General features: G+C 39.0%; 2 protein-coding genes and 1 pseudogene across 7 annotated transcripts; 1 reads left to right on the top strand and 2 right to left on the bottom strand.

Moving 5' to 3' along the window:
* Positions 1-3,099: 3,099 nt before the first annotated feature.
* Positions 3,100-83,802, bottom strand: RALA (RAS like proto-oncogene A). 5 transcript variants are annotated; one of them, XM_012473588.3, is made up of 6 exons: positions 43,470-43,507; positions 38,661-38,705; positions 23,834-23,985; positions 20,341-20,549; positions 14,739-14,913; positions 3,100-5,092 (listed from the first exon to the last, which is right to left on the bottom strand). In XM_012473588.3, exons 3-6 carry the CDS (start codon positions 23,945-23,947, stop codon positions 4,970-4,972), a joined length of 621 nt encoding a protein of 206 aa, XP_012329011.1. In that variant the 5' UTR covers positions 23,948-23,985; positions 38,661-38,705; positions 43,470-43,507; the 3' UTR covers positions 3,100-4,969. The 5 variants fall into 5 exon arrangements, with proteins under 5 accessions (XP_012329011.1, XP_012329006.1, XP_012329001.1 ...); XM_012473583.3 differs by lacking the exon at positions 43,470-43,507 and adding an exon at positions 41,247-41,989; XM_012473578.3 differs by lacking the exons at positions 38,661-38,705; positions 43,470-43,507 and adding an exon at positions 83,563-83,802.
* A 53,546-nt stretch (positions 83,803-137,348) lies between these two features.
* On the bottom strand, positions 137,349-143,760 carry YAE1 (YAE1 maturation factor of ABCE1). Of its 2 annotated transcripts, none has more exons than XM_012473624.2 (3): positions 143,597-143,760; positions 139,766-139,887; positions 137,349-137,966 (listed from the first exon to the last, which is right to left on the bottom strand). In XM_012473624.2, the coding sequence occupies exons 1-3, from the start codon at positions 143,723-143,725 to the stop codon at positions 137,537-137,539; spliced, it is 681 nt and encodes a 226-aa protein (XP_012329047.1). In that variant the 5' UTR covers positions 143,726-143,760; the 3' UTR covers positions 137,349-137,536. The 2 variants fall into 2 exon arrangements, with proteins under 2 accessions (XP_012329047.1, XP_012329041.1); XM_012473618.2 differs by having other exon boundaries at positions 143,591-143,760.
* LOC135270741 (thioredoxin-related transmembrane protein 1-like) lies at positions 140,031-141,037 on the top strand (annotated as a pseudogene).
* Positions 143,761-144,179: the final 419 nt, after the last annotated feature.

Genomic DNA, 144,179 nt, shown 5'->3' on the forward strand with positions numbered 1-144,179 from the left:
CTCACAACCACCCCGGAAATTAGGCACTGACTAGGAGTTTTACAGTGAAGAACCTGGGGTTCAAGGAAGTTCCTCAAGACAAATGAGAAGGGATGGAAGCCAAATTTGAATTTCAGTTCGTCATGCTCTGGGAACCCTCAGACTATTGTGCTGTCTCCATTTAAAGTACCCTCCGCCCTAACCAGAACTTGGAAGGGTAAGTGGGAAGAGCTTGGAATTAGAAGACCGACGACTCAGCTGGATGTGGTGGCTCATGCCGCTAATCTCAGCTACTCAGGAGGCTGAAGTAGGAGGATCACTAGAGTCCAGGAGGTTGAGGCTGCAGTGAACTGTGATCACGCCATTGCACTCCAGCCTGGGCAACAGAGTGAGACTCTGTCTCTAAAAAAAAAAAAAAAAGAAAAGAAGACAGATGCATCTTTTTTTTTTTTTTTTTTTTTGAGACGGAGTTTCGCTCTTGATACCCAGGCTGGAGTGCAATGGCACGATCTCGGCTCACCGCAACCTCCGCCTCCTGGGTTCAGGCAATTCTCCTGCCTCAGCCTCCTGAGTAGCTGGGATTACAGGCACGCGCCACCATGCCCAGCTAATTTTTTGTATTTTTTTTTTTTTTTAGTAGAGACGGGGTTTCACCATGTTGACCAGGATGGTCTCGATCTCTTGACCTCGTGATCCACCCGCCTCGGCCTCCCAAAGTGCTGGGATTACAGGCTTGAGCCACCGCGCCCGGCCTCTTTTTTTTTTTTTTTTTTTTTTTGGCAATGAGTTTTCACTTTGTTGCCCAGGGTTCAGGCGATCTTCCCACCTCACCCTCCATAGGCATGTGCCACCATGCCTTTCTTTTTCTTTTTCCTTTTTTAATTGAAGCTCTGCATTCTAATTTTGGTTCTTACATTACTCCTGTGATCCTGTGCAAACTGTCTTTCTTCTGATCTGTAAACTGAGGAAATGGCTTCTAAGGTGTCTTTTAGGCCAACTTCCAGGATTCTAGAAAAAAACATCTAAATATATACCCATTGAATCTGGCATTCTTTTTTTATTTTCTTTTTTCTTTTGAGGAAGAAAAAAAGCTCTGTCACCCAGGCTGGAGTGCAGTGGCACAATCTCAGCTCACAGCAACCTCTGTCTCCTGGCTTCAAGCAATTTTTCTTGCCTCAGCCTCCCAAGTAGCTGTATTTACAGGTGTGCGCCACTGCGCCCGGCTAATTTTTGTAATTTTAGTAGAGACAGGGTTTCACCATGTTGGCTAGGCTGGTCTCAAATTCTTGACTTTCGGTGATCCACCCGCTTTGGACTCCCAAAGTACTGGGATTACGGGTGGGAGCCACCGTGCCCAGCCAAATATGGCATTCTTTACAAAGATCAGTCCATAAACAAATAAAAGACCTGGCATGTGATGATGTAACTCTCAGGGCTACAACCTGAAATCCACTTCCTTTATAGACTATTTTGCTTGTCAGCAGAGGCTTGGAAGTTAGCTCTCATACTTGCTTCCAATTCAACAAACCCAAATACTGTCGTTAGGAGTATTTTCTAAGTGCTATATGCTTGCAAGCACCTAAATGCTTTTCTGTTTATTTTCCTTGGGACTTCTGATAAAAGTAATCTTTTATCACAGATCTGACAGTTCTTCTATCATATTTGTCTTAGAAGTTTTCATGTGTCTCATAGCCTCTCTTTAACAGATGTTAACTGTTCCTCCACCCTCTCCCCATCCCCATCAATGGTGTCTGGGTCCTGTTGAGAATAGATGACCAAACTTCACTTCTTGCCCATTTGTCATGCATCTACAGGCATTGTCTACAGTAGCTGCATGCAGAACTGAATACTAAAGGCACAAAGACCTTTACTGACCTGCCATTCTCGACTTCAAAAGTAATTCACCAAAGGAGGCTTTTTTTTTTTTTTTTTTTTTTTTTACAGATGGGGTCTCACTTTGCCCTCCACGGCTGGATTGAAGTGGCTTGATCATAGCTCACTGCTGCCTCAAAATCCTGGGCTCAACAGACCCTCCCACCTCAGACTCCCCAGTAGCTGGGATTACAGGTACATGTCACTGTGCCTAGCTAATATTTTGATTTTTTGTAGAGATGAGGTCTCACCATGTTGCCCAGGGTAGTCTTCAACTCCTGGGCTCAAGTAATCTGCCCACCACAGCCTCCCAAAGTGTTGGATTACAGACTTAGCCTAAAGGAGACTTCTAACACTGGATCACTCTGAAATCTCTACTGGAATTTTAGTAAATGCTTTGATAGCTTAAGGTAGTAATATAATGTTGCCAAATTTTATATTCTTCTCACAAAATTTTGAGACATGACTTTCTAACTCATTCAGGTGAGCAAGACCATGCTTGGCTAATTTTTTTACTTTTTGTAAACGGTGTCTCATTGTTGTCCAGGCTAGTCTTGAACTCCTGGGCTCAAGCTATCCTCCTCCTATGGCCTCTCAAAGTGCTGGGATTACAGGTGTGAGCCACAGTGCCCACCCGGGGCATAGTATTTAACATCATATTCCATATTGGTATTAAGAATGTGTGCACACAGTGAGATTTAAAATTATGCCAATTATAACTTAAATGTGCTCATTCTAGCACTGCTTATGAGTTACTTAATTAAAATGAACTGGATTTTGAAAAGTTGTTCTCCATATTGGACCAGATTGTTTCTAACTCACAGGCTGTTCAATAGTTAATAGGCCACACTTTCCCTCCAGACATCAAATGCTGGCCTGAAGCTTGGTGAAATGGTAATAGGTTGTCATGCCTCCCACAATTTGGAAATTCTCTGGGGGTCATTCTGATTAGAAAATGAATATAAAGCTGTCACTTATTCATTCTAGAGTTTAGCAGCATTCTAAAAGTAATGTACACATCTGTCATTTCATGACCACACAGAGTATCTTTGTACCTGTACACGAGTCCTTCCATTTCTGAGCCTTGATTAAATCTGAGCAATGCTGATACTGTTTTTAGGAAATCTGGCATTACACAAAAGTAGTCTCCAAACTGAGAGCTCAAAAGATGTAGTTGTTTGGTAAAGACACCCCAGTTGGTACATTTGAATGTTACACATTATATTGTAATCATCAAGTAACACCACAAACATTTTAAAAAAGGAAGTTTATTGGTCTTTAAATGGCTCAAATTGCAAATAAACAAATTGGGTAGTGGCATCAGCCTAAGACACGTGATGCATCTTTGTTAGTTGGCTTCATAGCACCTCAGTACCCAGGAGAGGAAAGGTCTCAAAGCAAAGTCACAATGTTAGTGGTTAGGACCCCTGGTTAAATAAGACTGTAATGAGTACACATGGAGATTGCTGGGCCCGCTGGCCAGTGTTACACTGGTAACTTGAATTCTGCACATGGCATAGCCTATGAGAAATACAAAATGGAAGATGTACATCTCAAACCTTTTAAGGACAAATATTTAACATGAGAAGCTTGATGTAATATCTAAAGAGTGAGTTCCTAAAAAGTCTATTTTTAACTTTACGTACACACCTGTTACCTGGAATGCCTGAACACATCTTTGACCTGTTGAAATTAGGACTGAGCAAAAAGAAAAAAATACTGGTTAAATCAATTGTCCTAGCCCCACTGCAAAAAGGAAAAAAAAATCTGAAAGTGGCATATTTCCCACTGAAGTTATGTTCCCAAATAGCGTGCTAGAATTCTTTCAGCAGGACCACACAATGGTGACACAGCCTAATGTTTGGTCAGTGTGTGCCACACATGTGTTCTGCACTGCACCCAGGTTTGACTGCTTGATGTTAACTTCTAAAAATGTAGCTACAGTGTTCTTTATTATGAACATAAGCAGACAAGAATTACTCCTAATAATTCCTGTACCAAACTGTAACTTCATGAGTACAAATTTAGAAATGAACAGATGGCAAGCATGAATATTTTCCCCGAAGTGTTCTAGTGCAAAATGCATTAGCACTACTGACATTTTCTTCCTGTGCCCTGCTCCCAGGAGATTAAAAACTTAACACTTACATGCTCACCACTGGCAGAAAGTAATCTCCAGGGACCAGCATCTTAGAGAAAAGGAGGGTTCATTCAAAAGTAACTGGTGCTGAATCCTTGCAGTTGAAAATGATCTTATAAGTATATGCTGGCCCTTCATTTAAAATGACCTTGCAGTTTATTAAAAGCGATCAAAGAGCTCTGGAATCTTATTTTCAAGAACCAGAGTATGGCACACATTTTAAATTTGGACAGTTACTTCTCAAGAATCTTCTATACAAAAGCTGTACTCCATGCTGGGCATATATTTTCTCACCAGGACACATGGGGCAGTGGACCCCTGGTGTCAGTAAGAACACACCCAGAATGATATAACCGGGTATTTTTCAGTTTCTAAATTAAGGCATATTCAAAAAATTCCATGTACAAGTTTACACCACTTTTCTAAGTTAATCACCAGGTAATTAAAGCAGATTCACAGATGAATTACTCTCAGTTTAACTATATGCAACAACCATGCCAATAACTTTTCTTCTAAAGTTTGCATAATAATGGTTAAAAAAAGTGGTACAGTTTAACTATCATGTCACAATTGTCATTTTTCAAGGCGGTAGAAGACCAACACATTTTAAAATGATATAAAATTTAAGCTTTATAATAAGAGGAAGTCACCTTTCCTCCTGCTCCCCACCCCCATCTCACTTCTTTATTTAATATTTCAAGAAAGACTGCCCGAGAAACACAAGCTCACACGCTACATTCAGGACCATGATAAATGTAGGCAATTATGAAATAAGTTGAACTCTGCTTCTTGGTGAAGCCACATTAATTTCTTTTTAAAGTAAATTTGACTTTCATTGCAGTTCCAATTCATGCTTTTAGTGATATACAACAATTTTCAAAATGTTAAAGTAATTTCAGTCAATTAAGCCTTCAATGGCAATGCTTATAAATTATATTTATTAGTATGGTCAAGGTAAGAAAGGAGTTTGGGCTTTGATTATAAAATGCAGCATCTTTCTCTGATTCTCTTGGCTAAACTTTTCCTCTTCTTTTTTCCATTCTTTTCTTTGCTGTCTTCCATCTTTCTTGCTCGAATTTCTCTCATTAAATCAAAAAATACCTACAAAAAAAACAGAATAAAGCAAATAGACATGAACTTAGTACTTCTCCAAATCATAGCAGTAAACTTTGGAGATAATAGAATAAATATTTAAGAGCTTTTGTTTGGGAGTAGAGAGTGTAAAACATAAAATTAAAGCCTGATTTTCCTAGTATCTTGAAAAAAGAAGAAACCTAGGAAATTTTCTGAATTACACCTTATGGTAAAAATGTTCATATTTAATAAAACCTGATCTTTCTGTTCCAGTTTTCAAGACAAAAATTTAAAAAGTGCTATAAGGTGATGATAGCCCCAAAGACAAAACTCAATGAATTATATCTAAGTACTTTATAATCAATAAATGTATTTTATTAATTTGTATTTAATAATATACACTTAAGGGCCGGGTGCGGTGGCTCAAGCCTGTAATCCCAGCACTTTGGGAGGCCGAGGCGGGTGGATCACGAGGTCAAGAGATCGAGACCATCCTGGTCAACATGGTGAAACCCCGTCTCTACTAATACAAAAAATTAGCTGGGCACGGTGGTGCGTGCCTGTAATCCCAGCTACTCAGGAGGCTGAGGCAGGAGAATTGCCTGAACCCAGGAGGCGGAGGTTGCGGTGAGCCGAGATCGCGCCATTGCACTCCAGCCTGGGTAACAAGAGCGAAACTCCATCTAAAAAAAAAAGAATAATAATAATATACACTTAATTGCTGGGCGTGGTGGCTTATGCCTACTTTGGGAGGCTGAGGTGGGCGGATCATGAGGTTCAGGAGATTGAGACCATCATGGCCAACATGGTGAAACTTCATTTCTACTAAAGATACAAAAAATTAGCTGGCCGTGGTGGCATGTGCCTGTAGTCCCAGCTACTTGGAAGGCTGAAGCAGGAGAATTGCTTGAGCCCAGGAGGCGGAGGTTGCAGTGTGCCAAGATCATGCCACTGCATTCCAGCCTGGTGACAGAGTGAGACTGTGTCTCAAAAAAAAAAAAAAAAAAAATATATATATATATATATATGTATGTATACACACACACATACGCTTTTAAATTTATATTTAGTAATTTGATTATATTTCATAACTTAGTTTCTTGAGCTCCATTTTTAGAAACGAAGCTGACTTTTCCTTTATCATCTTGATACCAGACACTACCAAACAACCTTGTTACTCTATATTTGAGAATTTATCAGTTTTTGTTTGATGTCTAGGAACTGGTAAATAATGAGATAGTAACATAGTAACTAAAAAAATTATGAGTGTAACAATTCAAAGTTAAATTTCAATAACAAATTCCTCTGTTCTCTAACATAGAAGGGTCTGGAAGGCTACACACTCACCCTCCACATAAACACCTGAGAGTGTATGATAAAAGGAGGAATAACTTCATGATCACTTTTGAATTCTGGATTTTAAAAAACAAGTTTTTACTTATAGAATTAAAAAACTCATTAAGACTAAAGATAAGCAAGAAATATTAAAGTGATAATGAGTGCTGTGAGTAAAGAAGTGTGTGTATATCATGACCGATGTGGCCTTTCCTAACGTGCCTCTAGTTTTCTAGTGAAAACTAACTGAAAAAAGCAAGGTGCAGAATAGCAGATAGAGTGCTACCTGTGCGTGTGTGTGTAGGGCAGGAGTACATATGTATTTGTTTGCCCTTGCACAAAGAACAATGAAATAATAAACCAAACCCTAATAATCAAATTCATTTTCAAGAAGGAGAGAGGAGAGTACAAGGAAGAGTGAGGCATCTCTGAATATATCTTGTTATAGAATTTCTACTTTAGAGACACTGGTGTTTTACATATTCAAAAATAAAATTAGGCCAGGCACGGTGACTCACGCCTGTAATCACAGCACTCTGGGAGCCTGAGGTGAGCAGATCACCTGAAATCAGGAGTTCTAGACTTCTTTGGCCAACATGGCGAAACCCTGTCTCTACTAAAAATACAAAAATTACCTGGGTGTGGTGGTGTGTGCCCGTAATCCCAGCTACATGGAAGGCTGAGGCACAAGAATCGCTTGAACCCAGGAGGCAGAGGTTGCAGTGAGCCAAGATTATGCCACTGCACTCCAGCCTGGGCAACAGAGTGAGACTCAGTCTCAAGAAAAAAAAATAAATAAGTAAAAATAAAATACAAGCCCTAAAAATTGAAAATCAAATTAAAACAAGTAAGACTGGCCAGGCATTCTGGCTCATGCCTATAATCCCAGCACTATGGGAGGCCGAGGAAGGGGCTCCCTGAGGTCAGGAGTTCGAGACCAGCCTAGCCAACATGTTAAAACCCTCTCTCTACTAAAAATACAAAAATTAGCCAGGTGTGGTGGTGTATGCCTATAATCCCAGCTACTCAGGAGGCTGAGGCAGGAGAATCACTTGAACTCAGGAGGCGGAGGTTGTGGTGAGCAGAGATACTGCCACTGATCTCTCCAGCCTGGGCAACAAAGTGAGATTCCATCTCAAAAAAAACCCCAAAACCCCAGAAACCCAAAACCCAAAGCCAAAAAAAAAAAAAAAACACCAGAAAAAAAACAAGACTGACTATATTCCAAGTCGGTGACAACAGTCATACAGAGGAATTATTTCAAAGGTCTATAAAACATAGCATATAAAGCATTTATTTTAGAATAGATGCTGAAGATAAAAGTAGAAACAAAATTCCAATTAAAAAAAACCAACAACAACAAAGACAAATCTTAAACTTTTATTTTTCTTTTGGTTAAGACAGAGTCTCTGTTGCCCAGGCTGGAGTGTGATGGTGCAATCTTAGCTCACTGTAACCTCTGCCTCTCGGGTTCAAGAGATTCTCCTGCTTCAGTCTCCCAAGTAGCTAGGATTACAGACATGAGCCACCACACTCAGCTAATTTTTGTATTTTTAGTAGAGATGCAGTTTTGCAGTGTTGGCCAAGCTAGTCTCAAACTCCTGACCTCAGATGATCCACACGCCTCAGATTCCCAATGTGCTGGGAGGTGTGAGCCACCATACCCAGCCAAACTTCATTTTGTAGTTTGTTCGTGACAGCAATGTTGCTTTTGGAAATATTTTACATACACTGAAGACTAATGCAAAGGAATTGTGTTTGTGTAATTTAGGAACCAAGATTTTCAGTATAAGAGAAAAGACATAAGTACAAAATCAAAGAGGTAAACATTTGTAATGTTAAATTTGAATTGGAAATAACATGATCACATATTTCTTTTCTTTTAATAATACCTATTTCCTAGCACTATTCACTGAAAAATTACAACCCAACAGCAACAAGCAAATTAAGTACCTATGCTGTGTCTGCTAAATACCATTCTTCTTAAACAGAACCTGTGTTCCTTAGATCAATGGCTGATTCCTGATCTGAAGAAGTATAAATTTTAAATCAGAAAGCAAGGTAGCCATCAAAAATGAATGGGCTGAGTCAAACAGAAATAGGACCAACATGAAGAAGCATAAATGGTTAAAGGGAAAAATTGAGCATATCACACACACACACACACACACACAGAGTATGCAACAGAATGAAACAGAATGATGACATAAAGCACATGAGTTCTTGCCCCCACTGGTTGTGATTCTACTTCCCGAGAGAGTAGGAATTTCAGAAGACCTCTGGTTTCAAGTCTCTGGCTAACTAGCTAGGGCAGGAAGTCTTGATTCTAACTAAATGTAATTATTAGAGTATTCCCAGTACTGCTTTCTAATGCAGATAAATCACTAAGAAAAGGATACTATATGAAGGTTTAATTTCAAATTTTATTTTTGAATGAATTTTATCTTTTTAATTGACACATATCCACAGAGCACACAGTGATGTTTTAATACATAATGTACAGTGATCAGATCAGGGTAATAAGCATATCCATCATCTCAATCATTTATTATTTGTGTTGGGAATATTCAATATCCTCCTTTCAGGTATTTGAAACGATATATTATCAAGTATAGTCATCTGAGTAGTATAGTACACTAGAGCTCATTCCTATCTAGCTGTAATTCCGTATAATTTAATAAATCTCTCCCTATCCTTCCCATTCCAGCCTCTAGTATCCTCTGTTCTTTTTTTTACTTCTATGAGGTCAATTTTTTCTAAACTTTTACATATGAGTGAGAATATGCAGTGTTTAACTGCCTGTTCCTGGCTTATTTTACTTAATTTTCTCTAGTTCTATCCATATTGCCGTGAATGACAGAATTTTATCCTTTTCAATGACTGAATAGTATTGCATAGTATGTATATATATCACATTTTCTTTCTTCATTCATCTGTTGTTGGCATTTGTCTTGGTTCTGTATCTTGGCTATTGTGAACAGTGCTCTAACAAACAAATGTCATTAATAGGAAAACGGCTAAATTATGAGAAAGCCTAACCATGGAATACTTTGTGGTTTTAAAAAGAATGTGGATACATCTGTATGCAGTGACATGGAAGAGCTACGAGATTTGTCATAAAATTTAAAAAGCAAACCACAGAAATGTGCACTGTACATACAGATATAAATATAGTGTGTGTGTATATACACATAAATCCTATTAATATTAGGGGGAAAAACAAGCAAACACAAACTTCCCCTTAGATATATGTATGCCTGCTTTTAACATCTGGAAAGACACACCCGTGTTAGCACTGGTTACTAGAAGGGAGGGGAGGGGAGTGAAATATGGGAGAAAAGTGACTCACTTTTCCTTTTTAAGTTTCTGTATTATGAATTTTTCTTTACATAGTATGTATCCATGTACTACTTGTATAGTGAAAAAACCCAAATATGATATTTTCCAAAAGATACAGTATATTTCTACCAAAATTCTCTCAACATAAAACTGATTCTCTTGACATAATAAATCACACTGCCCCTTTAGACATCTGTTAATACTAGCTCAACTTCTCTCTGTTCTGCCAAGATATTTTTAAAAATCAAGAGAAGGGTACTAACAAGGTCATTGAATGAATCCAATAAGTACCCAAGTAGGTTTGCCCAGATCCTCGAGCCTTATGATCCCTCTGTGACAACCATGGCCTCCTGAGACATGCCGTGCCCCAGCTCTGGTGGCTATGACACTTTTTCATGAAGAGGTTTAAAATCTGCATCTTTGAAACTTTTACCCAATGGTCTAAGTGGAATCCAGATGAGGAAAAGGCATGAGCCAATGATCTTATGGAGAGCTAGCATTTGTTCTGTGACAAAGCATGACATTTTGCAATTTAATAGAAGGAAATAACACTTGCTATTCCTGAAAATTTGTGATCAGGCTTCTAGTAGTGGATGACATAAGAAATGGGAAATACACTGGCTATTCCAACCATTGTTTTGTTTTGTTTTTGAGATGGGGTCTTGCTCTATAACCTAGGCTGGAGGGTAGTGGTATTATCTGGGCCCACTGCAGCCTCCGGCTCCTGGGCTCAAGCAATCCTCCTGTCTCAGCCTCCCGAGTAATTGGGACTACAGACATTCACCACCACACCTGGCTAATTTTTGTACTTTTTGTAGAGATGGGGTTTTGCCATGTTGCCCAGGCTGGTCTCGAACTCCTGGGCTCAAGTAATCTGCCTGCCTTGGCCCCCCAGAGTCAAGGGATTATAGGCGTGAGCCACCGTGGCTGGCTCCAACCATCGTTTTGAGTAAAATAGTTAAGAAAGAATGTAAGCATCAGAGTTGGCCAGACCCAGAAGCAGCAGATGCCACCACGAATCCTGTGACCTTGAGCCAGTTATGTAATCTCCCCACACCTCTCATCTTCCTCATCTAAAAAATGAGCATCAGAAGAGTATCTATGCTTCACACAATTAAGGATTAAATAGTTGGTACTTACCATAGTGCCTGGCTCTTATAAGCACAAATAAATATTAGCTCTTCTGACTATTAGATTATTTCCTCAGGAAAACAACCACAAAGACAAGTATAACCTAATTCTGGAAATGGTAGAGTTACTGCAAATGACTTCTACATAGCCACTGAGATACTTTATCTGGTAGCCACTCTGCAGGATGTAGCAGTACACAAAATTATAGTCTTCAGTATGGATTTGCACCTCATTTTACAAGCAGCCTTATTTAATGTAATTCTGTTTTGGAGAGGTGACCACGGAGTTCAGACTGTATTATCTGAAACTGGTTACAGCAATGTTTCCTATGTGCTTTTCCAGAATCCTGCCACTTACCCTCAAGAGGTGAAGTTGATTCCCCTTCCTTCTCAACCTAGGTGAGACTTTGTGACTACCTCCAACCTGTAGCAAGAGGCTGAAATAACGCTGCATAACTTCCGAGACTAAGTTATAAAAGGCTGTATGGTTTCTGCTTGGTTCTTATTCTCTTCTAACACTTGCCCTTGGAGGCTCCGCCCACTATGCTGTGAGGACGCCTAAACTAACACACAGGGAAAAGGCCACACGGAGGAGCCCACCTGGAGAGGAACTGAGGTATCCTTGGATAACAGCCAGCATCAACTGGCTGAGCCAGACATGTGCGAACAAGCCTTCAGAACCTAAGGTTAGGTATTTCCAGTGTCCAGACTTGAAGCTTTTCAGCTGAGGCATCAGACACTGCAGAGCAGAGCCAAGCCGCTTCCACTGTGCCCTGTTCAAATTCTTAGCCACAGAATGTATCAGCAGAATAAACAATTGTTTTACCCAGAAAGGTTTTGGGGTGTACTTTGTTACACAGCCATAGTAACTAAAACGACCCTATACCTTTTTCTTTCTTGAAAAAGTAATACAGTTGTACCTCAGTATCTGTGGAGGATTGGTTCCAGGATATGCCTGTGGATACCAAAATCTGTATCTACTCAAGTCCCACAGCTGACCCTGTGGAACCCATGGATACAAAAAGCCAGCCCTCTGCATACCCAGTTTTCACATCCTGCTGTATTCTCCATCTGCATTTGGTTGTGGATGCACAGCCCAGTGACATGGAGGGCAGACTGCATCTATGAAAAAAATCTGCACAGCTCAAACCTGTGTTGTTTGAGGGCCAAGTGTCCATGAATATTGCAAAAAGTTCACAAGGTTATTTACAGTGAAAAGAGCATAAACTCTGGAGGCAACCACAGGTACCAGAGTCTTACATATCCTTATGATATGTACATAGATAATGTGTTGTATGTCTGTTCAAAACACATGGCAATGGCAGCAAACTACAGACACCACTCTGCACTTTGTTTCACTTACTTTGTAACTGAAGATCATTTGATATCAGCATATTTAGTTCTATCCTCATTTCTTTTTAATGGTTGGGTAATACTCCATTATTTAAACCAGTCCATTATTGAACACGTGGATATTTCCAGTCTTTTGCTTCTAAAAATAATGCTTCAGATGTTTCCACGTAGTTAACATTCCACTGACTACCAGTGAACATACATTTATACGTGAGTGCATGATTTGCCTGTATCATACATTTTTAAGACTTAAATTGTTGAGTCATAATTCTGATAGGTATCACAAAACTGCCCTTCCACCAACATGAGAGGTTCCTGTTTTTCTATACTCTCACCAACAGTATATTCTATTCTCAACCTCTTTGCCTTTTTCTCCCAAAGTGACAGGTAAAAAAAGGACATCCCACTATATTTTTAAGTTGTACTTTCCTTTTTATAAGTGAGACTGAGCATCTTTTCCAGTTTAAAGGCCATTTGTGTTTCCTTTCTAAGACATGCCTGTTGCTGTTTTTGGACCATTTTTCCTGAGTTTTCGGTCATTTTCTCACTGTCCTGTAAGAGCTGTGATAATGCATACACCATACTTCCCAGGGTCTCTGATGCCAACAGATGACCACCACAAGCACTGTTACAACACAGTCCTTGTGTTGTAACAACACTGCCAGTGTCTGCATCTCTTCCACACTCCCCTCAGGTTCAAATAGTTTTTATAGTGTGTTCTACAACCTGCTCAAGACATCAAGTAGGAGAAAATAAAGTATATATATGCTATGGGAATGTTCAATGCTGCCCTTCAAAATCTCAAACACCCTCAATCTTAAAATATATTTTAATTAGTACTTGAAAAAATTTGCCCTACAAATTGTCTCTTTAAATCTGCAATTTTCTAATGACTTACTATAGGTCAGGCATAGGCTGCGGCATTTTACATATGTGATTTCATTTAATCTTTATAATATTCCTATGAAGGCAGGTATTCTTGTTCCCATTTCCAAATGGAAGCTAACTGAACTATCGAAGCCCTACTTACTTTGTTCAGAAACCATGGTTCCCAGGAAAATATGACAGGGCATGCTATGGACTGAATGCTTGTGCCACCCTAAAATTCATATACTGAAATCCTAATCCCCTATGCAATGGCAATAAAAGATGGGGCCTTTGGGTGGTAATTATGTCACTAGGGTAGGGCTCTTGTGATGGGATCAGTATCCTAGTAAGAAGAATGAGGAAAGCTATCTCTCTCTCTGTGTCATGTGAAGATAAAGCAGGAAGGTGTAAGATATTTCCTGCAAATCAGGAAGAAAGCCCTCTCCAGAATCATATTGTCTAGGACCTTGATCTGGGACTTGCTGGCCCCTAGAACTGTGAGAAATAACTGTTATTTAAGAAAACACACACACACACACACACACACACACACACACACACACTCTTGCCCTAGCCTTAACCTAAGAAAAAACTAGTATCCTAAATAGAAATCTGTAGTACTCATTTTGTATAGCTATCCTGGACCTAAAGGAATCGGACAGTGTCCTAAAAAGTTAATAAGCTTAAGACAGCAATGACACTGTTTTAAGACCTACAGCAAAATAACAGAACAAATCTCCAACTTTTCTTTAACCTAGTACTTTCTGGATCAAGGTTATAGATCTATAAGCACATGTAGCACTTACTAGAAGTGCAAATTCTCAGCCCCATTCCAGATCAAATGAATCCGAATCTCTGGGGTTAAGACCCAACAATGTGTGTTTATCAAAATTTACAGACAATTCTCAAGTAGAGTTTGAGAGGCACTACTGTAGAGCCTAGATATTTGCAGGCTGAAGAAAGGCCCCACTTAGAGGCCTTTAAGATCCTGTGTTACCTCAGCCTACTGGGCAGTCTTTCTAGATTCTGGAGCTGGTCTAGGGCAGCGGGATGAAATGTACTTGGGGGCGTTCCACATCTGGTTTTCAGGAAGGGCCACTCTGAACAAACAGAGAAGACAAGAAAGGAGGGCAGAGGATTTCCTTTCCTTTCTTTCTCTTTCAGAAGAAAACAAAGGTTGAGGGTGGGGAGTGTATAGTGGCAGGAGAGATTTTAAAATGCTCTTATCTGGGGGCTTCTTCATCTTGGGAGGTACCCTTATTTTTAAGAACTTAAGTGGGTTTGGGCAGGCATCAGGTCAGAGATAAGAATGTTTGGTGGTGCTGGAATCTTGGGACTCACACAATTCCTTCTATATTATCCAAAGCCCCAGTAGGATAAAGGGGAAAAAAAAAAGGTCAGGAATGCCATCAGTATTTAAAAAAAAAAAAAGTACATTTAGCTGCAGTGTCTCATGTTTTAATGTCTGTTGGGAAGCTAAGGTGAAGTAAAATTCCTAACATGTATCTGAACATTCAGGGATGATAAAAAGCAACATATATTAAATCTCTATTTGAAAGTTTCATAGACTCTCTAGACAAAATGGAGTCACGTTAAAGCAAACCAACGTATTTTAGCATGACACAGTAGTAAAGAGAGTCACATGTTACCTTGTCAACATTAGCTCGTGTTTTAGCAGATGTTTCCACGTAGTTAACATTCCACTGGTCAGCTCTGTTTTTTGCCTCTTCTACAGAAACCTGCCTTTTATCTTCTAAATCTGATTTGTTACCAACCAGTAGAAATGGAACATTCTCATCTTCTTTTACTCTTAAAATCTGCTCCCTGGGTAAGAGAAAATGAAAAAGAAATGTTAACATTATAAGGATAGTACAGAAAGTTCCTGTCTGCCCCACACCTTGTTTCCCCTATTGTTAAGATCTTCTCCTACTGTGCTACATGTATCACAATTAATGAACCAATATTGATACAGTATTAGCAACTAAGGTCCAAACTTTATTCAAATGTGCTTGCTTTTTGCCTGACATCCTTTTTCTGTTCCAGGATCTCATCCGGGTCACCACATGACATTTAGTTTTGTCATGTCTCTCTAGCCCCAAGCTGGCCATGGTAGTTCTCAGACTCTTCTTGTTTTTGATGGCCTTGATAGTTCTGAGGACTGTAGGCAGGCAGTCTGTAGAATGTCTCTCAATTGGGATTTGTTGGATGTTTTTCTCATGATTAAATTACACTTACAGGTTCTTGGGAGATTTAGAGTGCTATTCTTATTGCATCATATCAAGGGTCCCACCAATTGTTTTTAAAACCCAAATGTGCCAGAAATTACTGCAAGTCAGATCTTGAGCATAGATTTTGCATTTAGAGGTAAGTTATCCACTGCGAAAGTGTCATCAGTTTTAAAGTACCATGGTTCTGCTCTTCCCAGTCATGTGACTCTGAGCAAAGTACTTCTTATCTCAGTTTCCTCATCTATAAAATGGAGCTAACAATGATACCCTCCTTATAAAGTTGCTATGAGGGCTTAATGTGAAGTGCTTATAACTGCATGGCACAGAGTAAATATTTAAAAAAATGTTAGCTCATTATTAATCCATTGGAAGAAATGTGTTCTTGTAAAGTCAACAAAGAAAAAGAAATCTCTAAGACTCAGGTTCACTAATTTGCAACCTTAAAAATGCTTCTCCTCTGAAATTATTAAGAACTGTTGAAGCTATAAGAACATTAGTATAGTCAGCCCTCTGTATTCAGACTCAACTAACTGCAAATAAAAAATACTGAAAAAAATTCCCAAACCGCCAGGTGCAGTGGCATACCTGTAAACCCAGCACTTTGGGATGCTGAGGCAGGAGGATTGCTTGAGGCTAGGAGTTCAATACCAGCCCAGGCAACATAGTGAGACCCTGTCTCTATAAAAAATAGAAAAAAAAAAATTGGCCAAATGTGGTAGTATGCACCTGTAGCCTTGGCTACTTAGGAAGATCATTTGAGCCAAGAAGTTCATGGCTGCAGTAAGCCATGGTTACATCATTGTACTCTGGTCTGAGACCTTGAGACCAAGAGTAAGACCTTGTCTCAAAAAAAAAAAAAAAAAAAAAAAAAAATCAAAAACCAAAAAAATGCCACAATCAAGAGTAAAACAAAATTTAAAATGCAGCATAGCAACTATTTACATAGCAATTACACTGTATTAGATATTAAAAGTAATCTAGAGATGACTTCAAGTACATGGGAGGATGTGCATAGGCTATAAGCAAATACCACACCATTTATAGAAGAGACTTGAATATTGAAGAAACTTGGATGTTGGTATCTACAATGGGTCCTAACTGCCCCCAGATAGAGGGGCGACTATATTTTAGAATAAGAGAAAATGAGAAAATTAAAGGGATGTCAGAAAGGCAAATCAGCGAAGTACACTTGGTTTCACAGGCTTTTTTTTTTTTTGAGACAGGGTCTCACTCTGTCACCCAGGCTGGAGTGGAGTAGCGTGATCATGGCTCACTTGCAGCCTCTACCTCCTGGGCTCAAGCAATTCTCTTATCTCAACTTCCCGAGTAGCAAACCTATACTAAAGTAGCACACCTATACCACACCCAGCTAATTTTTTTTCCTCTTTTTGTAGAGAGAGGGTTTCACCATGTTGTCCAGGCTGGTCTCGAACTCCTGAGTTCAAGTGATTTACCCGTCTCAGCCTCCCAAAGTGCTGGGATTACAGGTATAAGCCACTGTGCCTGGCTGCAGGCATTTTATAGTGATGCTTAAGAAACTGGGAAAAATATTCTTCTTGACTTATTTTCAAATTATTCTATTCTGTGCTTCTTAGACAATGTTTCCTAAATACCACCACCATACTACTACCACTAACATTTTACTCAGTGCTCTCAATGTGCCAAACACTGTTTTCAGTACTTTATATACATTTTCTCATTTAATCCTTACCTAAACCCATGAAGTTAGTATCGCTATTATTCTTATGTTACAGATAAGGAAACTGAGGCACAGAGAAATTATGTTAACTTGCTCAGAGTCACACTTCAGTAGAACCAGGGCTGAAAAATCCAACTCTAGAGCACACAATGAACTTGTACAACAGATACCATGAGAATATGAAGGCGGACCTCCTGGATTTTAACTCAATGCTATTCCTGACTGCACGACCTGGGGCCAAGCCACTAAACCTCCCTGCATTTCAGTTTCTTCATTTATAAATTTAGATGTCACTTTTTAAAAAAAAATCAAATTTAAGACATCACTAGTTCTCAATCTTATTTTATGGACTACCAAGAAAAGCTGCTGGCAATTATAACTATATGGACCCATATCATAAGACACAGCCCTGAGAGATGTTAAAATATAAAAAATGCACATCTTAGAATCTATGAAATCCAGTAGTATCTACCTCACAGTGTTGTTTGAGAAACTAGTTTATATATGTAAATACTTAGGATGGAGTCTGGCTCCTGGTAAGTGTTGCGTGAGTATGAGGTAGTGTTACTATTGCTATTACTTCATTCACTTGATTAATCATGATGTAGGAAACATTCTAACACATTCAACACTCAGAGGAAGTTCTTTGGACCAGAACTCTCAGTTTTAATGTGAATAGACTAGAAGCCACACAGACTATGGGCCACAGAGAAAGTCAACTCCATTCTTCACTGATTAACTTATCTTACACATCCTTTTAGAAAATAAAAATGTCAAGCACGGTATCTGGGTGATGTACACTAAGATGTATAGCACTACACGGTGCTATGATGCTTCCTACCACTCACATGATTTCTTGCAAAAACCATGTCAACTCTTACCATGATTACTATTAAATATATGCTGTACTTGTGAAGAGGATTTTGGCCAATCACAATCTTTTTCTAGGGCTTGCTATGACTTTCTTAACCAGTTTCCTAAGCTGTTAACAACAACTGACTTGCCACCCAATCTCATCACTTGGAAGGTGAGACTGACTGAGGTGTTTGTAACTCTAGCACCTCTGGGTCATATGTGTGTATATATAGTCACTCATTTATTTCTTAATAAATACCTACTAAGCTACTCTGAGTCAGGCACTGCAGGGAAACCAATACTGAAAAACTATAGTGTGATTGATGCTAGCAGAAACATGGCCACAGAAAACCTGGATTTATTGGGTTCCAAGGTGAGAAGACAATATTTTTTAGAGTTAATTGGTTGGTTTTACTAACAACTTTTCTGGATGTCAGAGAAAGGTAATCCTATGTGTATAAACCTCGTACACATTTTGCTTAATGTAATACTCCCTTTAAACAACAGCTTTAGAGGCTATTATAGAATTTCAGACTAGGAAAGTACAATCTGGTCCAACTTCTTCATTTTTGACATAGGAAAGTAAGAACTAAAAGGTAAGTGTTTTTGAATTAAAACAAATGTTTACTAAACATGTACTTAGTGTAGATTAATGCTAGCAACTATGTCATAGATAGGTATTGGGGATACTGAGACAAGCAAGGAATGGGTCCTGCTCTCAAGAGTTTTGACCTTATTGGGAAAAACACAGATAAATCTAGCTCAGTATAAGAGTGTATTAAGCATGATATGGGAGCTGTAGCAAGGACATCACATATATAGACGAGGAATAAATGGATTTTGTGGATCATAGAGATGACCAGGAAGGCTAAGGAGAGGAGCTGATATTTATGCTACCCTTGCCATTTAGACCACATGGAGTGCCTACTACAACCATTCAGATCTTCACGGAAGAGCCTTTCCTATTGTTGGTGAGTCACTAGAGTCATTTTTATTTATGGCAGGGGCAACATATTAGAGGTACACAATAGAGCAATGAATTGTCCTTATTTTCTGTAACAGTAACAGCCCAAGATTCTTGGCATAAAAATACCTTATTCTCTTGAGATATCACTTTGGCTTTGGTGACTATGGTGATAACATTTATTCCATTACTTAGAACAGGACTTGCTACATTATAAGCACTCAAATATACACTGAATGTATAAGCATTGGCATTTCTATGACTTTCAACATATCTCCCACAATTACAAGTTACCAGGGTCTGCCATCCTTTGCATGTCATCATATATGAAATTCCTTCCTCATAGAAACCAACAAACCTTATTTTATGATACATTTATACTTCAAAGTTTCTCAAGTACATGCTTTTTGCAAAGAATGCTCTCTTAGAATAAGTTCTTGAGATTTTCAAGTGCACATAAAAAGGAATGCTCTGTATAAGCCTTGGTTTAGTTTTTTGCTTTACAACTTGAAATGCCCTCTTTCCTTATCTGTGAAAATCCCTCTTTTCTTCAAGCTCATCTATTTCATGAAGGTTTCCCAGCTTCCTTCCCCTCCCGGATCCTCTATACTAACCACTGCACATGTTTTCTACTTTGTCACTAAATTGCTTTTGTTTACATGCCTTATATATTCATCTAGGCTGTGTGAATCTTGAAAATAGAGGATATATTACATGCTTCTTTTCTGTCCTCCATAATCAAGCATATACTTAACAGAGAAATAAAAATATGCATCATTTAATTAAAGAACACTTTGGATTTATGCATGTTAGTATTTGCAAGACCACTCAAGAACTCTATGCCAAATTTCTCTTAAAGAGGAGAACCTCTTTCCCCTTCACCAAAACCAACTCCTCTAAAACCAAATGGGTGCCAGATTTGGATTAAACAATAAATATTAAAAATAATATATAACAACCTAATGTGCCCATCTATAGTGATATTATTTCTATTCAAAAATTCATTCATTCTGAAGGTTTCCATGCAATAAAAAGAAACAAAAAATTCAGTCTGCATTATCAGGGCATTTGTATTTTGAGGAGGATGGCAATGTGCCTGCTGAGCATTACATAGGTGCTGAGAAACCAGAACTAACAGAGAAAGATGTAAAACCTGGGTAAGCTCCATTATGTGCTCTAAGTATGAACTGTTATGGGAGTAGTAGTTTACACTAAAGACAAATACTTCAGTAACTCATAGACTCTGGGTAACTGAAGCTGTCACAAAATCAAGCTCTAACACAGCTGACACTGGGGATAGCCGTAAGATTATGTAAAGTATCCTAAATATCTGTGTGTACGTTAACATAGTAGAAAGAGTCATATACTGATATCAAAAAGGGAATACACACAATTAGAGATAGAGTAAAAGACTAACAAGTGAGAACCTCTGGTTGTCTACTTGCTTCTGGGGAAGAAATTGTTATACGGTATGTCACAAGCAACAACATTACTCTAGGACATACCTGAAGTCAGCTGTAGCTGCAAAAGATTCCATTTCTGTAATAGAGAAGACACAGAGGAACCCTTCCCCGCTTCGGAAGTAGTTGTCTCTAATTGCAGCGTAGTCCTCCTGCCCAGCTGTATCTAAGATATCGATCTGTACTTCCTCCCCATCCAGCACTACCTTCTTCCGATAGCTGTCTGCTTTGGTAGGCTCATAGTCCTCCACAAACTAGAAAAGATAAAAACACACCAATTTGTAAATTATTATTTTTACTTTTTAAAACTTATTTTGAAATAATCATAAATTCATGTGAAGCTGCCAAAGTAGTACAAAGAGTTCTGTATATCTTTTACCCAGTTTCCAAAACTATATTAATTTCAATTTTAATTTTAGACAATCTGTTGGTTTTCTCATTTCCAAAAAGAGAGGGCTGAATTATTACCTCTAGGTTGTTTACAACTTGAAACAGCTTTTCTTCCTTACAACACAAAACCTGCAAAAACTATTACACATATATTTTACCAAATTTATAAGAACCTTTTTTTCTATGTGACTCTAAATATAAATTTTCATGCTAGAATTGTGAAAATAACTTAAAAGTCAATATTTTGGTAAGCACTGGAAGTATCATTAAATCTTCTCTTTTTCTAAAATGAACGAAGTCAATAAAGTGATTTATACTACTCTATAGAAAGTAAAATCTTAAACTTTATGAGACTTCTTCCCAAACTTTTAAATGGTACAATTAAACAACTTTACATTCTCACTCCCGTCGTCGGCCCCATAAATTTCACTTTAATATACCTTGATAAACCAGTAGGTAGGCAGGTAGGCAGGTAGATGATAAGTATATGTATATGTATGTAGACAAGGCCTTACCATATTGCCCAGGCTAGTCTTGAATTCCTGGGCTCAAACAATCCTACTGCCTCAGCCTCCCAAAGTGTTGGGATCACAGGTGTGAACCACCATGCCTGGCCTATCTTTTGATATTGATGTTAACATGTATTCACATATACAGAGACATTTGTGGGCTTTTTATTAGCTCTTATTAATATTTTCATTATCTGATATGTTCTTATTTATCTGCTACGACTGTATCCTGTCATTAGAATTTAACCCCTCAGAGCAGGGACCTTGCATATGCATCATTGTATCTCTAAAGCCTACAACAGTGTCTGGTGCATGGTAGACACTCAATAATTATTTTAAAAATGGACACAGTGTATTTGTAACTGTAAAAGTTAAATAACATTCCACCACATTTACATGCTAATGTGCTTAGTCATTCATTAAAAGTTAGGCATGTGGGCTGGTTGTGGTGGCTCATGTAATGCCAACAGTTAGGGAGGCTGAGGTGAGTGGATCACATGAGCCCAGGAGTTCAAGACCAGATTGGGCAACATGGCAAAACCCCATGATATGGTTTGGCTCTGTGCCCTCACCCAAATCTCATGTTGAACTGTAATTCCCAACGTTGGGGGAGGGACTGGGTGGGAGGTGATTGGATCATGGGGGTGGATTACCCTCATGCTGTTCTCATGATAGTGAGTTCTCATGAGATCTGATGGTTTTTAAAGTCTGTGGCACCTCTCCCCTCACTCTCGCACTCTCTCCTGCTCCAACATGTGAGGATGTGCTTGCTTTCCCTTCACCCTCTGCCACGATTGTAAGTTTCCTGAGGTCTCCTAGTCATGCTTCCTGTTAAGCCTGCAGAACTCTTTTCAATTAAACCTCTTTTCTTTATAAACTACCCAGTCTCAGGTAGTTCTTTATAGCAGTGTTAGAACAGATGGATACATCCTGTCTCTACAAAAATATACAACAATTAGCTGGGGATAGTGGCACGTGCGTATAGTCTCAGCTACTTGGAAGGCTTGAAATGCCTCCCCTGGGAGGCAGGGGTTGCAGTGAGCTGAGACTGCACCATTGCAAGGGTGACAGAGCGAGACGTTATCTTAAAAAGAAGATTAGCCATGTGAATATTTTTACTTTTGGCTTCCTTATGGTCAAGGAGGAGACTGATTTAAGGATCAGTTTGAGAGAAGATTAGCTCTTAAATAGTACAAAAACAGAATTGAACAAATAAATCAGTAATTTCATTTAAAGTAACATTTCAATCCTCTCTCCATAAACTTTTTTTTTTTTTAAAGAGACAGGGGTCTTGATCTGTTGTCTAGGCTGCAGTGCAGTGGCACAGTCATTGCTCACTGTAACCTCCAATGCAAATGATCCTCCTGCCTCATCCTCCTAAGTAGCTAGGAAAACAGGCATGTAGCACCATGCCCAGCTAATTTTAAAAATTTTTCACAGACATAGGGTCTTACTTTATTGCCCAGCTGGTTTAAACTCCTAGCCTCAAGTGATTCTCCCACTTACGCCTTCCCTAAACTTTTTAATTTGGTCACTAACAAGCATGGCAACTGATAGATTTAAGGGTTTTATGTATGTGTGTAAAAAGAATGGTGAGACACAGGCAGTAGAAAAAGACATGGGGGGGGGGGGGGTTAGGTGCACTGGCTCACACCTGTAATTCCAGCTTTAGGAAGCCAAGGTGGGAGGACTGCTTTAGCCCAGGAGTTCAAGAACAGCCTGGGCAACAGAGCGAGACCCTGGTCTCTATTTAAAAAAATAAAAGGTGAAAAAAAAAAAAAAAAAAAGATAAAAGGACAGGGGGTGGGAAAAATCTGTAGGGATTTTTTTGTCAAAAGAGTAGGTTTAACACTTTGTTGCTCATCACAGATCACTTTTCTTGGGAAAGTTCGGTAACTTTCTGAGGTTGTTTTCACATCTGTAAAATGGGGATACCATCATCTCTCCCACATAAGATTGTCATGAGGACTAAGTTTTCTGCAGCCATAAAACCTGGTTTTTATTGGGAGGAAACAGAAGTGAGGATAAATGTTTACACTGGATTACCAACTCTTAAATCATTAAGAATTGGTAACAGTCCTCTAGGGAAAGACTATATTGCTGTATACAGGCTACACCTTAACTCAGGGATATTAAGGTCTGATATAAATTACATGAATATGAATCTATAACCTGTGTAATAACACAAATTTTCGTGACATGATCTTTACCTGTTTAATGATGAGTGTAATGCCATGCCAAACACACAATAAATAACTGATTTTTTTATCAAGGTTATTAAAAGATATTTTATATATGTTAACCTCCAGTCTCTATTAAGTTTATACCCACCACTTCTATTAATTAAAGGTAGGAATCTCTAATAAAACCTAAAAACAAATAAAGTTAGATTACTCAAAAATGGGTACTGTTTTTAGTTTAGTTTAGTTTTTAAAGCATGAGGTTTTTAAGGACCTTAAGTTTACAACTTGTTAAATCAAGTTATACACAGATGTTGGCTCTAAACACAAAAATGAAAAAAAAAAAATTATTAGTAGCTTCAAAGATTCAAAGAATCCATAAAAAATGGCACCAAAACTAAGCTAGGGAAATACTCTCTGAAAGTCTAAACTTTGATCCATTATAAAATTAGCACTTACCTCATCGTACATGAACTGTAGAGTCAGAGCTGACTTGCCCACACCACCACTGCCCACCATGATGACTTTGTGTAAGGCCAAAGAATTCTGACCCTTGGGCTTATTTGCAGCCATCTCGTGTCACAGTTTTCCCCCAAAGGATTAGGAAGAATCTAAGAAGAATGAAAGAATAAGTAATGCTCAGTACATTCTTCTTCAGAATTCCATTGTAGGAAAGAGATATGTCCTTAGAGTTCAATATACTAGTTTTCAATCTGTAGTGATTTTAAACAGAATGGCAAATGAAGTATGCTCACTGAGGGGAAGAACTATGAACCACTTATCAGAGACCATGGCAACAAAACAAGCCTATGACTCAAGGGCATTTCTCTTAAAATAGTTGGGTTTTAGTAATGAGCTATAATCAAAAGTGAAAATTTCCCAGTACAACCGCATGCTGACAATAATGGGGTATCAACTGCAATATATCCACACAGGTATGAAAGCAGGCTAAAGGATCTCTTTGTTTTCACATTAATCTATATCGGCAATAATTAAAGAGATGTTTCTTCCCTTTTTTTGAGATGGAGTCTTGCTCTGTCACCCAGGCTGGAGTGCAGTGGCAAGATCTCAGCTCACGGCAGCCTCCACCTCCCAGGTTCAAACAATTCTTGTGCCTCAGCCTCCCGAATAGTTGGGACTACAAGTGTGAACCACCATGCTTGTTTAGTTTTTGCATTTTTAGCAGAGACAGGGTTTTGCCACGTTGGTCAGGATGGTCTTGAACTCCTGGCCTCAAATGATCCGCATGCCTTGGCCTCCCAAAGTGCTGGGATTATAGGTTGAGCCACTCTGGCCAAGATGTTTCTCTTGAGTAAGAAACAAGTGATCAAAAAAAGACTGCTAATGCGTTTACTACATCATGCCTCACATTAAGGACCTCATTGAAAGGCTTACTTACTACTATTTTATAGAAGAAGACATCCCATCCCAACAACTTGGTAGTAGAATTATCAACAGAATCCAACATTGTATACCCCAACTAACAGATTACTGGAACATCTGTTTCTTGGTATGGATGGCCAATCTATCTTAAATACTTGCATCTGGCATGCCTTCACTTTTCTCAGAGCATGCATTATTTAATACATTTTTACACTCAGTGTGAAGAAGCCAGGTTCTTACAGAAGTTATAGTGGTGATGAGCACTAATGGCATTCAGTTACCTTTGGCCATGCTTACTTGGCCTTAGAAAAGATCCTCTGAGGCCACAACTAACACTCTGAATGTGTGTGGAGATCCAAGCAAGGAGACTTTTTGTTATTAGGGGGTTGAGGGGGTTGCACTCCTTGTCCTCAGCAACTCTTTGACTTGTTTCAGACACAAACAACTTTCCTAAGTTGCAGTTCCCAGAACCGTGTCCCTCCTGTTTCCCTCCCTATCTTGGGCCAATCTTTCCTAGCTCAGCTGTATCAGACCCATACTGGTCTCCTTCTGCTCTTCATTCTTCTATGCTTCTTGGCCTCTGCCATGAAGCTTCCTCTGTTTGGCATATTCTTATTCTATCTGGCTAACTCCTCTTGGTTTTTGGGTTTTAGTCTTACCTGAAACTCTCAACCTAAATTAGGTTTTACTCTGCTCTGAGCTCTCAGCCATCTGATAACTTTTCTTTCATAACCCTTATCACAAGTTGAAATTGCCTGCATATGTATTAGGTCGGTGCAAAAGTAACTGTGGTTTTGGCCATTACTTTCAATGGCAAAACCGCAATTACTTTTTGTACCAACTTAATAGTTGTTTAATATGAGTCTTCTTCTCTAGCATACCAAGAGCAGTGAGTTCAGGGCATGTCCATTTGCGTTAATAGTCTGCTTAATGTAAATAACATGACTGGCAAATCAGCCTTTTAGTACAAAAGTGTTAAATGAATGAATACACAAATGTTTGCAGTCTGACTTAACCTTGAGGAATGTGTTAGGCCAAGCTTGTCCAACCTGTGGCCCGTGGGGCACATGCTGCCCTCTGAATGCCCAACACAAATCCGTAAACTTTCTTAAAACATTATGCGATTTTTTTTTTTTTTTTAGCTCATCAGCTATCGTTAGTGTATTTAATGTGTGGCCCAAGACAATTCTTCTTCTTCCAATGTAAACAGGAAAGCCAAAAGATTGGACACCCCTGGTTTTGGGCTGTACTGGTATAAAGTAGCTCTTGCTACTAGAGGTTCAATCATAAGCAAGGGCCAGGACAATCTGCCATGGGTCTGTGCCTCACATACTGGCTGTAAAGGGCACCCAAGAGCTGGGCATGGCTTCAGGCCCCACTCAGAAATCATTCCCATATGCTTGTTTGCCCAATACAGAAAAATATTAAGAAAAACCCCCATAATCCTGCCGTCCACTTAATAACATGAACAGGCTAACATACCTCCTTGGAGACTGCTTTCAATCTACATTTAGCATAACTAAGATTATGTATACATAAATGTGATTTTTCATCCTGTTCTTACTGTATCATAAGCATTTTAGCATAAGCAGTTTGAACTGTTAAGTGTATGGCAAAAAAGTTACACTTATGGGCTAAGAGTTCAATTTAAATCAACGAACACAAATTCAGCCCTTCTTTTACCTGGGTATGAAGAACATGACTATTAGATTGTGAGTGCTTATCACTGCTCAAAAACAATGAAAATTACAGTACACTGCAGGTGACTAACTAGAAGACTGAAAGATACCAAGTCTAAGCCAGTTTATGAAGCATGCTGTTGCTGGTGTTCCTAAATAAATCAGGAAGTGACCTCTTTTTTATGATCTTTCCTTGCTGGCAGTTATAATCATGTCACAGCTAATCTATCTGTCTTATTTTTGAAACAGTACATATTACATGAACTCGGGACATTATCATATCAATTAATACTCTAAGAGTTTTGTGTATATGTGTGTGTGTGTTTGCATGTATGTGTTCAAAAGAAAACACCTAGCAGTCACTACAGCTGGGTTAAAACACTTTTCCTTCTAGAACAATTTAAAATACAATCCGTGAATCAGAAACAGAAAAGGAAGAAATTTCCAAGGACATTTTTCTAAAGTGCAAACATTTCCTAATAACTATGAGCTGCACATTCCAGACTGTTAAGAGGCTATCTAGGAAAAGAAGCTCCCGCCAAGGAAACACTACTTGACCCCCATTTTAAAAGACTTGGCACTCCACCACCTAACTCCTAAGCTCTGGTCTAGATGCTGCTTTGAATGATAAACAAGCAAAAGCCCCTGCCTATGTGGAACTTAAGACAAACACACACACAAATAAGCAAATCCCATTATTTGCTAAGTGCAATGAAAAAAATAAGGTGGTAATGGGGGAAGAGCTACTTTAACCAGATGTCTGGGATGACTCCTCTGAAGAGGTGGCATCTGAGATGAGACCTGAACGTTTTGAAGAAACCAGTCAGCTCCAAAGGGAGAGCATTCCAGACACAGGGAATAACAAGTACAAAGACCTTGGAAGTGGGTGGGAGTGGGGAGCATGGCAGGAGAATTGCTAGGGACAAGAAGAAGGCCAGAGTGGATAAAGCCTAGGGTCAGTCTGTTTCCTGTTGCTGTAACAGAATATCTGGGTAATTTATTTTTTAAAAAGAAATTTATTTCTTACAGTTCTGAAGGCTGGGAAGCCCAAGAGCATGGTAGCAGCATCTACATGGCTTCTGGTGGAACGCATCACATTGCAAGTGGGCAAGAGTTTGTTTGCCACTGGTCCCATCATGGGGGCCCTATCCTGATGACTTTATCTGATCCTAATTACCTCCCAAAGCCACACCGTCAATCAACATATGAATTTGGGGATTCATTTCCAACACATGGCCAGGTGCAGTGGCTCATGCCTGTAATCCCAGCACGTTGTAGGGCTGAGGTGGGCGGATCACTTGAGGTCAGGAGACCAGCCTGGTCAACACGGTGAAACCCCGTATCTACTAAAAACACAGAAAAATTAGCTGGGCATGGTAGCAGGCGCCTGTAGTCCCAGCTACACGGGAGGCTGAGGCAGGAGAATCGCTTGAACCCAGGAGGTGGAGGTTGCAGTGAGCCAAGATCGTGCCACTACACTCCAGCCTGGGCAACAGAGTGAGACTCTGTCTTAAAAAGAAAAAAAAATTCCAACACATGAAATCTGCAGGACACATTTAAATCACAGCACCTAGTGAATGACTGGAGAGTAACAGGAGGTAAAATTGGCAGGCAGGCAGAGGCCAAATCACAAAAGGCCTTGAAGGTCACGTAAGTGTTTGGATTTTACTAGAACTGCAATGGGAAGCCTCTGGAGTTTTTAAGCAGGCAAGATCTGTATTTTTAAAAAGATTATCCTGGTTGGTATGTAGAGAATGGACAGTAGAAGTGCCAAGAGTTGAAAGTACAAGAGGCTATCTCAGTAGTCCATGCAAGGGAGGACAGAGGCTTGGGCTACAGGAGCAGTAGCAGTAATGGTATTACTAGTTCCAGTATAACTACTAATACCATCTATACTAGGGACAACGAACATTTACTGACCACTCATTAAATGCGAGGCACTGTTCTGAGCACTTTGCACATACTAATTCAGCTGAGTACTACATTTCAGATATTTACAATTCTAGGAGGTATATACTATTTTAACTTCATGTAACAGATGAGGAATCTGGGTCACAGATGTCGACTTGCTCAAGACTGAGCCAGAATTTAAACGGAGTCAGCCTGGCTCTCCTAACCACTATGTTATTTGGGATACATTTTGGAGAAACACTTGATAGGGCTTCCTCATTGACTGGATGGGAGAAAATAAAACTAACCTTTAAGTCTTTGTCCCAAATATCTGAATGTTAGGCACCACTACCTAAGATGGAGAAGGACTAAGAAGGAATGGGTCTGGGAAAGAAATCCCAAGCTCTGCTTGCAAATTGTCTAGACATTTTCAACTAGAGTTGAAAGGAAAAACTCAATGTTCTAGTCTGGAGTTCAGGTATGAGGGTAGAGATGGAAAAAAAAATTGAATGGCAGTTCACAGATGATATTTAAAGTCACAAAACTGAATGAGCTTCCTTAGGGATAAGATGAAGACGGATATGAGAAAGCAGCAGAGGAAAGAGTCCTGAAACAACTCAACAGGCTAGTTCAGCAGGAGGAAATCTGGTGATCATAGTCACCGAAGCTGGCTGGCTTAAATCCTGCTGACACTGAGATGAGATATAATAAGAGACAAAAAGAGAACTAATTCTGTACAAGATGGAGGTTGTTGGTAACCTTGGGAAGAGTCATTTCACCAACTGAGATAAGAACGGGGTGGGTGGTGCATGCCTGTAAACCCTGCCACTTGGGAGGCTAAGGCATGAGAATCGCTTGAACCTGGGAGGTAGAGGTTGCAGTGAGCCAAGATACAAGATTGCACCACTGCACTTCAGCCTGAGCAACAGAGCATTACTTCGTCTCAAAAATAAAAATAAAAAGGAATAGGGTGGGTTTGGGTTGAGGAAAACAGAAGGTACAGAAATGGATTTTTACTCTTAACATGAGTGGAGAAATGTAATCATAATGGGAAGGTGTTGTCAGGAAAAGCGTCTTTTGTTTGGTTGCTTTTTAAATATTATTAAGGGATGTTTGCAAGACAATCATCCAAGAGAGGCAGGAATTAATGATCTGGAAGACAGGGTGAACTCTAGGAGCAAAGTTCTGGAGTGGACCAGAAGAACTGGGACCAGGAACAAAACAGGAGCAGGGACAGAAGCAGGGACATCTCTTCCTTTGTAATGGAAGGTGAGGCAAGCAAAGAATAGGGGTATAGGTGCCAGCTACAGATAGATTTATTTCTTTGACTATATCTATATTTCTTCAATGAAATATGACCACAGATAATTTTGTGAGGGAGTCGGGAATTCAAAAGCAAGCCTGTCGAGATAGATCAATAGAACAGAATATACAAAACTAGATTCAAATACATACCGTAGTGTAGTGTGCAATAAAAGGTGGCACTTCAAATAGGGGGTAGGGGGAGATGGAGAATAGTTCAACAGATTGTTTGGACAACAGAGTGTTTGGACAATTGTTGAGCCAACTGGAAAAAAATAAAAGTTGGTTCTATTCTCCTCATACCAATATAAAGCCTAAATGGATCAAAGATTTAAGTGACAAAATGAAATCACAAAGACACAAGGAAAAAAATATGAAAGAATTGTTTGATAATCTTTTTTTTTTTTTTTTTTTTGTGACAGTCTTGCTCTGTCACCCAGGCTGGAGTGCAGTGGCATGATCTCGGCTCACTGCAAACTCTGCTTCCCGGGTTCAAGCGATTCTCCTGCCTTAGCCTCCTGAGTAGCTAGGATTACAAGGCACCTGCCATGATGCCCAGCTAATAATTTTTATATTTTTAGTAGAGATGGGGTTTCACTATGTTGACCAGGCTGATCTCAAACTCCTGACCTCAAGTGTGCTGCCTGCCTCAGCCTCCTTTAAATGTTGGAATTATAGGTGTGAGCCACAGCACTTAGCCTGTTTCATAATCTTACAGTGGGGAAGGTCTAAAGTATTACATAAAACCCAAGTCATAAGTTTGACAAATTTGACTACTCAAAAGGGCCGGGCGTGGTAGGCGAGGTTGGTGGATCACGAGGTCAGGAGTTCAAGACCAGCCTGTCCAACAGAGTGAAACACCATCTCTACTAAAAATATAAAAATTAGCTGGGCATGGTGGCATGTGTCTGTAGTACCAGCTAAACAGGCGGCTGAGGCAGGAGAATCATATGAAACCGGGAGATGGAGGTTGTAGTGAGCCGAGATCATGCCACTGCACTCCAGCCTGGGCAAAAGAGCGAGACTCCATCTCAAAAGAAAAAAAAATTCTGCATGGCAAAGTCTTCTAGAAGCAAAGTAAAAAGATAAAACTGTGGAAAACATTTGCAATTCATTTTACAGATAAGAGATGATTTCCCTATACAAAAAGTGACAACCCACTTCTCACTACTGCACTTGACTAGTCTTCTAAAAAGTTACTATAAATTAAAAACTGTAGGGAAAAAAAAATTAAAAACTGTAGGAAATTGGGCAAAAAAAATGAATAGTCACAGAAAAGGATATACAAATGACTCTTAAATATACTGACCTCACTGATGAGATAAATACAAATAAAACTATATTGGGATCACAATGTTTTATCCATCAAATTGATAACTGTATGTTTGCAAGGGCTAGCAAACCAGAGTCCCCTTGACTTGTTTTTGTATGGCCTGTAAGTTAAGAATGGTTTTTATGTTTTTGAAGGGTTGTAAATAAAATTAAACCAAACAAACAAACAAAAAAAATGCAGCAGAGAATGTGGCTTGCAAGCCTAAAATATTTACTGTGGGCCCTTTACAAAAAATTTTTGTCTATCCCTGATGTAGAGAAATAGACATATTCAATGATTGCTGGTGGAACTGAAAATCTGATACATGGAATAACATGTAACCACAAAAAATGGGGAAGGGCTTTACGAATTGAAATAGAAGGAACTCTAACACAGCGTTAAAGTAGAAAAGAAAAGAAAAAGGTGTAGAACAACATATCCCATAAACATGAAAACAAAAAAAGGAATATTCAGGATTTGCCTGCTTATATATTTGGAAGAATATTTTTAAAAAATGGTAACACAAGGTTGTCTGTGAAAATGAAAACTAAGTCACTATAGAGGTGACAGAGTATACCATTTTGTATATTTGATTTTTGTATCATATAAATGCATAACTTATTTAAAAAATATAATTAAAACTAGTCATAAAATAAACCAATAAAGCCCTTTTATTTACTGTACTCAGCAAAACTGCAATTAACTATGTTCTCAGTACCTTATATAAACTAGAAATTGGAGGTCTGAGCTTGAATTTTAATTAAAATATGACTTATCCACATGTACACACTTTTGTGTTTTTCCCCTTCAAATGAACAGGGATACTTGAATTTCAAACTGTGTAATTTATCTGGCTCCTCAATCATTTTCTGTCTCTTACTGTTCAACTTTATAAAGTGATGTCCGAGAATAATACCATAGAATCTATTTGGGGTGATGGGTAGGCTTCAAGTTTTCAAGCTCACTGTTTTTCTCTGCTTCATCCAGAAACTAGACACCTACACCATGCTCATATGAGCTACTTGAGTTATTTCCTTTCTTCTTTATTTCATTTTTCCTTCTCTCCAAAAATACACCGAGTGCCTATCTTATTACGTAAGGCACTGTGCTAGGTGCTGGGCTATGGAATGGAACTCCACAGGCCTACGTTCCTGCCCTTGTATGTTCAGTTAACAGGTCCCACACTGCATTAGTTTCTTGTTGCTGCTGCAGAAAATTACCACAAAATTAGTAGCTTAAAGCAACATATATTTATTCTCTTACAGTACTGGATCCCAGAAGTCCAAAATGAATCTTAAAGGGCTAAAATGAAGATGTCAACAGGGCTGGTTCCTTGAGGGGGCTACAGGAAAGAATATGTTCCTTGCTTCTTTTGCTTCTAGAGCCTGGGGCATTCCTTGGCCCCTGGTCGCATGACAGAAGCATCACTCTGCTTCTGTGGCAATACTGCCTTCTCTACCGTAGTCAAACTGAAACCTCCTTCTACTTCCCTTTTATAGGACACTTGTGATATGTTTAGGGCCCACCCAGATGATCCAGAATAATTTCCTCACCTCAAAATCCTTAATTATGCTGGCAAAATTCCTTTTTGCCCACATAGGGCAACATTCACAGGTTCTAGGAGTTAAGACATGGATATTTCGTGGGGCCATTACTCAGTCTAGTGCTTATCACCCACAGGAAAGTGGGTCAAAAAGCTTCGGACCACACATCTCCAATCCAGACTCTAAGCTCTCTATTTTAAACTTTAAAAATTTTTCTAAAAAACAATCAATCCAGTTTTTTCAATACTTACTAAGGAATACTCTACCAAGTAAGGTGTCAAATACCCCATGCCCATCAAAACAAAAACCCCAATAATCTATGTATTTCCAGAGTTCATTATCTTCTTTAGATTTTCAATAGAGAAGCTCATTATAGGATAAGCATAGCTAATCCAAAAATCCAAAGTGTGAAATGCTCCCAAATCCAACACTTTTTGAGTGATGGCATGACTCTCAAAGGAAATGCTCATACGAACAATTGGGATTTTTGGATTAGGGACGCTGAACAGGTAAGTATAAGAAAAACCAAAATCTCAAACACTTCTGATCCCAAGCATTTCAGATAAAGAGTATACAACCTCTTTTAGGCTTCAGTCTAATAAAAATATTTCCTGGTAAGAGCTGTGAGAGAATGCTTTTTAGTAAAGAGATTCAGTGAAGCATTTCCCTTGCCTCCAATTTGAATGGTGCACTACAGGCTTATGATCACTAAAGTTCTGTTCCTACCAAATCATTACAAATCACAAGTACGTAAAGGCCTATCAGTGAATGGAAAGTATTTCATATAAACAACTCACACATGATACTCCCTATCTGCATTAAGAATATTTGCTCAATTAAAAAAACATAGGTAGTATAAAATTAACAATTTGAGAAGAGGTAGAATATACATGCCCAAGAAAAGAAGATACACAGTTTTTGTTATTTTTATTTCCCAGACATAGTCTCACTCTTTTGCCCAGGCTAGAGTGCAATGGTACCATCACAGCTCACTGCAGCCTTGACCTGCTGGGCTTAAGCGATCCTCCCACCTCAGCCACTTGAGTAACTAGGACTACAGGTATGTGCCACCACTCTCAGCTAAGTTTTAAAATTTTTTGTAGAGACAGGGTCTGTGTTGCCCAGGCTGGTCTTGAACATCTGGGTTCAAGCGATCCTCCCACCTAGGCCTCCGTGTTAGGAAAGGCTGAGCCACTGCACCAGGCCCACAAGTGTATTTTCCTAACTGACTGAAGAACAAGTATCATCAATACAGGTTGAGCACCTCTAACCTGAAAGTCTGAAATGCTCCAAAATCTGAAACTTTTTGAGCACTGATATGATATTACAAGTAGAAAATTCCACACCTGACCTCATGTGATCTCATGTGGGTTGTAGTCAAAACACAAGTGCACGATACAGTTTATTCAGCATCCCCAAGACCTTCCTAATCCTCTTCGGCTAAAATGTATCTTTTCTGCACATGCCCAGATTCTCCCATGCAAGCATTCCCACAAAGGGTAGTAAAATGGTTCCATGTATACAAACTTTGTTTCACACACATAATTATTAAAAATTGGCTCACGCCTGTAATCCCAGCACTTTGGGAGACCGAGGTAGACAGATCACCTGAGGTCAGGAGTTCAGCCTGGTCAAAATGGCGAAACCCCATCTCTTCTGAAAATACAAAAAAACTAGTGGAGTGTGTTAGTGTGCACCTGTAATCCCAGCTATGCAGGAGGCTGAGGCAGGAGAATTGCTTGAACCCAGGAGGCGGAGGTTGCAGTGAGCTGAGATCACACCACCGTACTCCAGCCTGGGCAACAAGAGAGGGAGACTTTGTCTAAAAAAAAAAAAAAAAAAAAAAAGGATAAAATTACCTTCAGGCTATGTATATAAAGTGTGTATGAAACATAAATGAATTTCGGGTTTAGACTTGGGTCCTATCCCCAAGATCTCTCAATACGCATTTGCAAATATTCCAAAATCCAAAAAAATCCTGAAACATTTCTGGTCCCAAGCATTTAGGATAAAGGATACTCAATCTGTACTGTTTAATGTTTCAGAGGACAGAGAAAGCTTCCAAATTCTTTTTAGCAAGCTAGCCTAACAGTGATGCAAAGTACTGACAAAAATAGAATAAAGACAAAATAGAATGATTGGACTATCACATGAATATGGGGTAAAAATTCTAAGTAAAACATGGTAACAGACAGAATCTAGCACATTAAAAGAATAAACCAAAGCGACCAGGTGTGATTCAAACCAGGTACAAGAATGGCTTAGAATTTTAGTAAGTCATAATTTCTGATATTAATAGGTTAAAAAAATCATATGAGTATTTCTATAAGTTCTAAAATAATATTTGATAAAATTGCTCACAAAAAAGTAGAAACAGATTAGTGTTTACTTAATTACACAGAAACTGGCTGTCTTAAAACCCAAACTAGGCCCAGTGCAGCAGCTCTAACCTGTAATCCCAGTGCTTTAGGAGGCTGAAGTGAGAGAGAGGATGGCTTGAGCTCAAGAGTTCAAGGTTACAGTGAGATATGATTTTACCACTGCATTTCAGCCTGGGCAACAGAGAGGTACCGTCTTTTTTTTTTTTTAACAATGCATGCCTGTAGCCCCAGGTAATTAGTTCCAAGCTAATTTTCTCTGCTGTTGAATTTTTAGTAGAGACAAGGTCTCACTATGCTGCCTTGGATGGTCTTGAACTGCTGGGCTCAAGCAATCGCCTAGCTTGACCGCTCAAAGTGCTGGGTTTACAGGTGTGAGCCACTGAGCCTGGCTGATCCTCTTTTTTAGGAGACCCTGTCTCTTAAAAAAAAACAACAACATAAAAAATCATTTTTAATGACAAAATAAAAGCAATTCCATTAATATCAGGAGTAAGATAAGGGTGGCCACTAGCATCACTCTTACTTAGCACTGTTCTGGAAGTAGTACCACATTAGAAAAAAAAAATAAAGAGGCAAATGATCATTATTAACTGATAATGTCATTTCATACCTAGAAAGACCAAAGGAATCAACTGATAAATTACTACAAATAATAGATTTCAAAGGGTGAATGGTTATATAATCAATATAACATATACATTTACAAACTCACTCACAGAGAGTATATAACTAAGAATAAAATTAGCACTAACTGTGTAAGATATACATGAAGACATTTTAATAATAATAAGTAACATAAAGGATAACTTGAATAAATAAAGACATCCTGTTTTTGGAACATAAAGAGTGTATTCTGGTAAAGATACAAAGCTCTGCCAGTAAAAAAAGACTATTAATCATGAAAATTAAAAATATCTTCATGATTAAAAAAAAATCTAGTAAGTCAAAATACAAAGGACCTGACTCAGAAGTCATCTGACCTGTCTCCTAAAGTTTTCTTTATCATAAAATTTGTGAAGATAATTTCTTTTTTTTTTTTTTTGAGACGGATTCTCACTCTGTAGCCCAGAATGGAGTGTAAAGACGTGATCTCGGCTCACTGCAACCTCCTTCTCTCAGGCTCAAGCATCCTCAGCCTCCTGAGTAGCTGGGATTACAGGCGTGTGCCAGCTAATTTTTGTTTTGTATTTTTAGTAGAGACAGGGTTTTGCCATATGTTGAAAACGACTTGAACTTTTTCTTTAAGAGAAGGTTGATTGACATACAGTAAAATTTACCCTTTTAAATGTATAGTTTAATGAGTTTTGATAAAAGTATACAGTCATGTAATTACCATCACAATCAAGATACAGAACACTTCCATTACCCCAAAAAGTTTCCTCCTGCCCTTTGCAGACAATCTTCTCCGTCACACTGGCAGTCACTGATGGGATTTCAGGCCTTACTCTTCTGTCTTTTGGATCATAATATATGTAGCTTTTTATGCCTGGCTTCTTTCCGTTAGGCAAGGCTTTTGAGACACACGAATATTGTTGCATGTGTGCATGCATGTTTTTTTAAATTACTGAATAGTATTCCATTGTCTGGATATATCATGATTTATTTATGTTGTTTCCATTTTAAAAAAATTTTATGTATAAAGCAGCCATAAATCTTTGTGTACAGGTCTATGTATACACACGTTTTCATTTTTCTTGGGTAAACAACAGGAGCAGAACTGGTAGGTTGTATTGTGTGTGTTGGTTTTCCAAAGAGGCTGTACTTTTTTGCATTTCCACTAACAACGTACAAGATTTCCAGTTGCTTTCATATCCTGGTACTGTCCTAGGCTTTTAATTTTAGGCAGTCTAGTGAATGTGTAGTGACATTTCATTATAGTTTTAATTTACATTTTCCTAATAACTAATCATGTTGAGCTCTTTTCATGTAGTTAATTGCCATCCATATGACTCTGGTGTTGAAATCTTTTGTCCATTAAAAAATGTTTGTTTTGTCTTTTTAGTGAGTTTTAAGAGTTCTTTATATATTCTGAATCAAATCCTTTCCAGAGATGTATATTGATAATCTTTTCTTCCATTTTGTAGCTTATATTTTCTTGACATGTTTTTTGATGAGTATTTTTTTTTATGCTTTTGGTGTCCCAAAAATCTCTGACAAATTTCAAGTGGCAAAGTAACCACTATGTTTTGAATATTTATAAATAAAGACATTATTTAGTTAATAATTTATTATAAAGAGATGGAAGGAAGTCCAGTCAAAAAAATGATATTACTTATAACTGATACTCTAAACAGTTAAGACCTCCATTTTAAATATGCAATCAAACTCCATACGAACAACATTCAAAGTAAGAAAATCCCTGAGGCAGTTTTCTACTTTTGAAACATAACAACTTAGTATTTTCAAATTACTCCATACTGAGTAAGGAGAACACAAAATAATAGCAAAGACTGAACTAAGAACTCTTAAAACTCACTAAAAAGACAAAACAAACTTTTTTTTTTCCCATTTACGTTTTTTACTAAAGCACCCACGCAAGTTTCTGTGCAATGTACAAACACGAGCCAGCCCTGGGGCTCTTGCCTCCTCTCAGAGACGGGGAGGTGGGAACCAGACTTACTGATCCAAGCCCCACCTGCCTCCCATGCAAAGACCAAACCCAAGATCCCAGGTAGCAACATTTTTTAATGGACAAAAGATTTCAACACCAGAGTCATATGGATGGCAATGGCTTAAAGATGGCTTAACATTTTGCCTTGTCTGCAAAATAAAATTTATTTATAAGACTTGCCAGACATGTTGTCAGACATCAAAGCACAGAATCTTAACATCATGAAGGCTCAAATTACTTTATCTCCCTGGGTTTCAGCTTATTTGTAACATTAAGGTTAATATTAACAAAACAGCATATGTAAGATATCTAATACACATAATTAAGTATTCAATAAAGGGTAACAAATATTCAGGCATCTTTTTAGAAGACTCTAACTTTATATGCCACATATATTCAGTCCCCAGTCAGTGCAAAATCATTACCAGCAGCACAAAGGTAAAGCCCTCATCACAGTTAAAATTTATAAAAAAATTTCTAAAACACATCAGAAAGTGATGGCTGAGACTTCAAAGACAAAACATTAGCAAATCAAGTGAACCTTGAGGTGACAGTAAGAAAGGAAGCTACAAGGCCAGGCACAGTGGCTCATGCCTGTAATCCCAGCACTTTGGGACGCCGAGGCGGGCAGATCAGCTGAGGTCAGGAGTTCAAGACCTGCCTGCCTAACATGGTGAAACCCCATCTCTACTAAAAATACAAAAATTAGCCAGGTGTTCTGGTGGGTGCCTGTAATCACAGCTATGCAATGGAGAACCGCCAGAAGTTTTAAAGAGAGGAGACACTGGGACTCAGAAGGCAGGAAGAACAGGTGGAAGGCTACAGGTCAATGATGACTTGAGTTAGGACTAGGGAGGAGGAATGGATGGCTCTAAAAGATATTAAGAAAAAAAGAGTCAAATGAACTAGATTAGATGTGAGGGGCAAAGGAAAGTGAGAATTTAAGCCAAAATAACCAACCTCCTAGCTGGAGTGAATATAGGTAAGGAAAAGAAGGAGAACAAGCAGCTTCTGTGGGACCAGGTAGGACTGGGAGGGGAGAGAAGAATTAGTGCAAGGAAATGCTGGAAATCAATATTGATCTTTTAAAAGATCAAAATATTTAAAAAGAAAAATATGAGAGTAGCTTACGAATAAGCAGTTTTCGTACCCTAACCACAGTAGTTTTGCTACCAAATAATTACCTGAATGTTTTCAGCAATATTGAGAAATAAGTAACAGGGTAGAACCTGAAAGGTGAAAAAGGAAAAAAAGACTCATAAACTGCTATTTGTATTTTAATATTTGTTTTTAAACCCATGTGATTTCAAAATAAGATTATGTAGTTTAGAAAAGCATTAATAATTAATTGTAAAAATATATGTGTGCTTCCATATTCCTATGCTAATTCTGGAAGGATACATAACCTTTTGATTTTGATCCATGTGAATGTATTACTTATTTGGAAATTAAATACATGTTTTTATTTACTGAATTTAACAGCTACAAAATTGAATAAAGAAATAATGTTCAGCTGGGCATGGTGGCTCACAACTGTAATCCCAGCATTTTGGGAGGCTGAGATGGGAGGATCACTTGAAACCAGGAGTTTGAGACCAGCCTGGGCAACATAGTGAAACTCTTAACTCTACTAAAAAAAAAAAAAAAAAAAAAAAATTAGCCAGATGTGGTGGCACACGTCTGTAGTCCTAGCTACTCCGGAGGCTGAGGCGGGAGGATCATTAAGCTCAGGAATTCGAGCTAAGATTGAACAACTGTACTTTGGCCTGGGCAAGAGAGTGAGACCCTGTCTCTACAAAAATAATAATAATGCAGGCTTAGATGCTTAATAGATCTAATTTTTAAAAGTATAATTTATGTAATTTATACCTGCTTTAGATTCCATGTATGAGCTACAAATTAAGTATATAGCCTGGTAGTTTGAGTTTCTCTTATTGATATATTTATGAACTTCATATTGTTTATGAAAACTTTGTTAATTTAAAAAAATGCACCCAAAAAAATAACTGAATTAACCATGCCTGAATGATCCAGTTTAAAAATAAGTAGGGCAATTGCTTAATTGATTAAGTCTTACACCATGTATTAGAATAGTGACAGAAAGTTTACTAGTAGTTTTTTTTTTTTTTAAAGAGATAAGTCTCGCTCTGTCACCCAGGCTGGGGTGCAGTGGTGCTATTACACCTCACTATAGCCCTGAACTCCTGGGCTCAAGCAATCTTCCTGCCTCAGCGTCCTGAGCAGTTGGGACTACAGGCACGCCTGATTAACTTTTTCTATTTTTTTGTACAGACAGGGTCTCATTATGTTGCCCAGGCTGGTCTTGAACTCCTGGCCTCAAGTGAACTTCTCACCTTGGCTTCCCAAAGTGCTGATATTACAGGCATAAGACACTGTGCCTGCCTCACAAACGAAGTATTTTCAAAGAAAAATCTGAGCACAGCCTCTGGTTTACATGAAGACATCTGTTAAATCCCACTCTTTAATACACGTTTCATCAGTAAGTTGGCTCTCTCTTTGTATAGCTGCTTCTCTGATCTTTTGGTGTGCTTCTGGATTTCCTTTTTCTTTTTCCTATGCCTATATTGTGCACCAACATGTATTTATTGAGTCAGGTACTATGCTCAGCATTGGGAAAGGGTTGAGGGTAGGTTCATAGATGAGCAAGTCAGGATTCTTGACTTCAAAGATCTTAGAATCAAGTAGAGATGGAGCAAGAGGAGGAGGGGAGAGAATGTATTAAATTCTAATACATCATTTTGCCTTTTGCATTCCTTCTCACTTATGTCACACTTGCCTTTTTATGTTGTTTTATTGACTTCATAGCTATAATTTTTAATGGCTATGTAATATATCATCCTGCAGACACAAAGCAATTTACTTACCATATACCATAATGTAAGACATTAGAGCTGTTTTGAATTCTTCAAAATTATAACAGATGATCATCTATTTATTTCTACATTTAAAGTACTCTCCATGAGACAGAATCTAAGAAATGGAAAATTAACAAACTGACTGTTGAAGGTTTATCATGCACATTGTCCAACTGCTTTTTTTTTTTTTTTTCAACTGCTTTTTTAAAGTGCTGTACTCCGGCACATGTAACTATGCTAGTATTGCTAGTATCCCTACTGGCAATGAGTGCTCTTTTTAAAAACTTGCTACTTACATACTGTGGAAAAGATCTCATTGTTATTTCTAATTACATCTTTCATTTCTTAAAGAGAGTGAACATTTTTTCTATGTAGTATTTACTTTGTGAATTGCTAGTTCTCATCCTTTACTCATCAGGCAATAAATATTTTGTATCACATTTTGTGTAATTTCATGTCACCATTGGCTAGGCTTTCTTTTATCTTGCTCTCCCATTTCACTATAGTAAGTTTCCTCTGTCATGTGGCATTTCAAAGTTTCACTTTACGGTTCATGGACAAGAAACAGGTTGACAGGTTGGCTCCTTCTCCAAATATCACAACAAATAAGAGTTTATCCTGGGTTGCTAACATGTTCATTAGAACTCCTAGTTCTCCCAAGCTGTGAGTTCAAAAAGAAATGTTTTTTGAAGTAGATTTCCAAAATTAGCATGGGAACCGATGTTGCTGCAATCTTTGTATGGGCTGGGTGTGTGGGTAGGATATTGAGCTAGCTTTTCATGTATACTCCTTTAATTAATAGCATATCCTATCATCCCTTCTGCTCTCTGTTCCTACTGATTCATTGCTTAAAGTCTCTTCAAGACTCAGTAAGGAAGAATAGATTCCACTTACAGGCCTCCCTCCTGGGAATGCTGGGTTGGGGCTTCCTTTGCCCTGCTTCATCCATCAGCACCATCTGTTTTCTGTCTTCTACAACCTAGAAAGTCTCTGCTTTGCTGATGGTCACTCCATCTGTTCCCATTCTCACTGCTATTACAGAATTACACATTTCTGTCTGTAAATTCTTTTTCCTGTCTTTTCACGGGGAGTTGGGGATAAGAGGAGGTAGACACATATATTTAGTCTACTGGCTTTCACTATGAACTCGAGTTAAAATCCTGAGTTGACTTGATTTGGAACCCCAAAATAGTTCAAGTTTAGAAACTATAAAAAAATTCCAAGATATTCAATTAAAATTAGCCTGAGTTTTAAAGAATACTATTTTTTCAGTACCAACTTCAAGGGTAAATCAATTTCCTGATACGGATGACCAAAGAATCATAAAAAAACACAAAAGTTTAAGATGGGGATAATACCTGGCATCAAAAAGAGTGGGAATGAGGCGCAAATGGGAAAGAAGAGAAAAGAAAGTTAATGGTCTGAACTGCTACAGAGAAGGGTTGAAGTGATTTTTTTCCCCCCCAAAATTTTTTTCTTCACAGCATTGGGTCAAGTTGATAAGAAGACATACTGATCAGTCAAAGCCTTGAAAATTAAGTATTGACATTATTTTTACAAATCAGGAAGATAAAGCTAAAGACTGACTCTACAGCAACAAAGATTCTCTTTGTGCCAATTAACCTTTACTACAGCTCTTTTACAGACCACTTGCTGAATTCTTACTTCGTGGAACTGTGGGTGAAGAGCCAATTCTTTTTATGGAGTAACAGGGAGCAGTTTAAAAAGAAAGAAAATATAAACTAGTAATCTTTTAAATTCTGACTTGCTATATGTGGGACCCCACATCCATCCAGTCAGGTTAACCTCTTGGTATATATTATAAAATCCTTTCCATATAAGTAAGGGTCACTTTTTAAATTTAAAGGATCCCTCTGGCACTGAACATAAAAATATATTACCTGAAATTATGTTTAATGACAACTGAGTATTATCAATTACATATTCCACTACAAATCTGTTTAGCATGGGCTCAATTCCAAGGGCGATCTTGAATGCTGTTGAGTACGCCTAATCCTACCATTCGTGTTCATCACCTCCCAACACACACAGGCACAGGTGGGACTTGAGGTTCTCTTACCCTTAGTGTTTTTTCATGACTATAAAAGTAACATATGCTCATTATATACAACTTAGAGAGTAAAGAGAAGTGAGAAAATGTCACCTTTGTGGTCCTGTCACCCAGTATAAATTTTTTGGAATTTTTACTATCTTCTAGAACTACGTTATACAAAGTAGTCAGCCAATCACACACAGGAAGCTAAGAGGAAAATTCCAAGGAAAACAGGAAAAAGAAAGGGAAAAAAGGGAGATTAAAAATCCAATTACCTGGATAGGACAAAAACTTTGGGGAAAAAAATAAATCATCTTCCCATTTATTGAATGCTTATTGTGTGTCAGACACTTTTTTCAACTACGGAATTAATTATCTCATGAAACCCTCAAGACAACTTTAGACCTATTATTCATGTTTTATAGGTGAGAAAAATGAGCTGTATCAAGCTTTGAAAATGTGCCCTAGGTCACACTATTGATGTGAAGCCAGGATTAAAAATTAAAAAAAAAAATCCACATCCTAAGTGTTTGCCATCTAAACTTTATCACCACTATGGAATAAACTGGTAAGAATGACCTTACACAAAGGTTAGAGGTAATTTCTTTTAAACATAAAAAGATAATTCTCATGGGTGGCACAGAAAAGCTACCCAAATCATTTTATAAGATCAGTGGTACCAAAATAGCAATAATCACACCAAAAAACTACATTGCCATCTCATTTATGAACAGAGAAATTTCATAAAATGCCAACACCTGAAATTTACCTCTCAGTACACAAATAATCCATTACAGTTTAGTGTGTTATACAGTGGACCCTTGAATAACACAGGGATCGGGGCACTGAACCAACTCCCCCACCCCCACTGTGTGCAGCTGAAAATCCAACTTCCGACTCCCACAAACTTAACTACAAATAGCCTACTTGACTGGAAGCCTTACCAATAACAAAATAGTCAATTAACATATATGTTATAAGTAATATATACTGTATTCTTACGATAAAGTAAGCTAGAGAAAAGAAAATGTTAAGAAAATTGTAAGGAAGGAAAATGCACTTACTAGTCATTAAGTGGAAGTGGATCATCATAAGATCTTCATTCTCATCATTTTCATGTTGAGTAGGCTGAAGAGGAGGAGGAAGAAGGAGGATTGGTCCTGCTGTCTCAGGGGTAGCAGAGGAAAAAAGAGGTGGAGGAGGTGGAAGGGAGGCAGGAAAAGCAGGCACACTCAATGTAGCTACAGAAATGCACCGTAATTAGACTTTTTTGCTTTTTCATTTTTCTAAAAATGTTTTTATATGGTACCAATCCTTCTTCCACTGTTTGCTTTAGTTTTAGTGCTCATATCATAGGAGAGTTTATGTTGTAAACGAAGTCAAAAACAGTCTTGAGGAATAAGAACAGTTCTGCTAGATTATCTAACATCACTTTGTTTTATGGCTCTGCTTCTTCTAGGTCTCCTTTCTCATCCCCCTGCATCAGTTCAGACGCACTGATCTCTATCAAGCAGACTTTTGTTCCCCCTCCCACTTTTTAAAATTTTTTTGCCACATCCACAACCTCTTTCAAGATTTCCTTGATTGGCTATGTCGTAAATTTTGTGACACAGTCATGACATAACATTTGGACACAGTTTTCTCCAGCAGGAGTTTATTGTTTGGGGCACAATCGCTTTCACAGATTTTTCTATAACAATGATGGTATCTTCAATGATGTAAGCCTTTAAAGTTTTCATGATGCTCCTTCTATTGGGATCCTCCACAGCACTGACATCCTTTCCACAGAGTGCTGTATGTAATGAGCCTTCCAGGTCCTTATGGCCCCCAATCAGGAAGCTGAATTAGAGACATTGTGTTTGGTGGTAAGTAGACCACTTCAGTGCCTTCGGTTTTGACCTCATGGCGTTCGGGGTGGTCAGAGGCATTATCCAATATCAAAAGAACTTTAAAAACCAATCCTTTACTAGAAAGGTACTTTCTGACTTCAGGGACAAAGCACTGATGAAAGCAATCCAGAAAAAGGGTTCTTGTTGTCCAGACCTTCTTCTTGTACAATAACCTAAAGACTGGCAGCTGGTGTTTATCTTTTCCCTTCAAGACTTGGGGATTAGCAGCTTTATACATAAGGGCAGCCCTGATCATAAACCCAACTGCACTTGCATAAAATAGTTGAGTTAGCCTATTCCTTTCCAGCCTTAAATCCTGGTGCTTGCTTTTCTTCCTTACCAACAAAAGTCCCTTGTGACTTTTTTAATTTTTCCAGAATAGGAAAATTTTGTCTGGATTAAAAACCTGTTCAAGCAGATATTGTTTCTCCTCAATGATTCTCTTAATGGCTTTTGGGAATTTACCTGCTGCCTCTTGGTTGGCAGAAGCTGCTTCTCATGTTATCTTGACATTTAAAAAGCCAAACCTCTTTCTAAAATTATCAAACCATCCTTTGCTGGCATTAAATTCTCCAGCTTTAGATCCTTCACCTTCCTTTTAGCTTTAAGTTGCCATATAATGACTTTGCTTTTTCTGGAATCACATTAGAGTCTATAGGTATGGCTTTTTTACCTTAGACCCAGAGACAGATTGGAAAGGTATGCCTTTCTTATAGCAACCCGGCACTCTCATAAAAGCTGCATTTTCAATATGATAAAAAGGTATTTTGCAACAAGTACAAGGTTTTTGTGCCTGCTGCTGTCGCTGCAGTGAAAGCTTCACATATTTTCTTTCCGTTTTTTTTTTTTCACAATGGTCCTTATGCTGGATTCATTTATCTTGAAACGGTAGGCAATCATAGCTGCAGACCTCAATCTATGGTGCATATCAGGCAATTTAACTTTTTTCTTGTAATGTTGACTTTTCTCTGCTTCTTGGGAGCACTTTCAGAATCACCAGTAACATTTCCTATGGGCCTCATGGTGTTATTCAAAGTTTACAATATTGTACAAACACTACATTTACTGGAGAGATGAACTGCTCACACAGAGATAATTAGTGTCACATGGCATTTGAAGCAGATATTTACAATACTTGAGCTCACCAATAGCAACAGGAGGTAGTTATAAAATTATTATAGTATCATACACACTACAGTTAATTTTTTGCAGTTATAATTTAATACTGAATCATTACATTGGTTTACATTTCTCTTGATTGTGAATGATGCCACATATAGTTGTGTTTGTATGTGATATGATTTGGTTATATCTCCACCCAGGTCTCATCTTGAATTGTAGCTCCCATGACTCCTACATGTTACGGGAAGGACCCAGTGGGAGACAACTGAATCATGGGGGTGGTTTCCCCCATACTATTATCACTGTAGTGAATAAGTCTCACTAGATCCGATTGTTTCCTAAGGGGTTCCCCTTTTAGCTTAGCTCTCTCATTCTCTCTCGTCTGCTGCCATGTAAGATATACTTTTCACCTTCTGCCATGATTGTGAGGCCTTCCCAGCCACAGAAAACTGTGAGTCCGTTAAACCTCTTTTTCTTTACAAATTACCCAGTCTTGGGTATGTCTTTATCAGCAGCATGAAAACAGACTAATACAGAAAACTAGTACTGGTAGAATGGGGTGTTGCTGTAAAGATAACCAAAAATGTGGAAGTGACTTTGGAACTGGGTAACAGGTAGAGATTGGAACAGTCTGGAGGACTCCAAAGAAAACAGGAAAATGTGGGAAAGTCTGGAACTTTCTAGAGACTTGTTGAATGGCTTTGACCAAAATGCTGATAATGATATGGACAATGAAATCCAGGCTGAGGTGGTCTCAGATGGAGATGAGGAACTTGTTGTTGGGAACTGGAGTAAAGGTGATTCTTGCTATGTTTTAACAAAGAGATTGACAGAATTTTGCCCCGGAACTAGAGATCTGTGGAACTCTGAACTTGAGGGAGATGATTTAGAGCATTTGGTGGAAGAAATTTCTAATCAGCAAAGCACTGAAGAGGTGATTTGGTTGCTGTTAAAAGCATTCAGTTTAAAAGGGAAACAGGGCATAGAAGTTTGAAAAATTTGCAGCCTGACAATGTGATAGGGAAAAAAGCACCATTTTCCAAGGAGAAATTCAAGCCAGCTGCAGAAATTTGCATAAGTAACCATGAGCCAAACGTTAATAACCAAGAGAATGGGGAAAACATCTCCAGGGAATATGTTAGAGACCTTTGCGGCAGCCCCTCCCATCACAGGCCCCGAGGTCTAGAAGAAAAAATGCTTTCATGAGCTGGGCCCAGGGGCCCCCTGCTGTGTACAGCCTAGGGACTTGATGCCCTACCATCCAGCCACTCCAGCTAAGGCTAAAAGGGGCCAAGGTACAGCTCGGGTTGTGGTTTCAGAGGGTGCAAGCCCCAAGCCTTGGCAGCTTTCACGTAGTGTTGAGCCTGAGGGTGTACAGAAGTCAATAATTGAAGTTTGGGAATCTCCACCTACATTTCAAAGGATGTATGGAAATGCCTGGATGTACAGGCAGAAATTTGCTGCAGGGCAGGGCCCTCATGGAGAACTTCTGCTAGGACAGTGCAGAAGGGAAATGTGGGGTTGAAGCCTCCACACAGAGTCCCCACTGGGGCACTGCCTAGGGGAGCTGTGAGAAGAGGAGCACTGTTCTCCAGACCCCAGAATGGTAGATGATCCATTGACATCTTGCACCATTCACCTGGAAAAGCCACAGAGACACTAGACATCAGTCCATGAAAGCAGCCAGGAGGGAAGCTATACCTGGCAAAGCCGCAGGGACAGAGCTGCCCAAGACCATGGAAACTCACCTCTTGCATCAGTGACCTGGATGTGAGACATGGAGTCAAAGAAGATCATTTTGGAGCTTGGATTTGAATGCCCTGCTGGATCTGGGACTTGCATGGGGCCTTTGGCCCCTTTGTTTTGGTCAATTTCTCCCATTGGGAATGGGTACATTTATCCAATGCCTGCGCCCCCACTGTATCTAGGAAGAAACTAACTTGCTTTTGATTTTACAGATTCATAGGCAGAAGGGACTTGCCTTATCTAGATGAGACTTTGAACTGTGGACTTTTGAGTTAATGCTAAAATGAGTTAAGACTCTGGGAGACTGTTGGGAAGGCATGATTGGTTTTGAAATGTGAGGACATGAGATCTGGGCGGGGCCAGGGGCAGAATGATATCATTTGGTTGTGTCCCCACCCAAATCTCAACTATAATTGTAGCTCCCATGATGCCCACCTGTTGCGGTAGAGACCTGTTGTGAGAAAAGGGAATCATGGGGGCAGTGTCTCCCATGCTATCCTTTTGATAGTGATTAAGTCTCATGAAATCTGACTGTTTTATAAGGAGTTTCCCTTTTAGCTTGGCTCTCTCAGTCTCTCGTCTGTCACCATGTAAGACATGCCTTTCACCTTCCACCACGATTGTGAGGTCTCTACAGCCACAGGAAAGTGAGAGTCCATTAAACCTCTTTTTCTTCATAAATTACCTAGTCTTAGGTATGTGTTTCATGTCAGCAGCATGAAAACAGACTAATACAGTATGATAAATTTTAACTTTTTATAAGATTTGTGTACATTTTATAATTAATAAACTAGTATCTGCATATATTTAATGCATTCATGTATACCTATCTTATTTTTGATATTTCTAGGTTATATGGCTCATCTGCAAGTTTTTTCAAATTGTTGTTAAATCTCTAAAAGAATTTCCAATATATTTATTGAAAAAAATCTGCATAAGTAAACCATTGCAATTCAAACCTGTGTTGTTCAAGGGTCAACTGTATTCCAAAAGTGCAATACTAGATTAATAGTAAGCATAAAAATACAATCACATAAATAGGCCCAATGAGAAAATTGATATAATCAATGGTAGTGAAAAGAAAAAGTTATGCAGAGAAGGCAAATCCATTAAAAAAAAGAGAGAAGAAATAAGCATTGGATAAAATTCAATATTCCTTTCTGATAAACATTCTGAGTTAAGAACTAGAGACTGCCTCTTATAAGTGTTATATATTTCTAAAGAAATGCATCACAAGTGAGAGTCATTTTTAAAATTTTTTTTCAGATGGAATCTCACTCAGTCACCCAGGCTGGAGTGCAGTGGCATGATCTTGGCACTGCAGCCTCCACCTCCCAGGTTCAAGCGATTCTTCTGCCTCAGCCTCCCAAGTAGCTGAGACTACAGCCATGTAACACCATGCCTGGCTAATTTTTGTACTTTTTTAGTAGAGATGGGATTTCACCATATTGGCCTGGCTGGTCTCAAACTCCTGACCTTGTGATCCGCTTGCCTCGGCCTCCCAAAGTGTTGGGATTACAGGCATGAGCCACCATGCCCAGGCTTAAATTGTTTTTAATTTAAAAAATAATTTTTTTTAAGAGGGGGCCATGGGCAGCCCAGGGTCAGACTCTCAGCCACAGGCATCCAAGGGCTGAGAGCTGTGCACAGTCCCCTTGGAGAGTGTATTCCTTTTATTATTATTTTTTGAGAGTCATTTTTATACAGGAGCCACACTAAACTTATCTGTATTTTTAAAAAATATACACGCCATTAAAGCAAGCACAACTAATTTTTAAAGAATGCAAATTAGAGAGAGCATACTAGTGAGAGGTAGAAGGATGCTAAGAACTCTTTTCTGGGTTTTAGTACTCCTTTCTGCGGTAGCCAGTGAATTAAGAGACAACTTTTGCTCATAATTTTGGGCTTATTTAGAGCCTACTTACCCAGAGATTCCAAACCAGTGATTAATAGTAACAGCATAACACACAAATTACCATCAATGAAGGGAGATAGATGCTGTTCAAAGAAACTCCATTTTCTCTTGGCTACAATAAAATTATGAATCATGTAGATAAGCTGCACTGTGAGTCATAATTAAGTTAATGACCAACTATAGCCTGCTCACTACTGTTAACTCCCTTTTTCATGAAAGACAAAAGTGTATTTGAAAAGTACAAAATCTTAAGTTGAAGTTATACAAAAGATAATGTGAAGTTACATACTAGGGGAAAAAAGAGACTGGAATATTCCCTGAAAATCATAAAACACCTTGTGGCACTTATATTTTTCTTCCTAAGATTGAGTACTGGTAAGTCTAAATTTAAGACTTGATCATATTTTTATTTATTTATTTAGAGACAGAGACTCTCTCCCTTGCATATATATTTTGTAAAAAGCTGTCTAGATAACGGTAGTGAAACAATACAAAACTGCAAACACATACAAAAATACAAAAACAGCAGTTTCATACGGTTTAATAGAAAGTGGCTGGGGAATAGAAATAGCCAACAGACTGAATATGCTACTTTGTACCAGGCACACTTTACTAAGTTCTTTATACTAGTTGTTAAAGGTACTGATAACACTAGGCAAGAAATGGGTAAAAATACACCCAGATCTTGTATAGGGAGGTGAGAGGGTTGGAGAGGTGGCTGAAGGAGAAGAGGAACAGTCATGGATGCCACAGTGCAAACCACTGTTATGTCTGTGATGAAGACTACCAGGTTAATGATGGTAACAGAAGACACCAGAGAACACTAATTTAAGACAAGCCCTGCATTTAGCAACTGTCTGTGTGCTCAAGAAAGGGACAATGCTCCTCAGTCATTTCCAACATGTCTAACATCAAGAATATGGACTAGAATGCATGTGCTGTTAATACTCTAACTCACAGAAAGAGAAGTAGGAGGAAGAGTACCCTTCTTTAGGGGGCTTATTGGGTACCGTCATGGCTCATCAGGAATGAACTAGTATCACACAGGCTGGGCATCAGGCTCATGCACAAGTAAACCTCCAGTCTTTAAAAACTATTATTAAAAGACAATCACATTTAAAATTGAAATATTAAACACATGCATCTATATTCAAACTAATGATTGGAAGCAGAATTGCAGCATTTCATTATCAACATTTTTTTTTATGGGGACAGGGTCTTGGTATGTTGCCCAGGCTGATCTTTAACTCCTGAGCTAAAGCAATCCTCCTGCCCCAGTCTTCCAAAGTGCTGGGATTACAGGTGTCAGCCACCACGTCTGGCTGCATTTCATTATCATTTAAGGCTTACAGGCCTCAACTAATATAGAGGAGAGGTTAATAACCAAAAAAATAATGTTTGGAAGGTCCGGGCCTCACAGAAAGTAGAGCTTTCCTGGGACCATCTCCAATACAACATCCTTCAGTATACTAGTGTATTTCTTTCCATTTTACAATTTGATGATTTTTAAAAAATTGCTTTTATGTTTACCTAGAAGTTTCACTGAGCAATTTTTAAAAGTCAAGTAAATATAATGAAATTGAAGAATCACAGAAGGAAGCCTTAAAATAATCCAAACCCTTCATTTTTTATATGAGGAAATAAGAGTTCGATAAGAGTTACATCACTGGCATGAAGTTCCAAAGAGCTGTGGTGGAATTAAAACTGGAACTGGGCCAGGCATGGTGGTTCATGCCTGTAATCCCAGAACTTTGGGAGGCCAAGGTGGGCAGATCACCTGAGGTCAGGAATTCAAGACCAGCCTGGCCAACGTGGTGAAACCCTGTCTCTATAAAAATTAGCCAGGCATGATGACGGGTGCCTGTAATCCCAACTACTTGGAAGGCTGAGGTTGGAGAATTGTTTGAACTCAGGAGGTTGAGGTTGTAGTGAGCCAAGATTGCGCCACTGCACTCAAGCCTGGGCAACAGAGCAAAACTCTGTCTCAAGAACAACAACAACATAAACCGGAACTGACCCAGTATGGTATGATCCAATAGATTCTATATATCGATGCCGATGTAGTCAGATGTGACATGCACTAGAAACTCCCAAATGACTTTTGAAGCAAACATCCCTTACCCTCATCCCTTCACTCTATCCCAAAATCCGGGGTCCAGCTCAACAGATGAGCTGAGTATGTTTGCTTTACCTAATAACTGGTATACCCACTTCATATACAGGCTTCCACATTCACCAATCTGTCATACTGGAGGACTGAGTTTAAATAAATGAACCAGAGTTAGCTAACTTCCTGAACGATTAGCCACAATATAACCTAACAGTTTCATGTTATGACAGGAATTCAAAAACATGGTCTTGGTTGCACAGTAACAGGTGTTGTATGAAGACAAAGAGACTTGTTACAGGGCCGGGCGCGGTGGCTCAAGCCTGTAATCCCAGCACTTTGGGAGGCCGAGGTGGGTGGATCACGAGGTCAAGAGATAGCGCTCGAGACCATCCTGGTCAACATGGTGAAACCCCGTCTCTACTAAAAATACAAAAAATTAGTTGGGCATGATGGCGCGTGCCTGTAATCCCAGGTACTCAGGAGGCTGAGGCAGGAGAATTGCCTGAACCCAGGAGGTGGAGGTTGTGGTGAGCCGAGATCGCGCCATTGCACTCCAGCCTGGGTAACAAGAGCGAAACTCCGTCTCAAAAAAAAAAAGAGACTTGTTACAATAGACTCTTAACAACAAAGCATTCTGATTGCCAGATAATTGGCTGCAGCTCATAAATTACCGTTTTTTCTTGTTCCTGTCACAAATCAGTAGTAGCCTCATAGAGAGTCATAACTAATCCCAAATTAGTTGAGTCTTAACTCTAAAGGTTTGAAAGGAAGACAAATAAAATACTAAAGCTCTTACATGCTATAAGATTTTAAACTGAGAAATAGCAAACACGAATAGATTAGACCTGTATTTGCTTAATTCCAGTAGACTAAATACTTTGGCCTAAATAGAGGTATCAATTTCATAAACCCAAAAAATATTCAGAAACAAGAAAATTCAGTAACTCTGAATTTTGAATTGCCAGTTATAGTTCAGTTGACAAGATGCAACTATAATGTACAAAGCATGGGAATAAATTCAAGATATCAGAATAGGGGTTTGACTCTGCCACTACAAAAAACTATACATTAACTAAAACACCAAAGGGACTGATGCAAAGCCCCCTTATATTAATACTGCCTGCCTTTTTACGTAAGTTCAGCTGATCACAATAAAAAGTGAAATAGTTTGACACAGTTTACTTAAAATTCATCAGACTCCATATTGCTCACAGGTGAAAATCTAAATTCCTTAATTCTGCCCCTGCTCATTTCCTTTTTTACTCCTCTCCCCTTAATCCTTATATGCCTTGATCCTGATGTATTCTGTAATTTCTATTAATAATATAATTGTGGAAAACTGGGGGAAGTTTGGGTTAAACTATAATAAACAAAATAAAACAATGGTACCAAGTAAGGTTAACAGACTCTGTAGGGACTGGCATGACATAACCCAAAGAAAAGAAGATATACTTGAAGTGAGTTTACAACAATCACAATTATTTTCCAAGTGCTGTATTCAGATCTACATACCTTTTTAAGAGAAACAATAAACTGGAGTTACAGTACAAAGAAAAAATTAGGAAATAGGAAAAGAAAAGCCTTGGTTATCAAAAGTTTATCTAACCACTATGTTATTCTATATACATTGTAGAATTTTATTTGGAACAGTTTTATTGAGGTACAACATACGATAAACTGCACAAATTTAAGTCTGCCTAACTATAATCCTTCCCTTTCCTCTCCCTCCATCTCCCCTCCGCACACTGATCTGCTTTCTGTAATATAGATTAGTTAGTACTTTCTTCAGTTTCGCATAAAAGGAATTACGTAAATATGTACTCTGTTTTATTGGTTTCTTTCACTAAGCTTAATTTTGACATTTATCCCTGTTGCTTGTATGTATAGCTCATTTCCTTTTATTGCTGAGTAGTATTCCATGGTATGGATATACTACAATTTGTTTATTCATTCACCTACTGATGGACATTTGAGTGGTTTGCAGTTTTCAGCATCTGCTGACAAAGGTGCAAAAGGCAATTCAGTAAAGAAAGAATAGCTTTTTTTTTTTTAAACAATGACGCTGGAACAATTAGATACCTATATGCAAAAAAAGAATTTAGAGGCTGGGCATGGTGGCTCATGCCTATAATCCCAGGACTTTGGGAGGTCAAAGCAGGAGGATTACTTGAGCTCAGGAGTTCGAGATCAGCTTGGGCAACATAGTGAGATCCAGTCTCTATAAAAAACAAAAAAAAAAAATTAGCTGGATATAACGGCACACGCCTGTAGCTCCAGCTGCTTGGGAGACTGAGGTGGGAGGACTGCTTGAGCCCGAGAAAGCGAGGCTGCAGTGAGCCATGATCATATCACTGCACTCCAGCCTGGGTTACAGAATGAGATCTTGTCTCAAAAAAAGAAAAAAAATTAGATTTATATCTTACACCATATACAAAAAAATTAACTCAAAATGGATTGTTTCTAAATGTAAAACCTAAAGCCACAAAACTTCTAGAAGAAAGCATACAGCTAGGCATGTGATCATGGGTTAGGCAATCAATGATTTCTTAGATACAGTGTCAAAAGCAAAATCTGTAGAAGATTAAATTGATAAATTGGACTACGTCAAAATAAAAAGCTTACGTTCTTTAAAAGTTAAGAAAATGAAAGGATAAGTCACAGACTAGGAGACAATTTTTAGAATTTAAAACTAAAATTACTGAGGAGAAGACAAGAAGAGGCAGATCTGGCTCACTAGCAAGATCTTTCCAATTTATAAAAATTGGAACAAACTGTAAGCCCCTTCAAAGAATTCAAACAGATAGAGGAAGAGGAGGCTGAGCTGATTAAATTCAAATTCCCTATTCTATCAATATATATTTTAGCTATTTCTAAAATGACCAATTTAATGAATATTTGATATATTATTCAATGGTGAAAGAAGCAATTATGGTTTTGGTTCATATAATTCAATAAAAATATTTTCAATTAAAACATTTTTATCTGATAGGGTGATGTGACTGTGTACATAAAGGTAAAGAAAATTGTTCAAATAGAACCCCCTGTGCAGTGTCCCCTGCCTTCCAATTGCTCTTCAGCCTTCAATGGGCTAATTATTTCATTGTTCCATAGTATTCTGAATATAACTTCTATTGGTGCTTCTCACAAAATTAATTATTGGAAAATGAGAGCTGTCTTTTTCAGTTCTGTAATCTCAGGATCTAGCACAGTATATGAAAGTAACTAGTACATACTCAGTTGGAAAAAAATTCCTAAACTCTAGAAAATGATTTTGGAAAACAGTTAATCAGTATTGGCAAAGTTCTAGGACATCCACCCAGGAGGAATAGAAACTCTACTTAATGCTGTTTTACCACCTGGAAGTATAATGTTCTACAAATTAAATGCTGGTCTCGAATGCTGTAAGCTATTACAAGACTAATGTTCAAATGGGTCCTAAAAAATAAAATGGAATTGTGAGAGAATTCTGCTGAGCTGAGACTTCATATAATTATTCTAAATAAATAAATTCTACATAAATTATTACAACCAGATGGGAGGATTGTTGAAGCTCAGGAGTTCAAGACCAGCCTGGGCAACGTAGCAAGATCTCATCTCTATTTAAAATGGTTTTTTTTTTTTAATTTTTTTATTTAATAGAGACCAGTTTCACCTTGTTGGTCAGTGTGGTTTCGAACTCCTGACCTTGGGTAATGAAAATGTTTTAAAAATTAGTCAAGCATGGTGGCACTTATCTGTGGCCTCAGATACTCAGAAGGCAGAGGTGGGCAGATTACTTAAGCCAGGTAGTCAAGGCTATAGTGAGCCATGTCTGTGCCACTGCACTTCAGCCTGGGTCATAGATCAAGATCCTACCTCAATCAATCAATCAATCAATCAATCAAGTTCCAGACCAGCCTGGCTAACATGGCAAAACCCCGTCTCTGCTCATAACACAAAAATCAGCTGGGTATGGTGGTGCACACCTGCAATCCCAGCTACTTGAGAAGCTGAGGTGGGAGAACTGCTTGAACCTGGGAGGTAGAGGTGGCACTGAGTCAAGACCACACCACTACACTCCAGCCTGGGCAACAGAGCAAGACTCGATCTCAACTAATAATAGTACAATTAATTAATCCAACTACACCAATAAGATTCAACTACAAAGAAATCAGTCCTCTGATAGGATAGCCATTTACTAAAATCACTCTAGAAAGCAGGAAACCTCTGTAATACTTTTCTTGCTTCTTACCTTACATAGGTATTATGAGGTTTAGGAGTTGAGGAATATTAAAATTGCTATATTCTTATATCTACTCCAATAGGTTTATATAACATATCTTTATAGCAACTGAACAATTTTTGCAAATTAACTGAAGATTTGAATATCCCAGTCATCCTTAAGAACCCAATAAAACCAATGGACTTTCATCCAGAAGTCCTACTATGGTCCTGTTTAAAAACTAATACAAATATTATAAAGCTTATACCCACAATCATTGCTTCTGCTGAATTTGTATGTGAATTATTAGTAAGAACTGATATTGAGGGGGGAAATGGCTGCTACGGTTTGAATGTTTCTCCCAATTCATGTTGAAATTTGATTGCCATTGTAACAGTATTAAGAGGTGTGACTGTAAAGAGGTGAGTAGGCCATAATGGAACCACCCTCAATGGTGGGATTGGTGCCCTTATAAATGGACAGGTTCATCACCCTTCACCTTGTTCTTTTACTCTCTTGCTCTACTGCCATAGGAGGACACAACATTCCTCCTCCTTGGAAGATACAGTAATAAGGCATCATCTTGGAACCAGAGACTGAATCTGCTCGTACTTTGATCTTAAACCTCCCAGTTTCCAGAACATGAGAAGGAAATTTCTATTCTTTACAAATTACCCGGTCTGGTATTTTGCTCTAGTAGCAGGAAATGGACTGAGACAATGGCTATCAGGGTCATGACTATGCACAGAAAATTAGTGATAAAAATATTTATTGTAACATTATTCATAATAAAAAAGAATTATGCATAGCCACGAACCATAAAACAGTCATTTAAAAATGACACTGAGTACTACATGACACTGAAAAACAGTCAGAAAATATGTAAAAGCTGCTTATAAACAGTATTTATATATTAATTTTATTTTGAACAGATACATATTAGTACAAATATGAAAAAATTAGATAGCAAAATAAAATTTCACTAAGAGTAAACTGAACAAGGGAACATAAAAAATGTTTAACTTCAGGGCTTTTTGCTTAATTGTTTTCCAGTTTTCTGCCACAAATGCTACTTTTGTAATCAGAAAAAAAAAAGCTTAGTGAAAAAGGAAACATATTTGAAAATATTTGTGGTTGAGTTCCAATATAATCAAACTGTCACAAATAGTTGCTTTGGCAATTGTGGAAACACTGTTCACATGACACAGAGTTTTGTAGACACTCAAGTAGGTCAGTGTGGTGAGGAGCCTCCAAGATGGCTTCCAACAATCCCCATACCTCCTAGTATTCACGCCCTTACGTAGGTTTCAATGTTGCACCAGGGTTGGTCTGTGTAACAAATATACAGCTGTTCCTTGACCTACAATAGAGTTACATCCCAATAAAATCACTGTTAAGTTGAAAACATCTTAAGTCAAAAATATATTTAATATACCTAGACTACCTTGAACATGCTCGGAAGACTTATAGTTGGGCAAAATCATCCACCACAAAGCCTATTTTATAATAAAGTGTTGACTATTTCATGTAATTTATTGAATAATGGGTTGAAAGTGAAAAACATAATGATGGTATACCATTGTAAAGCTGAAAAATCCTAAGTTGGGGACTGTCTATAATACAAAAATAAAGGCATGTCACTTCTAGGATTAAGACAAAAGGCTAAGCCTTCCGTCCTGGGCACTCTCTCTCATTACTTTCTACGGGGGAAACCATGTTCTGACTAGTCCAAAGGAGAGGCTGATGTAGCAAGGAACTGAAGCCTCCTGCCAATAGCTATGAATGAGCTATGAAGCAGACTCTCTAGACCTAGCCAAGTCTCAGACGTCTACAGCCCTGGCTGACACTTTGATTGCAGCCTCATGGGAGATTCTGAGTCAGAATCATACAGCTAAGCTGCTTCCATGTTCCTGACCCACAGAAGCTGTGATAATAAACATTTGTTGTGTTAAGCAGCTAAGATATTGGTAATTTATAACACAGCCCCAAAAGATAACTATATAGTTAGATTACAGTTTGAGACTAGGGCCCTTTCTAAGAAACTGCCTTAGGAAGAAGCACGTAGGCTGCAAGTCATTTTGCTCTAAATTCAAAGTTCTGATTTTCTATGTGATTTGACCAAAACCAGAAAAGGTATGTTAATACCTTCTTCAAAATGTTCAATTCCCTAGATTTGTCTTCTACTTCCTCCCCTCTCCCACTCATATTTCATCCTATCTTTTCTTCAGTTACTGTAAATCTAAGGGTTGGCAAACTCTTTCTAGTAAATATTTTCAGCTTTTCTGTACCACTACTCAACTTTGCTGCCATAGTTTGAAAGCCACCACAGACAATACTTAAATAAATGCACAAGATTATGTTCCAATAAAACTTTATTTAAAAACAGGCAGTAGGCTTAATCTGGCTCCAGAGCTGGGGTCTGCCAATCCCTGCTATAAATGAAACTGATCAAGTTCATAGTAAGCCCCATGCTTCCGCTCATGCAGATTTCAGTCCCTCTAGCCAACTCAACAGACACTGCTCCAGAAATTCTCCCCCTTTTATCCATGAATTTGTTCCTCTCTCCTGGGTTCAAATATATTTTTTTCTATCTTAAAAACAAAACAAAAACTCTCAACCCTACCTTATTTCTCAAACTCACTGTCTCCAATTTTGTTCATTCTATCCTCTCCCAAACCTACTCATATCAAGCTTTTGTTAAGGTTACCTCCACACTGCTAAATTCAAGGGTCGATTTTCAATCTTCATTATACCTCACTTATTAGTACCAGCTGACCCAGATCATCACTCCCTCTTTCTTGAAACATTTTCTTTGTTTGGTTTCCAGGATATCACAATCACCTGGTTTTCCAGAGTCTCTATGGCTTGTTTTCCCATCCATTTCTTTTTGGGCCTCTTTGTTCTATCTACACACATTCCTTTCATGAGTTCACTTAAGCTGTTTGAGTGGCTATAACAAAACATGTAAGACTAGGCAATTTATAAAGAACAGAAATTTATTTCTCATAGTTCTAGGGCCTAGAAGTCCAAACTGAAGCACCAGAAGGTTTGGTGTCTGGTGAGGACCATCATCTACTCCAAGATGGCACCCTGTTGCTGCATCCTCCAGAGGGGACAAATGCTGTGTCCTCACAGGGAAAAGGAGAAGAGCAAAAAAGGGCCTAGCTAGTTCCTTTAGCCTTTTTATAAAGTTGCTAATCCCATTCACGAAGACTCCGTCCTCGTGGACTAATCACCTCCTATCGGCAACATCTCTTACTATTGTTGTATTAGGGATTAAGTTTCAACATGAATTTTGGAGGCAACACAAACATTCAAACTACAGCATTCAGTATAGCATCTATATGGAGATGACATCCAAATTTATATCTCCAGATGTCATCTCTCCCCTGAACACTAGACTCACATGTAAATGCCTACTTAACACATAAAACTAGTTGTCTAATAGGCAACTTAACTGTCCAAATTCCAAACTGTCCAAAACTCCACTCTTGGTTTAACATACCCAAACCTGCCTCTCTATTGGCTTTCCCTCCATCAGTAAATGACAACCCCATTCTACAGGTTGCTCACGCCAAAACCCCTGGAATCATGCCATTACACTCCGGCTCTGTCGCACAGGCTGGAGTGCGATGGCATGATCATGGCTCAGTACAGACTTGATCTCCTGGGCTCAAGAGATCCCCCCACCTCAAGCTTCCAGAGTAGCTCAGACCACAGGGGCATGCCACCACGCCCAGCTGTTTTGTATTTTTTTGTAAAGACTAGGTTGTGACATACTGCCTAGTCCCTCAAACTCTTGAACTCAAGCAATCCACCTGCCTCGACCTCCCAAAGTGCTACGATTACAGGTGTGAACCATTGCACCTGGCCCCTTGGAGTTATTCTTAATTCCTCTTTCATAGCCCACATCTAATCTGCTGGCAAATCTGTCTGCTCTACTCTCAAAATATAGCCACTCCTAAGAATACTTTTCATATCACTGGGAATAAAAGCCTTATAAGGTCTAAGAGGTTCTAAATTACTTGGCCATTCCTTCTACTGGAAGATTAACACATGGCTCGCTCCCTCACGTCCTTTAGGATTCCTCTTTGCAGAACATAAGATCCATGAGGGCAGGAATTTTGCCCATTTTATTTACTGTTATATCTCCACTACCTTCGATAGTGCTCGACACATGAGGCCCTTAGCATCTGCTGAATGAAAGAGTTAACTGTGAAAAGAGACAAAAAATAGTTAGGTTGATGGAAAACTTACTGGCAAAACAAACTATATATTAACTCCTTTTTCATTTTCACAGTGTTTTAAAACATAAAGGTCTGGATTATATGTGAGAGCAGAAAAAGGACTAGAGTTTGAGTCAATGGGCCTAGGTTCTACCACCTACCAGCCTCTAAAGATTTTGGTTTTCTGCCACTACAAACCTCTAAAGACCATGGTTTTCAGATATGTAAAATGAGAGGACTGAACCCAGGCCCCTGGGCCCCTTTAAAATCTATAAAATTCTAAAATTTTGTATATGACTTCAGAAGCTTACATGATGACAGCCTCTACAAAGATGTATTAATAGGGAAGTATAAATCTGACTTCCTGAGAAAAATGTTATGCCATATCGAAGTGGCATACCAGCTGATAAGCTGGTGAAACAAAATGAAACAAACACCTAAGGGCTTAAAATATCTAAGATTTTATGAAGAGATACTTGAAAAAGTTCTCAATTTTCAGTAATAACACTGAAAAGTAGGAGGAAATTTTCATTCTTTCTTTAACAACAAAAATTTATTTCTTATAGTTCTGGAGTCTGGGAAGTCCAAGATCAAGGTGCCAGCAGATTTGGTGTCTGGTTAGGATCTGTTTCCCCCTAGATGGCTGTCTTCTCACTGTAACCTCACATGGTGGAAGGGGCAAGGGATCCCTCTGGGGTCTTTTTTTTTTTTCAGTAAGGACATCAATTCCATTCATGAGGTCTCTTCCCTCATGACCTAATTAGCTTTTAAAGGCCCCAACTCCTAATACCATCACCTTGCAGTCTAGGATTTCAACATATGAATGAGAGGGACATAAATATTCAGTCCAGTGCAAACATGTCCAGGATCACACAACAATAAACGTCCAAGCTAGAATTCAAATGCAGGACTATGAAACTCCAGATCTCCATTGTTTTCAATAATACCTCAAGTTTTAGTTACAGGATACACAATACACCTAGGATAGACACAGATACCTAAGGAACCTTTTAATCCAAAACAGTCACAGAGTAAGCCTCATAAGCGCAGAAGCTATGTGGATTTCCTACTAGACAGAATCTACAGCCAGGAGTGGTGGCTCATGCCTGTAATCCTAGCACTTTGGGAGACCAAGGAGGATGCACTGCTTGAGCACAGGAGTTCGAGACCAACCTGGGCAATATGGCAAAACTCCGTGTCTACAAAAAATACAAAAATTAGCTGGGTGTGGTGGCGCATGCCTGTAGTCCTAGCTACTAGGGAGGCTGAGGTGGGAGGATTGCTTGAGCCCGGGAGGTCGAGGCTCCAATGAGACGTGACCATGCCACTGCACTCCAGCCTGGGTGACACAATGAGACCTTGTCCTTAAATAAATAAATAAATAAATAAGAATTGGTTCATAAGCTAATTAGAATACTCAGTTATACTGATCTCACTAAACAATGGTTTAGTGCCAACACAGTATTTATATACTATTAAAAATAAAATTTTACATTTTACAATAGCTTATCCAACCTCTCATTATTTTCTAATTTTTTTAAAATTATTTTATGGTTTACAATGGAAATCATGTAACTGCACAGCAGTGCATGGGTAAGACTGAAAAGTAAATATATATATGGAGGCTCTAGAGTTCTGTACTGACACAATTCAGGACCAAAAAAAAACATTACTCCTCTGTAGCAGAGGTACTCAAAAAACTAGTTAACGACTAGGACAGAATAATTGAGAGTAAACATTTAGAAACTTTTACAGAGAAACTTAGAGCAATTTTATGTCTGTTCAATGTTCAATCTTTTATTTTTGCTCTGCTACTCAGGCTGGAGTGCACAGTGAGAATACTGCTTACTGCAGCCTTGATGTCTGGGCTTAAGTGATCCTCCTGCCTCAGCTTCCTGAGTAGCTGGGACCATAGATGTGTGCTGCTACATCTGGCTCATTAAAAAATTTTTTTTGTAGAAATGGGGTTCTCACTGTGTTACCCTGGCTGATCTCGAATAATCCTCCCACCTTAGCCTCCCAAAGAGCTGAGAATACAGGTGTGAGCCACTGTGCCCAGTTTGTCCAATCTAATTTAAAAGTGGGTTTGTTCTTATCTTTTTTTGGGGGGGGGGGCAGACAGGAACAGGGTCTTGCTCTGTCATCCAGACTGGAGTGCAGTGACGTGATCATGGCTCCTTTCAGCCGTGACCTCCCAGGCTCAAGTGATCCTCCCATCTCAGCCTCCCAAGTAGTTAGGACTATATGCATGAACCAGCACAGTTTTATCTTTTAAACATTTCATTCTTCTAGTAATTCACTGTGGTTGTATTTTCTAAAAGTATCAGTCAGCCACTTATTAAAAATTTTAAAAATAGCACTTCACCAGAGATAATTTCGGGAGCTCTGAAGTAGAGAATGGTCCAAGTCTGTCTAAAGGCAAATATTATCATAATGCTTCTTAAATTGTTTCGATGACTCCCCAGTGACCTGAGATAAGGTGCTTTATGATCTGCCTACAACCTCCTGACCCTCTAATCAGTCTCTTCCCTGCCCCATTCACCCCATAGGAATATACTACCCTTACTCTAAATTCATGGCATGAATTTTATTTCCTAGTTTTGAACATTCAATGTCCAACTCAACCCGATGCATCTCCTTTATCAAATTCCTACTCGTCCTCCTGCGGTCACTAAGGAAAGCTTTCCTTGTTCCTTAAGCCTAAGTTAAGTGTTGGTCCCAATTATTTGCCTAGTACAGTGCCTGGCAAATAGCAGGTGTTTCTTCATTCAAGAAACATTTTATTAAACAAGACATATGCTCACGTCACTATACCATACTGTCTCCCCTAAAAAGTTCTATGCTTCCTTTATACTTTACTGAAAATAAATGGACTTTTATCAGCTTCAAATATTAAAGGAAAACCAAAATATAATTTCTAAAGGAAAAAAACCCTCAATTACTATTATCCTTCCCTTTCTCATTTCATTTATGAGGCCATAATTGCCATTGTGTCCCAGTTTAAGAATTAAGAAAACACACATTAGTAACCACTTGCATCTCAAAATTACTTTCATGACTACCTTAAAAAGGAAATGTTTTTTCTGAACCCTTCTTCCCCCATCTTCCACACTGTCACACAGAATTTACAAAATAGGTTTATTGACTAATATAACAAAAATAAGCTACAAAACCCTGCTGTTGTTTACCCTTGTCCTAAGCATTTTTAGTGATAATACTTTACACTGACATGAAATTGGAAAAAACAATGAGTACTAAGTTCTGAACCTGGATGATGTTACAACTATAATCTCAATATTTTAAACCAAAAGATACTTCACACTTTTAACGCCTAGGAAAGTCAACAAAAAGTCTGATTACATCAAACCAGCTTAATCCATCAATGTAAAGAAAGAGGAAAAACTAACTTATAAGCAGAACTTGGGTTTCCTACAATTTTGCACAAATTTGTCATGTGGTGACATATATACTGCACAACAAAACTTTTTAAAATGAAGTACCTAAAATTTCACTAAAAACATAGAAAAGATTACTACTTTTCAGTCTCAATGGTAGTGATCAAGCATTACTTCTGGGTTTTAAATAATCAAGAAATAACAGCATCAATATTCTGGATTATACATTTAATCTTTTTTGGTTGAAGAACAAATTGTCAATATTTGCATCAAAGATTTAAAGATGTCATGAGATTAAATAGTTTAAGTCCACTAAGAATATAGGGCAGTACTCTGTTTATGGCAAAACAATAACCAAATGAACAGCTGGGGTTTGAAGAAAAAAGAGATGAAGGATGAAACAAAGTATTTCAGTAGTAATACAATCTTATTTTATTTCCAAGTCTACAAGAAAGCAACTGTTATCTGGACATTTCAGGCCTTAGCCTCTCAAAGTGCTGGGATTAGAGGCATGAGCCACTGTTGCCCAGCTGTTTTTTTCTGCTTCTTTCTTCCCTTGCATAGTTGTCACCTCCTGATCACTACTGCCTATGTGCCTGCCTGCAGCAGCATCCTTTCACCCTTAAAACTTGTTTGGAAGTAAACTATCAAGTTTATTACTTGGTATAAAGTAAGAGCAGCAAGTAGGTTCTGGGTGATGACCTATTTATTCTCTTGTGCATCAGATACATAATAGCCTTTAGTGCTATGACTCTGGCATTTATATGAATGCTCAGAAGTGTTTTGTTTGTTTTAACTTTACTTCCTAATTGTTAATGGTACAGTCTTAACTTTCCTCATCTGCCTTACAGGGTTGTATTGGATAATTAGATGTAAATAATGAATCTTAAATTGCTTAGGTCAGGCTATGGGAACAGAAGGAAATCTACAGATTCTAGTAACATAACTTCCTCCTGCCTTTCATATTTTTTTTTCTGAGATGGAGTCTCACTCCGTTGTCTAGAATGGAGTGCCATGGCACAATATCGGCTCACTGCAACCTCCACCTCCCAGGTTCAAGCAATTCTCCTGCCCTAGCCTCCTGAGTAGCTGGAATTACAGGTATGCACCATCATGCCCAGCTAATTTTTGTATTTTTAACAGAGACAGGGTTTCACCATGTTGGCCAGGCTGGTCTTGAACTCGTGATCCATCCACCTTGGCCTCCCAAAGTGCTGGGATTACAGGCATGAGCCACCATGCCTAGGCTGTGTGTTTCATATTTAAGTTGTAAAACTTGAACTTAAGTAAGTGAATGTTACAGTGTTATTTTCAGAAGTTTGTAATCAGGATGGCTTAGAAACTAACTAGAGAAATGAATGATGTGTGGCCTGAACAGGCAGACCACTTGGGAAACCAGAGGGAAAGTTTTACGACTGCCAGCTTCAATTACTTGAAGAAAGGTATATATAAAATGGTCACTTTCAATTTTGTCAACAGATGCGCTATTTAACAAGTGCTTAAAAATACGTCTACTAAATGCTGCTCCAGATAGCAAACCAAAGAACAAAGAGAAGTCACAATAATGAATTGTTCATTATTGTGAAACATAGTAAACAATTAGTTTAAAGAGGACATATTTTTAAATCTAAACATCCAAAAATGAAGACGACTTCCACAATATCACTACAAGGTTTACTAATGGCTAATGGCTGGATAGTTTTGAGGGGATTTTTGTAAAGAGTGTGACGCAAATCAGAATATATTACCCCAAAATATGCCTCTTTGATGTAAAAATTACTTTTTAGCTGAAGAAAACTGAGAGGCAGACACCAAGGAAAATCTCTCTCTATCCTCTCCTTTTTTTTACCTAAAGGCAGGATATAAATTCTCTGTAGTACACTAGAGACAACTCTAGACTCATCAGCCCAGAAACAGCACCAGGGCAATCTGCAAACAAATCCTACTCCTTCACTCTTCCCCCATATCTTTACCTTTCCACTGTTTCCCACCCATGGAAGCCTAAAACCCTTACCTTTGTCCTATCATTTATGCACACATTTATTGTTCCTTGTTGAAATTGTTATATAAACCAGAGCTCTAAGCCACTGTGCTTTGAGTTAGTTTTCACCGAGGTTTCTCCCATGTGTTGTCTGCTGCACACATTAATAAACCTGCTTTTTTTGTTGTTTTTTTGTGTTTGCGATGGAGTCTCGTTCTGTTGCCCAGGCTGGAGTACAGTGGCACAATCTTGGTTCACCGCAACCTCCGCCTCCTGGTTTCAAGCGATTCTCCTGTCTCAGCCTCCCGAGTAGTTGGGACCACAGGCGTGTGACACCATGCCTGGCTAATGTTTTGTATTTTTAGTAGAGACAGGGTTTCACTGTGTTGGCCAGGATGGTCTTGATCTCCTGACCCTGTGATCCGCTCTCCTCGGCCTCCCAACACGCTGGGATTATAGGTATAAGCCACCGTGCCTGGCCACTTTGCTTGTTTTTCTATAAACTGCCTTTTGTTACAGAGGTTGTCTCAACTGAGGAACTAAGATGGGTAGAGGTGATCTTTAGCCTCCCTTCTGGGTGAAAAAACATACAAGATGACCCTTTAAAGTATGTTCCAACTCTGACAGATGATACATTTTATACAGATAATCCGAAGCCAGAATTTTTCAATTTTGCATTTAATTTTCATACCAAAATAAATCCCGAAAAGTACTATGTGGAAGAAATGTAAGTTCCACACAGTATCCAAATATATCTGTTCAACTACATGAACAAATTCCAGTTATATCTACCTACTAAGGGTTTAGATAAGAAGCACTTCAAATGATAAAAATTATTTCCTTTTTTTGAGCAAGAAAATCACAAAAACTGTAACAATAACACCACCATCATCCACATTATATAGCCAACTACATGAAAATGAACTGGGAATTATCCTTACTTAAAACAAAAATCACTTCAAAGATGAATCATATAACATATGGACACTGACAGAGCTTGAGAATCCAAATATATGAACACAGAGGGGAAGTAAACCAATTATAAAAAATTGATTTCAGCAATCTGTAGGAATGTAGGAACTCCAAGACGGTCATAACCCCACTCAAAGAGCTAAAGAAAACTATATAAAAGAAAGTCCGGCCAGACATGGTGGCTCACCTGAGGTCAGAAGTTCAAGACCAGCCTGGCCAACATGGTGAATGAAACCCACCTCTACTAAAAATACAAAAAAATTAGCTGGGTATGGTGGTGGGAACCTGTAATCCCAGCTACTCGGGAGACTGAAGCAAGAGAATCACTTGAATCTGGGAGGCAGAGGTTGCAGTGAGCCAAAATCATGCCACTGTGCTCCAGCCTGGGCAATAAGAGCAAACTCTTTACACTGTCTCAAAAAAAAAAAAAGAAAGTCCATGTGAAGTGGGTAGATGGGGAGGTCAGCCACAATTATCAAGTTGTTATCATTGTTGATATAGGTCTCCTCTCTTCCCCGGGAGGTGGGAAGATGTATGGAATGTTTTAGCATAAACCAAATATCACATGTGTTTGTTTCGATACAAAAAGGGTGCTATTAATAAAACCTGATTTAGTGTTAAAATTAATCAGAAAATAAATGTGAGTTTTAAAAAACAGTCCAGATATTAACCTTCTATTCATTACTTTTGGCTTAATTTCGTAAGAATAGGCAAAAATGATACAACACCTATAAAGAAGCAGACATATGATTTGTCTGCCCAGCACCCCTTCCTCTCCTTACCCCATCACAACAAGACTAAATTAGGATGCTCCACTTCTCTCAGTAGCAAGGCATGAGACCCAAGCTGGCCAAAGCGCTCCATTTCTTGGGCTCTTCTGGTAGGGCTAGTGCGGAAGACTGTCTCTGCTGAGCTAGAAATAAATGAATCTGGGGATAAAGGTGGACATATTCCTGATGAAGAGAGTCTGCCAGTAAAATGGAGAAGGAAGCAGAGGAAGAGAGAAAAAAAAGGCAAAATTCTGTTTTGCTGAACTGGATTTCTGGTTCTTACAACTGAAAGAGTCCTAATACCCACAGTATGACTATTTGCTTTGCATGGTTCAAAGGGGAAGAGTTTCTCACTGCTTAATTGTTGAATGAAGATAAAGGTGACTATCTTTCTTTAATTGACTCTGCTTCAATACTATTAATAGATACATGGAAGAATTAAGAGCAGAAAATTTAGCTTATCTTTCAACCCTCCAAGAGAATCCCATGGCAAATTAGAACACATTAAGAAAGACTCATGGTCAACATCATTACCAAACATAGCACTCTTTGAGAGAAAATATCTGCCAATCATATATATGTAATGAAAGATTTAATCTGTAATATACAAACTCTTACAACTCAATAACAAGAAAATAAATAACCCAATTTAAAAAGAGACAGGAAAAAGATCTGACTAAACATCTCACCAAAGAAGATACATGAATCGCCAAGAAGCATATGAAAAGATGCTGAACACCATTAGTTATTAAGGAAATGCAAATAACAACCACACCAGGACACCATTTCAGGCTGGGTACGGTGGCTCATGCCTGTAATCTCAGCACTTCGGAAGGCCAAGAAGGGTGGATCCTTTGAGCTCAGAAGTTTGAGATGAGCCTGGGCAACATGGCAAAACCCCGTTTCTACAAAAACTAGCCAGGAGTGGTGGCACATACCTGCAGTCCAGCTATTGGGGAGGCTGAGGTGAGGTGGGAGGATTGCTTGAGCCTATGAGGTTGAGGCTGCCAAGTGCAGTGTGCCAAGATCTCACCACTGCACTCCAGCCTGAGCAACAGAGCGGGATCCTGTCTCAAAACAATAAAGAACAACAACAAAAAAACAGATACCATTTCATATCCACTAGAATGGTTATAATATAGAAAAACACTAACAACAAAAAAGACTACCGCAGGTCCTCAAATGATATTGCTTGGTTCAATGTCATTTGGTTTTAATGAAATAAGGAAAAAAAAAAAACCCACATTCCAAAGAAATGCATGAGAGTTTCATGGGCAGGTCTAAATTGTCCATGTCTGAGTGAGTGTGGGTGTATGTGTGTGAGGGCACTCTGCAACAGGACGGTGTCCTGTCCAAGGTTGGTTCCAGCCAGGTTCCCTGAGTTGCCAAAACAGGCTCTCACCATCCAAGAGCCAGAACTGGAAAAAGTGGGTTGGAAAATAAATGAATACAAATTATCAAAAAATAAAAATCTATAAAGTCTATGATAATTGGACAAATGCATGAAAACACAGGATATGGTATAAAAGTGCTCAGAAAGCCTGCTGTATTTGTGATTATTCCTCTCCCTTTCTCTCTTTTTTTTTTTTTAAAAGGAACAGGGTCTCACCATGTTGCCACGGTTAAGAGGGCAATCATGGCGATTCACAGGCTTAACCATAGTGCACTACAGCCTCAAACTCTTGGGCTTAAGAGATCCTCCTGCCTCAGTCTTCCACGTAGCTGTGACTACATGTGCATATCGCCACCATTTCTTTTTGAACTGCACGGTGGCAGAAAGTGCTCCTTAAAGTTTTCACTTTGTAAAGGTTTCTTCTTTGATTTGACCAACCACCACTGCAATTGCTGTCACACTCACTGATTCACCAAAAACTGAGTAAGTAATAATCTTACTTGTTTGTATCAATCTTTCTTAAAGGTATGTATGTATAGCTCACACTTATTTCAATGTTTAGAAGTGTTTTGGGTCTTGATTTAGAAGTTTGTGATGTTTTCGTGACCAGAAATATGCTGTAGAAACTCGTTTATATCAATTAACCTATGGTAAAACTGACTTTGTTATACACCATTTCACTTAAAGTCACATTTTCCAAGAACCTACCTATGACATTAAGTGAGGACTTACTGTATAACAACTGTCAGTAAAGATGCAGAGAAACAGAAGCCCTGAAACATCATTGGTGAAAATGCAAAATAATGTGTAGCTACTCTGAAAAACAGCTTGGCAGTTTCTTAAGAGGTTAAACATAAATGTACCCTACAACCCAATAATTACACTCCCAGACATATATCCATGAGAAATGAAAACATATGTCCACACAAAGACTTGTATATGAATGTTCACAGCAGGATTATTCACAACCAAAAAGCGGAAACAATCCAAATGTCCATCAACTGATAAACAGATTTAAAAAATGGGCTGGGCACAGTGGCTCATGCCTGTTACCCCAGCATTCTGGGAGGCCAAAGGGGAGGACTGCTTGAGCCCAGGAGTTTAAGACCATCCTGGACAACACAGGGGGAACCCCATATCTACAAAAAAAAAAATTTTAATTAACCAGGCTTGGTTGCACGTGCCTGTGGTCCTAGCTACTTGGGAGGCAGAGGTGGGAGGAATGCTTGAGCCCAGGAGGTCAAGACTGCAGGGAGACATGATGATAAACAAAATGTGTTATATCCATATCCATAGATTGGAATACTACTGAGCAACAAAAAAGAAACAACTATTGACACATGCCGTAACATGAATGAACCAGAAAGACACTATGCTCAGTAAAAAAAAAGCCAGACACAAAAAAACCCCACATATTGTATGACTTTATTTATACGTACCATCCAGAAAGGGCAAATCTACGAAGACCCCTGTTCTACCCTTAGAAAAATCAGTGACTTGACACTAAATGTTGTTCTAAATTTATGAACAAGTGGCACACTCCTGTAATCCCAGCTATGCAGGAGGCTTAGGCAGCAAGATCACTTGAGGCCAGGAGTTCGAGGTTAGAGTGAGCTGTGATCACACCACTGCATCCCAGCCTAGGTGACAGATCATTCAGCGTAAATACAGGATAAGATCCTGTCTCTTAAAACAAAATTAAAAAAAGAGACATTAGGAAACAACTGGGAAATCTGAATCTGGATTAGATACTAGAGGATGTTATGGACTTACTACTAATTTTCTTAGGTGTTACAATAGTATTATGCAGGAGAATGCCTTTATTCTCAGAAAATGCAAGCTGAAGTACACAAAAGTGAAGTTTCTCCAGCTTACTTTCAAATAGCTCTAAATAAATAAATAAATAAATAAAAGCATCCATACTCAGAAAAGGCAAATATGGCCAAAATGATAATTGGTGACTGGTGAATATAGGTGTAGGGTATGTAGGTATTCAATATACTATGTTGCTCTTTTCTGTAGGTTTGAAATATTTCAAAAAAAAAAAAAAGCTGGGAAGAAATAGCACTCTCATTTTAAACCATAACCAAATGTAAAAGGAATCACCAATACAGTTCTCTGTGCATTTAGAAAGAAGCACATAGTTGGCGTGTAAATACTGTCATCTTTTTGGTCCACCTGTGTTAATATACAGAAACTAACAGAGGGAACAAATGGAAACTAAAAGTATAAAATAATTATTCAGAGACTGAACCAGTTAAAGCTTTATGAAAATGCTATTGTCAAGGAATACTTTTTAAAATATTATTTAAGTCAAAGCAACATAATTAATTGGTGCTAAAATCTTTAAGGTATAGATGTGTTAAAAAAAACTGGTGAATGAAGGTCCATAAATGTTCCCATGTGGAAGAACAGCTATCCTTTCTATATCTCTTGGCTGACATAAAGATCAAATGAGATAATATATACAAAAGTGCAGGTTCTATTAAAAAAATTAGTCACACTTTGTACCTTCCTGTTAATAGGAACAGAAATATAGGATTAAATCTAGCATCATTTTGGGTTACTTTGGCTATAACTGGGGCTCCTCAATTTCATAGCCAAAGCTAACACTAACAATTCACTTAGACAATGTCAGTATTCATTATGAATAATTCCCCTTCATTACACTTAGACATTCTATTTGCTACACCACAAATTTTAACAGTGCGCTCTTAACAATTTAATGTTTTGATAGCTTGAAACTCATCTCATATGGTTTGACTCTGTGTCCTCACCCAAATCTCATGTCAATTTGTAATCCCCACATGCTAGGGGAGGGAGCTGGCAGGAGGTGACTGGATCATAAGGATGGTTTCCCCCATGCTGTTCTAGTGATAGTGAATTCTCAGGAGATCTGATGGTTTAAAAGTGTGGCACTTCCCTGACCCCCGTCTCTCTCTCCTGCTCCACCATGATGAGATGTGCTTGCTTCCCCTTTGCTTTCCGTTTCCTGAGGCCTCCCAGTCATAATTCCTGTTAAGTCTGCAGATCTGTGACTCAATTAAACCTCTTCTCTTCATAAATTACCCAATCTGAGGTAGTTATTTATAACAGTGTAAGAACAAACTAGCATAATACACAAATGGAAAACAGAAATTTTGTTAATGAATCAAAAGGAAAGTCCACCTGGAAGTTGAAACAAAAAGTCACATTTATAGTTTTTACAATAAAGAAAGTGTTCTTGGCACTGGAGATCTAAGAAGAAAAAACATATATGATATGCTAAAATATAGATAACTTCATACACATAGGGGAGCTCAAAGTATCCTAGCAAATGAAGGAAGACAGAAAGTATATTCACTTGAATGGCTATAATAAAAAAAATAAGAAAATAACAACTGTTAGTGAAGTTGTAGAAAAACTAGGAACTCTCATACGTGGCCAGTGGGAATGTAAAATGGTGCAGCTGCTTTAGGAAAGTCTGGCCAGTCCTCAAAAGGTTAAACATGAAGTTATCATATGACCCAGCAATTCCACTCCTAGGTATATACACCCAAGATAAATGAAAACATACATCCATGCAAGAACACATACATCAATGTTCATGTCAGCATTATTCAATATAAGCCCCAAAGTAGAAACACCCACATGTCCATCAACTGATAAATGGACAAATTATGGCATACCCACACAATGGAACATTATTCTGCCATAAAAACAAATGAAGTATTGCCACATGCTACAACTTGGATGATCTTGAAAACATTATGTTAAGTGAAAGTAGCCAGACACAAAAGGCCACATATTGTATGATTCCATTTATGGAATCCAAAAATTGTCCGGAATAGGCAAGTGTGTAGAGCAGGGTCTCAACCCGTAGGTCACAAACTGGTACCGGTCCGTGGCCTGTTAGGAACTGGGCCGCACGACCGGAGGTGAGCGGAGGGTGAGCAAGCATTATTGCCTGAGTTCCAACTCCTGTGAGATGAGTGGCAGCATTAGATTCTCATAGGAGTACAAACTCTATTGTGAACTGCGCACATGAGCAATCTAGGTTGTGTGCTCCTTATGACAATCTAATCAACGCCTGACGATCTGAGGTGGAACAGTTTCATCCCAACAACATCTGCCTCCCCATCTCCCACAGTCTGTGGAAAAAATGTCTTGCACAAAACCAGTCCCTGGTGCCAATAAGGTTGGGGACCACTGCTATAGAGACAGAAAATAGATTAGTAGTTGCCAGGAACCGAAGGGCAGAAAAAAATCAGGACTGATAACTAATGAGTATGGCTTTCTTTTTGAGGGTAATGAAAATGTTCTGGAATTAGATATTAGTGATAATTGCACAACTCTAACTATATTAAAAACCACTAAATTGTACTTTTTTCTTTTTTGAGACCGGCCCTGCTCTGTTGCCCAGGCTGGAATGAAGTGGCACAATCTCGGCTCACTGCAACCTCTACCTCCTGGGCTCAAGTGATCCTCCCACTTCAGCCTCCTGAGTAGCTAGGACTACACACAGGCACACGCCACCAGGCTTGGCTAATTTTTCTGTGTATTTTTTGTAGAGAAGCTTGGTTAATTTTTTTTGCATTTTCTACAGAGATGGGGTTTTGACATGTTACCAGGCTGGTCTTGAACTCCTGGACTCAAGCAATCTGCCCACCTTGGCCTTCCGAAGTGCTGGGATTACAGGCGTGAGCCACCACAACTGGCCAAATTGTACATTTTAAAGGGCAAATTTTATGGTATGTGAATTATATCTCAATAAATCTGTTATTATAAAGATTCAGGTCCCCACTGCAAAAAAAAAAAATAAGCAAAGGAAATAAAGACAACTCACAGACTAAGAAATATAAACAATCAAGGAATGTACAAAAGTCAAGCAGTTATAACCAGATAAATAGAAACTTCAACAAAACAAAGAATGGATTTTATGAACTGGACCAAAACAAAACATAAAAATAAATAAGCAGAGCAAATGATCAAGTTTTATTTTATTCTTAGGGACCAAGAAAGCTACTGAAAATCACAAGCAGCAAATAAGAATGAAGTAGCAGGCACAGAGAATTGTCTTAGCTGTATTATATAGACATGAGAAACAGGAAGACCTTGGAGATTAATAGGGTAGTGGGAAGGTTACCAATTATTCACGCATTAAATGACTAGGGCTGGTGTCCCAGAAACCTAAGACTTCAGGGGATGGAGATTTTCTATTACAGACTAAATATTTTAGACAGAAAGATGATGGAAGACAGATTTTCCTCAAAATAAAAATGGTAGTGGTGGGGGGTGGACAGAGGAAATAAGACAAAAAAAACAAAAACAAAAACAGAAAAGATCACTCTCCTGCTGAGGCCTGCCATCAGGGTAGCTGCCTTACCACAGGCCAAGATCTGAGGATCTTCAAGGCAGGAAACCCCCGAACTCTGCCCCACCCACGTCTGAATTTCATACCAGTGAGGCAGCAAGGCCCAGAAAGAAAAAGGTGATATGAGTTGCAGGAAAACTGAAGATAGATAGATGGAATGGACCAAGGAATTGACCAAGGTAAGTGAGGGCTCCTCAACCTAGGGAAAAGAAGAGATCATTAAATACTCCACCTACCAGCACTCCTGGGACAGCAAAGAAAGACAACAGGCCATGGACTGAGAGTTGTAAGGAGTTCTAGGAAGAAATTCATTAGCATATTGGGCAATAAGTTAATAAATATCCTACCACCCTGCCCTCCTGGGAGAAGAAATATAAGAATGACAGAGAAAAACAACAGGATGTGGTCTGAGAGTTCACACAGTGACCTGGTAATCTTGAAATTGTAAGAATCTACAGAAAATATGCTAATTGGACTTTCTGGATAAATTAGATGGCAGTGAAATGAAAACTCTCTCCAGAACTTAGGAGACCGAGCACTGGTGTGCAACAACCAACACTGCCATGTGGATGGAACATGTGCAGGATGCTGGACCAACACCTGATTTCATACCAACACATCATTCCTGCCAGATGACTGGATCTGCATAAATAAAACCTGGAGAAAGAACTGCCTCAAAGCCAGATGTCCCATGCCCTACGCACTTGTCAAGAACCACTGACAGCTGTGTACTCTAGTATTCCCCTGCAAGTGGATAAACTCATCTAATTACAAACCTGTTGATACGGTTTGGCTGGGTCCCCACCCAAATCTCATCTTGAATTGTAATCCCCATAACCCCACCTGTTGAGGGAGGGGCTAGGTGGGAAGTGACTAGATCATGGAGGCCGTTTCATTCCTCCTGTTCTTATAATAGTGAGTTCTCACGAGATCTGACGGTTTTATAAGGCAGTTTTTCCTGCTCTTGTGTGCACACGTTCGCTCTTGCTCTCTCTTTCACACTCTCTTTCTCTCTCTCCCCTTCTCTCTCTCATCTGCTGACATGTAAGACATGTCTGCTTTCCCTTCTGCCATGACTGTAAGTTTCCTGAGACCTCCCCACCCATGTGGAACTGTGAGTCAATTAAACTTCTTATCTTTATAAATTATCCAGTCTCGGTATGTCTTTATAGCATTGTGAGAACAGACTAATACATCTACCTTGCTATATGACCTAGAAATCCAAGAACTCAAGGCACCACCATAACAATACAAAGCAAGCCTTGCTCCTCCGCAAAGCACAGACACCACTTAAGACTATGAAGGCTGAAAGGGAATCCCTAGATTTTCATAGACCTATGACAGCTTTAGCCTAGAATGGAAAAGGAGGTCACCCTGTGGAATTTATAACTAGTTGGGGAAAGAACATAATGAAATCCAGAAGAACTGTGTAGAGAAGCAAGAAAACTCAGGACTGGTTATATGAACTGAGACACCATGGAGCAGTTACCATGCTAAGCACTGTATTTTGCTACCAGGCACTAGGAAAGTCGAACTTTCCTGCCTCTCACTACATCCAACTCCTTAAGTATCTTTTGTTAAAATGTATTTTTAAGAAAATTGAGATAAGGTGTCACCCTGTTACCCAGGCTGTTGTGCAGTGGCATGATCTCAGATCATTGAAGCCTCCCCTCCCGGGCTCAAGTGATCCTCCCATCTCAGCCTCTGAAGTAGCTGGGACCACAGGCACACACCACCATGCTCAGCTAATTTTTTGTACTTTTTGTAGAGATGGGGTTTCACCATGTTACCCAACCTGGTCTCAAACTCCAGAGCTCAAGCTACCTGCCAGCTTCAGCCTCCCAAAGTACTGGGATTACAGGCCTAAGCCACCACGCCCAGTCAATCTCCTTAAGCATCCCTTAAAGACACTGCGAAGGACTGTATGCAACCCTTGAAAGGTACACACATAACTAAATTATTATCTAGGTTGAAAAGTACACATTTGTATATCCATGGTGAATACAATGAAGTAATCAGTACCTCTATTAAAGACACTGTTAAACTGCTATTTAATATTGTTCTGGATATATTAGTCAATGCAATTAGATAAGATAAACAGTTAAACATATAAAAACTGGAAAAGAAGGAAAAAAAACTCTATTTACAGATGAGATGACAGTGTATCTGGAAAGTCTGAGAGAAGCAATGATGAAAGTAATTGATATGATTTGGATGTGTGTCTCCTCCAAATTTCACGTTGAAATGTGATCCCCAATGTTGGAGGTAGGCTTAGTGCGGCATGTTTCAGTCATAGGGGCAGATCCCTCATGAATGACTTGGTGCTGTCCTCACAGTAATGAGTGAGTTCTCGCTCTAGTAGTTCACATGAGAATTGGTTGTTTAAAAGAGCCCAGAATCCTCTCCTCTCTCTCACCCCCTCTTTCACCATGTGTCACATCTGCTGAGCCCTTTGCCTTCCCCTGTAAGTAAAAACTTCCTGAGGCCTCACCTGGCCAAACAGATGTTGGTGTCATGCTAGTACAGCCTGCAGAACAGTGGGCCAAACAAACCTCTTCCCTTTATGAATTACCCAGTCGTAGGTATTCTTTCATAGCAATGCAAAAGAGGATAACACAGTAACTTAATATGAATTTTGCAAGGTGGTAGGAAAATATGCAGAAATCAACACTATTTGTATACAGGGATAACCAGTTAAAAGACATAAACGATGCCGGGCGCTGTGGCTCACGCCTGTAATCCTAGCACTTTGGGAGGTCAAGGTGGGTGAATCACCTGAGGTCAGGAGTTCAAGACCAGCCTGGCCATCATGGTGAAACCCCATCTTTAAAAAAAAAAAAAAAAATTAAAAAAAAAAGGCATAAATGACAAGAAAATTATAATAGAAACAAAAATGATAAAATAGCTTAGAAATACACAAGAAATGTTGAAAACTTATATGAAGAAAACTATAAGCCATTCCTCAAAGACACAAAAGTAGAATTTAAAAAACGAAAAAACATTGTTTTAGGTGAAGATGTCTCAACACCATCAAGATGTCAATTATCTAGCTAGGCGTGGTGACACACACCTGTACTACCAGCTACTTGGGAGGCTGAGGCAGGATGATCACTTGAGCCCAGGAGTTCAAGGCTGCATTGACCTTTGATGGCACCACTGCACTCCAGCCTGGGCAACGGAGGCAGACCTTATCTCTACAAAAAAGATCTCAGTTCTCGATAAGTTAATATAAGTTTAATATGATCCCAATAAAAACAGCAGTGAGGGCAGGCACGGTGGCTCACACCTGTAATCCCAGCACTTTGGAAGTGCCGAGGCAGGTAGATCACTTGAGGTCAGGAGTTTGAGACCAGCCTGGCCAATATGGCGAAATCCAGTCTCTACTAAAAATAAAAAAAATAAGCTGGGGATGGTGACACACGCCTGTAGTCCCAGTTACATGGGAAGCTGAAGCAGTAGAATTGCTTGAACCTGAGAGGCAGAGGTTGCAGTGAGCTGAGATTGCGTCTCTGCACTCCAGCCTGGGTGACAGTGAGACTCTTGTCTCAATTAAAAAAAAAAAAAAGCAATGAATTGTTTCATAGTTAGACACATTGATACTAAAGCTAATAAAGAAAACCAAAGTATGCAAGAAGGCAAGGAAAACAAGGAAGAGGAAGTGCTATAATGGGGGACTAGCCCTATCAAATATTAAAACATATTACAAAGCCTCTATGATTAAAATGGTGTGGTACTGGTGCATGAATGGTCAGATAAGCCAACAGAATAAAATATACCCAACTGCATATAGAAAAAGCAAGAATTTTTTTTAAAAATAGATGTAATTGGGGCAACTGGATAGTCACTTGGAAAAGGATAAAATTAGATGCATTCCATATATCATACATAGAAATAAACTCTGAATGGAACTAAAGGTGAGAAATGAAACTATATGAGTACTAGAAGAAAGTATGTGTGAATTCCTCTATAACTTGAAGGTAAGAAAAAGTTTCCTAAATATGACTAAAACTTCAGATGCAGTAAACTTAATGTATTTGACTATACAAAAACAATCTTTTGCATGGCAAAAAATCACCACAAGCAATGCCAAAAGATGACTTGGTAAAAATATCTGCAACATATGTCAAAGTTAAATGGCTAATATTCTTAAATATGAAGAACTTTTAAAAGCTGAGAGGGAAAAAGACTGAAAGTCATATAGAAAGTGGGCAAATTGGCCTGACATGGTGGCTTTATGCCTGTAATCCTAAAACTTTGTGAAGTGGAGGTGGGCAGACTGCTTGAGCCTAGGAGTTCAAGATCAGTCTGGGCAACACGTTAAAACCCCATCTTGACCAAAAAATAAAATAAAAAAATTTAGCAAGGCATGGTGGCATGCATCTATAGTCCCAGTTACTCAGGAGGCTGACGTGGGAAGATCACTTGAATCTAGGAGGCTGAGGCTGCAGTGAGCTGTGATCACACCATTGCACCACTGCATTCCAGCCTATGAGGGTCCAGCAAGACTCTGTCTCAAAATTAAAGAAAGAAAAAGAAAGTGGACAAATAATATGAACAATAAAAAGAAATATTAAAATGGCCCTTAAACATATGAAAACATGTTCAAGTCACTTGTAATAGAAGTATAAATGCAAACTACACTGAGATATCATTTCTTACCTATTAGATTGGCAGAAATTGAAAAGCTGACAAAACACTCCGATGGTGAGGCTGTGGGGAAACAGGCACTCTACTTTCATACACTGCTGGTAAGAATGTAAACGAGTACAACCCCATAGGACGAGGAGTTTGATGGTATCTAACAACTTTCCATATGCTTTTACCCTGAAGATTTATCTCCAACAATACAAAGACATATGTACACTAAGTTTTTCACTGTAACATCATTTGTAATTGCAAAATACTAGAAATTTCGTAAATGTTCAAGTGGAACATTAGTTGAAAAAACTATGGTACATACAATAGAGTACTATGCAGTTCAGAATTAAAGTTAATGATTTTAGTTTATGTATATTGTCTTTCCACATAGCTACTGAGTTGTTAGGAGATAAATACTTAAGGTGTTCGGACATAATTACTTAATAAACTCAACTGTCAGGTGTTTCTTTTGACCTAGGGATGCTGTGGAAAAAATTACTGCCATAATAAGGATGCCATGAATTGAGAAAGTCTGGTGACTTGACTGATAAAGGCCTATGAAAAAAGCCAGTTTTTTTTTTTTTTTTAAGACAGAGTTCACTCTGTTGCCCAGGCTGGAGTGCAGTGATGCAATCTCAGCTCACTGCAACCTCTGCCTCCCAGGTTCAAGCGATTCTTCTGCCTCAGCCTCCCTAGTAGCTGAGACTATAGGTGCATGCCACTACACCCAGCTAATTTTTGTATTTTTAGTAGAGATGGGGTTTCACCATATTGGCCAGGCTGGTCTCTAACTCCTGACCTCATGATCCACCCACCTCGGCCTCCCCAAATGCTGGAATTGCAGGCGTGAGCCACCATGGCCAAAGAAGGCCTTTAAGAGAGAGAAAGAATGTGTGTGTGTATAGTTATGAGGTTACTGTGGATTGTTTGGATTGTTGTCAACGAAATTTACAATAGGCCAATGAAAGTACTCTCTCTAGTGTAGTAAGAGCTGTAACAGATATTATAACAGCACATAAGAGAAGCAACTAGCCCAGTCTTGAAGTTTTTTCTTTTTTTTTTTTTTTGAGGGATGGGATCCAGAGAGAGAACCTAATTACAATTATTTGGAGAAGTATAACCTAAACGGAGTTCTGAAGGACCAGTAGGAATATACCCGAGATTAGAGGAAGGAAGAGAGGCTAGAATTCCAGGAAGAGGAAATGAAGGACTGAGTAAACAAATACTAGCATTCCAGAAGCTGGGTATTGCTAGAAAGGAAGATCAACCAAGAAAAGAAATAAGGCTAAAGGGTTAGGTAAGAAAAAAAATAAGAAATAAAAAAACAGGAAAGATAAAAGGGGAAAAAAGAGAGGTAAGGAGTACATCTTGAAGGTTCTGTATATGAGATTAAGGATAAATAGAGTTTGAATTTTATTAATGGGCATAAAAGAGCCACAAGAAAATTTTAAGCAAAGGAATATCCCCATTGTTCTAAGCAAGAATAGGAAAAGATCAGATGGGTTCCAACCACAGGCTAGAAGGCTGCTGTGGTAATCCAGAATATCTAGACAGGGCAGCTGAACTCAGTGTGCAGTCACTCAGTGTGGCAACCTCCACTTTCAATAGAGTACTATGCTAGCTTCTCAACTACATAAAAAAACAGATCCTGTGGCTTAGATGACCACAATCATAACATTTTGGAAACTGGGGATCTTTGTCCACCTTCCCAATAAATCTGGGAATATAAGCCATTTTATAATCTAACTGTGTCTTACTGTCCAAAATAACATTATCAAATCCTGACATTTAGTTTCAAAAGTAAATTCAGCAATAAAATTGGATCCCAGACTTTAAGGATATTATGTATGTCAGTGTTATGTCTACTGCATCTAATATAGGAATCTAGCTGTGAAGACTTTTAAGAAGAGTATCATTTTATGGAAGCATGCCTTTTTTGGCTTGTACAGACTACCCTCTTGACTTTGAGAAACTAAGTCATCACCTTCACATATAATTAAATCAAAGATGCAAATTCTCATCTAAAATTTACTCATACATCTTTTAAAAACCCATAGAACTATAATTTCCTTTTTTCCATATGGCAACCCAAATCCTTATGAATATGGTAAGGTAATAAGAAAGATGGCTTCAAGAAAAAAACAGAATAACTATTACTTCTGGGGTCAGATAATCAGCTGTTCTTTACTTAAAGGTATATCTTTAAAAAAAAAAAGAGAGAGAGAGAGATGAACACATTCTTCAATGAAGTCTATTTAAAAGTGCATTTTTAAAAGTACACAGGCTTAGAAAGAGGGTAGAGAATTCTACCAGCACTGAATAGCAGTTAGACCATTACAACACCTTTGCCACCTTTACGCTTCCATCTTAAACCCAGAGAAAATGATTTATGGTCTCAAATGGTTAAAAACAGACTGAGCACATATGCTTCTTTTACCATCCTTTCTACTGTCCCCCACAGGCTCTCCCCCATTTCCATTAGTGAAAGAACTAAAAAACAATGTGATTTCAAGAAAAGGTCACTACAAACAGATTTATGGCATTCCTCTCAAATAGGGATGATTCTGTTACTTTAAAAAGCACTAATCAAACACCAGAACTGAGTTCAAATGCTTTACCAGGACACCTACGGAACAATGCTCAACCATTTTCCACCATGGCACACATAGAAGGTGATAACACTGTATCTGTAGGCATACTGAAGATATAAAAGAATGGCTGCTGCTTGAGGCCACCTGGCCAGGGCCACTGGCAACTCGGGCCACACTTGATGTCCAAGAGAACTGAGAGGAATCAGGGTCTTCGCTTTCCAGAAGCTCCGGTTTCTGGCTCAATCAGAATTGCCTTTTCCACAGCCATTTAGGATTAACTGCAGTTAAGAATTTCAATGCTCTCAGAAATAGTTACTTTCAAATCTAGGCTCTACTACACACAAGCTAGGTGCCTAGCCTCTGGCAAATACTTCAATTTACCTTAATAAAGTATGGGAAAACTACCTGTCTTGCAAAAGTGTTGTGGAGATTAGAAATAATATAAGTAAAGCTCTTATCACAGTGCTTGCCAGGCAATCAACAGATGAGAACTCTTATCACCAAGAGGGTTGCTGAATTAAAGAAGAAAAATCTAACCTCTATATAGTGGTAATGTCACTGAGATAAGAAATTGCTGGCTTCCGATTTCTTAGTCTCTAAAAGTTAAAAGGTTTTATAAAACAATGAAAATCATAAACTGTCTTCTTCTTCAAAATCATGATCTTTTCCCTCATTAACATTCACAGCCTCTTATTCCAGTGTTTTAAAAATAATTGTCCTTGCCACTCATCTACTAAAGAATACGATTGCATTATTACACTAATAAACATATCTACAAGAAGTGACACTGGTACATTTATTCATGTTCTGTAGAAGCTAAGCTCGGAAAAACAGTGCAGGACCACCACGAGATACTTGGAGAGGACAGAAAACATCAGCACTTCATTGAACCTCCCTAATGTGAAAATAATCCAACCATCTATAGACAAAAATCTTCCATCACAAATGGTAGACAAAATTGTTTTCTATAATTAGGCCCCTTTTCCTTTGGAAAGCCCTGTGAAGAAAGTGTTATAATGAAGTACTGCTTCAAAATTAATGATACATATGACTGTACACTCAGCAAACATACTAGAAACCAAAATCTGGATCTTGGAAAATAAATATGAAAGAGGCTATTGGTAAATCATACCAAGGTCATATCAGGATGTCAGAGGATTGTATGTATTCATGGGAACAATGAACCACTATAAGGAATTCTGGGATGCATCACGTTTTCCAAACAGTGGTAATTCCTAATTTCCTCTTTTTGATTAAGATAGGCTACAGTTATCAACCCCAAACATAAACTTGCTGTGTATCACCAGGCAATCTCTTCCTACTAACTCTGAATATGCTCAAATAGTAAGCATTTAACACTGGAATACAAGTTATTATAATGCCCAGCACAATTTTAATATAATTTTAATCTTTCAGAGGAGAATAGTTTTGGAAGGCAAATAATTCTTTGACTCTGCTGAAGAATGTAAAGCTGAAGTAAAGTCTGTATGTGCCAAAAACCTAAAACAAAACAAACAGCCTAGCTCAATAAAATAAGCAACTCCTGGATGGTGACTGTGAGATAACCTATACATTCATTCACTCACTGCAGGAATGTGTGAACAGCTTCTATGTTCAAGGCATACTGCATAGAAACAGTGACACGGCTCCTGCCCTAAAGAAATTCAAGGTCAAAAAACGATGCTTTAGGATAATATTTTATAATAGTGTATTATTTCAGTACAAGAGCCAGTTTAGAATAATATTGTATTACTAGAGACAGAAAAACGTGAGCTAAGGCACACTGAAATACATTAATAAACATACTGTAAGAGTTTATTAATGAAATCTGGTATCCAATTTCTGGAACATGATTAAAGTTGCAATTTCCTGGAAAAAATTAACTTATGATACATGTTTTATAAAGGTTGTTCCTCATACACACCACACAATTTGTAAATTAGGTGCTTTTCAGCTTGACATGTAGGGCGTGGCACGGGACTTCACACACTACCTCAGCGACACTTGGATGAGCTCTTACAAGTCTGGACATTCGGATTTCCGAGCAAAGGCCAGTTAATTCCCTAATTCTCCCTAAATCCTGAAACAACACTGCCACCACTGTGTGCCGTCATCCCCGTCTACTTACACACATATACCCAGGCTAAAGCATGCCAATCACATCTTCCACTTCTGGAAATCTTTCAGAAACAAACCACGGAGGAAACACCTCTCTCCCAAAATGCATTCTCTTCCTCATTTTAGAAGCTAGATTACCTGAATATGGACTAAAGCTGTGCAAGCGCCCAAGGCCAGGTATTCAGTTCAGTGCGGGGAGTCTAATAACTTAAGTCTGAAAAACCCATTCCTTTAACTGGCCAAAAACAAAAAAACAAAACAAAACAAATTTAAAAATCCTGGCGGAGATGCTTAAAAAGCAGCTGCTCTAGTACAGGCAAGGAGTGGAAAGAAAGGGAAGGAGGGGAGAGGGGCGGAGTGAGGCGCGGGGACTGCGGCGGCAGCGGGTTGCCCCAGGTCGCGGGCACCGCCCGGGCGGGAACTTGGGCGCAGTGGACTAGCTGTGCGGGGTGACCTTCGGACGAGGCCAACTCAGAGGGGCTGCGGGGCGCAGGGGACCTCGCCGCAGCCGCCCGCTCTCGGGGGCGTACTCGCCCAAAGCGGCGAACGCGGTGCTCCGGATTCCAGCCGAGCTCATCTCGCAGCTCGTCCCAGGGCAGAACGCGGGACGTGCAATCTCGCGGCAGCCCGAACCCCGCGTCTGGGCCTCGGCCCGCCGCCGCCCGGACACACCCCCGCCACCGCCCGGGTGGCCCCAGTGCCTCCCCGAGCGGCCCGAACCGGCATCTCTCTCTCACCTGAACGGCGAACCAGTCCGCCGCCCCGAGGGCTCCGGAAGCCGAGGCTGCGTGGCTCCGCCAGGAGGGTACTCGGCCCTTGTCGCCTGGGAGGCCCCGCGCCGGGAGCGGTCGAAGGAGGAGTCTGACGGGTGGCGGTTGAGCTTGGGCGGCTGGAGGAGGAGAAGGAGGAGGAGGAGGACTCCGACGCTTCGCTCTGGGGAGATCCACCCTCCTCCAGGCGGCTCTGCAGCAGCCGCCGCGAAGATCACTTCCGGGGCGCTGGGGAGCGGGGCGGGGCGGCTGGGGAGCGACTTCCTGTCCACGGGCTGAGAGAAGGGTGATCCTGGCCCAGGCCACAGAACAATGGCTCGGAGGGCGCAGGCTGCCGGGCCTCCGCCCCCTGCGTGCTGAGGGCTGTCTGCGCTTTCTGGCGGCCCCACCCCTGGCTCTCTCAGCTCCGCGAGGTGAAGTCATCTCCCCGGGGCTCGGGAGTGGCCGCGGGCTTCGCGGAGGTTCCCGGATCTCGGCGTCGGCACCGCGATGTCCTTGTCTTTCTTTTGGGGACCAGGAGGGGATTCTTGGGGAGGAGGGGAGTGCAGAGGCCGCCATCTTGCTTCTAGAGGGTCAGCTCCTGCTCCCTGGGCGTCTCAGGATTGAGGCCGCTCGGTGTCGTGGCCTGAGGTTTTCAGAGCGGAGCTGGCGACGTGGCATGTCACGGGCCAAATCCCAGGAGGCGGGTCATCCGCCTGCCCTGGCTGGAGGGTCTCGTGGCCGCCCTGTGCCTCATCTAACTGCTCGTCCCCCGGGAGAATTCGCCTCCACGGACAGTCTGCGAATTCTTTCTGAGAGGTCTGGGATCCCCCTGCGACACGGCAGGCCGGGTGTCGGTGTGGCACTGAGATCATCGTGCGGCCCCGTGGCACTGTGATTTGGTAGCTTGTGAGAGGTAGTTTCACTAAATCCGTAAATTTAAGTTAGCAGCTACAGATTCTTATGTCTTGACATTTATATATTCGTTTATCTCTCTTTGCTCCCCACAAATTCAGTACCAGCTACGTTCCTGGCATGAGTCATTCAAGGAATGTCCAATCTAGTGGGCAGACAGACATAAAAGCAAATAATTGAGATTGGAAGTGTGGTATATCAAGGTGTACAGAGTAATGAATGGATGGCTTTACTAACTGTAGGTTAGAGTTTTCAAGATAAATGGGCATTTTTCCACTACAAAAATAGGGGTAGGATGGCAAATCCAGATCTGAACAGAAAGAAAATCCAGCACGGGGACAAATAATATGTTGAGAAGCATGAGTAATAATTACAGGTCTTAAAGTTCAAACTTTGGTTGCTGAAAAAGTTGAGGCTGGAGAAGACAACAGGAGCCAAATCAAGGATCATCTATGCCCTGGTGAGGCAATGAGTGGACAGACTACAATTTAAGCTATTCTGTTGGTAGAGAATAGATAACTTGGTGGTGGGGAGGAGGGGAAGGAGAAGGGCAAGCAGAGAGCGGACAAGGGGTCATTGTTGAAGTCAAGAAGAGAAAACTTAAGGACTCTTGTGTGAGTGGCAGTGAACCTCCAAAGGAGATGGATTCCTAAAATACTAAGAGGCCAGATCAACTATTACTTGGTTGCTAGGGGCAGCTGCAGGATAGGAGAATGGAAGAGGCATTGATGATGCCTTGTTTTGCTTTGAGGGAGGAGTAGGATAAGGGTGTATTTTACCAAGTAAGATTAGGAAGTGTTAGGATGAGTCCTGGGAGGGACAGTCATTTTTGCAGGAAAAAATTAGTTTAGTTTTGGAGCTGATGTGTGAAGTAAGAGTGGTGCTGTCTAATGGTGGTTGATGTATGGGTCTAGAGTTCTGGGAAGGAGCTGGGCTGAAGTTGGAACCACCACAGGTTTACATTACCACATCCAAGCTGACTACAGTCTTAACGTCATTGAGCACAGTTTCAAAACCACTTCTCCTTTCTCCCTGCCTTTACTTGGGAAAATTACTGAAGTGCTGCATTAAAAAACCCAATATGAGTGATATGTGCCCATCCATAGACCAATATTCTAATGTTTAATGGTCTTCTAAGGACCCTAAGGGTCAGGTTTAGCAGAAACTGGGTGTAACAGTGGTAATTATTAATAGTATAGCATCAACTCAAAAATGAAATCTGTGTTTATATTTTAATTTTTTTTCTTTTTCTGTAGGAATTGTTCCATTCCAATAAAATATTTTAAATTTAATCATTGACAACAGTTAAGCTGGCCATAGGCTAAGGATTGAGGATGGTGGGTTGCACAAATATCTGCTGAATGGAGAACTAGAAGGAGGATGACTTCAAGAAGAGTAAGCAATAGGAACGCAATGAAAGACAACCTCAAATTCATTAGTCAGCCTGTCTCAGTTGCTTTTCGGTGGCTCACAGCTATGCTAACCTAGTATAAATCAGTCAGAAATAGAATAGTTCATTTTGAGCAGAGGCTTCAGAAAACCACAAATAGTAAAAGCCCTATAAATAATAACTACACCTGTAAACCAAAGACTAATTATTAGTTTTAGCTCTATATCCCTGTAGAACAGCATTTTTCAACACACACAAAAATGAGAAATTTGTTCACTAATTAGATTATTTAAATACAGTATTTTCAATTTGGCTAGGATAAAGAAGCATTTAGGTGTGTTGAATATTCATATAATGGATAATATACTGAACGAGAAATGAGAATAATTAGCTTGAGTTCGTTTTTTGTTAGTTGTTCGCCGTATGACCCTAGCAGTGTCACTTAACCTCTCTATGCCCTAGTTTCTTTGACTGTAAAATAGAGATAATAATGTCTATCAGCCGCATCTCAGAGATATAGGAAATAACAAATTAATGCTATGAAAGCTCTTTGAGGTACTTGGATGAAAGGGCATAATTGTAAGTACATATTATTAATAATTAGCTCTAATATCCAGTAGCACTCATGACCATTCCTAACTTTGCTGCCTGGATTACTCAAAGAACATGAAGGATCCTGTTTTGAAATACACTTAGATATTTTTTCTTGACTTGTGAATTTACTGTTTACTATTTATGATCAAACATTGTGTATTAAATATAGTTAGTAAAAGAGGGAAGTAAAAAGAAGTTTTGGTAACCACAACTTTTATGTTCATGCTACTCATAGCTAATAAATGCTTTGGTGGAAAATACAGGGTAGATAGGGATTTGCCAGAAGCATGTTTTAGAATTAATGATTAGTCTACTCCAGTCAGTTAACTGGAATTTTTGTATTAAAAACATTACTCATGTCCCCATAGAATAATGCAATTCCTATAGAATTTATATACAGTTAAATGTTTGACACAATTATAGTGAACATTCCTGTGAGACTCTGTCATTCTCATCACTGTTTAATCAGAAACACGTAATGAAATATCGTCTTGTGAAGTTTTGTCCAGTGTCTATCCCTAAAGTAGATGGAAATTTTTTCCTTTAAGTTGGTGACTTCACTATGTCTCTTTAGAAAGGTATATGCATAATGTAAACATTTAAATATATTGGCTACATAATGTGCATATTTATTTTTATATACTTGCTTATATACCAATTTATCAAATTATTATATAACGTATATTAACTATACATCTGGTAATGACAATGAAAAATGAGCCGCCTTTGTGTTTTAGGGCCAGATAAAAAGGTAATTGGTTAATAGCCATTTGTCATCATTGGTAAAAAATCAACTCAAAGTCATGTTTTATTATTTATTAGAGTTATGAGCATTATCTATAAAATGACACCTTGACTGGGTGTGGTCGCTCACACCTGTAATCCCAGCACTTTGGGAGGCTGAGGCATGAGGATCACTTGAACCCAGGAGTTCAAGGCCAGCCTGGGCAACAGAGAGAGTCTTCATCTCTACAAAAAAATTTAAACACACACACACACACACACACACACACACACAGACAAACAAACAAAGCTAGGCAGGCATAGTGGCACTCACCTGTGGTCCCAGTTACTCAGGAGGCTGAGGTGGGAGGGTCCCTTGAGCCCAGGAGGTTGAGGCTATGGTGCCCCTGATCATTACACTGCACTACAGCCTGGGCAACAGAATGAAACCATATCTCAAAAAAGGAAAAAAAAAAAAATCCATGACACCTTAACATTTGTACTATTTTATTTTGTTTTCACAATTTTGTGAGATACAAATTTTTCAAAGAAATAGACTGAGAGTGCTGAAAGACTAGCCCTCTGAGACTAGTTTTTAAAGACTTAAAAACTCTACAGTTGTCAAGTAGCATACCTAAACAAGTAGCGTACCTAAACTCATATCTTGAGATTCTCAAATACATTGTTTCATTTAATACTTTATAACAGGGTCACCAGCTTGATATGACAGTTATGCCAAAATGTATTTATAATATAGGCATTTCTGGCTTATTATTGATTGCCTGCAGCATCTCCAAAATTCAGCCAAACTTGTTTTAAAAACTGAAAAGTACAATTCTTATGTTTATGGCCATGTCTTTACCAGCTTGAAGACAGGCACTTTGTTTTATGAATTTTTGTATCCTTCATAGTGTCCGTAGTAAGGACTCAGAAAATATTTTGGGGATAAATAAAAAGTATATTGTGATGTTTGGTTGAAGTGGGGGAAAAAACTGATACAGTCACCTCAGAAACTGTTTTAGGAGGCTGTACACATTTTCAGCACACTCAGGTAAAGATAGTTTTTGTTTGTTTGTTTGTTTGTTTTTGGTTTTGGTTTTTTTTTGAGACAGAGTCTCACTCTGTTGTCCAGGCTGGAATGCAACAGCACAATCTCAGCTCACTGCAACCTCCATCTCCTGGGTTCAAGTGATTCTCCTGCCTCAGCCTCCTGAGTAGCTGGGATTACAGGTATGTGCCACCACACCTGGCTAATTTTTGTATTTTTAGTAGAGACGGGGTTTCACCATCTTGGCCAGGCTGGTCTCGAACTCCTGACCTTGTGATCCACCCGCCTTGGCCTCCGAAAGTGCTGGGATTACAGGCGTAAGCCACTGTGCCCAGTTGTTTGTTTTGTTTTACACTTTAAATTGGTGGAACCATTGCCTCAATTTCCCACTTCATTTTTGATGTCATGCCTTGGAGAGATAAGCTTAAAGTAGGTGCTGGAGATGACATTCACCTGTATGATATGCTTCTGGATATGATTGTTTGGGCTTAGATATTCCAGATGACCCACAACAAAAGGGTCATCTAGAGTATCTAAACACAATTTTAATGAGAATGTGTAGAGAGTGGGGTTATGACAATTTACGTCTTCATAATTCTTCCCTTCATGTCGACAACCCTTGTGGAATACATATTTCTATACTTTTTCTATCAAGGGATTAAAGGATAATACTATTAAGGATAATACCATTTGGTTCCCAAATGTGACTGCTTATCAGAATCACCTGTATAGTTTCAAAGGAAATTCAGATTCTCTACTTCTACTCTAAACATAGAAAATATTTAGATTTAGGATTAGAAAATATTGGGTGAAGTCCAAGGCATCTGTAACTGTAATAACACTCTCCCTCGAATTCCAATGATCAGTCAGGTTTGGGAAGTTCTGGTTTCAATAACTTGTTTAAGGTCACATGGAACGCTAAATAGAGCCAGAAACTAACTCAAGTCTTTTGAGTCCAAGTTAAATATCTTTTCATTGGACTTCTGCTGTCCTTTTATTGACAGTATATGATGGGGTAGGATGAAGAGGAGGGGAGAAAAGTAGCAATTTTAGTTTTTTTATTTTTATTTTTTACCATATTACATGGTTTTAAGATTAAATGAGCTAACATCCATAGAGTGCTTAGAACAGTATCTGGCACATATTAATTAAATGTAACTGTTCAATGAATAAGTCTCTATTGTCCAATCATGGCATTCCCTTTGTCTGGGGTTAAATTAGGATATCAACTTTTTCTATGAAGAAAAAAGAATGTACGTAAATAAAGGTGGAATCTTTAGCTTTTATCTGTCATGGAAGCCCTGAATTTATATAGCTGAAAATATTTCTATATTGTTTCTTTTCATCTTTTCTGATATATTAAGAAAATTTTAATGATACACTTATTAAATAAAATTGGATGTATAGCTGTGTAGTATTTTTATATTCTCTAATTTAGGATATAAAATAAGGATTTTACATTGTCTTCCTATCACGGAACTAGCTCCAAAATTGATTCTTATTGGCATGTAATTAAGTATTCAGTTTTTAGAAGTCATTGCTTGGATTGATCTTCCAGATGGAATATTTTCCCTTAACAAGGTAATAGATATGCTTGGTTCTATTTTATTCCCTTATTTCTCTGCAAGTTTTTTCAGTCTTTCAATCCTGAACAAGTTTTTATACTTGTTATAAATAAAATTATGCATTTTCATTACTAGTAAGTGAAGAACCCAATTTAATGCTTTAAAATGTTCTTTGATACACTTGGACAAAGTCTGAGAAAATGTGCCTTTGATCAGTACTTGTCACTATGAAAATTGACATCCATTCTAGTTTTTGTTCAGTTTTATAAGTTGTATTATTTTTGAGGGATTACCCCATACCCAGCATCAATTTCAACTGGCTCCTGTATTCTTTTAATGTGTGTGTGTGTGTCTGTGTGTGTGTGTGTGTGTGTACACAATATCTTCATGCAGAATGCTGATTTAATTTTAAAATATACTTTGTTAAAATGAATTATTGTATCATAAATGGATTGATTTATCCTGGAAAAAGGTAGAAGTAGAGATAGAACAGAACAGAAGATATTTAGAATGTCAGGAGGGATCTGGCAGGTAGAATAGATCAGACTAAAAGAGAAGCCAAAAGAAGAATCAGGTATCATCAGTGATGAAGCAGCTACTGTCTGAATCCAGAGTCAGCCAAGGAAATGGAGTTAAATTACCACTTGTGAAATATTTATGGTATTTCAGACAGTATATAAGGCACTTATCAAAACAAGAAATGGCTGTCTTGGTCCCATGAATCTAGGTAGTTTGAGTCTTAAGAGTCAGAGAAAATAGTACTAATAAGCAGGATATTTATATTACTTTGTATTTCTATACTTACATACTTTATTATAAGAATTCAATTAATAATAAAATGAGATAGTGCATGTTTTTACTTATAATCAAATTAACAAGTTTTGAACTATACTCATTCCTTCCTCCTTCATTCTTTTTATAATAGAGGCCATCATTCAATGTGTATTCTAGGTCTTGGCTACTCCTGTCTACTAGGGACCTTGGTCCCTCAATTATTCTCTTTCTGTTGTTTCTTCAGCCTCTCTTTACTGGTTCCTTGCCATTAACATTCTCCTTTGTTAAAGTGTCTTCTTCGTGCATATCCTCCTCGTAGCTTCTGCTCAAATTCTCCTTTGTCCTAAAGAGAATTTTTGGGAGAATTATCTATGCTTGCTTATCACCAGTTCCTCACCTCCAAGTTACCTCCAACCATATATAATTAGACTTTTACCACCAATACTGCTGTGAAACTACTCTTAATAAACTTGCCAACATCATTCCTCCTATGAGAGATATCTTAGTTGTTAATGTTTCAACAGCATTTGAAGCTGTTGACCATTCTTTCCTTTCTGAAACAATCTTTTCTCTTGGCTTCTGTGATACCGTGCATAACTATTTCATTGTCCTTTGGATGCTTCTGTCTTTGCTTAAATATTGTCACTCCAAGGAATTCTAAGGCTCTTATCACTGTAGTCTAGTCTCCACATTCTTTTTGGATGATCTCATCACCCATGGTTTTATACACCCATGGCTTTACTTTCTATATTTTAGTGACTTCTAGCTATAAGCTTACTCCTAAGCTTGAAATCTATATATTTAATTCCCTATCTGATATCTCTTGAGGGTTTTGTAGGTACCCAGCTCAAACTAGGCATATTTGAGCTGATGATAGCCAAATGACCAAAGCCAGAAATCTAAATGCTTGCTTCGAATTTTCTCTCTACTTCTTACACATCCACTCATTTACCAGGCTGTGCTAAATCTGCCTCCTCATTATTTCTCAGAATCACTCATTTAACTCTGGTTCCACTACCACTTTCCTAATCCAAGCTGTTATTACTTCCTTAATATTGTTGCAGTATAGAGTCAATGAGTTCAGACTTTTCCTGCTTTAAACTCAGTCTTCATTGTGTAACCATCGTGATCTGGGAGGCAAATGTGATAACTCCTCTGCTTAAACTACTTTAATACTTCCATTAATCTCAGGATAGTCTGGAATGGCTTGTCTTTCTTACTAGGAGGGCAAGAACTCTGTTTTGTGTGCTGTTATTATGCCTATATTGGCTCAATTTGATTCTTTTAAGATGAATCATGGGAAAGTATTATGAAGGAAAGTACCTTCTGTGTTAATCAAGAGGTAAGTTAGGTTATACTGCAGTAGCAGAAAACTTCAAAATCCTAGTGGCATAACATCACAAAAGCTTATTGCTTGCTCATGCTATATGTACTCTCCTCACTGTTACCTAAGAACCTACCTGTTGGAAGTTTCTTTCCTTCTCACTGTTACTTAGGAACCTACCTGTTGGAAGCACCAAGTGACATGTGTTTTCACAGTCACTGCAGGTGACTGCCAGGTACATAAAACAGCAGATCTTGCACTGGTTGTTAAAGTGACATACTTGCACTCATAATTCATTGACAAAGCAAGTCACATGTCATGCCTATGCAAAGCAGATAATCAAACCATATGTCTGGAAAGAGAGGGAAACATAAACATTTATATATAGCCCAATGATATCATACCCTCTATCCTAGTTGAGACTTTTGGTGGCAGGTGACATAAAACCAGCTCAATCTAGCTAAGGAATGATGAGAAAAATATCCCTTCAAATTTAAAAAGGGAATGAAAGACCAGTGTGGTGGCTCATGCCTGTAATCCCAGCACTTTGGGAGGCTGAGGTGGGAGGACTGCTTGAGGCCAGGAGTTTAAGACCAGCCTAGGCAACATAGCATAGTTTTGTTTTTGTTTTTTGTTTTTGAGATAGAGTCGCCCTCTGTTGCCCAGGCTGGATTGAGGCTCACTGCAATGTCTGCCTCCCAGGTTCAAGTGATTCTCCTGCCTCAGCCTCCTGAGTAGCTGGGACCACAGGTACACACCACCATGCCCAGGTAACTTTTATATTTTTAGTGGAGATGGGGTGTCATCATGTTCGCCAGGCTGGTCTCAAACTCCTAACCTCAAGTGATCTGTTCATCTTGGCCTCCTAAAGTGATGGGATTACAGGTGTGAGCCACAGTGCTTGGCCTTGTTTATTAAAAAAAAAAATTAGCCGGGCTTGAGGGCCTGCAGCTGTACTCCCAGCTACTCAGGAGGCTGAGGCATGAGGGACTGCTTGAGCTCAGGAGTTCAAGGTTACAGTGAGCTATGATTGCACCACTGCACGCCAGCCTGGGCAACGGAGCAAGACACTGTTAAACAAAAGAGGGTGAGAAGAGGAATCACAAGACAACAGATCATAAAACTGAAAAAAATTAAACAACTGAAAATGCAGGAGTATACTTGGGCCTCAGTGATAACTGGAACCAGGACTCTTCCTCCAAATCTTGTCTCTGTTTCTGTAGGTTTACTTCACTTTCCTCCATTTCAGAATGAATGACTGCTCATATGGCCACTGATATCTCCCAGTCCTCATACCTCATGGCTGCCACTACACCAGTGAGGGCTGTCTTTTGGTTTTGTTTTTCCAGTTTCCTTAGTAAATCTTGGGTTGAAGCTCTGAATGGTTTGATGGGAGTCATGTGTCCACTATTAGACTAGCCATTTAGGAGCCAGGAGATAGAGTCATAGAGCACAACCATGATACCTGCTGCTCACCCCTCAAAGGGCTTGTAATGGTTAATTTTATGCATCAGCTTGGCTGGGCTGTGGTAACTAGCTATTTAATCAAACTCTAAGTGTGGACGTGAAGGCATTTGGTATATGTGGTTAACACCTGCAGTCAGTTGACTTTAAGTAAAGGTGAATACCCACAATAGTGTAGGTGACCTCATCCAATCAGTTGAAGGCTTCACAAGCAAAGACTGAGGTTTCCTGGTGAAGAAGACATTCTGCCTCAAGATTGCAACTCCTGCAGCACTTCCAGCCTGTCCTGTGGATCTATGGATTTTGGACTTGCTGGTCTCCACAATTGTGTGAACCAATTCATTAAAATAAATCTAGATAGCTATAGATATATCTACATATCTCTGTCTGGAAAGCTCTGACTGATTCAGGGACAATTCCAGGATATGATAGAATCATTGTAATGCGAGCCAGGTGGCTATCCCAACAGAGTATCAGTGACAGGAACAGGGATGACACACAGAGGAAAGGGAAAGAAAAAAAGGGAAGTGAAAATAAGAAAAAGCACATGTGGTAAATAATATTAGAATATGGCTATGCATCGACTCAAAAGGGACTAGCTTTAAGTTATCTAACTTTGTCCTGATGCATCATGAGGATTCACAAAACCATAATAAATGTATTGAAATTGTCATCCCTTTCTAATTCAGATTATTCCTTCATTTGAATTACTTTCTCAGCAGATGGTATGTTTTCTATAATTCATGTCTTATCGTGTTTTATTTTTCTTATTTAACATTCTTACAACTGGTCACCTATTGCTGCTGTAACAAATTATTACAAATTTAGTATTTAAAACAAAAACAAATGTTTTATTTTACAGCTCTAGAGGCCGAGGTCTAAAATGGATTGGCAGGACTGTGTTCCTTCTGAAGGCTCTAGGGCAGGGGTCCCCAACCCCCGAGCCACGGACCTGTACAAGTCTATGGCATTAGGGACCAGGTGGCACAGCAGGAAGTGAGCAGCAGATTAGCTAGCATTACCACCTGAGCTCCACCTTCCATCAGTTCAGCAGTGGCATTAGATTCTCGTAGGAGCGAAACCCTGTTGTGAACTGTGCATTAGAGAGATCTAAGTTGTGCACTCCTTATGAGAATCTAACTAATGCCTGATGATCTAAGGTGGAACAGTTTCATCCCAAAACTATCCCCCTTAGCCACTGGTCCGTGGAAACATTGGCTTCCATGAAACCAGTTCCTGATGCCAAAAAGGTTAGGGACTGCTCTAGGGGAGAATCCTATTCTTTGCTTCTTCCAGCTTCTAGAGGCTGTTCAGTCCTTGACTTGTGGCCCTCTTCCATTTCCAAAGCCAGCAGTCTCATCATTTCATCCTCTGCTTCCATCATCATATCTCCTTTCCAACTCTGACTGTCCTGCCTCCCTCATAGAAGGTCTCTTGTGATTACCTTTGGTTTACCAAATGATCCAAGAGAAAATCCTTAATCACATGTGCCAAATCCTATTGCCTTTAAAGTAATATATTCACAGATTCTGAGGCTTAGGGCATGAACGTCTTTAGGTGAGGGTATTCATTGTTCAGCCTAATGAAATAAATAATTATTATTAAACTGATACACATAAATTAAAAATGAAATAATATTGAAAAATCCCTCTCTCCAAGGCAAGTATTTTTAGCTTTTGTATCTGTTTCTTCTAGTATTTATCTTCATCCTTCTCAATAATAGGCTTACATGGTCATTTCTTATTTTACCATTTTATTTTACTTTATTTTTGAGATAGGGTCTCACTGTGTTGTCCAGGATAGAGTACAGTAGTGTGATCTCGGCTCACTGCAACCTCCACCTCCCAGGCTCAAGCAGTCCTTCATCTCAGCCTCCCAAGTACCTGGGTAGATTTAAGTCAAAGACATTTGTCAATAAGGAATCTTTGAATGTGCATATTCCAGGACTATCTCTAAGTCATTTGATCAGAACAACTGTCTTTGACTATTACCTTATTTGGGAAGGTATTGGTATACATTTGAACTAAGCTCAGAATTTTTCAAAATAAGCCCTCACTAAAAAAACAAAAACAAAAACTATTCTATATTCAAACTAAGATAATATGAATAGAACTTTCCATAAACAATAATAAAGGAATCAAGGTATTTTGTAAAATGTGGTCCTGAACAAATCACGGTAAAAAAATAAATGTATACTTAACTCCTCACAACAGAGGCTACTTTCTGTGCCTCAGCCGCAGAAACAAGGGAAAGAATACCCTATTAGCAACCTTGGGCAGGGGGTTGCCAACACAAAAGCTCAGGCACTTAAATGTGGATACCAATTTGGGGGAACCTAACCAAATTATTCAAATTTTTTTTAATCACTGATACAAAGGTAAAGTGCTTCTGCAATTAGCAGTGCCAATGGAGCCTGCCTCAGCCCAGTGCTCACCTATGTTATGCCCCCGAGCAAACCCTGATGCTCCTGCTCCAGGGGAAACTTTTTCCCTTTAGAGGGGAAACTCTATTTGTTGAGTGCCACTGAAGGCATATTTTGCTAAACTGTTGCTCCAGGTTTTTTCGTTTGGAAAAATCTGTCACAGTAGGTTATGGCCATTTATTGGATGAACAGAAGAGAAAGATAGGCAGGGCAGGGTGGCTCACGTCTGTGCTCCCAGCACTTTGGGAGGCTAAGGCAGGCAGATCATGAAGTCAGGAGTTCAAGACCAGCCTGACCAATATGGTGAAACCCCCGTCTCTACTAAAAATACTAAAATTAGCTGAGCATGGTGACGCGCACCGGTAGTCCCAGCTACTCTGGAGGCTGAGGCAGGAGAATTGCTTAAACCCAAGAGGCAGAGATTGCAGTGAGTCAAGATTGTGCCACTGCACTCCAGCCTGGGCAACAGAGCAACACTCTGTCTCAAAAAAAAAATAATAATAAAAAAGAAGATATACTTGCGGCAACCAGAAAATTTTAAGGTCTTTCAAGTCGTATAACACGGACCTGCAGAAACGTTGGAATGTTCTCGGGGTGGAAAGTTGGAGCTGAAATATGGATCAAACAGTTGCAGAGAATGTAGAGCAACCATGCCTTGAGGTAAAACTGGAACCAAGATCTGCAACAAAAAGCTTCAAGACGCATAGTTTGTTGAGCTTGTCCCACATGGTCGCATAATCTGGTCGTGTATGAATTTCACAAGCGATCCGTATTGCTCTGCTAGTTTGGTATTGAGGATTTGCTCGTGACTCCTCCCAAATCTTCTCTTCATAGTTTAGGAAACGTGTACATAGTGTTCCAGCTTTCCAGAGGGCCAAGGTGGGCTGGTCCGTCTTCACCCAGGAGGAACCTGGAGACTGGGTGCTGAGTGCTGAGGAGGGAGGCTGGCTTTCCTAAGCACAAGCTTCCCTCCGATTAAGAACAATTTATAAATGTGTCCACCTCTGATGATGATTCTATTAGGTGTTGAAAAATGTGCTTCGGAGTTGGAAGGTGCCTCTGGCAGCCAGGCGGGGGAGGCTGCTGCAGGGTCGCGGTGGAGTCTGCGTCTAAAGCTGCGGCGGAGGCTCCGCGTCCCAGGGCCTGGGGGCGGGAGCCGGGCGGGGCAGTGTCACCTGGAGCTCTGTCGGCCCCGCCCCGCTAGCCGTGTGGCCAGATGGCCAGGTGGCCGGGGACCAGGAGGGGACGCGGCCGCAGTTGCGTCTCAACCTCTGGGCTCCTCAGCGGGGCTCTGAAGCCCGATAGGCTCCAAGCCGTGGATTTCCTGTTTTGATAGACAGTTGGAGAGACAGAGATTTGGCTCTGTGATCACTGTCCCCTCAACTTTCCACAGTCTCCCAATTTGATAACATCATTATTTTCTGATAAACAACGAAGATTTGTCTTTGTTACAACCCCCCCGCAACTCTCCCCATTCACCCAATTTGATAACATCATTACTTCTGATAAAATAATAACCAGTGTTCTCATGATGATGGTGATGTAAATATGATTCACTGCACAGCTTAACAGAGAAATATGACTGCATTTCCTTTTAAATATTTTTGTTTGGCTTTGCATATTTGCTTTATTGTTTCACTTATCTAATTTTCTATCCAGATGTTCCTAATGCCTTCCAAATATTTCATCATATTATCTATGGGGTCTCCCTCTTCCTGAGCCCTTCCTCTGGGGACCTCCAGTCCTCCTATCTCTGGCCTGGTTATTCTCCGGGTCTACAGCACAGTTATCCTATGATTCTCTTCACTGTTTTCTTGGATAGCATTTTAAAGAGGGTGGAGGGCCGGAGTTCGTAGAAAAGGTGGCAACTTTTCTGAAAGTTAGATTTCTGACATATTGGACTGACATTGTCTATGTATTCTGCAGTGATGGGAAGGATTTTAATGTCTGACTTAATCATTAAGTTCATGTCAGGCTTGACTTTGGTATAAAATGAACTTTGGCTCAGTATTTCTGACAATCAAGTAATATTCAGAATGAGTATTGGTTGTTTTAATTATAAAACTTTTTTAGTTACAAGCCCAAAGTCTTTTCTATAATGAGTGAAAGAGTAATTAAAAGCATTTGTTTACACTCCAAATTTGAATGCTTTCTGAAGGCTTGGTAGATCCCTTATCAGTAGTTACTTAGAATTCGCATGTAATGAATCAACTTCTGTAATATAGAATGGAATTCTAGAAAATGTAAAATTTTATTTAGACTGTAATCATGTCTAAAATGTACATTAAATAGAATTAGCTTATTTCCTGGTTTTCCTCTTGGAAGAAATCACAGTCCCTCAAATCAGTCATTCTGTAAATACTTGTTGGGTGCTTATTATGGTCAAGATACCAGATCTCCTGAGAGATCTTATCGTTGCCACATTCTTTTCATCTCTCTGTTTTCTATCCTTTTCTTTTTCTTCTTTCTCAAAATGAATCCCTTAAACTTTCTCTACCTCCTGCTTAATCTGCTCTTCACTTCCTGTGTCTCTCAATCCCTATGTCTTCTCTTGTCAGCAGTCACTTGATCAACACAGGTGCCTTCTGTGTATTCCCAAGAACTTTGCTATATGTATTGTCCCAATTTTTAACTTCCCTAGGGTGTTGTGCTGAATATTTTATACACATTAAAGAAATTATTGAAAGGCTTTAGAACTATAGGCAATGCCATTTAACTTATGTTCTTGTTTCTAAGGCAATTTTTAAAAGTTGCATACCTTTATACCCTTATAACAATGGCATCTTTCTTGATTTCAGAGTTATCAGTAGTTTCCTTAGTTAACTCTTTGGACAGAAATAAAGGAATCAAGGGAGGGTGAATATGTTCTATGATCCTTGGATTTGGCTTGAAGGTTATTAAGCATTTGAATAGAAAAGAGTCAGTGCAGAGGAAAGTCCAAAAACAAAACAAATATATTAGGGCCAGGCGCCATGGCTGACTCCTGTAATCCCAACACTTTGAGAGGTCGAGGCAGGTGAATCACTTGAGGTCAGGAGTTTGAGAACAGCCTGGCAAACATGGTAGAATCCTGTCTCTACTAAAAGAAAAACAATTAGCTGGGTGTGGTGGCACGTGCCTGTAGTCCCAGCTACTTGGAAGGCTGAGGCATAAGAATTGCTTGAACCCAGGAGGCAGAGGTTGCAATGAGCCGAGACTGCGCCATTGCACTCCAGCCTGGGTAACAAGAGCAAAACTCCGTCTCAAAAATTAATAAATAAATAAAAATAAACAATAACAACAAAAAACAAATATATTAGTTTTCTATTGCTTCTGTGATTAGTTACCATAAACTTAATGGCTTAAAACAACAAAAAATGTATTATCTTAGAGTTCTTTATTGAATTCAAAAGTCTAACATGAATCTTTCTGGGCTAAGATCAGTGTCAGTAAGGTATAGCCTAGAGGCTGCCTGATTTTCTTGGCATATGGCCTCCTTCCTTCACCTTCAAAGCCAATAACACCGGGCCAAGCCCTTCCCATGCTGCCATTTCTCTGGTTCTCTAATCCCCTCTTCCACTTTTAAGAATTCTTGTGATTATAGGATAATCCAGGATAACTTCCTATTTTAAAATCAGCTGATTATCAACCTTAATTCCATCTCCAACATTCATTCCCCTTTCCTATATAATCTAACATAGTCTCAGGTTCCAGAAAGTAGGACCTAGACAGCATTGGGGAGGGCAGCAGATATGATTCTATTGACCACAATGAACAAGGAGAGGATCCTGACAATCCCCCAAAAAGGAAAAGTTATGACATAAAGTAAACCTCATAATTTGGAGATGTAGAAGATAAGAGAGAAGCACTGAAGACAGTATAGCCCATGATGTAGACAATACTTGACATTTTCATAGAGTTATGAGGCTGAGAAGAACTTGGATTTGTCACATAATTGTTGATAGAAAGCAAACCACTAGAGTCAATTTGCACTGGTATAAATACCAACATTTTAGAAAGGAATAAATATTTTATTTTTCTCCTGAAAGACTCAAACTTAAAATAACGACAGTAGGCAACTGCAAATCACCCTGAAACAAGAAAGTATATATTTTTAAAGCTCAATACAGTTTACAAAATGATTCTATTCTGCCGTTATACAATTTGATGAACTTTGGATTGTAACTTATTCAATAGTTCATTTTGTATGGATTCTCATAAGTACTGCATAATACTATCTTGGATTTTGATTTTTTTTTAGTGCTTTTTTGATATTATGTCTGGAATCTTCTAATTTGCCCTAAACCTAGATAGAAAATGTTGGGCACACCCTCTTGTGTGCGCACAAATATAGCAACTGGAATGTTATCTGTGTACCACCATCCACCCGGTTCCACCTCCATGCTCAGCAGAAGTCATCAGGGTGGAGTAGGTTTATACAGCACAGAATAATAGTTTCATTTTTTCCTTTTGTTCTTGCTATGAACTACAAACTAATTACTGTCAAAGAATGAGATTAGAATTATCTGTTCCTTTTGAATGTACATGAGGTTTCTCAATGTTAGACTAAAAATTTAACCACATGTAGGTGTTTAATACACTAGCATTCTTTTATTTGCTAAATTTTATTAAATGAAACTTGAAGTCAAAATCTCAAATGTCTCTGTATTTTTGAAATGGTTCTTTAAAAATAACCATTTTATTGTTATTGAAAAATACAATCTGTAACTCTTTTCCTTCTATTGTACTTCTGACTCTTTGTGCTTAAACTTTATCTTTTTTCTTTTTGAGCACAAAAAATAAAGCTAGAAGTCCCAAAGGAAGAAAAACAATGGAAGCAATAAGTAAATGTAATAATGAGATTTTAAAGTTGTAAGAGACTTTTGAAGTGGTCTTCATGAGAGAATTTCTAAAAAAAAAAAAAAAAAAATCGTTTTACCATGATCCCTGGGGTTAGAGCAAAAGACCCTGTAGCTTACCTGTTTCAATTTTCTAGTAAAAAGAACTCTGTGATGATGAATGAAACAATAAAAATTAATGTAGAACCATAATTCTAGTCATTCTCAAAGCCCAGCAGTAAGTAAAAAGGATAATCTAGAGAACATACTCAGCTTACCTATAAAAACTGAAGAAGAACTTGCTTTGGGAGAAGTTCTCAGCCCATGTCATAGGGTTCTGCAAAGAAACAGAACCAGCAGAGAGAGAGAGAGAGAAAGTGATTGGCTCATGCAATAAATGAGGCTGAGAAGTCCCAAGATTTGCAGGAAAGGAGCTGGAGACCCAGAAGAGCCAATGTATAGTTTATCTGAGTCTGAGGGCCTGAGCACCAGGAGAGCTGATGGTGTAAGTTCCAGTCTGAAAAACAGCTGGCTCAATACACCAAAACAGCCAATGTTTCAATTCAAGATTGGAGAAGGAAAAGATTAATGTCCCAGTTCAAAGCAGTAAGACAGGAGTTCCCTCTTTCTTGAGGGAGGGTCAGTCTTTTGTTCTATTTAGGCCTTCAACTGTTTGGATGAGGGCTACCCGTAGTAGATAGGACAACTTGCTTTATTCAATCTTCTGATTCAAATGTTAATTTCATCCAGAAGCACCCTCACAGACACACCCAGAATAATATTCAACCAACTATTTGGGCATTTTATGGCTCAGTCAAGATGACACATAAAATTAACCATCATAGCTCATGAGATAGGATGACTGCTCACAAGTAGGTTGCAGACTATGCTTACAAAATCACTTTGACCTGGTCTGGTTTCCCACCCAAAGCAAGAATCTCTCAAAAACAAAAGCAAGAATCTCCCAACGACATTGCTGCTAGATGGCCATGTAGGCTCTTCTTGGAAATTTCCAATGGGGAAATCAATATTTTGTGAGAAAGCTCAGGGGCAGCTTTACTTATTTTAGATAGATCTATGTTGTTTTGAACTGAAGAACATCTCACTGTAATTTCCAGACATTTGTCCTTCTTCTAACTTTTGGAACTACTCAGAATAAGTCTATACTCTATTCCACATACCAACTCTTCAAATAAATGAAGATTCTTGTTATATTCTTCCAAATGCTTTTTAACCAAGTTAAACCTTTCCAGCTTATTTTTTTAATCCTCATAGTATATGATTTCTTTGACACATTCTAGTCAGTTTTCATAAAATGTGATATCTTAAACTGAACACATTTTAAATGTGTTCGAACTCCTTTATAATAGAGAAAAATCAACTTTGAGGCTCCACTTACCTTATTTTCATATAAATAGAAGAAGCTTTCTGTTGAAAAAAACCACTGAAACCATTATTTATGACTACATAACTACTAATCAAACTAGCCTTAATATTATTTCAAGTTGTCCAATCCAAGCAGTTTACATAAATAATTTCCCAAACTTCTCTAAGATAGATAGATACATATATATATATTTCACGTATATATTAACACAATCATCCTGCAATGCATTGTTTTCCTTGAGACTCAATGTCAGCGGAGTTCACCCTGCATACCTAAAACCCCGATTTTGTTAGGCATCGACTTATCCCCCTTGTGACTCAGGTAAAGGTGACGCTAAGAAGTAAATCCTGATTGGTCTACATCAATTAAGGTGTTTCAGAATAGTAGCAATCCCTCTTGCCAAAAGAATGGTTTAATAGCAGCATGTGGTACGGCTTTGGCCAATTAGATGTGTAATAAACTCTGTTGAGTTGCTTCTTGAAAAGATTTCCACATTTTTCAAAAGGAGGTGTTAATAAATGGCTTCTTTCCTGCCTCTGGATGTTCTATGTGGATACGTTGACAGGCACTGCTATAGTCATTTTGCTCTCAGCTGGAAATGTCAGAGGAACACATTGAAAGAAACTGTGTCCTTGACGTCAGTCAACCCTTCCTCCATATTTCCTGCCCTTCCTCCATACTTCCTGTTATGTAGATATTAATCTCTCTTATTGTTTAAGTCAAGTTGAATTAGGGTTTTCTGTTACTTGCAACCAAAGTCATCTTAATTGATAGATTCTGCCCTTGAACATATCAAAAACTGAGTTAACCCTCATCTCACAGTGGTGGAAAATCTAATATCCTCCTGATATTTCTTTGAATTTCCTCAGAATGACTTTCTCCAAATCCAACTTCCTGATACTGAACTCTCGAACACTGTGCAGATCCAAACTGTAGAACATGACTTCTTTATCTCAATTTATTAAAAAAAAAATCCATTCCCACAAGACACACAAAACTTTGTGTGTGTTAAATTTTATTGAAGATTAAGACTGAGAGAATAGATTTTATATTACTCTGGTAAGACATCTTAAAATGGGTCATTAGATATTCTTGTTTTTTGACATCTTCAGCAATTCCATCTACTGGAATTTTTTACTTGTCGTCTTCCATAGCCAGCAATCTCTGATTTCATTCTCCAGGCTAATATCTTCAGGAAGAAGCACTTCATCACAATTCCTACAGCTTAATTTTCTAATTAATTTAGTTTTCCACCTACTTAGGGACTCTGGTTTACTTTTGCATATAAAAACTCATCACATGCTCTCCTAAATCAGGGGCCATCTGCTTTGGGTCTTACTTTTCTGGGACACAGAATTATTGGCAGAAACTTTGAAATTTAGACTTGGCGCAGTGGCTTATGCCTATAATCCTAGCACTTTGGAAGGCCAAGGCAGGCAGATCACTTGAGGCCAGGAGTTCAAGACCAGCTTGACCAACATTGTGAAACCTCATGTCTACTAAAAATACAAAAATTAGCCGGATGTGGTGGCGCACGCCTGTAATCCCAGCTACTCAGGAGATTGAGGCACGAGAATTGCTTGAACCTGGGAGGCGGTGGCTGCGGTGAACTGAGATTGCACTACTGTATTCCAGCCTGGATAACGGAGTGGGGCTCTATCTCAAAATTTAAAAAACAAACAAACAAAAAACAAACTTTGAAATTTCAGTTTTCTTCTTCTTCTAGCTGCCTCTGCAAATGGAAAGAAACAACATAGAGAGGAATTTTCTCACTGATATGAATTCAGCCACTCCACTTTAGAAGAATGAAGCAGTTATAGTCATTCTGGGTTTTATTTATTTATTTGTTTATTTATTTATTGAGATGGAGTTTTGCTCTTGTTGCCCAGGCTGGAGTGCAATGGCGCGATCTCAGCTCACCACAACCTCTGCCTCCCGGGTTCAAGCGATTCTCCTGCCTCAGCCTCCCAAGTAGCTGGGATTACAGGCATTTGCCACCATGCCCGACTAATTTTATAGTTTTAGTAGATACAGGGTTTCACCATATTGGTCAGGCTGGTCTCGACCTCCTGATCTCAGGTGATCTGCCCACCTCGACCTCCCAAATTGCTGGGATTACAGGCGTGAGCCACTGCACCTGGCCATTCTGGATTTTAAATAACACATTTTTTTCTATGATAGATAAGAATGCTAATATAATGAGTAATTGTGCTAAAATACTTGCAAAGTGAATCTTCTCAAAAACTTTGAATCTTTTTCTGATGCTAAGGAGTTTTACAACATGGAAATCCATCATTTCATTATGAGTTTCTATTCATGGTATGACTTGTTTTAAATCTCAGAAACTTATTGTCTAACGAGCTCTGCAGGTCTCTTAGGTATTAAGGAAGCCACACTGTGTCACTGCATTTGTTTTAGCAGTCTATCGGCTGCATTGGGCTGGAATATTCTATCTTTCTGGCATTAACAGTCTGATGATTTTTCAAGGATAGACTCTATAGGATTAGTCAGTGCTGAATTTAATAATGCATCTCTAACCAGATGTTCTTTTAGGTTTCTTATGTTCTTTCTGACTGGCTGTCTCTTTGAGTCCTCTAGTTTCTTCCTAAAAAGGATTGAAATAACAAACATGATTCCAGGACAATTATTACTCCACAAAAATTCCTGTTAATTACCCCTAGGTAACTCAGATTTTTCAAAAGTAACTTGCTCTCTTAATCCATTCATTTTTTTTAATTAATTCATTCAGTACCTATTGACTATCTTCTATAGATAACCACTTGCTGGGCACTCTGCTGTATTATGCCACTTGAAGTTAGCATATTCATGACAAAACTTTAACTTTTCTAATTTCATATCAGTGTCAAATCTATGTAATGCTCTACCCAAGCATCTGCTTAATTCAAATGGGATTCAATGCAAAAAAAGGATTAAGTTAAAGAAGTTGGAATGTTCTTTACAGTTTTTTGCTTTTGTTTTTTGAAATGGAGTCTGGCTCTGTCACCCAGGCTGGAGTGCAGTGGCACCACCTCGGCTCACTGCAACCTCTGCCTCCCAGGTTCAAGAGATTCTCCTGTCTCAGCCTCCCGAATAGCTGGGGTTACAGGTGCCTGCCACCATGCCCAGCTAATTTTTGTATTTTTAATAGAGACAGGGTTTCACTGTGTTGGCTAAGCTGGTCTTGAACTCCTGACTTCAGGTGATCCACCTGCCTTGGCCTCCCAGTGCTGGGATTACAGGCGTGAATTACTGGCCCAGCCCTTTGTAGTTTATTGTTAACATTTGTAGTCTGTTATTCTTAAGAATTAAAAGGAAATACTGCCATAATCAGAAGCTTTGTTTACTTGTGTTAGCTGCCCTGTAAACCTTTTACAATGTTTTTGTAATCATACTAAAGGTAGTTACAGAATTTTGACTTGAGTAAAATTAAACCATGAAAGCTGTTCTGTTGTTATTCTCAGTCTGCTTACTGTAACTTCCAATTTAGCATTTATGTCAGGAATTAAGCATGCTCCCAGCACAGAACTTAGTAATATGATGCTGGTCCCCAAAAAACTTACTTAGATAACTTTTTAGGATTTTGCCTAACCAAAAAGCATTTTCACTTTGCTGTTGATTTTGTTTGGTTTGAATATTGCCTGCTTATATAAAATAATACAGATGAAACCTCTTTCAGACTAGATTTAAACCTGTCAAAATTATAGCATATAAAGATGATGATGGTACTAACTTGTTTTCTTAGTTTAGCAGGGCTGCCACCATGAAGTCTCACAAATTGGGTGCCTTAAACAACAGAAATAGTTTGTCTCATAGTTCTGGAGGCTAGAAGTTCAAGATCAAGGTGTTGACAGGGTTTGTTCCTTCTGAGGGCTGTGACAAAGAATCTGTTCCATGCCTCTCCCTTAGCTCCTTCTGCTTTGTTGACAATCTTCACTATTTCTTTGCTTGCAAATGTATTACCTTCTGCCTCCGTCTTCACATGGTGTTCTCCTTAGTGTGCATGTTTGTCCCCAAATTTCCCCTTTTTTTTTTTTTTTTTTTTTTGAGACAGAGTTTCACTCTTGTTACCCAGGCTGGAGTGCAATGGCGCGATCTCGGCTCACCGCAACCTCCGCCTCCTGGGTTCAGGCAATTCTCCTGCCTCAGCCTCCTGAGTAGCTGGGATTACAGGCACGCGCCACCATGCCCAGCTAATTTTTTGTATTTTTAGTAGAGACGGGGTTTCACCATGTTGACCAGGATGGTCTCAATCTCTTGACCTTGTGATCCACCCGCCTCGGCCTCCCAAAGTGCTGGGATTACAGGCTTGATCCCCTTTTAATAAAAACAGTGGTCGTATTAGATTAGAGGTCCCCCTGTTCTAGCATGACCTTACCTTAATGATATCAATAACCCTATTTCCAAATAAGGTCACATTCTGAAGTACTGGGGGCTAGAACTTCAACATAGGAATTTGGGGGGACACAATTCAGCCATAACACTTATAATCAAAGTTATGTTTTATATTAGTGGTTCTTCCATTTCCTCAACAAATCTTTACTGTCTGGGTGCTAAGCACTATGCTAGGTACCAGAAATACAATAATAAATTAGATATGGTCCTTACTCTCAAGAAACTTCAGTTCATGGATTTATGCCTCTTCATTTATAGTCTTTTCACTTCCAAGGAAATGAAATAAAAAGGGGACTATAAATGTTTAAGGACCATATAGCAGAATAGCTAAAAACAATAATAATAGTCAGTATTTGTTGAATACTATGCAAACATCATCATGTAAATTATCTCATTTAATCTTTAAAACAACACTTCAGGCCAGGGGCGGTGGCTCACATCTGTAATACCAGCACTTTGGGAGGCTGAGGCAGACAGATCACCTGAGGTCAGGAGTTCAAGACCAGCTTGGTCAACATGGTGACTAAAAATACAAAAATTAGCTGGGCATGGTGGCGCATGCCTGTAGTCCCAGCTACTCAAGAGGCTGAGGCAGGAGAATCACTTGAATCCAGGAGGCAGAGGTTGCAGTGAGCTGACATTGCGCCACTGTACTCCAGCCTGGGTGACAGAGCGAGACTCCATCTCAAAAAACAAAAGAAACCAAAAAAAACCCCACATACTTCAAATTAGAAACTAGTATTATCACCTCTACTTACAAATGAAGAAACTGGGCTCTGAAAAGCCTAGCAAGTGGCAGAGTGAGGATTATTTATTATGCATTTATTTAGGTTTTTTGAGACCAAGTCTCCTTCTGTCACTCGGGCTGGAGTGCAATGGCATGATCTCGGCTCACTGCAACCTCTGCCTCCCAGGTTCAAGCGAGTCTCATGCCTCAGCCTCTCTAGGAGCTGGGATTATAGGCACATGCCACCACAGCCAGCCAATTTTTGTATTTTGAGTAGAGACAGGGTTTCACTATGTTGGCCAAGCTGGTCTCAAACTCCTGATCTCAAGTGATCCACCTGCCTTGGCCTCCCAACAGCGCAAGGATTTAAACCTAAGATGATCTGGCACCTGAGCTAGATACCATTGCTATAGAATTCCTACATTATATGTCTTTTAATGGTGGGAAGAACTGAAAAAAAAAGTCTGTATTTTTAAACAGCTTATGTAACATAATACCTATGGTCTAATTTCTTCTCTTTCTTTTTGTTGCTTTCTTCTTCTTCTTTCATTTGAGATAGGATCTCAGGGTCTCACTTTGTCACCTAGGCTGGAGTGCTGTGGCATGGTCATAGCTCACGGCAGCCTTGACCTCCTGGGTTTAAGAGATCCTCCTACCTCAGCCCCCTAAGTAGCTAGGATTACAGGCATGTGCTACCACACCTGGATAATTTTTGTATTTTTGGTAGAGATGGGATTTTGCCATGTTGCCCAGGTTGGTTTCACACTCCTGAGCTCAAGTGATCCACCCTTTTTGGCCTACTAAAGTGCTGAGATTACAGGCATGAGGCACTGCGCCTGGCATGTTGCTTGTTTACTTGTCAACATTTATAAGTTCATTTCTTTCTTCCATCAACATTTCTTCCTTAAGAAAAAAACTTAGGGCAGGTGCAGTGTCTCACGCCTGTAATCCCAGTACTCTGGGAGATGAGGCTGGCAGATCACTTGAGGTCAGGAGTTTGAGACAAGCCTGGCCAACATGATGAAACCCCGTCTCTACTAAAAATACAAAAATTAGCTGGGCATGGTGGTGTGCACCTGTAATTCCAGCTACTCAGGAGGCTGAGGCAGGAGAATCCCTTGAGCTCTGGAGGCAGAGGTTGTAGTGACCCAAGATCGTGCCACTGCACTCCACCCTGGGTGACAGAGTGAGACTCCGTCTCAAAAAACAAACAAACAAACAAACAAACTTGGCAGAGCATGGTGGCTCATTCCTGTAATCCCAGCACTTTAGGAGGCCAAGGAGGGAGGATCCCCTGAGCCCAAGAGTTTGAGGCCAGTCTGGACAACACGGTGAGTCCCTGCCCCTATTTAATTAAAAAAAAAAAAAGAAAAAAGGAAAACTTTTCTTATCTCACTTTTTCCTCCCCATTTCCTTAGAGGACTTCCCTTTCTATCCAGAAACTGAATTTCCTCCACAGAACATGCTGATAAGGTAGAATTCTCTGCTGGGAAATTGAGCGGGAAGTGGCTTGCTATTCTGGGACAAAACTCAGCATCTCACTTTTAAAAGATAAACCTTTTGGGAAGTGCAAGGATGAGGTTAAATTCTTTCCAGAAAGGAAAACAGTCCTATTTTCAGGCCATATCTACTGGCTCCACCACTACCCCTACTATTACAAACTGAGCTTCTCAGCCGCGCCGCTAACACTGGTTTTACATCGACATGGTGACAGTGGGTAACAGTTTGCTGGATGATCAGAAGTATATTTTTCCCCAGAGTCTAAAGCAAAACATAACTTAGAATGGCACTGTTATGAGGAAAAGTGAGATGTAATAACTGAGACCAGCGAATTATCAGAGCTAAGTATCCAATATTAGCCTCATAGTAAGTTAAACAGGTTCCCAGTCATACATTACAACTCCTCTTTAAAAAAATTTTTTTAAATAGAGATGGAGTCTCACTATGTTGCCCAGGTTGGTCTCAAACTCCTGGTATCAAGCGACCCTCCCACTTCTGCCTCCCAAAGTGCTGAATTACAGGTGTGAGCCACTGTGCCTGGCCTCAGCTCTCTCTAATCAGTGACAAGATTCTGAGAGAGAAATGAATAGAGCTGATTATGTAGCAAATCATGAATAATTAGAGAAAGGGTTACTAGAGTAAACATTTTCATTTACATTTCTAAAGATTTTAATAGAATCCTTTTTACTATGAAGAAGCCACAGTTCAAAAATGATTTCCTTTTAGGGACAAGCCTTGCATTTCTAATCTCTTAAAATGATGGCAAATGCCATAGTCATCATGACTTATCATAGAAATGTCTTTTAAAAGTTCAGATACAAATTTTAATTGCAGGCACATATTACAAGAGAAAGAAAGTCAGTTTCAGAGATATTGAATCATATTTGCTTCTAAAATCTTTCCCTTGAAATTTTTATGTACATGACCTGTTTACTTAACATGTTAGTCAATGTTCCTATATTAGTTGTGTCTTGTAATCATTTATTTATTCAACAAGCATGTATTGAGTATCTATTTTATTCCAGGTACTGACCTAAGGGTCAAGATACAAAGTCAAATGAGAGACAGAGTATATCTTAAAGGAGCAGATTATCTAATGGGGAAGAGAGGTAAGTAAATAGGCAGTTTTTATGTAATGTCATAAGTAGTATAATGAAAATATGCACAGGGAGCACAGAAGATGGTGCCTAAACCAGGGAGTGAGGTGAACATGGTTAGGAAAGTTGCAAGAAGGAAGCATATAAAAAGGAATAATTATTATTAGAAGTGACTTACAGCTGGGCACAGTGGCTCACACCTGTAATCCCAGCACTTTGGGAGACGGAAGCAGGTGGATCACCTGAGGTCAGGAGTTCGAGACCAGCCTGGCCAACATGGTGAAACCTCATCTCTACTAAAATTAGATAATACAATTATATGGATAATACAATAATAGAATACAAAAATTAGCTGGGTGTGGTGGCAGGCACCTGTAATCCCAGCTATTCGGGAGGCTGAGGCAGGAGAATTGCTTGAACCTGGGAGGCGGAGGTTGCAGTGAGCCGAGATTGCACCACTGCACTCCAGTCTGAGTGACAGAGTGAGGATCCATCTCCAGAAAAAGAAAAAAAATGACTTACAGATTGCTAAATTTGGTAATATTTTATTTTGTTATTTTTCAAATGTTCCACGTGATAAATGCCTCTCTTTTGCAAACTCTAAAATAAACATTGTTTTGATGATGGAGAATTCAATCAAGTGTGACTGCCTTTGTCTTTTGTAGCTCAATTATTAAGAACAGATATCAAGAAAAAGGCATAGCCAATGGAGAAAATTAATGAGTAGGTCTGGAATTTAGCTGCTGGAGTTAGAGAAAGAAATCTGCTGTATATAGACTTGACCAGAAAACAGCAGAGATGATTTCTTCTCATCTCAAGAAGGCTTGATGAAAGACAGCTTCCAAATGAGTTCCTTGAGTGCTGAATCTCTATTCTTTTCATTTTTAAACTCATCATTCTAGGGTTGAAACTCACCCATGTTGTATGCCACCACAGACAGCTTTGAATATGTACAAGGGCATCCCTAATAATTGAACTTCGGAGGAGGAGGTGAGGGCACCATTTTCCTCTTGTCTGCAATTACTAGTTACTGAGAGAGTTTTCTTTTTTTTTTGAGACAGAGTTTTGCTCTTGTTACCCAGGCTGGAGTGCAATGGCACGATCTCAGCTCACCGCAACCTCCGTCTCCTGGGTTCAAGCAATTCTCCTGCCTCAGCCTCCCGAGTAGCTGGGACTACAGGCGTGCCACCATGCCCAGCTAATTTTTGTATTTTTAGTGGAGACAGGGTTTCACCATGTTGACCAGGATTGTCTCGATCTCTTGACCTTGTGATCCACCCGTCTCGGCCTCCCAAAGTGCTGGGATTATAGGCGTGAACCACCCTACCCGGGGAGAGTTGTTTAAAGAGCTCTCTATTCATTCATTCAGACATTATTTATTGTTAAAAATATATAATTTGGTATGTAAACTGTATCTTAATAAAACTGTTTTTTAAAAGCCATTTACAGTATACTCCAGTGTCTTTTCCCCTAGGCCAGCATAGTTTGGCATATAAAAGTATCTTGATTGAGTTGACTATGTGGCCTGGTTGGGTCCCTCTGCAGTGTTGACCAGCTCCTCTGGCACATGTCCCAGAGTGACAATCCTTTCTCCTTTCAGATTATGACACTGGCTGTGAACTCAAATCCCCTTAACTCAGAAAGTTACCATTCAAATCTCCAGAAAAACGCTGGACAAAATCCTCATCAATAAAAAGGTAATAACTGAGTGTGATACTTGGAGATGTTCCCAGCAATGTCCTTAACCTTGGAAAAAATTCCTAGTCTATAATGTTTCTATTCACTTATCCATAGGAATAGAATTGAAGGGTAAGTCAGAACAAGCAAAACCCCTGTTAGTGTGGAGGTTCTGGAGAAGACGTCGCCTGGCTACGTTTGTTCAGCAGAGAAGTTAGAAAAGAACACCACAACATGAGGGGAATGTAGTCCTCTTTCCAAAAAGTTTATCTCTAAAAGATTAAAAACGAAAACAAAAAACCCCAAAGCATAACATCATAACCTGGAGCAATCAGGTTGATTTAAATATATAAATATGATACAAATGTCTAAATGTGAAGCAGGCTTTTCTTGGTTAAAAAAAAAAAAATGAGGTTCTGGCTGGGCGCAGTGGCCCAGTCCTGTAATCCCAGCACTTTGGGAGGCCGAGGTGGGTGGATCACTTGTGGTCAGGAGTTTGAGACCAGCCTGGCCAACATGGTGAAAGCCCATCTCTACTAAAAATACAAAAAATTAGCCAGGCATAGTGGCAGGCACCTGTAATCCCAGCTAGTCAGGAGGCTGAGGCAGGAGAATCTCTTGAACCCGGGAGGTTGCAGTGAAACAAGACTGTGCCATTGCATTCCAGCCTGGGCAACAAGAGTGAAACTCTGTCTCAAAATAAAAAAAGAAAAAAAAAAACGAGCTTCTAATTCCATTAATGGGAGCGTAGCATAAATCAGGCCAACCATTCCACAAGTGATACTTACAAACTCTGAGCAAAATACTTTTAAAAAACCAATATGAAGGCATTGAGAAGGGACCAAAGTAGGCAGAAAATGGAAAGTACATATGGTTGTCTACTTACAATGTTTCAACTTAGGATTTTTTGACTTTACTATGGCTTTATTGGGTGGTATTAAGTGCATTTTCGACTTACAATATTTTTGATTTGTGATGGGTTTATCATGGGTTAAATCCATCATAAATAAACTTATCATAGGTTTATAACTCCATGGTAAGTTGAAGAGCATCTATATCTCACATTTTACATCTAGCAAAAATATCCCTAAGGAAATGCAAATTAAAACAATGAGATGCTACTACAAATAGATGACACTAAATGATAATGAGGCTGTGAAGCCACAGGAACTTTCACTTATTACTTGAAATGTAGCAGGAGCAGCCGTGGGAAATGGATCTCTCGGACACCAAATACAGGAGGAAGGAGTTTATTTGGCCAGGAGCAAGGTGGCATAGTTGCCTAACAGCCAAGCTCCCAGAACAAAGGAAGGTTCCATCTTTATATAGGCTTATACTCTAGATGTTACACGTGGAAGTCTTAGGTTTATAGCTTAACATATGAAAGGGTCTCAGTTTACAGTCTCAGGAATTACATATGAAAAGGGTTTCGGTTTAGTCTTAGGAATTACATATGATAAGGATCTCAGTTTACAGTCTCAGGAATTACATATGAGAAGGGCTTCAGTTTACAGTCTTAGGAATGAAAAGGAGAAGTTTACAGTCTTAGGAAAAAGGGGAAGTTGATCTGAGATGCCTGGGTCTCCCTCTTCAGTAAGAATGCAAAATGTTAGAGCAACTTGAGAGGACAGTTTGGTGGTTTCTTTAAAGACTAAACATACTCTTACCATATGATCCAGCAATTGTACTTTTTGGTATTTACCCAAAGGAATTTAAAACTATATTCACGCAAAAACATGCACACAGATGTTTATTGCAGCTTTACTCATAATTGCTGAAAACTGGAAGAAACCAAGAAGTCCTTTAGTAGGTGAATGGATAAAATGACTGTGGAATATCAACAATGAAATATTCAGTGCTAAAAAGAAATGAGCTATCAAGCCACATAAAAATATGGAGAAGAGTTAAATGCATATTGCCAGGTGAAAGAAGCTAATCTGAAAAGGCTACATACTGTATGATTCCAACTACAGTATATGACATTCCGGAAATGGCAAAACTACATAGGTGTAAAAAGATCAGTGGTTTCCAGGAATTAGGTGGGAAGGGAGGGATGAATAGAACACAGAATATTTTAGGGCAGTGGAAATACTCTGTGTGATACTATAATGGTAGATACATGTCATTAGACATTTGTCAAAACTCACAGAATGTACAACATCAAGTGAATGCTAACGTAAACTGTAGATTATAGGAGATAATAATGTGTCAATGTAAGTTCAGTAATTGTAACATATGTACCCATCTGGTGGGGGGAAGTTGATAATGGGGGAATCTATGCATGTGTGGGGCAGGAGGTATCTGGGAACTCTCTGTATCTTCTGCTCAATTTTAAATTGCTCTAAAAAATAAAGTCTATTTTTTAAAAAATCCTTCAAGAATAAAAGGGAAATAAAGGCATTTTAAGATAAATGAAAACTAGGAGAATACATTGTCAGTGGACCAGACCCACAAAAAAATGCATTTAGTACTATGTGTCAAACAGTATCCTCCATGTTTTACCTTGTGTTTCCCAAGGCCAATGCTGAAACAAAATTTCAACTCAGGTGGTTTATTTGGTAGGTGGTTTGCACTGAATTGCATCCCCCATCTTTAATAAATTAAAGATCCAACCTCTAGTAGCTCAAAATATAATCATATTTGCAGATTAGGTCTTTTAAAAGGTTACTAAGTTAAAATGAGGTCCTTAGGGTGGGCCCTAATCCAGTCTGACTGGTATTCTTGTAAAAAGAGGAGTTTAGATACAGAAAGAGACACCCCAACACATGCATACACAAAGAGATGACCATATGAAGACATGAAAAGGCAGTCATCTGTAAGTCAAGGAGAGAGGCCTCAGAAGGAACCAAGCCTGCCAACACCTTCATCTTAGACTGCCCAGCCTCCAGAACTGTGAGAAAAGAAATGTCTATTGTTTAAGCCACACAGCCACCCAGTCTGTGGTTTTTGTTATGGCAATCCTAGCAACTAATACAGTAGGTGATCTCAGAAAACATGGTAGAGAAGTGGGAAAGTAAGAAAGGGAAAAAAGGGCAGCCAAGGTAACGTGTTATTTACAGGTTGAGTGTCCCTAATCTGAAAATCTGAAATCTGAAATTCTCCAAAATCTGGAAGCCTTTCAGTGCCAACATGATGCCATAGGTGGAAAGTTTCAGACCTGACCTCACGTAATGGCTAGCAGTCAAAACTTTGTTTCATGCACAAAATTATTTAAAATAGTGTATAAAATGTGTATAAGATACATATGAAACATAAATGAATGTTTTGTTTAGACTTGGGTCCTACATAATGAGATATCTTTATCTCATTATGTTTATACAGATTTCCCACCCCCCCAAAAAAATCTGAATTCTGAATTTCTGGTCCTAAGCATTTTGGATAAGTGATACTCAACAGTGTTGGAGTCAGGTAGATATGGGTTTATCCTCCTAGCTCTTTATCTGTAAAATAGGGATAATATTGCTACTTTATGAGAATAAAATAACATAGTCCATGTAAAACCCATAGCCATTATCTGACATACCTTAAGTACTCAATAAGTATCTTTAAAAAATCATTTAATTTCATGACAACTCTAAGATTAGAGTAAATAATTATGTTTTAAAATAGCTCCATTCTTTGAAAAGATTACCATTTAAGTTTTGTTGGGAATCTTAATGGTATTATTTTTGTGTATTATGTTTAGTGCAGTGGCTTAGTACATACTTACTATACTAAATACTTAAATATATAGCATATATTCAGTAATGATTCATTTATACGCACATATGATTTTCCTGTTGATGTGACTGGGCTGTACTGAAATTACATTCCCTTGTGTTCTGTATTTTCCTGTTTCTGCAATCACACACTGTAAACTATAACACATACATATTTTATTAATGACACATATCAGGTATTTTCTTCCTCTAAGTCCCAAGGTTTTTTGGAAAGGGACTTTTGGTGAGTCATAGTCCTAGTTTCTTGTGGTGAAGTGTGTGACCTTATCATCTGTCTACCGCCTCTAAGCCTTCTTTCTGAAATAAGGCCACAGTTCCCTAAATGTGACTGCCTTCAGCTGCTTTGGTCTTGCTGTAGTTGCATTCCTGGAATTGCCCTTCATAGGCCTCCTGGGGCCTCCTGGGAACTGGAGAGCATTTTGTAATGAAGATGTAAGTTACTTAAGTAAATTACCTTTAATTATGGAAAGCACAAAAACTCAGAACAGAATTAGTGATCAAAATGGATTAATGGATTATCTGTCTATCAGCAATAGTAGGAGAAATACAAATTTAAATACAGAACTCCTATCTTCACATTTTAAAAAACAATTCTCAGGCTGGGTGTGGTGGCTTACACCTGTAATCCCAGCACTTTGGGAGGCCAAGGTCAGGGATTGCTTGAGCTCAGGAGTTTGAGACGAACCGAGTGAAACCCTATCTCTACAAAAATTTAAAAAATTAGCCAGCCGTGGTGGATGCTTGCTTGTAATCCCAGCTACTTGGGAGGCTGAGATGGGAGAATTGCTTGACCCTAGGGAGGTCACACCACTGCACTCCAGCCTGGGCAACAGAGACTCTGCCTCAAAAATAAAAAATGAAAACAATTCTCAGACTATGTAACTGAGTATGAGAAAGTCAATTTACTTTTTAAAAAGTTTATTTTTAAAGAAAATGTTAAAAACACATTTGTAATGGTTTTATTGGATTACAAACATGTTAAGAATTTTACTGACTTCAAGAAAAGAAAAAAATCAATTCTTGTGCAAATTATAACCAGTACTAAGAGTTGAGAGATTTAAAAAGAAAGGATTTAATTTACAATGTTCACTCATTAATTGAACAGATATTTATTAAGCACCCAAAATCACCAGGCACTGGTCTAGATGCTAAAGTTATAGCTGTGAATAAAATAGACAGGAGAGAAAACAAAATTAGTTCCCTCACATTTGAAAAAAAAATTTCAATAAATAAAATATCTAGGAAAAAATGATGAAAAAATGATGAGCAAAAACAACTACTTAAGTTCAGCAAATGTCAAAGAAACAGTCAGTCAAACCCCACATGAGTCAGGGATAGCCACATCATTTCCAATATGGAAGATGATTTACCAAAATCAAAATGAAGTTAAAAATAGAAACAGGACAGGCGTGGTGGCTCACATCTGTAATCCCAGCACTTTGGAAAGCCAAGGTGGGCAGACCACTTGAGCTCAAGAGTTCGAGACCAGCCTGGGCAACATGGCAAGACCCCATCTCTACCAAAAATACAAAAATTAGCCAGGAGTGATGGTGCACACCTGTGGTCCCAGCTACTTGGGAGGCTGAGGTGGGAGGATCACTTGAACATGGGAGGCAGAGGTTGCAGTGAGCCAAGATTGTGCCTCTGCTCTCTAGCCTGGTGATGGAATGAGACCCCATCTCAAAATAAATAAATAAATAAAGATAAAAATAGAAACAAACACACATTACAGATAGCTAAGAAAACTACCTCGTGTAAGGTCTTTTAGGCTGACTGACTACACCATGGACTGCATGGTAACCTCTGTGACCTGCACGTACACCTCCAGATGAGTCCCTGAAACTAGAAAGTCTGAAGTAACTGTAAAACCTCAAAAGGAGAAGAATGACCAACCCCTGTGGTGCCTAATTAACTTTGAGACATTCTTCTATTGTTCCTATTCTCACCTCAACTGATAAGGCAATTCGACTTTGTAACTGACTTTGCTCAACTGATAGGTCAACCTCATGACTCCAAACCCTACAACCCCCTCCCAGCTTGCAAAAACTGTCCTGATCTGTAACTTCTGTAACTTTCCACTGCCTACTCCAAACCTATAAAACCAACTCCTATCCCACTGCCCTCCACTGACTTCTCTTTTCTGACCCAGTCTGCCTGTACCCAAGTGAATAAACAGCCATGTGGTTCACACAAAGCCTGTTTAGGGAGTCTCTTCATTCAGAGCACATGTAACACCTTGAAAATTACGATAATGAACAGAGTAGTCAATGTTAGCTGTTTAAAAATGTTAAACTTAATATATCCACAAGTAATGCTAAACTGATCTATAAATCCATCAGATCCAGTGAGACAAGATTCCAAGGATAGGATAAAATAAAAGTTAAGATGAGAGAAAATTAAACAACCATCTGGATGCTCTGATAAGGTCTATGTCTTGAGGAGTTCCCTTGGATGCTAGATAGGCCCTTACTATGTATTCAGAAATTCTATTTATTTTATTTTTATTTGCATTTGTTTATTTTTTATTCCTCTTGTAAACCTGAAATAAGAAATTCTATTTCTTTTGTTCAGTCAGAGCAATCATGTTCTGGCAGATTGGACCATTTAAACTAAACTCAGAAGAGACCTAAACTGACAAGAGCAGGAGCATCACCACTTTGGACAAGCACCACCATTTTAAAGTTCCCCTTGATCAAAAACCCCCTAAATCCAAAGGCCATCAGCCTAATGGCTAAGGTCAGCATGACTATAAACCAAAAATGACATCTCTGACCAGAAGCATTCCAGCACTAAGAAAAACCCCTCTGCGACCACAGGCATGCCAGTCCCAAGATAACCTCCCCTCTGGCGTGAGAGATGGCAGCCCCAAGACAACCTCCCCTCCAACCAGAGACATTCCAACTCTGTAATAAACTTCTCCACACAGAAACATCCAAGCCTGTGATAAGTGGTCTTACCCTAAAACCCTTAAATACTCTTAGTCTGTGAGAGTGCCCCCGACCAAAAAAAAAAAAAAAAAAAAAAAATCGGCTAGAAGCCCCTCTCAGGTTTATTCTCCAAAATAAACCTGTCTTTGACTGTTGAGTTGCTTTTCGTGTTTCTTTCCTCTTTAACACTTACATAAACAAGCCAGACTGTTTATGTCACTTTATTCATTAATACGAAATCCTCATAGACATTCAGGAGACCTTCCTCCAAATAAAAAGTGACTTGGGACTGGGCACAGTGGCTCACGCCTGCAATCCCAGCACTTTGGGAGGCCAAGGTGGGCAGATCACTTGAGGCCAGGAGCTTGAGACCAGCCTGGCCAACATGGTGAAATCCTGTCTCTACTAAAAATACAAAAAATTAGCCAGGCATAGTGGCACATGCCTGTAATTGCAGCTACCAAGGAGGCTGAGACTGGTGAAACACTTGAACCCAGGAGTTACAGGCTGCAGTAAGCCAAGATTATACCATTGTACTCCAGGTTGGGCAACAGAGCAAGACTGTCAGAAAAAAAAAGTGGTGTGTGTGTGGGGTGGGGGGACTTGGATGAATTTAAAGAGGTCTTCATCTAGACTGTGGGAGAGTTGAACAAATTATCCTGTGGAAACTTGTTCATTTAAAACGTGTGTTGAGCACTTGTTGCATGCCTACCACTGTACTAACTGCTGAAAATCCAGATTTGAATAAAATCAGTTTAGACCCTCAAAGAGCTGACAATCTGATGGGGCAACACTGAGGAATCATTGTAATACGTTGGGGTGGAGGGATGTAGGAGGTATTAGGTAAACAGAGGCAAAAGAGATGACCTTGAGAATGAGTAATGGCTTCCTAAAAGTGGTATTTTAGTTGAACTATAAAGGATAGATAGTGGAAAAAATTCATTCAAATCTTAGCAACCAATACCTACAAGGACATAGAGTATTTGGGAAACAGCAAGTATTACTCTTAGTGATGTGTGAGGCCCTTTGGTTGTACTGATAGGAGATGACATTGGAAAGGATGGTTTAAAGAACATTATGATCAAGCTCGTGTTTCAGAAAAATCCTTCTGGCAATGTTGTGGAGGACAGGGGAGCTATGGGAAGTAAAGGAAGGAAGATAGGAGGGTTATTCCAATAGGCCAGGCAAAAATTGATGAAGGTCTGAATTAAGTCAGTAGAAGTTCAAATCTGTGGAATTTTACACCAGGCCCTGAGCATAAGTGAGTATTTAGCTAAAGAAAACCTGTTTTGAAGGACAGTGTTGAACATACACCAACAAATATTTTTGCATGGATTCTCCTTTTTCTCAAAACCATCTGGACAATCAGCAAACAACTCGATATATTTCTGTCTTATTAGACATTGGATTTTTCTGTCTGCCTAGTGGCATGCAGGCAATAACCTAAATCACAAACAAGATTTTAAGAGGGAATAGACTATAATAATATTAAATCTACTATTAAATATTGAAGTCTAACAATTACCTCACCAGGTAGTAGGAAACTGAGGTCTTCGATAATACCAGGATTCCTCAGAAGTTCAGGACTGATAAGGGAGAAACATTAGATCATGCTGGTTCTTAAAAACTATGGAGAAGAAAATATGGTTTCTTGCACAGTTAAGAACTAGGTTTGCTAGGCACAGTAGCTCATGCTGGTAATCCTAGCACTTTGGGAGGCCAAGACAGGAGGATCTCTTAAGCACAGGAATTCGAGACCAGCCTGGGCAACACAGTGAGATCCTCCCTCTACAAAAAAATAATGATAATAAAAAGAATGTCCTTCCTAAGCAGTCGATGAAGCTACCTTTTTTTTTCTTTCTTTTTTGAGACAGTTTCCTTGCTCTGTCACCCAGGATGAAGTGCATGGCTCACTTCATCCTCAATCTCCCAGCTTAAGGGATCCTCCCACCTCAGCCTCTCAAGTAGCTGGAACTATGGTCACACACCACCATGCCCAGCTCATTTTTGTAATGTTTGTAGAGATGTGCTTTCACTATGTTTCCCAGCCTGGTCTTGAACTCTTGAGCTCAAGCGATCTGCCCGCCTCAGCCTCCTAAAGTACTGAGATAACAGGTGTGAGCCACCACACCTGGCTAATGAAGCTTCTTAAAATTTAACTTTAGAGTTCTGATTCTAAAATACATGTGTTCATGAGGGCACTGAAATAGCTATATAGAAAACTATAGTAAAAATTTTTATCTATTGACATTGTTTTTCAAAACTTCATCAATCTGTAAGGTAAATTAATCATTTCTAAAGGTAGTGTGTAACTTATTTTATAATAAAAAACCTTTGTTTCCAATTAAAACTAAAATTGTACGGTGGCTCATGCCATAATCTCAGCACTTTGGGAGGCTGAGGCAGGTGGATAGCTCGAGGCCAGGAGTTTAGACCAGCCTGGTTAACATGGCGAAACCCCGCTTCTACTAAAAATACCAAAATAATACGGGTGTGGTAGTGCACGCCTGCAATCCAAGCTATTTGGGAGGCTGAGGCAGGAGAATCGCTTGAACCAGAGGATGGAGGTTGCAGTGAGCTGAGATCATGGCACTGCACTCAAGCTTGGGTGACAGATAAAGACTCCAAAAAAAGAAAAAAATAATAAAACTATATTATATACTGTTTACATTTTTAAAGTAAATTCTAAAATGAAGTGTGATTTCTTTAAAACTCAGAAGGAAGCAGGCAACGATATAAACAGAAACATTTGTTTAATCTGTTAATAAGACCAAGTAAGTGGATGTAAACAATGTCAGTACTAAACAAATATCCACATACTTGATATATGTATCAAAGCCTTCTCCTTTGAGAGGGAACTTTCATTACTAGGAAAGAAATCCTGTGGAGGTTCCTGCTACTGTTGTGCAGTGTGTGGGGGGTAGCTGCCATTTTTCCTTCTTCTTTTTTTTTTTTTGAGATGGAGTCTTGTTCTTCTCCCCCAGGCTGGAGCACAATGATATCTTGTGTCACTGCAACCTCTGCTTTCTGGGTTCAAGTGCTTCTCCTGCCTCAGCCACCTAAGTAGCAGGGGTTACAGGCATGTGCCACCATGCCCGGCTAATTTTTGTATTTTTAGTAGAAATAGGCTTTTACCATGTTGGCCAGGCTGGTCTCGAACTACTGACCTCGGGTGATCTGCCCGCCTCTGCCTCCCAAAGTGTTGAGATTACAGTCATGAGCCACCGCGACTGACCCATTTTTTCTTCTTCTAAACTTTGTCAAGTTTTCGAGCCTACACCATGTACAAAGAAGGACTAAATACTAGCTTTTCCGAACTAAAAAGTCCACAGAAATATGTTAACTAAAACTTTAGGTTGGAGCAAAAGGAAGACTGGAGAAATTTTAACACCTCAAAGTGACAACTATAGGAGTTTGGAGCAACTGTTACAACAAGCCCCAGAAACCAACAGAGACTAAGAATGAATTGGAGCCAACTGGCCAAGAAAACAAAATGAGATTAAATTGTGATTTTAAAAAACTAAACAGTAGTAAGGATACATATGAAAGTTTTTATTTTCTAAATTTTATTCTAAGTTATCTTTAAAGCAGGGTTTTTAGACACAGCATCATTTTTTGTAACAAGTATATTGTAGTGCTCCCTGTACTGCCTTGAAGTGAAATGTATAGACAATATAACTTACCTACATACATAATTAAAAGAAAATTTTAAGGCCTTGCTTGTAATATAGAAGATAGATAAAAGGAAGATACTCAACAGCAAAATAATATGTATTTTGATACATAAGTGTTCGTACACAACCCCTAGGCATCATGAAGGAGCCCAAAGCAGGGGATGTAGCAGGTGTGTTGCATGGGTGACACAGGACCCAGAGCAGCGCTGCCGTCACTGGTAAATTCCAAATACAACATGGTACAACAGGGTGCAACATTCCTTCTGTTTTGACAAAAGTCACATCCCTGGAAAATTCAGTGTATATTAAATGGTACCGAAAATTATATATACATATATGTGTGTAATAGTACAAGGGTGGTGAAGGAAGGAGTTGTAAAAAAAAAAAAAGATTAACTAAAAGTCAGGACACTTGATTTCTTTTTTTTTTTTTTTTTTGAGCCACAGTCTTGCTCTGTTGCCCAGGCTAGAGCAACAGCCTGTAATCCCAGCACTTTGGGAGGCTGAGGTGGGCAGATCACTTGAGGTCAGAAGGTGGAGATCAGCCTGGGCAACATGGCAAAACTCTTTCTCTACTAAAAATACAAAAATTAGCTGGATGTGGTGATGCATGCCTGTAATAACAGCTACTTGGGAGGCTGAGGTGGGAGAATCACTTCAACCTGGGAGGTGGGAGGTTGCAGTAAGCCAAGATCACACCACTGCACTCCAGTCTGGGCTGCAGAGGGAGACTCCATCTGAAGAAAAAAAAAAAAGGAATAAAAAGGCTCTTTCCAGGCTTTAGGCTGGCAGTGAACCCATGACCTGCAGTTGTAGGGAGAACCCCCTTTGTATTTTGTTTTGCTTTAGCGTTTCTATGAGATATATATATTTGAGATATCTATATCTATGTACATATCTACATACATATATATATAGATATCTAAAATATCTATATATATATGTATGTAGGTATCCCAAGTGTATATATATATATATGTGTATGTATGTAGGTATCTCAAATATATATAAAAATATATATCTCAAATATATATCTAAATATTATATATATAAATACATTTATATATATTTGAGATACCTACATACAAATATATGTAATATATATATATTTGAGATATAATATATATAATTATATTATATATAAATATATTATAACTATAAATATATATTTGAGATAGAGTCTCGCTCTGTCACCAAGGCTGGAGCGCATGGTGTGATCACAGCTCACTGCAGCCTTGACCTCCCAGGTTACAGCTATCCTTCCACCTCAGCTTCCCAAGTGGCTGGAACCACAGATGTGCACCACCACACCTGGCTAATTTTTGTATTTTTGGTAGAGACGGAGTTTTGCCATCTTGCCCAGGCTTGTCTCGAACATTGAGCTCAAGTGATCTACCTGTCTTGGCCTCCCAAAGTGCTGGGATTACAGGCATGAGCCACCACTCCCAGCAAGATATATTTTTTTAAGTGAAAAGAACAAGCAGCTTTTTGTACATTTGGTATTATTTCATTGCAGTAGGAACTTTTTGTTCACCACTGTATCTATTCCTCCTGAAGGTAGTAGGTATTTAATAAATATCTGTTGAAGAAATAAATTTCTATAAAAGGAAGTTGTGCCATTTGCTAGTCTGCACATAGAAAAAATCTGGAAGAATCTGGAGGAGTAGTATATGAGCTTGCCAGGGCTGCAATAACAAGATACCACAGAACGGGTGGCTTAAACACACATTTATTTTCTCACGGTTCTGGAGGCGAGAAGTCCAAGATCAAGGTGTCAGCTGGTTTGGTTTTTTTCTGAGGCTCCTCTCCTTGGCTTGCAGATGGCCACTTTCCCTGTGCTGTCACGTGGTTTTTCCTCCATACATGAGCATCCCTGGTGTTTCTTTGTGGTCCAAATTTCCTCTTCTTATAAGGATACTGGTCAGACTGGGTTAGGGCACACTCCCATCTCCAAATACAGTCACCTTCTGAGGTACTGAGGACTGGGGCTTCAACATGAATTTTGAGGGGACACAATTCAGTCCATAAAAGGTGGGATTATGAAATATTCATTTTTCCCAAATAACATTATCTACAATGTTTCTGAATTATCTAAATGTTTTACTGGGAGCCTGTATGGCAGACATCCCTGATAGTAATAACTGAAGCATGATCTGAGAATGACTCTATGGTCTAAGAAGAATGTCTTCAGAGTCTCCACCTAAGGAATTGGGAGTGGCCAACCTGGAGACTCAGCCTTATCTATGACGGACATTTGAAAAAAATGTAATGCAGTACATGCAAGGAAGTGTGGCCCTTTGTTTTGGGTTAAATGGAGGTTGCTAGGTGGAAGTTGCTAGGTGAAGGGTGCTAAGTGAAAATGCTATATAAATTGCATGATTTTTGTTGTTGTTGTTAAGATGGGGTCTTTGCTTTGTTGCCCAGGCTGGTCTCAAACTCCTGGTCTCAAGCGGTCCTCCCAACCTGGCCTCCCATAGTGCTCGGATTACAGGCCAGAGTCACCATGCCTGGCCAAACTACCTGCTTTTTACAAATGATAGCAGTCTTCCTGTCCAGCCCGCTGCCACTGGACCATGCCTGTTAAGTCCTCAATAAACTCTACATCTCGTTCGCTGGCACCAGGTCTCTTCTTTGGCCTCTTGGACCCAGTGCCATTCCTAAAGGAGTCAGTAGGGGTCAGCACGACAGACCCTAATTATTTTATAATATGGAAAAGCAATAAATTAGGATAAGGCAAAAAATATTGTGTTTATATTTAAAATATAGTTAGATTACAGGCTTTGATACTTATAAACAGATTTTTCATTTATATGAACATCTCCTGGGGCATTTGAAAGTCATGAAGGATGCAGGGCAATTCTTTTTTGTGCACAATTGACCTGGACATTGCAGGACATACAGCATTTCCTCCCCATCACTATTGCTAGTAGTACCCCCTCTCCATCACTCTGGCAAACAAACAAAAAATATGCCCTGACAGCTTCCAAAAACTCTCTTATTGATCACTACCGCTTTAAAGTATAATTTTATATGAACTCTGCAAGTGTTTAAAACGTTTTCTTCTTTTCCATCCTTCCTTTGTTTCCTTTTAAAATAAAAATGGGGAGTGGGGTGGGGTGAGGAGAAATCTTACTAATTACCTTTAGTTCTGCCAGTGGGAAGCTTGGCTGTGTCTGAGTCACGGCAGAGTTTCATGATAGCTGTTGCAGCTTATTCAAATTCTTGCAGTTTATTGAAAGAATTGCAAGTTTGATGCAAATTCTTACAGTTTATTCAAATTGCAGGCATGATGTTTAGGAGAAAATATGGTATTAATAATACTATCTAGTGAGGTCTGAACATGCAGCAGGTACTGTCCTAAGTGCTCTACATATGCAGATTCTTTACAATAACCCTAGGAAGTAGGCTCTATTGTCTGACAGATGAAGAAACCAGCACAGGAAAGTGAACCGACCTGTAAATGATGAAGCTATGCTTCAAAGCTATTACCAAGCAAGTACTTTACATAACGTTATTGCATGTAATCCCCACAGAAACAATGACATCACTACCATTACCTCCATTTTATAGATCATTTTTTTTTTTTTTTTTTTGAGACGGAGTTTCGCTCTTGTTACCCAGGCTGGAGTGTAATGGTGCGATCTCGGCTCACCGCAACCTCCGCCTCCTGGGCTCAAGCAATTCTCCTGCCTCAGCCTCCTGAGTAGCTGGGATTACAGGCACGCGCCACCATGCCCAGCTAATTTTTTGTATGTTTAGTAGAGACGGGGTTTCACCATGTTGACCAGGATGGTCTCGATCTCTTGACCTCGTGATCCACCCGCCTCGGCCTCCCAAAGTCCTGGGATTACAGGCGTGAGCCACTGCGCCAGGCCCATTTTATAGATCTTACACATTTGGAAAGCAGGAGACTCAAATCTCCTGGGAAATACATGGCTTATATGTACACTGTTTATTGACATGTACAAAATAATGGCAAACAAGGCCGAAGTTATTGCCACAATCAAATCAATGTGTAAATATCATTTTCTCTTTCAAATCTATTTAAGTTAAAGATCAGTCACTTCTCATAGAATTTTCTGAGGTTCTGTCTGAGTATAGTATTGGATATTGTGGAGAAGTGACTTATAAGTATATTGATTTCCCCCTGGAGTTAACGAAAAATAACTCAATTGTCCCAATTTTGTAAACTGGTCTTTCTCTTTTAAAACAGAAGCAATATTGTGACAAATACAGTAAAGAACTTTATTTTTATTTTGTTAAGAGCAGGCAGTCCCAGAGTTTTATCTGCAAAATATACATTTTTATATAATATGTCCACATGTATACATAACATTTTATATGACTTTCGCTTAAAAATATACCATAAACATCTTCCTTATTTCTATAGTTCTCATAATGATAATTTGTAATGGGTGCATAACATTTCTTTGAGTGGATGTTATAATAATTTACTCAATTTTTTAGATTTTTTTTTTTTGAGACGGAGTTTCGCTCTTGTTACCCAGGCAATGGCGCGATCTCGGCTCACCGCAACCTCCGCCTCCTGAGTTCAGGCAATTCTCCTGCCTCAGCCTCCTGAGTAGCTGGGATTATAGGCACGCGCCACCATGCCCAGCTAATTTTTTGTATTTTTTTTTAGTAGAGACGGGGTTTCACCATGTTGACCAGGATGGTTTTGATCTCTTGATCTCGTGATCCACCCGCCTCGGCCTCCCAAAGTACTGGGATTACAGGCGTGAGCCATCGCGCCCGACCTAGATTGTTGATCATTTGGGTTAAATTTTCTCTACTCTAGATTGAATGCAGCAACAAATAACTTTGTGCTGAAAGTTTTTAAAATCACCTTTATAATTCCTTTAACTAAATTCCTAGAAGTGGGATTTTTAGGTAAATATATATAAATGGCTTTGATTTGATACATCCTCTGTTGTACCAAATCAAAAGCTATACTGATCTTCAGCCTCTTTCTCTGTCAGCTTCTCCTTTCATTCTTTCCATCAGCTGAACGCCATCTGTCAATGGCAACTTACTTTGCCCGACTTTCTCAAGTTGTCCCTGGTTACTTCCTTGGAGACAAAAGCAACCTGTGATGAGGTCAGAAGTATCATGTTCACACTAAAGAGGCAAAGCCTCTGATGAGTAGCTGAGTGAAATCCCATCTCTGACCTCAGTGCTTCTGCTACCTTCATGAAGGCTGTCCTTTGTTCCAGCACACTGACAGAAATGAAAATGCTCTCTAAGCTGACAAATGGGGTGGGTCAAAAGTGAACACTGTGCCTTATTTCAGACATCATGCCGACCTCATATTGGCCTATAAGATAAAAATCGCAGACTAATATATCATTTGGCAGCTTGAATAGCAAAACAATGTGGTTTTAAATGAAAATACTTTTAATTGGCTCCTACAAATGAATCAAATGAGTTTTCCTTCTAGAATCAATTCTACTGCAGTAATTTCTAAACAGGTGATAGATTAAAATTATATGGTTAGTTAAAATAACTATTTTTTTGTTAATTTTTGTTTTTGGCTGGGCATGATAGCTCATGCCTATAATTCAAGCACTTTCGGAGGCTGAGGGAGGAGGATCACTTGAGTCCAGCAGTTCTAGACTAGCCTAGGCAACATGGGGAGGCCCTATCTCAACAGCAACAACAACAAAATTTAGCCAGGCATAGTACAGTCCTATTAATCCTGATCTTTCCAGAAAGATCACAAAAGTACTAATCAGAACAACCTCCAGATTCAGTTCTCATAAGTTAGCTGTAGTCCCAGTTACTTGGGAGGCTGAAGCAGGAGGATTGCTTGAGCCCAGGAGATTGAGGCTGCCATGAGCTCTAACTCCAGCCTGAGTGACAGAGTAAGACTCCTTCTCTTAATAAAAAAAAATAACTTTTACTTTTTAAAAAGCTATTTTTATGGTTATTTTCTTGTTTTTTATTTTTTATTTTTTGTGACTGGGTCTCACTCTGTTGCCCAGGCTGGAGTGCAGTGCAGGATCATGGCTTACTGCAGCCTCAAACTCCTGGGCTCAAGCCATCCTCCTGCCTCAGCCTACCAAGTAGCTGGGACCACAGGTGTGCACTACCATGACTGACTAATTTTGTATTTTGGATGGGGTCTCCCTATGTTTCCCAGACTGGTCTCAAACTCTTGGGTTCAAGTGATCCACCTGTCTCATCCTCCTAAAGTATGGGATTATAGGCATGAGCACCATGTCAGAGTGGTTAGTTGTTAATAAGCAAATAATTTGTTTTCCCATAGTATAATTTTTAATTACAAGCTAGAGAGTTTCTGGTTATTTCAGAATCTGATTTTGGAAGAAAGATGTTTTGCAATGCTTCCAAATAAGAAAAGAAGGTATTTTATTTTCAGGTTATTTATATTATACCCTCATTTCAGTCATTTTGCTTTATTGGCAAAAGCTGTCATTATACTATTGTCAAATCACTCATATTTCATTATTACAAGAGATTTGACGAATTATTTTTTTTGTTTAAAAATCCATCTAGAACCATATACATCTTTTATAAATAACAAAGCCATGTTACATAGATAATGTTGACTATGTCATTAATAAGGAAACAGGCTTAACTATTCTAGAGTTGTATTTGATGAGAGGAAAACCTATCTGGTTGTTGATTTGTTGACTAAAAAAGAGAAGGGTTGTGATATGTATGAGTAGGTTAACAAAGTTGTTGTCTCTTCCTACATTTATATCCTGAAGTTGTGTTTATGTGTATGAGGGAAAGAGCTAGAGAGTGAGATCTAGAGATGAACTGAAAGTGTTGTATCAACAGTTTAGGTGCGGTCCTGCTTGGCAAGTAGAGATGCTTTCTGTAGGTGAGGTTAGAATTTTACATGGCTTCTGATTGAAGGCTGCATGCTTTGGGTTCTAGGTGTTCTACTTTTAGGCCTCAGAGCTTTGGAATAAAGGTGCTTTTTTCTTTTGAACAGGTTTTCTTATGATTGGTTATTTTGATTTAGAAAAATTCTCAGCCTAGAATTTAAACAAGAACAGGGGGATCCTAATTTCTTTTTTGTTGACATACCCCAAAAGCCCTCATCATCCTCCCAATTTCACAAATGGCTCGATCTGTCTGGCATAGCTTTAGGGATAATAATTAGCTTCTTGTCCTTGTGACCATGAAGTCTAAGCAAAGGGCACATTACCAAGGAGCGAAACATGTACTAACTTATCAGCGTGCACCAGCACCACCCAGTGGCCTTGAACTAATTCAACAGCTTCTTCAAAAGAAACAGGATCCAAAGGTCCAAGACCTCTCTCAATGGTGAGTTGTGTGTGTGTGTGCGTGCGCGCGCGCGCACACACACACACACACACACAAAAGCACCAGGATTCAACTTCTGCAGAACTCAAACTGAAGGTAGTTCTGATTAGTACTTTGTTTTTCTTTCTGGAAAGAGCAGACTATTTATAGGGCAAGAAAACGGAGTGTTACACACTGAGGACTATTGGCTCTTTTTGGATCTCTAGCAGTGTGCACATATGTGAGTGAGTGGTGAGTTAACACCCTTTTTTTTTTTAGTTGAATAGGAATATATGAAAGCTAGACACATCATCACAAAATGAGTGACATAAACTATCTTTCCATTTGGAGGGAGAAAGTCTAGGAAGTCCAAGGAGAATTTAGTTTCTTCTTTAGAGTTTGTGCTAAGCCACTTTCTACATACTATTCTCCCCTCCTAGTAGGCAATGGTACTTCTCTTTTTCTACATGTGTAGCAAACAAATTTCTGGTAAATTTTTTGTTCCTTATAACTGTTGGTTATACTTTTTTTTTTTGGACACAGGATGTCACTCTGTTGCCTAGGCTAGAGTGCAGTGGTGCAATCACAGTTCACTGCAGCCTCAACCTCCTGGGCTCAGGTGATCCTCCCATCTCAGCCTCATAGGTGGCTGGGCTACAGGTGCATGCCACCATGCCTGGCTATTTTTTTTTTCTTTTTTTGTAAAGATGGGCTTTTGCCATGTTACCCAGGCTGATCAGGTCTCAAACTCCCGGGCTCAAGTGATCCTCCCACCTTGGCCTCCCAAAGTGCTGGGATTATAGGTGTGAGCTATATACACATAGCTTGGCTATTATACACGTTTTTAAAATAAAAACAATACTTGCTGACTGAGGAAGACTTGGACAATATAGAAAAGTAGATTTTTTTTTTTTTTTTTTTTTTTTTTTTGAGACAGAATCTCACTCTGTCGCCAGGCTGGATGATCTTGGCTCACTGCACCCCCACCTCCCGGGTTCAAGCAATTCTTCTGCCTCAGCCTCCTGAGTACTGGGATTACAAGTACCTGCGAACATGCCCAACTAATTTTTGTATTTTTAGTAAGGATGGAGTTTTGCCATGTTGGCCAGGCTGGTCTCGAACTCCCGACCTCAAGTGATCTGCCTGCCTTGGCCTCCCACAGAAAAATAGAAATTAACGGCAAAGGAAACACATAGCTCACAGTCCCCCTACTAAACACAGTCACTGCTACTGTGTGATTATTTAGGAAGCATCTACCCTGAGTACACACTCTGGAACCAGACTTGCCTTGATTTAAATCTCAAGTGGGCCATTTAGTAGCTATGAACTGGACAAGTTACTTAGCCTTCTTGGTGCCTTGATTTCTTCATCTTTAGGATGGGCATAATAATAGCTCTGCAGAAGAGGGGCTATTATGAAGATTAAAGAAATTAATATATGTAAAGCGTTTAGAATAATGCCTATATAAACTCTGCGTTAGCTATTAGTTTTCCTCTCCTCTTCCTCCAACTCCTTACTGTTACTAGAACTATGCATCAGGGATCCTGCTAGAAACTACCATCTTGGTTTGTTTTCACTTAGTTTTTGCCTTTGTGTAGTTTTTCTTTCTTAGTAGTTGAAGCTATACTAAAACATAATTTTGTATCTTTTAAAATTTTACTATAATATTATCCATTAGTATAATTTGTAATGACTGATAAATACTATTATCCTAATGCTACTATTTAGCCTGCTGTAAGATGATGACACAATTTGGAAATGTGGATTATTATTATTATTGAGATGGAGTCTTGCTCTGTCACCCAGGCTGGAGTGCAGTGGTGTGATCATGGCTCACTGCAACCTCCGTCTCCTGGGTTCAAGTGATTCTCCTGCCTCAGCCTCCTGAGTAGCTGAGATTATAGGTGCTCGCCACCATGGCCAGCTAATTTTTTGTATTTTTAGTAGAGACGGGGTTTCACCATGTTAGCCAGGATGGTCTTGAACTCCTGATCTCATGATCTGCCTGCCTTGGCCTCCCAAGGATTTTTATTAACACGCAAAATGAACTTTTTTTTTTTTTTTTTGAATGGCAATCCAAAAACACATACATAGGAATTAACTTTAGGGATTCATACTTACTTTCTTTTTTTTTTTTTTTGAAAGAAAGAAAGAAAGAAAAAGAATAAAGAAGAGGAGGAAAAAGGAAGAGAAAGAGAGAGAGAGAATGGGAGTATTGCTTTCTTGCCGAGGATAGAATGCAGTTTAGTAATGGGTATTGAAAATCTCTTTTATACCAATAATTATACTTGATGTAAACAGGAAGGAATAAGGGAAGAAAATAACAAACAAGCAGCCAACCAATATTTCATTTAAACCTATGAAATGCTATGCGATTACTGAGGAGTGATTTACTTCCAATTATGTAGTCACTTATGGAATAGGTGTGAGGTGGTAATGTATGTTTTATGTATTTGAAGTGGAGAGTTCTATAAATGTTTATTAAGTTTACTTGTTCCGGGTCTGAGTTCAAGTCCTGGATGTCCTTGTTAATTTTCTGTCCGTTGATCTATAAAATCGTTAGCTCTTCTTGTTACATTGATCCTTTTGCCATTATGTAATGTCCTTCTTTGCCTCTTTTGCTCTTTGTTGTTTTAAAGTCTACTTTATCAGAGGCGAGAATTGTATCTCCTGCTTTTTATTTATTTGTTTATTTTTACTCTCTGATTGGTTGATAAATCTTCCTCCTTCTCTTTGTTTTGAGTCTTTGTGTATCGTTGCATGTGAGATGGGTCTGGATGCAGCATACCAATGGGTTTTGGTTTTTTATCCGATTAGAATATATATAACTTTAATACTGGCATTTGATGCTAGCTGGCTGTTTTGCCCAATAGTTAGTGTAAATTTTTCGTTGTGTTAATGTTCTTTTCTTTTTGATATATTTTTGGAAAGGCTGATATTGGTTGTTCCTTTATATGTATAGTGCTTCTTTCAGAAGCTCTTGTAAAGCAGGCCTGGTGGTGGTGAACTCTCTAAGTACTTGTTTGTTCGCAAAGGATTTAATTTTTCCTTCGATTATAAAGCTTAGTTTGGCTGGATAGGAAATTCTGGGTTGAAAGTTCTTTTCTTTAAGGATGTTAAATATTGGTCCCCACTCTTTTCTGGCTTGTAGGGTTTCTGCTGAGAGATCTGCTGTAAGTCTGATAAGTTTCCCTTTATGGGTAACCTGGCCTTTCTCTCTGGCTGCCCTTAGTATTTTCTCCTTCATTTCAACCCTAATAAATCTGGCAATTATGTGCCTTGGGGTTGGTCTTCTTGAAGAATATCTTTGTGGTGTTCTCTGTATTACCTGGAGTTGAATATTACCCTGCTTGCCAGGTTGGGAAAGTTTTCCTGAATGATATCCTGAAGAGTATTTTCCAACTTGGATTCATTCTCTTCATCACATTCAGGTACACCTATCAAACGTAAATTAGGTCTTTTCACATAGTCCCATATTTCCTGGAGACTTTGCTCATTCCTTTTCATCCTTTTTTCTCCAATCTTGTCTTCTCGTTTCATTTCACTGAGCTGGTTCTCGACTTCTGATATCCTTTCTTCTACTTGATCAATTCTACTGTTTAAACTTGTGCATGCTTCGCAAAGTTCTCGTGTTGTGTTTTTCAGCTCCATCAATTCACTTATATTCCTCTCTAAATTGTCCATTCTCGTTAACATTTCGTCAAACCTTTTTTCAAGGTTCTTAGTTTCTTTGCATTGGGTTAGAACAAGTTCTTTTAATTCACAGAAGTTTCTTATCACCCACGTTTTAAAACCTGCTTCTGTTATTGGAACACACTTGTAATCTATTAAGCCTTGTTCCGTTACTGATGAGGAATTGTGATCCCCTGTAGAGGGAGAGGCATTCTGATTTTGAGTATTCTCTGCCTTTTTACGCTGATTTCTTCCCTTCATTATATATTTATCTGTCTGTTGTCTTTGTAATTACCGACTTTCTAACTAGGTCTCTGAGCAGATGTCCAACTTGTTGATTCCCAGCGCCGAACTCTGAGCAATCCACTGCGCCGGCCAAAACAGTGGTGTTAAGATTGATGGTGCTTTTCTGCCCGGGAATCTCCGAACTCTGCACCAAAAACTGGTGTGCTAAGGCACCAGCAAAACTGCCGCGCTGGCCACAAGAGTCGCCCTGGCGACACGTGGGGCTCCTCTGCTGGGAATCTCCTGGTCCGTGAGCCACAAATATTCGTCTGAAAGTGTGGCATCCTCTCGTTCTCTGCGCTTTCACTGGGAACTACGAGCCCGAGCTGCTAGTGATCAGCCATCTTGGATCCATGAACATTTTTTAAAAAGGCAAACACTAAGGTTTATAAAAGGATATAACATGTTGTATTTTGGAATCCTGTTTCTGGTTATATTTCCATGTTGGCTAGCAGATTCATTTTTTTTCTCTCATCAAGTACCGCCTATACATCTATGTACAGGGTACGATGCTGAATGCTGGGCATGTAACACTAAATAGGGGATTTTCCTGGAGAAATGTGAAGAGGCACTCAAAGTGATGCAGGGAAACATTGGAAAGAGCAATCAGTTCTGCCTGATGAAGCTGAAATTTAAGCTGGTATTGAAGGGTGAAAGGAATTTGCTGGGAAAGGACGTGGAATAAAGTATTCTGGCAGAAGAGTCAGCAATGAGCAGCTACTCGGGAGGCTGAGGCAGATGAATTGCCTGAACCCAGGACGTGGAGGTTGTGGTGAGCCGAGATTGAGATTGCGCCATTGTACTCCAGCCTGGGTAACAAGAGCGAAACTCTGTCTCAAAAAAAAAAAAAAAAAAAAAATAGGATTTGGGAGTAAGCCTAGTGTGTCCATAAAGCATTGCAGTAATGCCTGTAAATAAATGCAGTGTGCATGATAGGGTGGAAGGAGGCAGGTAGGAAAAGAAGACTGGGCCCAACACTTCAACAGGCTTGGGCCCAGACCTGAAAAAAAAAGGAGGGAGGGAATAAATCCAGGTTTTAAGTCAGGGAAATAAACTGCTTTGGGAAGTTAACATTGGTAACGGAGAGAACGGACAGGAAGACAGCTGGATTGTAGGTACTGACATTAGTGATGAGCTGGTACATTAATTAAAATCTGGATGATTAGAATGAAAGGAGGCCAGACTCAAACTGTTTGAAAGATGTAAAGCAACTCAATTGGAAAGTAGGGTATGATGGCAAAGAAAAGGCAGAGGAGGACTTAAAGGTTTCCAGCTATGGATGAACAGGGATGACATTAATAGGTGAGATCATCCGGTCAGAGTATAAAAATAAAGAGGTCCAACAGTGAAACTCTGGGGAATCCCTACATCTAAGTGGCAGTCAGAGTGGGGAAGAGTTAGCAAAATGATAGGGAATAGTAATAAGCAGGACAAGAAAAAGTGTTGCTGCAGAAGGGATTGTGTAAGTGAATCATTCATATCCAACAATAAAAAGGAGATGAATGGTATGACGAATGATAAAAACAAGTAAGTGATGGGCAGTTGTGTGACTAGCTATCAGTGACTTTAGCAAAAAGTAGTTTAAAGCTGGAGAGTGCATGAGAAGTTAAGAATTTGAGACAGTGATGGCGGACTCTTAATCCAGAATGTTTGTTGGGAAAAGGCATTAAGTAGGGGCAGAAGCAAGGAAGGCAACTATGGTGATAAAGTATCTTCATGATAGACATTTGAGAATTTCTGTAGAACAAGAAGGCTGACTGATGGACCACTCTATATACAGACACATTCTCTCTCTCCCTCTCTCTCTCTCTCTCTCTCTCTCTCTCTGTCTGTCTCTCTCTCTCTCCCTCCCTCCTATATTTTAGACAGGAATCTTAGTTCTAAGAACAAAGGTCTAACCTTAGTTGGAAGAGGGTAAGAATCACAACTTAGACTTGGCTGGCGGCTTTTATTTTGGTTTCCCACTAAGCAGTTAATAAGCAGTGTAGAGGATATATATGAGGTAAGGACGCAGGTACGTGTATCCAGCTGCCCACTCTTCTACATATCACAAAGTTTTGGTGGCCTTAGCGGTTCTAGCAACTGAAATGTCAGGAAAGTGTGGCGCTGTGGGCTTCCTTACCACCCTTTTAAAAAACTTTTCTCAGATACATCAGCACCTAGAAGTAACTTATTTTAGATGAAATTTGTTTCTAAGGAAGCCACACCACTCAGTTTAATGTCTGGGTTCTGGGCCTTGAAACTCTGAGGCAAGGCAAGAGATCTAAGGCAAGTAAGCTTTCTTTCCCTTCATTCTTGGTTTTAGTACAGAGGCTCATGTTCATGGAACACAGGTAGAATGAGCACGCCATCAACATTCCTCTGCAGTCCAGGAATTTCTGTATTTTATATTTTTAGAGATAGGGCATTGTTCTGTTACCCAGGCTGAATTAAAGCAATCTTAGCTCAATGCAGCCTCAACCTACTGCACTCAAGTGATCCCCCCAGCTTAGCTTCCCAAGTAGCTAGGACTACAGGGACTTAACACCATGCCTGTCGGATTTTTTTTTTTTTTTTTTTTTTTTTGGGAGACAGAGTCTTGCTCTGTCACCCAGGCTGGAGTGCAGTGGCGCAATCTTGGCTCACTGCAATCTCCACCTCCTGGGCTCAAACAATTCTCCTGCTTCAGCCTCCCCAGTAGCTGGGATTACAGGCATGCACCACCATGCCTGGTTAATTTTTGTATTTTGGTAGAGATGGGGTTTCACCATGTTGCCCAGGCTGGTCTTGAACTCCTGAGCTCAGGCAATCTACCTGCCTCCACCTCCCAGAATGCTAGGATTACAGGCATGAACCACTGTGCCTGGCTGATTTTTTCATTTTACTAGAGACAAGGTCTCACTATGTTGCCCAGACTGGTTTTGAACTTAGACTCAAGTGATCCTCCTGCCTTTGCCTCCCAAAGTGTTGGGATTATAGGCGTGAGCCACTGTGCCTGGCCCCTTCTGTACTTTTTTGGGGGGTATTTTTTAAAAGGCAAAACATGTTCAAGAGATGTTTTCAACCCAATAATCTCAACTCAGCTAATTCTCCTGATGTCATTTTCTATGAAAATTTGTACAAATACACCATATGTAGCCAGTGGTGGCAAGAGGTGTTATCTCCAGGGAATCTTACCAGGGAAAGTCTAGATAAAAATCTTAAGATTTATGACACTCGACATTTTTACTTAGGGTGGTCTTGAGATGCATCATTAGAAAGAAGTATTTCATATCTACATCATGGCACAGCAACATTAAGACTTTAGAGATTGCTTATAATATTCCATGTGGAGGTAAGATTTTGGCTGTGTCCATAAACATGGAAAGATATATGTAAAAAGACAAACTAGTAAACCTCTGAAACAGTCTTTACATCTGGAGAGATAGAAGAACTTTTTTTAAGCTGTCAAATGTCACTGGTATCTTCAGCAGGCCTTAATAAATCCTGAAACTTAGTATGGCTTTCTGATTTCGAATTTGTTGCTTCAATTTCTTAATGTTCTTCTGTGAACTTTGAGGAGGGTCATAAGATCACAGTAATACAATTTTAATCTCTTGAAAAGATAAACTTTGTCAGATTTTTATTTCAATATGCCTGCCTTTCAGCTTAGATGGTAGGTATAAATAGGGGTGAAAGGCAATTAAGACTACCAATGAGGGACAACTACTTCAGTGCCTCTGAAGTTAGGTATCTCACATAAACGTGTGTTTCAGGTGAATAAAAGTGATGAAAATCCTTTCCTGATTTTGATATGCTTAGGTCCTGGAGCAAAAATTTGAATCTAATTTTGTCCACGCTAGACTAAGAATATCGACTCAAAGTATATAGAAGTCAGTGGTTTCAGTGTTTTACTCCTGTGTGAATATGAAAAAAAGTGCAGTTTAAAATAATCCAGCACACTGTTAGGCAACACTACTAACTCCCTACTACTTAGAAAAAAACTAAGTAGGTATTTTCCTTAGACTCGAGCATGAAATATATTTTCTGTATTTTTCATAAAGCAATGTCCTTTTAATTAACACAAAACTAAAACATGTTAGTATTTTGCTGTTAATCATTGAATCAACAGCATAAACATTGCTTCAGTTTCTCACACTTACAGTCTCTTAATTTCAGCATATATCTACATATCTGTATCTATATATCTGTCTATGTGTTTATATGCTATTAGGTTATTTTTATAACTTAGGTTTGGTGAGGTCCTGACCACCTAGTAGTGACAGGAGGTAGAAGTAGGGGTAGGTCCTTACAAAATATGTTTAATTCTTGTTTACTTTTGCTAGTAAGTCTGAAAACACTTCATTTTGACCACAAGTTTGGAAATGGCAATGACAATGGAAATTTTTGACCATATCTTAAACTACATAAAAATTACCAGTGACAAAGAAAAAAGGCTTATATTACATTTAATAGTGTTAGTTTTGAAGACAATAGTGTAAATGTCAAACTTTCATAAAGGATAACCCTACAGTTGGAGTGTTTGATGCAGAAACCAGTACAAATTTTGATTCTTAGGAAACCAAGTATTCTAAGAAATGTTCTGAACATTATATACATTAGAAAAGGGAAGATAATTTTTATAGTTGTTTGAGGTGTTGTAATACATCTACTGATATGCCCAGCTGTTTAACTAAATTGGCTGTCTGTTCTAAAATCCATGTGAGGCTTGGGTTTTCTGAATGTGCATGCTCCTGTGTTCTACAACATTCTAAATATGAAAAATCTATCCCACTATGGCTCCTGCTACAGTTTTTGTTAAACTCAGCATTATTTTCACAGAGTCTTTCATCTGTAGCTTCATCAATCTTTTTCTCAGCTGGAACTACATGACAAAGGTCCATATCCTCAATGGAGTCCAATAAATCTACAACATGGGATGGTGGAGTGATTGATTTCAGATGTTTGAGCACATACTCTTCACACTGGCCAACTGCATCCAGAAGATTATTTATTTTATTGATCAAAGTCGAATTATTATTATGAAGGTGACACCAGGAGAGCAAAGCACTGAACAAAAATATAAACAAGAGTTAAATAGCAAAAAAAAATTAGTCACAGGCTTTTAGAATGGTTGATGCTAAGCCCTACACATTTCTCTTCCAGATAATACCATGCAAAAATGAATTAAGGATAATAATGCAGTCAGAATCAGGAAAGTAATAGTAAACAGGACTTTAAAATATAAGGCTATTATCTTTCAATAACAATTAAACAATTGGACTTAATCATAAAACTGTTTATAATTCATAACCCCTCTTTCACAACTCTATATACACTTTTCCTGATTTTATATTTTTTCTTATGACTGTGATATCTGTTGAAGATAAATACAGCTCCAAGAAGGAAAAACTAGTTTCTTCTTTAAGGACAGAAGAATTTAAACTAACAATTCAATTAGAATTAGTTAAATTGAGAATTTAAACTAGCAATTCTCAATCATGGATGCACATTAGAATCACCCAAAGAGCTTTTAAACCTATCAAGGCCCAGATTATACTCCAGGCCAATTAAATCAGAATCTCTGGGGGTATCTTTTTTTTAAGTTTCACAGTTGATTTCAAGGTGTAACCAAAGTTGAAAACCATTGTTCTAAGCATATAGTTGCTTGCCATCAAGAATGAAGGTTAGAGAAAAAAATTTTAAAGAGACTTCACTTTCCTGGGCTTATGTCACAGAGTAGACATTGTTTGTTGAACTACTAACAATTTCCTTGAAAAAGGTAAAAATTATTCTATTCTAACAGATTTAATATTATAGTCATGTCATAAAATAATGGTTATTATGAAAAGTATTTAAAAATAGAATCTATTGATATAAAGATTCAGTAGTAGCTTTCTAGGGTTATATAACATTAACTTGATAATGTGAATATTCACATTGATTATTTTCCTACTGTAGCAGAATAAATTCTAGTTCCTAATAGTTGGATTTTCTAAAACTCCAAACACAATAAATTTTTTAGTTCTAGTTTGGTAACTTTTATTATCTACTTTTCTTTAAAATTAGCGATTCTTTGAAGCATTTTGTTTTTCTCTACTGAGGACAGTTTAAAGGGTATAAAGCAGGGGTGTTCAATCTTTTGGCTTCCCTGGGCCACACTGTAAGAACATTCTTGGGCCACACATAAAATATACTAACACTAATGATAGCCGAGTTAAAAAAAAAAAAGAAAGAAAAAAATCACAAAAAAATCTCATTATGCTCATGTTTTAAGAAAGTTTATGAATTTGTGTTGGGCCATATTCAAAGCTGTCCTGGGCCACATGCGACACACAGACCACTGGTTGGACAAGCTTTGTATAAAGCATCAAAAAGGACAAGGCTGCTAGGCTTCTGGCTCTGTGTATCATTTGGCCACTTGGCTCTGATACATGCCATCAATGGCATCCTGACAAGTATTCAATGTCAGGACTAAAGTAAATGAAATCAATTTTCTCTTAATTACCAACTATAATTTTCATCATGTACTTCTTGTCTAGAGGTTTGTCATATTGTGTGCAAGTACCAAAAGTGTTATTCAAAACCTGAAGATCTTTTAATGAGATAGGTAATTGTTCAGGTAGCGAAAGTATACATCTTCTTACCATTTATTTGCACAAAAAGACAATATGTAGTTCACATATTAAAGTGGATGAACTGATAATAATTTTGACTTTTTGAAGGCAATATAATTCTATGTTCTGCGACATACTTCAGTGGATTTAGCACTAGGAAAAGCACTTCAGTTTAAACACTTTATTTTTACAGAAACATCCTCCAGTAGTATTGAGTTTAAAATGAGTCAGCATTTAGATTTAAAAAATTACCTCAATGTTCCTCGGAGTCGTCCATAGTTTAAAATGACTTCTGCGCCTTCCTTATAACCTTGATTGAAGCCCTGTTGAAGAGTAACTGCTTTGCCAGCATCTACTCCATCTCTATAACCTTCCTAAAAATAAATAATGGAGAACTGCAGCTGTAACTAACACCAAGTATACCACATGTAGGTTTTTCTAAAAAAGTACAGAACCAATTTAGAAAGCTGATGAATTAGGCCTTTACTGTGTTACCGACCATAATATGGCATAACAACATCACTAAAACAGACTATGCTTCTCATAAGTTTATTATTGGTTTATCATTACTTATTCCACTTTTGAAGTCTAGAGTTACTGGGCAATTTTTGAAACACTGATAATTACAGTTTTTAAAAAACCCAGTGTTGGGCTGCTGTGCTTGCTGTGAAGTGGGCAAGTGGCGGACATGGCACCCTTTGGGAGTCTTGCAGTTCCCCTGGCAGTCTTGGTGCTGTTGCTTTGGGGTGCTCCCTGGACCCATGGGCAGTGGAGCAATGTACACGTCATCATGAGAACTGGAGAGAGCTGCTGGAAGGAGATTGGATGATAGAATTTTATGCCTCGATGCCCTGCTTGTCAAAACCTTCAACCAGAATGGGAAAGTTTTGCTGAATGGGGAGAAGATCTTGAGGTTAATGCTGCAAAAGTGGATGTCACAGAGCAGCCAGGACCATCTGGACAGTATATCATAACTGCTCTTCCTAATATTTATCATTGTTAAGATGGTGAATTTAGGCACCATTAGGATCCAGTGACTAAGAAGGACTTCATAAACTTTATAAGTGATAAAGAGTGGAAGAGTAGCGAACCTGTTTCATCATGGTTTGGGCCAGGTTCTGGTTTGGGCCAGGTTCTGGTTCAGATGAGTAGTATGTCAGCACTCTTTCAGCTCTCTATGTGGATCAGGACTTGCCAGAACTACTTTATTGAAGACCTTGGATTGCCAGTGTCGGGATCATATACTGTTTTTGCTTTAGCAACTCTGCATTCCAGATTGTTATCGGGACTCTGTATGATATTTGTGGGAGATTGCCTTTGTCCTTTAAAAAGGCACAGACCACAGCCAAACCCTTCAAAAAAATTACCAGAATCTGTTCAACCTTTGAAAAAACTGGAGGAAGAAGAGGCGAATGAAGATGATGTTTCAGAAGAAGTTGAAAGTAAAGAAGGAACAAACACTTTCCACAGAATGCCGTAAGATAACGCTCTCTGGGTTTGTCACTGGCCACAGATAAATCCTAGTTAAATTTTATAGGTATTTTCATATTATGATTTTGATAAAAACAGACGATTGGTCATTTCTTTTGGTTTGAAGTGAACTGTGACTTGCTTGTATATTGCAGGGTTCAGTCTAGATTGTCATTAAATCGAAGAGTCTACATTCAGAACATAAAAGCACTAGTTATAAAGTTTGAAGTATGATTTAAGCACAGTTTATGATGGTTTAAATAGTTCTCTAGTTTTTGAAATATTGTGCCAAGCAGTAAAATTTATGTATATTTATTTAAGAACCTGTTTCAAGTCAGTTTTGAAAATTTACATTTCCCAAGTATTGCATTATTAGAGTATTAAAGATTATTTTAGAGAAAAATATTTCTCATTTGATATAATTTTTCTCAGTTTCCTGTGTGAAAAAAGGAAGATATTTCCCATAAATGGGAACTCTGCCCATTGTCTCAAGAAATATGTATTTTGGTGACAATTCCGTGGTCTTTTTAGAAATATATTCCAAAATTTCCTCGTATTTTTAGGTTGCAACTAATAAAAACTACCTTATATTAATTAATTACAGTTTACTACACATGCTAATACAGGATATGCTAGTGACTTAGGAAGTTTTTAAGTCCATGGTATTGTCTTGATTCCAATAAAGGCTGACTTTCTCTTGTATTTTTTTCTTATTTACTATGGGTTTTATTTTTTTATTTTTCGAAATGGATGATAATTTCCTGGAAATTTTTTTTATGTTTTAGTAAACAGCATTTTTTTTTAGATCCATCAAATTGAGCTTTCTGTTGATAATTTAAAATCTTGGCCATTCATTTAAGATTTTATATCATTCTTGCTGAACTTCTATTTGATATTTAAAAAATTTTTCTTTTTGGATGTGAAGGTGAACATTCCTGATTTTTGTCTGATGTGGAAAAGCCCTGGTATTTTACATTTTGAAAATTCACAGAAGCTTAATATAAAACAAAGTTTGCATTCTACTCAGGAAAAAGCATCTTCCTCTACATGTTTTAAATATATGTTTGTCCTCATATACAGAAAGTTCTTAATTGATTTTACAGTTTGTAATGCTTATTTTAAAATCATTAACATTTTTATAATTTTTAAGAGACAAACTTCATATTCTCCTGTTCTTTCCTGACTGCTAATATTGTGTGGTATTTCATAGGTAGAAATCAACAGGATGGAACATTTAGTGTATTTTTACTCCTTAAAGAACTAGAATACATATAGTTTTGACTTTACAAGAAGGAGAAAAATCATAAATACAATGAATCAACTGACCATTATGTAGTAGACAATTTCTGTAATGTCCCCTTCTTTCTAGGCTCTGTTGCTATATGAATCCATTAGACTTACAGTAGTATAATGTACAAGTTTTCTCTAAAGGCCTCTCCTGTAGAATATAAAATATACCACTGAAGAGTTTGGATGTGTAACTTGTGATGCCTTAGAAAAATATCCTAAGCACAAAATAAACTTTTCTAACCACTTCAAGATTAAAAAATAACCAAAAACCCAGTGTTAGCAATGTCTTCACAAAATGAATATATGGAAAACTACATATCTGGGCTCTTGCCAACTGATTGGAATGGTGTGGGTGGGTGAGGAGACATGGGAAAGCAGAGAGAGAAAATCATCTAAAAAAAAGGAAGATGAGAAGTCTGGTTTCAGTAATTTTGCTTAATCCCTAAATTCAACTAACCCGCAAAAGCTCCGTGGGTAGTGATTTCATTCTGCACCTCTTACGGTGCCACAGCACTCAAAAGATCAGTACTTACCAGTGTAGCCCCAATCTCACATAAAGCGTTTTTGTAACTGACCACTTGGTTTTTGAGCTAAGCGAATTATACTTTACTGAAATATTAAACTAGCGCAGATTCCCAACTGCAGCTTTAGCGGCAATTTAATGGTTGGCAAATACATTAAGTGGATGTGGACTTCACCATTTGGTCCTCACTCAGAACTAGGTTTTGAAGGCTGCACACAGAAATTAAGCTTAGTTTCAATGAATAGTGAGACAAACTAGAATTGAAAAAGTTACATCTAACAAATAAATAAATCAACTTTAATATTCCCTTATCTAGACACCAGTATTCCACATTAGCTTTCCCTTATTGCCCTCTAACAGCATTAAGTTCATCTTTTCAGTATGTCTTGATTAATACCACTCTTTAACTTTAGGCTCCCGACCCATTCAAGCAATTAATATAAGCTGCGTACACATCCTTTGACAGCCATAATTAGTATAGTCAGTGTATGTTTCTCCCCAACTCCTTTCCCTGTGATCCTCAACAAATTGCACTGTTCAAAGACTAGACATAGTAAATTTTAGTCGGTCCTCAGCTTCTAAGCACCCCGTAGGCGCTCAAAGAACGTGTCCTGTTGTTTCGCACACTTTCAAGTAACCATTGAGAAATCCTACCAAGACGCGGGTTGGACCGCGTTCCTACGGATAAAGAGGGCAGCGCCGGGCCACGCTGGTGCCCTTCTAGACCCAGCTTCTTGACAACTCCGCGCCTCTTTCCACAACCCAGCACCCTGCGCCACGGGTAAACCACCCACGTTTACCTTGACTCGTCTCTGCATGTGACTCTGCCATTCACGCTGCACCAGGAGCGATTCATCCGCTTCCTCGTCAAACACGTCCCCTTCGTCTCCAGGGCCACGGACCGAGGATGCCGCTTGAACCCACGACATCACCGAGGCAATTACGGGGTTGCAGGTCACCGGAAGCGCCAACAACTCCTTCCGGTCCGAAGGCGGGGCGAAGACGGCAAGTCGAGGATCGGGAGGGGGCTGCGCGTGCGCAGGGGCGGGCTGTGGCCGGTGGACGCCGCTACAACCTTCGCTTGCGGTGATTTTGGGATCCCTCGGTTGGCCGGCCAAGTGTTGATGTGCGCCTGTAGGTTGTGAGCGAGGCCAACTTCCTCGCGTGGCAGGCACGACCTTCATCTTTGCAGAAGGCAGCCAGGACCCTCAGTGAAACACCTTCCATTTCCACCGTAGTCTCTACCATGGTCTGGATTTTACACACGCGCACATTGGTAAATTATTAAAAGTAGTAAAGTTGATGGGCGGTTATCGCCCAAAGGCGTTAGCTCTTTTGGAATCTCCTCTGCATTTAAAGGATTTGACAAACCGACATTTTTAA

The sequence above is a fragment of the Aotus nancymaae genome, unplaced genomic scaffold (assembly GCF_030222135.1).
Source record: "Aotus nancymaae isolate 86718 unplaced genomic scaffold, 86718_ANA_hifiasm-v0.15.2.pri h1tg000065l, whole genome shotgun sequence".
In the NCBI taxonomy this organism is placed as follows: domain Eukaryota; kingdom Metazoa; phylum Chordata; class Mammalia; order Primates; family Aotidae; genus Aotus; species Aotus nancymaae.

What these genes read in the sequence shown, in the direction of transcription:
- RALA (XM_012473578.3), bottom strand. Translation starts at nt 23,947, where the DNA reads ATGGCTGCAAATAAGCCCAAGGGTCAGAATTCTTTGGCCTTACACAAA. An exon ending in TACAGTTCATGTACGATGAG is followed by an intron (nt 20,550 to 23,833) that starts GTAAGTGCTAAT and finishes TATCTTTTCTAG; the next exon opens with TTTGTGGAGGACTATGAGCC. An exon ending in CACGAGCTAATGTTGACAAG is followed by an intron (nt 5,093 to 14,738) that starts GTAACATGTGAC and finishes TTTTTTTTGTAG; the next exon opens with GTATTTTTTGATTTAATGAG.
- YAE1 (XM_012473618.2), bottom strand. Translation starts at nt 143,725, where the DNA reads ATGTCGTGGGTTCAAGCGGCATCCTCGGTCCGTGGCCCTGGAGACGAA. An exon ending in AGAGACGAGTCAAGGTAAAC is followed by an intron (nt 139,888 to 143,590) that starts GTGGGTGGTTTA and finishes ATTTATTTTTAG; the next exon opens with GAAGGTTATAGAGATGGAGT. An exon ending in CGACTCCGAGGAACATTGAG is followed by an intron (nt 137,967 to 139,765) that starts GTAATTTTTTAA and finishes ATTTTTGTTCAG; the next exon opens with TGCTTTGCTCTCCTGGTGTC.